Source organism: Pyrus communis, chromosome 9 (assembly GCF_041283825.1).
Source record: "Pyrus communis isolate YQ-2024b chromosome 9, ASM4128382v1, whole genome shotgun sequence".
NCBI lineage: Eukaryota > Viridiplantae > Streptophyta > Magnoliopsida > Rosales > Rosaceae > Pyrus > Pyrus communis.
The window spans coordinates 16,277,656-16,405,509 of record NC_142573.1 but is presented as its reverse complement, the minus strand read 5'-3'; the positions used below and the strand labels follow the sequence as shown (position 1 = coordinate 16,405,509).

The following is a 127,854-nucleotide window of genomic DNA, read 5'->3' as shown; positions in this document are numbered from 1 at the left end:
GCCATAAGCATTATCTAGGCTTGCCCACTATGGTGGGAATGAACCGAAAGATGATTTTTTAATTTAGTGCAACAAAAGCTTAATGGATGGAATGAGAAATCACTCTCTATGGTTGGAAAGTAAGTGCTACATATGGAAGTTATAAGCTCACTTTGATGTGTGATAGATTATGGTGGGTAAGAATAATCGAAAAAGAATTTCGACCAAGCTTTATTAACGAAGCAGCGTTGGAGAATCTTGTCTCTCTCATCTTTCAAAACTTGTTCAGCAGCCCTTATAATGTTTATGTTCCTTGCTGTGAAATTACCAGAGAGGCGGGCCAAAGATCAACTTCCATCAGAGAGGCGGATCAAAAATCCACTTTCAACAGCACCAATATTGTCCCCAAGTTGTTTAACTACCACCTGCACAGTCCGTTAAGTGTTGGGTTTTATCACAAAAGACCTTGGTATTAGTTGGAGTGAGATTTAGATATTTAAACTCTTTTTTTCTTAGAGATATGATCTTTGTGGAATATTTCAACACTTGCTTGTTGACAACTCCATGTCCACGCACAACAAAATAGAAACAAATCAATACATAACGTTTAGTTGTGATTGTTGAGGAATTTCTGGTAGGCAAGTGAGGGAATCACAATGGAGGAAATTGGCATCTACATATTGAACAAGTACGTGAACAAGGTATTAGTTTATGAAGAGGAAACCTAAAGCGAAGATGTGGAGAAGATGTGTTCAAAAACAAGGTTGGTTTGTATGAATGTGCCCTCTATTTGTAAGGTGAGACTAGCCATGTTTCAGAAGAAGCAATCGATGGCGGGATATAGTTCACCTCGAAGAGGGTGAAACCACGAATAACATGACATTGGAATAGTTATGAAAAACTTGTTGGATTATTAGTACTTGTTTGTTTGGCTTCACGAAGTTTCGTTAGACTAGACTGGACTAACTCCTAGTGTGGTTCAGTGTTTGTTCTAAGCAATGACTACTTTTAATGGTACTACGAAGGACTCGCCTTGACAAACACCCTCGTTAGGTGGTCTTAGCGAGACACCCCCCTGGGAAAATATCTGGACTGAACCTGCGTCGTTCCTCTACGTCTGCTTCACTACTCTATGATAGGAGCATATTCATGCGACTTAAATGGCTTGTTCTCGTGCATTTACGTTATGTTTCTCTAGTTATTTTAGTCCTTTATGCTTCTTTTGTGTGTTTTCAGGTTCTAAAGGGCTTAGGGAGCAAGAAAGTGCATTTTGAGGCTATTTGGAGCATTTTTGTGCATGATTTGGATAGCTTAATCATGGAGCAAAGAGGATGGACGAAATTGAAGCCTTGTATGCTCTTTGGGGACATCAAACAAAGGGCCTAGCCCAATCAAACAAATCCTTTGAGCCATGGAAAACCTCTAGCCCAATCAAACACATTATGCCATACAAACCAACCTATTTTAGGCCCATTCTATGTACTTAAACCCTAGCCCTTTAAACTAGTTCATTTATCACTTATCAAACCATTCACTTATCACTCACCACATATCATTCACTTATCACTTAACATATCATTCATTTATTTCACTTCCATACTCCTCTTAATTCCACATGCATTCTCACACATGCACATCATTCACTCACATTTCCACCATTCATTCTTTATTCCTTTCCAAACATCTCACATGCATTTCCACCTTCCTACTTCATCATTTCACCACATTCTCCCTCTCTAACCCTACATGCATTCATCATAATTCACAACACAAAACAACTTCATTGCCGTGGGTTCCCATTTCCTTTCCAAACATCTCACATGCATTTCCACCTTCCTACTTCATCATTTCACCACATTCTCCCTCTCTAACCCTACATGCATTATTTATTGCATCTTCACATGCATTCACACACACTTTACACATTCAAACCGTGAGCTCCCATTCCTATATGCCATTTTCAGATTTCCACCCACTAACCTAGTCATCAACACATGCACTTCCACCTTTCATCCACAATGATTCATGATTCATTCACTTTGCATCCTTTAATTCAATCACATACTTTCCCATTGTATAATACATCCACATGCATCTTTAACCAACAAACATTACAACCACATGCACCCTTTTCTCCACATTCCAAACATTGCCGTGTATCCCCTTCATCAATTCCAGCATCTTCACATGTCTTCTAGCTTTCCCTTTCATTTCCACCACTCATTCTTCATCATTTCAGCCACCTACATGCATTAATTATTAAACTCTTCATCATTGCATTCAGAAAATGAGCAAGAAAGCTTCTCAATGCCGTGTATCCCCTTCACCATTTCAGCACATTCCAACACCTTCACATGCAATTCCAGTTTTCACATGTTTTCCTAACTGATTTTCCATCATTAATTAGCCACTTGCATCTTAAACAAACAGCCATATGTTCCCTCCACTACTCCTATAAATACCCTTGCATTCATTCATTCAAGAGCAATTCACTCTTCCATACAAATTTCAGTCACAAACACCAAGCAACAAACCCCTTGTTGCCGTGGGTTCTCTTCATTTCCAGCATCATTTCCTTCTATTTCCACCACTTCCCAACCCTCCAAACCACTCCTCATCCATTTCCATAATCCCCCAAACCTCACCTTAGACCTTGTGCTACAACAACGAGGAAGAAAAGAGTGCCTAAACGTTCATACAATTCAAGTTTGAGTTGTTGGAATGTTTAGGTGTTTCTTTGATTTCAAAGTTTAAATTTAATTCTCTTTGTTTTGTACGTATAAGAGTGGAAGAGAAGAGTGCCTAAACGTTCATACAATTCACGTTTGAGTTGTTGGAATGTTTAGGGGTTTCTTTGATTTCAAACTTATGAGGAACTAAACCCCCTTTAGCTAGGGGGTGATTCAAAACTATGTTTATATTTGCAATATGAATTGATTAACTTTCGTTGGAATTTCATAAGTTGTGGATTCAATTTGTTTAACCGTTTGATTGATAATTTATTTATGAATGTTTATTAAGAATGCGCGCTTAATTTTCATGCATGAATATGACGCTAGAATATAAGTGAATTTCATCTAATCGTTATGAACTTATATTCACAAGTAGTGGAGGTTGCTTATAAACAATCGCGTTAAACGAATTCTTGGCATAAGTTTCATGCGTATTCCATAGTAACGAATGCCTCGTCAATGTTTATGATTTCCGTTGAACTTAATGATCTTTGTTGAATGTCTCTATCATGCGTATTCCATAGTTAGAGACTTTGATTAAGAATAATTTGGTTGTAATGCGTATTCCATTCAATCCAACGAATCTAGGGAAATCTGAAAGTTAATTTAAGCGGACCTAATTAACTTGGAGCATTGAGTTTCATAATTTATCGAAAGACCAACTGAGAATCAATTTTGTATGCAAGTGTAACATGTGTGGAGAAGAACCCCTTAGCTATTCCATCATCCATATTTTCATCACATTCATCTTTACTATCTGTTTTAAATTATAATCTGTCCGTTTAATTTAATCTCGTCCAACCACAATTCCCCCCCCTCTATTTTGTTAAGTCTTAATCATTTGATTTGTCTTATTTTATGTTTTTAAGTATTTGGAGTCTTTTGAACTTGTTTTGAGTCTTTTAGTTTGTCTTAGTGTTTTAAAAGTTAGTTTTATTTATTTGAGTGAAGTGTTTAGCATCCCTAGTTAATCCCCGGTTAGAACGATCCCTACTTACATCATTACTACAATTGTCACAAATAGGGTTTAGTTTGTGTGCGTATAATCTACGTGTCAAATTTTGGCGCCGTTGCCGGGGATTAGCAAAGTTGCTAATCCCTTGTCTTTATTTTTATATTTTGTTTTTCGTGCATTCTTATTTCAGATTCTTAGTTTGTTTGTTTCCTTGTTTTTTAGGTACTGTGTATGACTCGTAGCTCTCGTCCTATTATAGAGAACATCTCCGACTTTGACGGTGATTTTGAACGCACTTTGAGGAGAACGAGGAGTCAACAAGAGCCACCACAACCGCCACCACAACCTGGGCTTGAAGAAGACGAAGTAGGTGAAGAAGAAAAGCCCACGGATCAGATTTTTGAAGAAGAACAAGCCATGGCAGCAGATAATAGAACCATCAAGGAGCTTTCGGCCTCGGGTTTGGCCAATGCAGACCCTCTTTGCATTCAATACCCCGCGGCTGCCCAAGGCAAGACCGATGAATTTGAACTCAAATCCAGTTTGTTACACCATATTCCGAAGTTCCATGGCTTGTCTATGGAAGACCCCAACAAACACTTGAAGGAGTTCGAGGTGGTTTGTTCGAGCATGACCCCCGTCAATGTGGATGGGAGTATATTGAAGATGAAGGCCTTTCCATTTTCACTTATGGACAAGGCCAAAGATTGGCTCTACGAACTAGCCCCGGGAACTGTGACTTCGTGGGAGAGTATGAAGTGTGCTTTCTTGGAGAAATTCTTCCCTACTTCGAGAGTGATTCTCCTACGGAAGAAAATTAGTGGTATTCAACAGAATCATGGTGAGACATTCCCGGCTTATTATGAGCGCTTCAAGGGCCTTGTAGCTTCATGTCCTCAACATCAAATGAAGGAAGAACTTCTCCTTCAATATTTCTATGAGGGCCTTCTTCCTATCGAACGTCAAATGCTTGATGCATCAGCGGGAGGAGCATTGGTGGATAAAACACCAAGGGATGCCAAGATTCTCATAGCCAATCGAGCGCTCAACGCCCAACAATATGAAGGAGTGGGCCAAAGGGAAGCACTACGGCAACAAAGTGTAAATGAGGTGAGTGCTATTTCTGAAATTCAATCACAACTTGCTAATCTTACTTCTCTTGTTTCTCAGGTTGTGATTGGTCCAAAAGCACAAGAACACCAAGTTTGTGGCGTGTGCTCAATTCAAGGGCATCCATCCGACAAGTGCCCTCAACTAATCGAGAATGGTGGGTGGGAATCTGCCAATGCCATGGGCTATGGGAATCAAAACCAACCAAGGAACGATCCATATTCTAACACATATAATCCAGGTTGGAGAGACCATCCAAACTTCAAATGGATTCAGGTACGTCCTTGGAAAGTGATCAAGCTATGCAATTACTAACCTCTATTTCGCAGGGGTTGCAAAATCAAAACAACCGGATAGCAAATAACGAGAAGGAGATGACGGATATGAAGAAACAAATAGGGCAGATTTCTGAGTTCCTTGGACAGATTAGAGAGCAAGGAAAGCTTCCTAGCTCAACCACAGTCAATCCAAAGGGAGGATTCGAATCCGCCAAGGCCATCACCCTAAGGGGTGGAAAAGAAGTTGGGACAGAGCCAAACAATCCCAAATCTGCCCAGAAAGTAGATGAAGAGATGACACAACCTGAGGCAGATCACCCTAACTCGGCCAAATCAGGTAATTTAAGTTCAAATTCATGTACTTCACGTCCTAATCTGCCCAATGTACCTTTTCCTCGCAGGTTCATGCAAGAAAAAAAGGAAGAAAGCGAGAAGGACATTCTTGAAACGTTCCGGAAGGTGCAAGTGAACATACCGCTTCTCGATGCAATCAAACAGGTTCCAAAGTATGCTAAATTCCTCAAGGACCTATGCAATACAAAGAGAAGAAGGGCAAACAAAGAGGTAGTGAAGGTAAGCGAGAATGTGTCCGCTGTTTTGCAACGTAAACTGCCTACCAAGTGCAAAGACCCCGGTAGTTTCACGATTCCTTGTGTGATTGGACATAATCGTTTTGAACATGCCATGCTTGATTTAGGTGCATCCATAAATGTCATGCCTTATTCTATTTATGCATCTATGAATTTGGGTGAATTAAAACAAGATGGTGTAATTATACAATTGGCCGATCGTTCTAACGCGTATCCAAAAGGAGTTTTGGAAGATGTGCTTGTGCAGGTGAACCATTTAATTTTTCCGGCTGATTTCTACGTCCTAGACATGGAGGATTCAGCCCATTCTACATCTTTGCCGATTCTCCTTGGTAGGCCATTCATGAAGACGGCCCGAACGAAGATTGATGTATACAAAGGCACCTTGACAATGGAATTCGATGGGGAAGTGATTGATTTTAATATTTCTGAAACTATGAGATATCCCGTTGATGACCATTCTTGTTTTTCCATTGATGTTATCGATTCTTTGGCGCAGGTATACCTTGAAGAATTGAACGAGGACGCCCTGGAAACAACCATCACTAAGGCCATAGAGCGCAAAAATGAAGGATTTGGGCCAATGCAAGGCCACGGCAAGGAGGAGGAATTCTTTGCAATGGGTTCTAGTGAAGAAATAATTGAGGTTGTGGCAGCCCTTGAGTCATTGCCACAACAATATGGTAAGGTTCCACTCTCACTTTCAAATTCAGTTTCCACTAAGATGCTACCTTCTGTTGTTCAGGCACCATCGCTTGAACTTAAGCTGTTGCCGGACCATTTGAAGTATGTGTTTTTGGGAGAAGGCGAAACATTGCCCGTCATCATTTCATCAAGTCTCACGGCAATGGAGGAGGAGAAGCTTATGAGGGTGCTGCGAGAGCACAAAACGGCCATAGGGTGGACTTTGGCCGACATTAAAGGAATAAGCCCTACCACATGCATGCACCGTATACTTCTTGAGGAGGGGACTAAGCCATCCCGAGAGGCTCAACGCCGTCTCAACCCTCCGATGATGGAAGTGGTGAAGAAGGAAATAATCAAGCTTTTGGATTGCGGAGTGATCTACCCTATCTCTGATAGCCGTTGGGTCTCTCCAGTTCAAGTCGTTCCCAAGAAGTCCGGAGTAACTATTATCAAGAATGATGAGAATGAGCTCGTGCCTACACGCATTCAGACTGGATGGCGAGTATGTATCGATTACCGGAAGCTAAATGCCATGACTAGGAAAGATCACTTTCCTTTGCCATTCATCGACCAGATGCTCGAAAGGTTAGCCGGTCATGCTTTTTACTGTTTTCTTGATGGATACTCTGGATATAACCAAATTGTGATAGCTCCGGATGATCAAGAGAAGACCACATTTACATGTCCCTTTGGAACATTTGCTTATCGTCGCATGCCATTTGGCTTATGCAACGCACCGGCCACTTTCCAAAGGTGTATGGTAAGTATATTTTCCGATTTTGTTGAAAAAATCATTGAGGTTTTCATGGATGATTTCAGTGTATTTGGGAGTTCATTTGATAATTGCTTGGATAATCTGACCTTAATTTTGAAACGATGTGTTGAAACTAACCTTGTCTTGAATTGGGAGAAATGTCACTTTATGGTGAAACAAGGTATAGTTTTAGGACATATTATTTCAGAAAAAGGAATTGAAGTTGATAAATCGAAAATAGACCTTGTACGTCATTTACCCTCTCCTACTTCGGTTAGAGAGGTACGTTCGTTTCTTGGCCATGCAGGGTTCTATAGGCGTTTTATCAAGGACTTCTCCAAGATGTCCAACCCTCTTTGTCGATTGCTTCAAAAAGATGTGCCATTCAAGTTTGATGAAGAGTGTAATTCGGCATTTAACCAACTCAAGGAGAAGCTAGTCTCGGCCCCCATTATTGTACCTCCAGATTGGAGCCTCCCGTTCGAGCTCATGTGCGATGCATCCGACTATGCATTAGGAGCTGTTCTAGGACAAAGAAGAGACAAGCGGCCGCATGTCATATACTATGCCTCTCGGACTCTCAATGATGCCCAATTGAACTACTCCACGACGGAAAAAGAACTTCTAGCTGTGGTTTTTGCTTTAGATAAATTCCGTTCATATTTAATTGGTACTAAAGTAATCGTTTATTCTGATCATGCAGCTTTGAGGTACTTGCTCACGAAAAAGGAAGCAAAGCCGAGGCTTATCCGTTGGATTCTTCTTCTTCAAGAATTTGATATTGAAATCCGGGATAAGAAAGGAAGCGAGAATGTAGTGGCTGACCATTTAAGCCGAATGATCCACGAGGAGCATGAACATGCCGTACCTATCCCTGAAACTTTCCCCGATGAGCAGCTGCTATCCATTGAGGTAAGTGAACCATGGTATGCAGATTTAGTGAATTACTTGGTGGCTAAACAAATTCCAAATGAACTAAACAAGCACCAACGTGATAAGCTTAAAAATGATGCACGTTTCTATGTTTGGGATGACCCTTATTTGTGGAAGTATTGCTCAGATCAAATTGTACGTAGATGTGTGCATGATTCTGAATTTCACTCAATTCTAAGCTTTTGTCACACATATGCATGTGGTGGTCATTTTGGCACACAACGCACTGCCCTCAAGGTTCTAGAGTGTGGTTTTTATTGGCCGACTATATTTAGGGATGCTAGAACCTTTTGTATGTCTTGTGATCGTTGCCAACGAATGGGTAACATAGGTACCAAGGACCAAATGCCGCAAACCCCTGTCTTTAATGTTGAAATTTTTGATGTTTGGGGCATTGATTTCATGGGCCCTTTCCCTCCATCTTATGGTTTCACTTATATCTTGCTAGCCGTTGATTATGTTTCTAAATGGGTGGAAGCAAAAGCCACCCGTACTAACGATTCTAAGGTGGTTGCAGATTTCGTGAAAACTAACATTTTTGCTAGGTTTGGAATGCCGAGAGTAATCATAAGTGATGGAGGGTCTCACTTTTGCAATCGGACCATTGAGGCGTTGCTAAGAAAGTACCATGTCAACCATAAGGTCTCCACACCTTACCATCCTCAAACAAATGGCCAAGCCGAGGTGTCTAACCGAGAAATCAAACAAATTTTGGAGAAGACCGTTGGACCAACAAGGAGGGATTGGAGCTTACGTTTAGATGATGCACTGTGGGCATATCGTACGGCATACAAAACACCCATTGGGATGTCACCTTTTCGGCTCGTCTATGGTAAGCCATGTCATTTGCCCGTAGAGTTAGATCACAAGGCACATTGGGCCGTGAAGATTTTCAACATGGACATAGATGCAGCGGGAGTTCATAGGAAGCTCCAATTGAATGAACTTGAGGAGATTCGGAATGAAGCCTATGAGAATGCCCGGATGTACAAAGCCAAGACCAAAGCATTCCATGATAAAATGATTCGAACCAAGACCTTCACAGTTGGGCAGAAAGTGTTACTTTTTAACTCTCGCCTACGTTTGTTTCCTGGTAAGTTGCGTTCTAAATGGATTGGCCCGTTTGTTGTTACTAATATTTTCCCTCATGGTGCAGTGCAAATCAAAAGTTCAAGGACGCAGCAAGAATTCAAAGTGAATGGGCATCGATTGAAGCCCTATTACGAGATGTTTGAGGAGCATGTCGTGGAGGAGGTACCCCTCCATGCCGTGGAACCTAGTCAAGCTTAAACGGAGGTACCGTCCGGCTGCAAGACGTAAAAGAAAGCGCTTCGTGGGAGGCAACCCATGCATCCGAATAGAGAAGAACTTGGAAACCCCTTTAAGAGACTTATTTTTATTCCTTTCTTTTTCTTTACTGCCTTTACTTTGCTTTCTTTCTCGTATTTGTTTATTTGCTTGCTCTGTTGTGACTTTCTGCTTAAAACATTGAGGACAAAGTTTGATTTAAGTGTAGGGGGTAAACAATTTGTATTTGCATGAATTTCGTGGGATTTATTCACCTATCACTTAAAATATTGTTTCTTGCTGTTTTAAGCGTTTTTAGAGTGTTTTAGTGTGTTTTATAGTGTCTTGGTATAAAACTCCGAAAATTTGATAAAAATTAAAAAAAAAAAAAAAAAAAAAAAAAAAAAAAATTCTTTTCTTTGTTGCTATTTCGTTTCTGCCTTGTTAGGTTGTTTAGTTGTTATTGTTTGTTTGTTTATTAATTGTGTGAGTCTATGATTGTAACATTGAGAAAATGTTTGATTTATTGATAGGCATTGCTAAACAAAGAAAGATGGTGCTTCATAAAGGTTGTTTGCTTGAGGCCCCACTACGTGGCTTTACTCTTGAAGCGGAAGGCGTAGGAGCAGAAGGCATCGGAGCGGAAGGCGTAGGAACAGAAGGCATCGGAGCGGGAGGCATCGAAGATAGAGCATTCCAGGCCTCAATACTTGGCCAAGCGCTGGATGAGCCAGGAAAAAGGTGCCTCTGGAGGAAAGACGAAAACCTTTGACGGTCACTGTGAATCCGACCTTCAGACTCTTGCAGCTCATCAAGCTTCCTCTTCATGCCCGTCGAATAGTTGTTTGCAAGCACGTGCAAACTTCTATTCTCATACTTCAGCTGCTGGATCTCCTGCTTGAGACTTTCCACCTCTGCCATCAATGATTCCACCTGACGGGAGCGGGCAAGCAGGCGTTGGCCCATGTTGGACACAGAACTCGCACACTGAACACTAAGTGCGAGGGACTCTTGAACGGCCAACTCATCGGACCGTCCTGACAGCAGCCTACTATCTTTTGGTGTGAGGAGGTTCCTAGCTACTATTGTAGCTGTTATGGCGTCCTGCATCACAGAGTCTTCACCTGAAAGAGGACCGTTAGAAGAAAAAAAAGAAGGGCGCCATACATTACCTTGACGGGGCGCAACCGGATCGCTGCTGAGACTCAAATCTAAGCTAAGGTTCGATGAGTTTGCCATTTTTTTCAAAAGTGTTCAAAGAGAATGGGTGGATGGAGTAAATTTTCAAAGGGCCGGAGTCGGTTTTCAAGAATGGGAAATCTTCAGAGTGTGTTTGTGGCGGTGATTGATACCTCAATAAGAAGCCAAGGCGACGCGTCCACCGATTCAAAAAGCCGGAATTTCCGGCGTAATTTAGGCGACGCTTTCTCAGCTTTTCAGAAGACGTGTTCAACTTTGTCAAAAGAGTTCTTCTTTTCAGACAACACGTGGAGGCCATCATCGCAACTACACATCTTTAGCCGACAAAGCGCAAAGTTCGGCGACGCTTTCTCAGCTTTTCAGAAGACGCGTGCAGCTTTGTCAAAAGGAGCCGCATCTGCACTACCACGTGTCGTTCAGAAAGCGAAGGGGCGCCTGCTCAGAAATCGAAGAGGCGTGTTCAGAGATCGAAGAGGCGCCATTATTTCAAAAAGCCGGATTTGCGGGATCAAAACGTTTGTCGACAAAGGTAAAAAGTACCACCACTTGATATTATCTCTATATATGTCGACCTTCGTCTTTTATGGCAGGGCAAACCTGAAGAAAATGCCCAACTCTCCCTCACCTCTGAGGGCGCACTCCCAGCAAAGCCTTTCGAAATACTCAATTCTTTCTTCTTCCCCAAAGATGATACCAGATGCCTGGAGTACAGATGACCCAGGAGGAAACAGCACAACAAATACATGTGCTGATTCATTCACCGCTTCTTCAAAAGCAAAGGTATCTCATATCATCAAGGTCAAAAGCAAAAGTATCTCATATCATGCTCTTTCCCTGTCTTTTTCTTTGTCCTTGTTCTTACTCGCATGGCAAAGTAAAAGAAGCAATCAGCCGGCACTTGGAGTCAGTCTTCCGATCTGGAGCCAACTGCCTGGAATCTATTCCTGATTGCTTACCTAGCGTTGCTCTCGAGTAGTCATCTTCAACGGTTGATACACTTCCGGAGAAGGGACCACTTCTGCAAAGGGGAGCGAGTAAGGCAAGTGAAAATGATACATTGAAGCATGTGGAGACAAACATAGGCTGAGTTATCCTCCAACCCTTTTCAATACGAATTGGAAAGATTGAACAAAGAAACAAACCAAAGGGGTAAGCTCAGACCTTCGGGGAAGACCAAAAGAATCCTCCAGCCCAGTAGCACAAAGGAAAATCAACAAGTGGAGGAGACCAAAAGATTCCTGCTGCCCAGTTCAAGAAGTAGCACAAAGGAAAATCAACAATGGGCAGAAACCAGTTCAAGAGTAAGCCTGTGGAATCATAAAGATCAAAGCCTCAATGCAATTACCAAGGAGAAGATGGAATTTACACTCTATAACCAGATTTGCGTCTCTAAACTCTTCTCTTTGTTAATTACATTATGCCATGTTTAGTATGTTTAAGTGTTTTTTTTTTTTTGTGTATTTACTTATGCTTTGTGTGAATCTATGCTTAAAACATTGAGGACAATGTTTGATTTAAGTGTGGGGGGGTAACTAAGTATATTTGATGCAAATTCGTTGGATTTTATCACCTATCACTTCACATGTTGTTTCTCACTATTTTAAAACTGTTTTAGTGTGTTTTGTCTTAAAAATTCGAAAATCCCATAAAAATTTGAAAAATTGTTTTGAAAAACCCAAAAAGAGTTGTTTTAAAGTTGTTTTTGTGTGTGTGTTTGTGTCTTAGGATACCTTCCAACACAATGATAAGGATTTGGTTTGTAATTGCATGACTGTTAAAAAGAGTTATAAACATAGAGAAAAGTTTGATTTACTCTTGGTATATGCTTGGTTATGGTTATAATGTATGACTTCACATGCAATCATAAAAGAAAATTTAGTTTTTGTAACATGCCTGAAGGAAGGAACTCAAACAAATGCTACAACCCTGAGAGACTTGAGCCTATAACGTTCTTTGGAGAGTATAATCTGTGATTTCTTGTTTTCTAAAATCGTTGCATGATCTCATTATTCTTTGCTTGGTTATTACTTAGAAGGCGTTTCATCATATAGTTCCAAATGCTAGAACTCATGCCCATTTCATTCAAAGCATGTTATTGATTTGATAACATATATCAAGATGAAGTTGTGTAGTTGCCACCATAGCCAAATAGCCTCGCTTCCCATATTTCGTATATGTTGTAAGTTTTACCCCCGTTGAGCCATGTTAACCCATGTTCTTTGTTAACCCACTTTATCTTCACCTAACCTAGAATATGACCGTCCTTACCCTTGTTCTTAAAAGATAGTGAGCATGACTTAAATAAATTCCTTTTGAGTTACATTATGCAAGAAAATAAGTGTGGGGGAAGGAATGCTTGTTCTTAAGTATGTTTTGAGTAAAAAAAAAAAAAAAAAAAAAAAAAAAAAAAAAAAAAAAAAAATTTGAGTGATTGAAGAAAGAGCTCAAAACACCAATTCTGGCCCTAAATTGTCTCCCTTTTTGTTCCAAAGTTGAGTTTTCATTCAAAAGTGAATTCTAAGTTGATTCAATTGCCTTGCTCACTATTTCTTTAAGAACCTTTGTTTTCCATATCCCTTCGTTGTTATCCACACGCCCCAAGCCCCATTACAACCCGTGACTTCAATCTTGAGTGTTATGTGTTTCAATTTGTGGAGTTTGAACTTGGTATGAGCGTATGGTGTCACTGGTTCTCGCGTCTAAGTAGTAGCATTCCATTCATGAGATCATATCTAAACTTGATTATTAACTCCAGAAATTGCGTTCTTTGTGATACATATATGTGAGTGTCGTTTTCATGTTTACATCAATCTTCTCACATATGACTAGATTAGGGTGTGTAGTTAGAAAATCTGAGTAAAAATTGAGTGCATATCTTGAAAGGAATTGAGCAAATTCTCTAAGGCATGTTACTACATTCAAAACATGGTTTTAAATGCTTAATTGCGAACTAGTATGTGGTAACTATGATTATTACCACTATGATTAAGAATGTACTTAAGGGTAAAGATGGCTAAATTCTGTGGGAATAATGATTTTTAACTTGTCATGTGCATTGGAAATCCCTGAAACGATTGTTGGAAGGTGTAGGTTGTGTTTTACGTGTTTAGTGTCGTTTTGTTTATTTGTTTTTATTCTGTTTTGCTCGAGGACTAGCAAAAGATAAGTGTGGGGGAGTTTGATAGGAGCATATTCATGCGACTTAAATGGCTTGTTCTCGTGCATTTACGTTATGTTTCTCTAGTTATTTTAGTCCTTTATGCTTCTTTTGTGTGTTTTCAGGTTCTAAAGGGCTTAGGGAGCAAGAAAGTGCATTTTGAGGCTATTTGGAGCATTTTTGTGCATGATTTGGATAGCTTAATCATGGAGCAAAGAGGATGGACGAAATTGAAGCCTTGTATGCTCTTTGGGGACATCAAACAAAGGGCCTAGCCCAATCAAACAAATCCTTTGAGCCATGGAAAACCTCTAGCCCAATCAAACACATTATGCCATACAAACCAACCTATTTTAGGCCCATTCTATGTACTTAAACCCTAGCCCTTTAAACTAGTTCATTTATCACTTATCAAACCATTCACTTATCACTCACCACATATCATTCACTTATCACTTAACATATCATTCATTTATTTCACTTCCATACTCCTCTTAATTCCACATGCATTCTCACACATGCACATCATTCACTCACATTTCCACCATTCATTCTTTATTCCTTTCCAAACATCTCACATGCATTTCCACCTTCCTACTTCATCATTTCACCACATTCTCCCTCTCTAACCCTACATGCATTCATCATAATTCACAACACAAAACAACTTCATTGCCGTGGGTTCCCATTTCCTTTCCAAACATCTCACATGCATTTCCACCTTCCTACTTCATCATTTCACCACATTCTCCCTCTCTAACCCTACATGCATTATTTATTGCATCTTCACATGCATTCACACACACTTTACACATTCAAACCGTGAGCTCCCATTCCTATATGCCATTTTCAGATTTCCACCCACTAACCTAGTCATCAACACATGCACTTCCACCTTTCATCCACAATGATTCATGATTCATTCACTTTGCATCCTTTAATTCAATCACATACTTTCCCATTGTATAATACATCCACATGCATCTTTAACCAACAAACATTACAACCACATGCACCCTTTTCTCCACATTCCAAACATTGCCGTGTATCCCCTTCATCAATTCCAGCATCTTCACATGTCTTCTAGCTTTCCCTTTCATTTCCACCACTCATTCTTCATCATTTCAGCCACCTACATGCATTAATTATTAAACTCTTCATCATTGCATTCAGAAAATGAGCAAGAAAGCTTCTCAATGCCGTGTATCCCCTTCACCATTTCAGCACATTCCAACACCTTCACATGCAATTCCAGTTTTCACATGTTTTCCTAACTGATTTTCCATCATTAATTAGCCACTTGCATCTTAAACAAACAGCCATATGTTCCCTCCACTACTCCTATAAATACCCTTGCATTCATTCATTCAAGAGCAATTCACTCTTCCATACAAATTTCAGTCACAAACACCAAGCAACAAACCCCTTGTTGCCGTGGGTTCTCTTCATTTCCAGCATCATTTCCTTCTATTTCCACCACTTCCCAACCCTCCAAACCACTCCTCATCCATTTCCATAATCCCCCAAACCTCACCTTAGACCTTGTGCTACAACAACGAGGAAGAAAAGAGTGCCTAAACGTTCATACAATTCAAGTTTGAGTTGTTGGAATGTTTAGGTGTTTCTTTGATTTCAAAGTTTAAATTTAATTCTCTTTGTTTTGTACGTATAAGAGTGGAAGAGAAGAGTGTCTAAACGTTCATACAATTCACGTTTGAGTTGTTGGAATGTTTAGGGGTTTCTTTGATTTCAAACTTATGAGGAACTAAACCCCCTTTAGCTAGGGGGTGATTCAAAACTATGTTTATATTTGCAATATGAATTGATTAACTTTCGTTGGAATTTCATAAGTTGTGGATTCAATTTGTTTAACCGTTTGATTGATAATTTATTTATGAATGTTTATTAAGAATGCGCGCTTAATTTTCATGCATGAATATGACGCTAGAATATAAGTGAATTTCATCTAATCGTTATGAACTTATATTCACAAGTAGTGGAGGTTGCTTATAAACAATCGCGTTAAACGAATTCTTGGCATAAGTTTCATGCGTATTCCATAGTAACGAATGCCTCGTCAATGTTTATGATTTCCGTTGAACTTAATGATCTTTGTTGAATGTCTCTATCATGCGTATTCCATAGTTAGAGACTTTGATTAAGAATAATTTGGTTGTAATGCGTATTCCATTCAATCCAACGAATCTAGGGAAATCTGAAAGTTAATTTAAGCGGACCTAATTAACTTGGAGCATTGAGTTTCATAATTTATCGAAAGACCAACTGAGAATCAATTTTGTATGCAAGTGTAACATGTGTGGAGAAGAACCCCTTAGCTATTCCATCATCCATATTTTCATCACATTCATCTTTACTATCTGTTTTAAATTATAATCTGTCCGTTTAATTTAATCTCGTCCAACCACAATTCCCCCCCTCTATTTTGTTAAGTCTTAATCATTTGATTTGTCTTATTTTATGTTTTTAAGTATTTGGAGTCTTTTGAACTTGTTTTGAGTCTTTTAGTTTGTCTTAGTGTTTTAAAAGTTAGTTTTATTTATTTGAGTGAAGTGTTTAGCATCCCTAGTTAATCCCCGGTTAGAACGATCCCTACTTACATCATTACTACAATTGTCACAAATAGGGTTTAGTTTGTGTGCGTATAATCTACGTGTCACTCTACATCAGCTTCGTTTGACGACTCCGCCGTTTAATCGCTGACCCAACACGTAACTCCCCCAACGGATCCTAAATCACCGTGCTCCAACTCTGAGAAGAGTCTGGGTTGGCCGAATATGAAGGTGGGAAGATGACAGCGATTTGATTTTTGATACTGTATTTGACAAAACCCAAATGACAAAACTGAAGTTATATTCTTAAAAAATGCTCGAATTACATCAAACATGCTTCTGATCTACAATTTCAGCATCCAAAATGCTCAAATTGCCAAACCCAGATGACAAGAAGCTTTGAGAACCCAGATGATAAAAACCCAACCAAAACAAGATTTTAAATCATTTGGAGCGATCCTAAAGATTGTGGGAAAATGCAGAGGTGTTTTTTTTTTTTTTTTTTTTTTCCTGAGAATGAATGAAAAGGAGTGGACTTTGATGGTGAGGGAGAAAGTAGAGAGAGAGAGAGAGAGAGAGAGAGAGAGAGGCATAGAGAGGCAATTCGACGGGAAGACGAGTGCAAAAGGAGGAGAGCATTCAGGAGAGTGACAAAGAGTCTAGAAAAGGAAAAAATAAAATAAAAGAAAAGGATAGAACTATTATTTTTATTATTTTTACTATTCTAGTTCATAGTCCAACACTACACCAAACACTTTACTAACTCAGTCCAGTTTATAACTTGAAGCTAGTCCAGTTTATAACTTGAAGCTAGTCCAGTTTGAGATAGTTTGGTGCAACAAACGCACACTTATTTCATGTGCCCATGCAGCAAACAAAGATCAAGGAATTCATTGAATCCGAGTTCGTTTTCCCTATAGTTAACCATGAGAAGATGAGGACATTAAGCTATTAGAAGGCCCAATAGACAATGTTAGAAGATACATTACGAGACAAGAATTTAAGGCCTAAGGAGATCTTCAATGATTGGCTACATACTTGCAAGTATTTAGTGCAATTACCATCCGACGGTCAAATATAATCTTTAAATGTAATTACTATTAGATATTCAGAGAGACAGGTTATCAACCCATCTCTCAGAATATCTAACATGGTATCTGAGCGGTGAGCGGGTTTGATTGTGGGTCATGTGGGTTCGTGTCGGGTTTATTGCAACACCATGTTTTTGTACATAATGTCTGCTATGGGATTGGTTGCACGTGTAGCCCACTATGTGGTGGTCCGACCATAAGGGGGCATGTTAAATATAAGTTCTACATCGGTGAATTGAGAAAATAAATACAATATATAAGTAGATGGATCAACTCTTAATAATAGCGAGACCTTTATGATAAAAATCTACACTAACAATAGATGGTTAAATTGAGACAATATTGATGTGCTTAGAAAGTGGGCCAGTGGCCCGTCTTTCACAATTACAGTAGGGCCCATCGACCAATTCAATATGGGCCCAAAATTTTATGATGAAAACTCTTTATGAGCCCAACAGGGCCCAATAACCAAACCCAATACACGAATGAAAAACACGTGGATGAGTGAGAAAAGTGAGAGACAACGACCGAGAGCAAAATAGAGGTGTCGGAGTAGCGTACGACACTTTGTTCCCGCTCGATTAGTCGTTCAAAAGTAATCATCGTTATGATGTTGCGACTACTCTGCTGCTGTTGCTTCTTCTTCTTCTTCTTCTTCTTCTTCTTCTTCTTCTAGTTTCGTCACTTTCCCGAGAAAATCTCAACCGAAAATTTTCTCACTTTCTAGGCTATGCTGTGTGGAGAGAGACTCCTCGGTGGATAGTATTGATTGCTGCTCTGTTCTTCTTCTCAGCTACAATTGATCGCACTCCCGAACCCAATTGGGCCGTTACCACGTCATTGACTGTTTCCTCGTCCCCGACCGTGCAAGTATGATCCATTCTTACGTTTTTACTTCGAATTGTTGTGATATGAATGTTTAATTTGATTGGCTATTCTTGGATTAGAGTTTTGATTAGCTAACATAATTGAGCGAGTTTTTTTTGTTGTTGGATCATTTAGTGATTAAAAAAATAAAATCTTTGGCAGTTGTCTCTGAGATTGTAGGGTTAAGAGAATTTTAGAGTTTCAAATTTTAAATAAGAAAACATTTGAGAGGTTAATGTTTGTGTTCATAGGATTTCAAAAGTTTGTTGTTGGAAAAATAAGGAGGCATAATCTGGTGTTCACTGCTCATGTTTCAAATGCTGCTTTTCTTTTTGACTTACTGAATGATGGAGTTGATTTTCAAATATATTCTTATTTAAACTGTAGGAGTCCCCTTTCCAAATTTCGTTAGCAATCTCTCTCCGATAGATACAATGAAGGGGGTAAGTCGCACAGTGGTTTTGTTTCTTGCAAAGAATCCAATACGGAAGTTCATGATGTTACTTTTGGTAGTACAGCAAATGGAGCCCTTATGTTATCAGATCAAGCTGAAGAGGATCGGCCTTATGTTCAATTGAAATGAGTGAAACTGCAATCAATCCAAGGGATGGTAAAGCGGAAGAAGAGTTATTGAGGTTTACATTTGAAAAAGTCAAGGAGTCTCGCACAAATACAGATCTAGTTTCCGGAGCACAAAATTGTGGAAAGACTGCAGCTAAGGTGAATGTAAGGACTTAGAGTATATTTTAAAGTTCAACATGAAATTATAAATTTAGTTTAACTCGAGGTTACTTGTTAATTTTTATTTACAAGTTGGTTTTTTGTCGATGTTAAGTTGCAGAGTGCAGGTTGTTATATATGATGAACTAAATGTTAGTGGTCAGTCATATGAATATTCAAAAGCGAGAAGGACAAAGTACTAAAAGGATCGGTTAAGGTATAATTGTGTATAATATATTTTTCTTTGTGGTTGTCTCATGATTATATCTTCCAGTAAAGCTGTATTATGTTGATATTTTTTCTTCAGAAGTTTTTCACGTCAAAAGTAGTGTTCCTCATTTGCAGCAGTTGAAGAATTTATATATAAGTACACAATGTATAAAGTTCTCAGTCCTAGCTCGATAGTTAGAGATTGACATTTTTGTTTATTATACTTTTTTTTACATGGATTATATCTTCTATTGTTCATTTGTACCACTCGCATATGAGTGTGCATATGCTAACAGATTACTCACACATGCCACTGAATATTTCTGCATTGGAATGTAGGAGGGTGCTCAAAATCAATGTGGTACTCGTACGCATCTTCAATTCGAGGTTGCAAAAGCATACAAGTTAACCATCCCAACAAACTCCAAGAATCGCGCTTCTTCTCATTTTCATAACAGAGCCTCAGGTTGTCCACGTGCTATTAGCCTCGACCCTTCACAATTTCCTTCGTACTCCTTGGAGTCTATCACATTAGCCCAAATTAGTGTAAACTCTGCCGCTGTCGCTCCCATCCATTCTAGTATTGGTTTACATTTGAATCTACATCCATGACTATTTTTTTTCAAGCAAGAAATCGACGGGGTATCTGAATACGCCAGAGCAGCATGTCAACAACAAGAACATAGCTATGAATTTATGAATTAACTCAAGTAGTACCTTGACTTCACCTGTATGTGGGATATTTTATTCTCATGTGGCCAGTGGTCAGCATGAAAGTTAAGCTGTTACTGAACCTAGTTCTTTCAATTTTTATTCTACATAAACTATGAAGCCTTTATGTGGTTCTCGGCATCTGATGCTTGTTGATGTGGAGGCAGATCCTTGTGATGCGGGTATGTCTCCTTCGCAGGACACTGACTCAATTAACAAGTTAAACCAACTGAGCCACAAAAGGAAAAGGCAAGTACAATATTATCAGAGTACTAGTCTTCATTTTTGTTTTCACATGGCTACATAATTTTGTGTTTGAACTGCATTTAGGAACAAAGAGGCATACACGAGTGAGGCCTGCAAACGTTGCAACTGTAGGAGGTCTAAGTGCTTGAAACTGTAAGTGAATAGGAGGTATGCGAATAGCACTCATTTTTGTGTAATATGAATTGTTCTTTTAGAATTCAATTTTTTTTCAGACGTTTGCGTTGCGTATAAAAAAAAAACTCTATGAAAACCATCTCAGTTGATCTTATAAACAACAAATTTCCCATAGTAACTTGTTGACAAACAGGGAAATAGTGTTGTTGTTCTATAGTGTTTATGATTATATTTGAATGATAAGAGAGTGAAAGAAAGAATGAAAGAAAAATAGTGATGAACACAAAAGGATTTCTGATGCTTCTCTCTCAGCACACTCTACTCTCAAGTGAATACACCTTTAAATAACAAAGCTCATTCTTTCTAATTCTAATCAACTTAGAGCTTACAATTCAAACTCCCCTTTAAGCTTTGAGCTGATTTCACTCCAAGCATGTCCGTGAGTTAGTTGAACTTGTCCTTTGCCAAAGCCTTGGTGAATGTGTCTGCCATTTGTTCCTCAGTAGGACCATACATCAAATCAATGATTCCTTCCTGCAAAGTATCCTTGATGAAGTGACACCTTGGATCAATATGCTTGGTTTTCTGATGAAACACAAGATTTTTAATGATGGCAATTGTGGCTGTATTATCACATTGCAGTGGAGTTGCTCCAACTTGTAGTTCTCTAAAATCTTCCAAAACAAATCTAAGCCAAATTGCTTGAGCAGTAGCTTCAGAGGCACTAATGTATTCTGCCTTTTGAGTTGAGAGTGCTACACAATTTTGTTTGGCAAATGCCCAAGAGAACACTCCACTACCAAAAGAAAAGGCATAACCTGAAGTACTTTTGCTGTCATCAATTGATCCTCCCCAGTCACTGTCACAAAATCCAATTAAGACTGCATTCTTTTCTTTCACATACTCCAAACCATAATCTAGGGTTCCCTTTATGTACCTAAGTACTCTCTTAGCAATTCCTCAATGCTTGTTGGTGGGGCAATGCATGAATCTAGCAAGTAAGCTAGCTGCATACATCACATCTGGCCTTGTAACAGTAACATACAGTCGACTGCCTACAATTTTTCTACATGTTCTTCATTTGCCGAACCACTGCCATCTTCCTTACTCAACTTATCATTGGCAACTAGAGGAGTTAGAAACAGATTTTGCAATCACTCAGTCCAAATTTATTCAACAAAGAAGTGTCATACTTCGTTTGATGAATGAAAATACTTAAGTTGGTTTGAATCACTCCCATTCTCAGAAAGTGATGAAGAAGACCCAAATCTATCATCTCATATTTCTTCTTCATATCCTCTTTGAATTCATCTAGCATTTCTTGATTGCTTCCAGTGTATACTATGTCATCCTTATAAAGGATACAATAAGTATATCATTTTCTCCCCTTGTCTTAGTATAGAGAGTTACTTCACTTTGACTCTTTTAAAATCCACATCGACCAAAGTACGTATCAATTTCACCATACCAGGCCCTTGGTGCCTGTTTCAACCCATAGAGAGCCTTGTATAGTCTATAAACCTTGTCTTTCTTGCCCTTTATCTCAAACCCTTCTGGTTGGTCTACATAGACCTCTTCCTACAATTTTCCATTAAGAAAAGCTGATTTCACATCAAGCTGGTACAAGTTTTGATATCTTTGAGCAGCCAAGGTAATTAAAGTTCTGATTGTGTCCAGTCTAGCTACTGGAGCAAATGTCTCATTGTAATCAATTCCAGGTTTCTAAGCATAACCTTTGGCAACTAATCTTGCCTTATTCTTTTGTACTGAGCCATCCAAATTTAGTTTTGTTTTGAACAACCATTTCACTCCAATGATTGGCTTATCCACCAGTTCCCAAGTTCCATATTTCTTAATCATTGACAGTTCATCATCCATTGCTTTTATCCAAGCCTTGTCTTGTGCAGCTTCTTCATACTTCTCTCTCTAAAATGAAGAAATGAAGAAATGAAGAACAATTACTGAAGAAAATGAGCAAAGGATGGATGCTTCTCTCTGTGCAAATCACAGAGGAATGTTCTTCATTTGATTCTCTCAGCACACACTACTCGTGCACTGTATAACAGTTAGTTAAACAGCTGGGATCCTTTACACATCAAAGTGATCCCAGCCACTCAACTAGCTATATTGTAGGATTCTTACACACGGCAATTTCAGCCTTACATCATGAGCCTTACACTTGGTAGTTTTAACTCAAGTGAATACATCTTTAAATAACAAAGCTTATTCTTTCTAATTCTAATCAACTCAGAGCTTACAATTCAACAAATACAAGTCAACGATTGTTTATTCTAGCAGTTTGTCTCAGCGTGTTCTCATCATTGGCAGTTATTGTGAGTGCTTTTCAGCTGGAGTTTATTGTCTGATTCTTATGCATGTCAAAACTGCTATAACAAGCCTGAGTTTGAGCACACAGTTTTTGAGATTCATCATCACATTGAATCTCGTAATCCACTTGCATTTACTTCAAAAGTTGTTGACAATGCCATTGATTCTTCGGCCAACTCTACAGTAATCCATGTCATACTATGGGTTGTTCTTTTGTGTTGTTCATTTGGAAGAATTATGAGCATGAGAACTGTCCACAGGAAGACCAGAACTTGACGACCCCATCCTCAGCCGGGCACAAGAGAGGTTGCAATTGCAAGAAGTCAAAGTGTCTCGAAAAATACTGTGAACGGTACCAGGTTTATATGTACATTTTTACCCTTCACTTCAGTGTATCTCCTGCTTCTGAAGCATGGTGTTTCTCCAAGTTCATTGAACTAGATTTGGACGAGGAACTTGGTCGGTATTTATACGCTCTTAACCTATCCTGATGTGATTTATCATTTTTTTTCTCCTTTTTTGTTCCGGAAGGCTAAAGTTGGCTGTTTTGGAGGATGTCGATGCGAGCATTGCCAAAATACATTTGGCGCTATGGCAGGTCAGATTTTGTTTGATATGATATACCTCACTTTTTTGGTCTTCACTCGTTCTTTTTTGTATACGAGTGTGCGACTATCGTGTTTCAGCAGCAAAGACAATGAAACAATAGAGATTTAAGATGGTTTTGTTCTGTTAATCCTTCACTGATTACTTTTCCATGATCCTACAATTGCAGAGTCAGTATATAACGGAGCTAAAAGGTGGGAACCCCACCCTACTGCGAAGCTGGCTGCGAGCATCAATCAAACTCTCCGACATTTGAAGTACTTTCTGATGTAAGAAAATCTTACACCATTGATATATCCTACCTCACGTCCAGCGATTTCTTCAGCTTCATCAAGTAGAAGAAACTCTGGAAAAATTCCACAAGCGCAACTGCCATCAAGTAAGCATCCATCAGATACTGGACGCTTGAACTGGGGTTGTTCACCGGTCATTGCCACCCAGTAGTTACCTCAAGGTAACGTTCCCTGTGTACTGAGTTCTGCTGGTGCACATCATGACATGACGGATGATGATACACCTGAGATACTCGGGGAAACTTCTTACCCTTCCAAGGTTGTAAAGGTTAGCTCACCAAACAAGAAACGTGTCTCACCTCCACAATCCCGGTCCAGGTTAAGGTCAAGCTCTCCTACAGGCTTGACAAGTGGCCGCAAATTCATTTTGCACGCTGTGCCTTCTTTCCCTCCTCTTACCCCGTACCACACTTCTAAAGAAGGCACTAGTGAAATTGGGAATGATGATGGAGCTACCAACAAGAACAATTGGTACGAGGCCCGATTCGGACGTTTTTCAGAGCTGGTTATGGACAATCTGCTTACAGCTTACAGCATTGTCCAGAATAATTGGACAAAGCTATTGATCGGCTTCCAACTTCCACAAATTCGTCCAAAGACTACCTCTGTATTGCCAGAAGTTTGGTAAGCCTTGTTCTAAAAGGCAGTGCTATTTCTTGATGCCACTGCAAAGCTCGGTCATATCGTTGTATCAAAAAACAAGCAGTCATTACTTGAGTGCAAACTTGCAATTACTCTGTTGCTGCAATCTGCTTTCACTCTTATGATGAACTCGCATGCCCCTCTTGCAATATCGTTCTATCAAAATACAAAAAATAAAAGTACGAACTCGTAAAATAATAATAATAATAATACATTAATGAATACCAAAACAAAGTACATCCAAAATTCTGTCCCTACACTACTACTGCCTCCAGGTGGTATACAAATAGCACACCCAAAACTTTATTTGTAGGAAAGAACAGAACACAAATGGGAATTAGAAAGGTCAATCTAGCTGCTATACCCACATACTCCATGCCCCATTTTGTATAACGCCTACTTGTACATGTGCGTTTCTCATTCGTTATTGTTAGATACATACTACTTCCTCATTAGCTCCAGGTGGAAACTGCCAGATTTATGAGCGACACCCATCAAGCCCCAGCCGTGCAGAAAGCCAACTGGAGACCTCATTCATCTCTTTAGGGATAGTGTAGTGGCCGAGCCTGCAATGTTAAACGAAATACTCAGAAAATCTGCTTAAACCTCATAAGGGTTTGAACGAGATATGTTATTTGAGTATGCTGTTCTTATGGAAATGAATCTTTACCCTTCAAATGGTTTGAATGAAAGGTATCGGAATCCTGCTGAAGTCAAGCATTGGACCGATTTCTCTCCATATTTGTAGGGTACATCACTATCACCTACAAAAAATGTGTGATCAGTTTCGCATACTGATTGTCGATGATCTACAATGCAGCATACTGGCTTCTGGTGTGTGACATATATCAAGTGACCTAGAAACCGTTCAAATAAATGCAAACTGCAGTATTGGCAAAAAAAGTTCTATGGAGACATACTGGTTCCATGGCATTGCAAAATGGGTAATGATGCGGCACGCCTCAAAGCCTCATGTGAACCTTCAATTTTGTTCCGTAAGCTCCTGCACAAGGTTGCAAACCTGTTAAGTATCGGACAGCGGAGTCTTTTGGTATTGATACTCGGATCAACAGGTACAAAGTCATACCTTGCTCCTGGAAGCCAGCCGCTTAGTCCAACAACTGCCCTCAGATTGAGAGGGTATGGGTTGCCATTTCCGTACCTACCCGCAGCATAGCAAGTTGCAGAGTAAAGGGCCATTGCAGCACCCATGCTAAAGCCTCCAATACCGACTTTAACTGCCACAAGAAAACGTGGTATACATTTCAAACATTCAGAAATGAAAACAACCTGCATAAATTCGGAATAATTTCTTGAAAACTTGTGCAGGTTTTAACGATGATGATTTGTAAGAAACGGAGGAAAAAGAATCCCAGGAAGTTATTAATTTTAAAGTAGTTTAGAACTGAACGTACCATCAGCTGGCTCAGTTGACAACAAGTTTGCAATATGCGCTGCTGAAGCATCTAAATTCTCCCAATCATCTGGACCATCATCTGAAAGCTCTCCCATTTCAAACCCTGAAAAAAATCGAATAATTCAGAAGATTATTATCAATATCAAAGAACCACCAGATATTGGATTTCATCTGAAGAAATTTAGTTTTTTTTTTTTTTTTTTTTTTTTTTTTTTTTTTCTTTGGTTATGCCTCATGAGAGTATGAAGTGCAAAGTAAACTAGTTCTTCATCTAACCGAAATATAATCTTACATGCAGTACAAGAAAATCCACCGAGTACAGCCACTGGACGGGTAGGAGCAGTTGGGCAGATCCACTTAATCTGTTTCATATATTACCAAAGGTAATTAACACACAGGTTGAACAAAGTAGCTATAGATATAAGCGTGTGAGAACAGAAATACAAATTCTTAAGCTTACAAAATAGTTGGAGGGACATATATGCTTACATTTGGAAGTGGTAGAGATTCCAACATTTGAGATGTGCTGCAGAGAGAAGGAGCATAACATGAGACATATAACTCTTACATTATTCATCATGCAGAAAATTCAACGGCTAAAAATAAAATTGAAACAGCAGGTGGAGCCTGTGCAGCTTTTTGAACATGACAGCATACTAGTTGAGAAAGCATCAACACAAGCAACGAAAGCACAAGTGTGGTAAAAAGTCCAGAATTGTATTGAGGATAAAAGGAACGGCACCAGTTCATGTGTTGATCAAGCAAGAATAATCAATACTAAGAAAGCATATCAGTAAACAAATTAAGTGTATTTCTGGTTCCCCACTTGGAGAACAAAGTAAACTAGCGGCCCCCCAGTCATGACTTTGGCATAAACTATTTCCAAATCAAGCCTTCCCAAATTAAGTTTTCCGTCGATCAGATTAGAAGTGAAAGGGACATCTATCATATCATATAATCTCACGGTGCTACTGCTCTCTTAATCGAATTTATTCGATTAAGAACCTCACCGAAAAAATGCTGAAAAGATGTATAATGGAGCCCTCCTTTTTCAAGTTATGGAGTATGTACAGGTGTTGACATTTCCTGAAACAGGATTCCTTTTTCTCATATACGAAAAAACCAAAAAGTTCATCCTTCCAGTAAAGGACGTGTACTTGATACAAAGGGGAAGGAATGAAGAATTATATTGACTGGTGATGATAAGTCAGGTTATAAACACCAAATTTAGAAAAGGAACTGTCTTACGATAAAGTTAATAGGAAATAGAGAAGGTTGTAGTTTGGCGGTGTAATGGAAAAGCACACTTGATACTCAAATTCGATCATGAACTTAACTATTTAACTGAGGATTACTACTGTAAACAGCTGAGTAGGAAACTTATATGGTATTCATGTTGTCTTCGCTATGCGCCACAACATTAGTTGGAAGAACTTCTCTATGTGCCACAACATTGGATAGAGTATGACTTCAAGAGAAGGCCTTTCAGATACAGAACCGCAACAACGTATGGTATATCGCTCACAAACAGAGCAAAGGAATAGAAAGGGACAGAGAAACAGTACCTTGAGCCGTTATCTCCAAGTCCATGCAGCCAGACCATTGTTGCTTGATGCTTTCCTTTGGGCCTCACCACATGTGTCCTACCAAACTCAATTCTCTTAGCAGTTCTGCTACCTGAAATTTTCGTCAACAAAAAGTGGCTACTCAGCAACTATACAGGTTTAAGCTGCCACAATTCTTTTTTTTTCTAGGATATCGACCAAGAAAATCACCGTTCATTGCACTAGGAGAAATCAATAATAAGAACACAAAACTTAGACAGCAAAAACCGGAAATTGAGTTGCCTAACAATTGAATGAAATATAGTAAAGATATATAGACTTGAACAAATTTAGACAATGAAAGGTGCTAATGCTATATATGATGGGCAAGAAACCAACCAGAAGACATGTTAGAATGCGCATAGCTCATCTTTGTATGTTTTTCGGGTAAGCTGCTGCGCTAAACAAGCCGCTCTATTGCAACGAGCTAGAAGAAGGCACTGCAATGTAGAAAACCCGGAATGAGAATGTGTATTTATAGGCAAATGAGGTTGGGGGGAAGAGTGAGAAAAATGGAATAAAACACGTGTGAATATGCATCATTCGTCACTATTAAGATCAGTGTGCAATGCATACCAGCTACGCCGAAACCGCCTAGAAACTCAAAAGGAGAGAAAGCAAAGCAAAGCAAAGCATCAATGAAAATGAGAGGTAAAGAAGGGGACAAAAGTTGGAAGATAGCAGAGAGAATCCATGCCAGAGTTGAGCACATTCATCCATTCATTAGAGAGAGAGCTCTTGCAACATAGACAGACAGACAGACAACATCTAGAGAGAGAGAGAGAGAGAGAGAGAGAGAGAGAGGAATCTATGCTTGTGGGTAGCGGCCAGAAATAAAGCAAAAACCCAACAGCAACACCAAAAACTGAATAGAATATTGCTGAAAACAAGAAAGAATAACCTTAGTTTGTGAAAGAAAAATATCTTCTTTTTTTTTTTCCAATCATTAGTTAATGAATTTTTCATGATTGATGGATACCCATTAACCACTATTAAAGTTTTTCAAGTATTACAATTTCTTTTTTCTGGTTTACGTTCTAATGCTCATTTTCTAAACATGATATTAACAAGTGACAGAAAGCAAGAAATCGTAAGAACGAAGAACTGGCTTCCATCCAGCCTCCAGCTTTCTCAATCTATCACTTGTACCTTTTTTCTTCTTATAAATCTTATTGAATTTCTGATTGTATATACAATATTGCTACCAGGACATATATATGTGTGTGTATAAAATAATAATAAACAATAATACTATAATAACTTATATTTCCAAAAAGATTTGTGCATAAATCACCAACCTGGATTTGTTATATGGAAGAGACAAAGGGAAAAGTATGGGAACTTTTTTCTCTCCTTTCATCACCTTTGCCAAATGCCAACTTTCTTACTTTCCACTCCGAGCCCCCACCTTTTAAAAGTTTTCTCTGTTCACATTCATTACAGACGCCAACCAAAATCACTAGAATTTTTTTAGCGGTGACATGACGTTTCATTTTCATAATTTTATTATCAAACGATATTACTATTAAGCTAACTCTTAAATGATGAGTTTGCATAACGTAAGTGAGATGTTTTAAGTTTAAATATCGTAAATAACGAATTTGACATCAATTTATTATTCCTTCTTCTTAGTATAACTATATCATTTGTAAAAAAAGAAAAGAGTGGGTCTGAAAGATGTAATGAGTTAAAAGAGAAAAACTTTAGCTTACATGGCAACCACCACTTGCATCCCATGATGTTTTTAATCTACATATTATAATATGAGTGAACATAATGTCATGGACTTAAAAGTAGTGGTAATTAATAACACACATGTTTATGTGTGGATTAATTTGTAATACCAGATTGAAGTGGAGAAAACTTACTCGTCCCAAAAAATATGTCCAGAAGCATAATTACAAATGAATAATCACATATATGGTTTCGGTATCATTTCTGAAGTCGATCTAAGCATCTCTAAGGGACTGGCTAAACTCACATTATATTGCTTTACGTATTCTAACCTAAAACCACTAAAACTTTAGAGACTAGTTATGTTTAATCTTAAAACAGCTATGCGAATAGTTGCCAACTATATTTAGTTTATAAAAAATTAAACTTTTTTTTGTTGTCAAATTGCACACATTGCATGCGACTCATCAAAGTCGGACGAGTCATCAAGAGTAACACATGTCAACATCTGAGACCTCCACCAAACAAATCAAATCAAGTAAAAAAAACTAAAAATTAACCCTAATTGATCAAATCCCTCAATTATGGTTTAAATCCCTCAATTATGCCACTTGGTACTACGGTCTAGTAGTATTCATCTTCACTTGTAAGTGAGAGGTCTTAGATTCGATTATCGCTAAAGGCGCATTTGAACCACATTACTGTTAGCTTATTGTGAGGCTAAGCACACCCCCTCCCCCCTTAGTGTACATAATATCATTTGTTAAAAAAAAAATCCCTTAATTATGGTTTAATTCCTTAAACTACTAATTATGAATTAATTAATGACTAAATTAAATCAATTAGTCTAATTAAATTGAATCAAATACAGAAAGGGAAGAATTAACTCTAATTTGGACAAATTCTATCAATTAGGGTTTAATTTTCTAAATTAAAGATTTGAATTAATTAAGTGCTAAATTAAATAATTAGCTCAAACTAAGTCAAATTAGAAAATCAACCCCACAAATCGCTTGCCTATAAATACTAGACTCATTTTCAAGAAAGATGACTTAAGAGAAACAAAGTAAGTCCAAACCATTGGAGAAAACCGAAAAGCTCTATGGCCAAAGTAAATACCAAACTCATCAAACTCGTGGAGAATCAACAAGCCCACTGTGAGGCTTAGCTCACTTCCCCACCCTTAGTATAGATAATATTGTTTGTTTTTTTTTTTTTTTTTTTTTTTTTTTTTTTTATTAAAAAAAAATTATTTTATTTTTTTTATTAAAAAAAAAAAAAAACTGTAAACATATACTTATATATATGTTATATAATAAACTAACAAAAAACAAAAAAAAAACACAAATCCGTCTAGTCTACGTAGACCCCCGCCTAGGCTCTGCCTAGGCGCTAGGTTCTAGCTCACCGTCCGACTAGCGCCTAGCATCTTAGTACAAGTAGTTCTGACCTTTATTAGAGAGGTGAAACAAATAGAGTAGCAAAATGTGGTAAGCGTAATAACATTTTTATAAAATATTCATAATAGCTAGCATTGTAGGAGATACTAAGTTAAACTGACCAGCGAAAATAATTTTTGGAATCAAAGACCAGCTAGATTAACCAAAATATAGGTAGTGCTTTTGAAAATGCTCTACATTAACCCAAAAAAATGTTATCACATCGTCTTTTATTTGCTTTGGCAACAAGCAAGTTAACGCCAGAAGTTTTAATTATGATTAATTCATATTCCAATCCTACTTTAACCTCAAATGCTGTTATCCATACACGTACAAGTTTAACTCCTTTTGTTTTGTTCCAAATTATTTTGTAGTTGGTCACTCAGAAAGTGGCACAGGAATAAATCCTGGTTTGATTGTGATAAATTTGATAACAAGAACCGCCAATTACTCACTAAGAGGCTCCGTAGAGAATTAGATTAGGGTCCAAAGCACATTATGGACCGCTAAGATGCAGCATCCATGCAGCATGGTGATGTGCAAGAAGGTTTCCATTAACTTCCTCTGCTTTACTTTTTATTTGTTTTTTCTTTCTTTACCCTTGTGAAATTTTTCTGCAAATTTGATGACTAGAACATTTTTTGTTCTGCACAGATTAATGTATACGAGACAATTCACATAGCAAGAAAAATCACAATTAAGAAAAACTTCAGTATTAATTGTTTATGCATGCATGCAATTATAGATTTTCTAATAAAAACTTCCCACGTATTAATTTTTTTTTATCAATCAACAATTGTTTAAGAAATTTAAACTCACGATCTCTTCCAAAACGTAAATATAGACTAAATTATCATAATTATCATTAACACAAACCCTATATTAAGACAGTTGACAAACATCTTTAATCTGGAAATACTTCTAACAGGCAAACGGTAGGAAAATGGCAGAATCTAATTACTTTACGAGGTCAACATGCATTAAGACAAGTTTTCCCTACTTTATGGAAATAATTATAGATTAGTAGCACAACTTTTTTCCTTTTCAACTCCTTCCTTTTCCCACACTCCATAGGGGAGAATCATTGTCCATTAGAAAAATGGGTTTATACTAACTAAATCTTTGTTTGAAACAGACGATAATATGCTGTTGGCACTACTGTCTGTCATCGAATTTTATTTAATTCAGTTCATGGTACATTTATTAAAGGATGCAAATGGTTTAAGCTTCCACTTTTTGAAATTTTGGACAAAGTATCCTACTAAAATATGTTTATAAAATATAGAGGGCGCGGCAACTTTCGAACTTTTAGAAACCAATGCAGCTCACAAGTTACTATGTTTGTTTGTTTCATTTGCAAAGCTGGATTGCACAAACAAAAGTCTAATCTACAGGAGAAACATCCAGGGTTCTTAATGAACTTCAACCTAGCTATATGTTAATGGATAAAAAAGTTAAGCATTAAGTATATCTAGGCAAGAAGCAGGTTCTCCTCTATTGACTAGACAGTTATGAATTGTACTCCATACCATTTCTTTAGAGTATTACTTTGTTATCTAAACATAGATAAGTGAATTATCGTTTGCTTTGGCGACATATGAAAGAGGTCCTAAGTTATAGTCTCATGAACAATAATTTGTTTTGTTGAATAAATAAATAAATATGTATATAATTGGATTAGTGAAAAAATACTTAAACAAACTCCGACAACCTGAGGGGGTATTATATATAGAATTTGATAGAGTTTCATAGAGTTATGAACACATGAATTTTGAGAGAGTTTACTTGATTTCCATAAAATTCATTTGAATTTTAATTGAATCCTACATGATTTTAAATAGAGCTTGTGAGACTTTTATTATGGATTTTATAAAATTATGCAAATTGTCGGATATTTTAATGATCAATTTATTAATATGCATTTCTATTTCTAAATTTTCATTATTTGAGAGGTGATTATGACCATGGCAAAGTGACTTTTATGTTAGAATTTGATCATGAGTCTAAACCTTTAGGCCGGCTATTTTGTTCTTACTGATATGGACAAGTCACATGGATTGTCAGTTTGAAGGATTATCAGTTTCATACATGCATGGATTCCAATAGAAGAATCACATGAATTGTTTGTATATACATAGTAGCCTCTACTCTCACGAAAGACTTAATTATTGAACCAAGAACCTCTTAGGGTATGTTTGTTGCACCGGACTATCTCGGACTGGACTAGTTTCAGGGACTAAGTTAGACTGGCTTAGACTAGTCTAAGCTGGACTGACTTAGTAAAGTGTTTGGTGCATTGTCGGACTAAAAGATAGGATAATAAAAATAATAAAAATTAATTCACTTTTTATTTTTTATTTTTTTCGTTTTCTAGAATCTCCCTATTTTCTGGTCAAACTATTTCCTTCTTTTTCTCCCCTGTCTCTTCCCTTTTCCTTATCTTGTCTAACTCTCTCTACTCCTCTCTCTCTCCCTCTTCACTTCCTCTCACAACTTCATAATCTACTGCAAATCTTCAAAATCAAACCACAGAGCAAGAAATAAAGTGAAAATTTAGGAGTTGGGGTTGTGGTGCATGTGTAATTGGCTCGAAGGTGGGAGATGGAGAAGGTCTGCAATCAGGGAGTTTCATGTTTTCTGCGTTCGGTTTGCCTTCAGTCAATCCCATCGTTGATTTCAGCTTATATTCACTGCAAATTTATTTATTTTATTATTATTTTTGTGTGTGTGTGTGTGTTATAGGTTTCTGGGTTCAGTTTTGTAGGTTGGATCTGGATTTGAAAAATGGAACGACTACATTTTTTTTATTATTATTTTGTTTTTTGAATTTTGGGGGATATGGGTTTGAAAATGGTTGTGGAAGTGAGGGACAAGTAGATGAGAGGGGCGAAGTGAGGAGAGGTGAAGCGGATAGAGGTGGTCTTAGCAGTCTGCCCGATTTCGGGGGGCCTCGCTAAGCCCTCTAGTGAATTGTTTAGTCGGGGTTAGTGTAGGCAAGTCTCATTAATGCTAGTCCATGTGTGCAACAAACATGGGATTATAGTGACATTTAGTCCAGTCCAAGCCAGTGAAAGCTAGTGAGCTCAAACAAACACAACCTTAGTGTTTTAGCATCGACCTTTTGACAGAAAGATGAAGGACCACTATCGACTATATGGCTTCTAGTCCATCGATCTCTACAGGTGTGTTTTCACTCTTCTTTGAATGCTCTTATAGCGTTGTCATAGTGTTCTTATAACGTCCTTATAGATCTTCTGTAGTGCTCTTATAGAGCCATTCTAGTTTGTTGACATATTCTTACATTTTATTAACTCCCTAAAATTTTATTTTCAATGCATCTGGATTTGAGAGTCTATAAAAATTCATCAAACTCCATCCACTACTAGAAATTACCATTTCTCAATGAACCCTTTTCATTTGGTCGAGACACTTTACCCGACCAAAAAACTTTGGTCGAACAAAAACTGGTCAACTTTTAAGGTTTTGTCAGAGGCTTTGAACAATGATAAATATTTTGCAGGGAAAAGTATATTTTGTCGAGCAATGTTTTGGCACCAAGGAAAAAAATTGGCGAGTATTTTGTCACCATTTGCTCGATGAAAATTGATTTCGTCGGCTTATGAAAATTTTCTCATCAATCTTGTTCATTGGACAAAGTGTACTAGCCATTGGGCAAAAAGTCCATGATGACATATCAAAAAACTCACCGGCACTTTTTTTGTTCAACGACCTTGTTAAATTTGACCTATGAACTATTTCGTCAGGCAAAACTCCATTCATTAAAAGACTCCGTGCCTTCTTTCTCCTTCTCCTTTCTTTCTTTCTTCCTCCCCCGCGCCGCACTACTCTTTTCCCTAAAAAAGTATGTCTCTCTCTCTCTCTCACTTACTCACACTCACACTTATCTCACACCCACCTAGCTCATCACCCGTCTATCCCCATCTGTCTTTTAATTTATTTAGTTGTAAGATATATATATATATATATATATATATGTATATGTATATGTATATGTATATGTATATGTATATGTATGTATGTATTTATGTATGTTGAAATTTGGAACCAAATTTGTGCACATATGCGACAGAAGCGAGATCCAGTTGGAATTGTCATGATCTCCCATGAGGGAAGAATGAGGTTGATTGGGGGATGTGATTGAATTTATATTGGATTTCTTACATATCTCCAGGAAGGACACTTAAATCATTGGTGTAGTTCTAATGAAGAATGGTGTAATGTGCAATTTCATCCTTGATGAATAGCTTATTGTGCGGAGTTAAGGAGATGAGTTCATCATGGACGTGTCTACGCATAGACGGTAGTGTAGTAAGAATATGCGAGCCCCTGTTACGTGTAGAGAAGATATGAGAGAGATGTATCGTTAGTCGTGAATGATTAAAGAATCCCGAGAAAGTTCTCTGATAAATACGCAGGTAGATGATTTTTTAAAGATCTTAAGAGTCCTTGTAGGGAAAGTATTCGCAATTAAATCAGGAGACTATCTAGGAGGGAATCTAGTATAAGATATCTAATCATTCTAGGATTACTTTGCCTAGTCCTTAAGATATCCTAATATGACTTGAATTGGAGTTTTCTTACTTAGGAGACAAGTAATATCTTGGGCTTAAGCCTAGCCTATTAGACTATGCTTCATGGGCTATGGATATTCCTTTCTTTCTTTTTTTTGTCGCTCAAGGTGCCACATGTCATGGTCCTACAATTACCCCTAACTATGCTTCTGAGAATACGTTTCGCTTCGACGATACGTAGTTACCAATGGACCATGAGCGAATTATCCTTGAATAACTTCTCTGGAATGTGTAACGAAATGACCTTTAAACTGCTTGTTTGATTTGGGGTTAGCCAAGGTCGGCCAGTCCTGCTTGCGTATCTCTCTGATTTGGGGTTAGCTAAGGCTGGTTAGTCTTGCTTGCATATCTCTCAAAGATTTGATCTTTTAGAGTTCCAAACCATAGTATAAACCCCTGGTCGAAGTTTCGGATGCAGGGCTGAAAAGATGGATTCGAGGTGGAATGCACCTTTATCTTCCTAGAATGATTTAGATGCCTGAGGAGATATTTTGTTAAGTTTATTTTACTTAAGTCACTTGGCCTATTAGAGCAAAACACTTGGAACTTTTCATCCTTTGCTTCCTTATCACGAAATATTGTCACATCCTGACCTGGGCTCCACCACATCCCGGGCTCGACTCCCCTGTAGCACGATATTGTCCGCTTTGGGCTCCGACCATGCCTTCATGATTTTATTTTTGGGAACTCACACGAGAACTTCCCAGTAGGTCATCTATCCTGGGAATGCTTTCGCCCGAACTCGCTTAACTTCGGAGTTCCGATGAACTCCGAAGCCAGTGAGCTCACAAAAGGCCTAATGCTATTTGAAGGTGAACATTTACATATAAGGCATAAAGGATCCATTCCCTTGGGCGATGTGGGATCTAACAATCCACCACCCTTAAGGGCCCGACGTCCTCGTTGGCACACTTCTGGCCATGGATTTGCTCTGATACCAAATGGTCACATCCCGGCCCGAGCTCCACCACATCCCGGGATCGACTCCGCTGTAGCACGATATTGTCCACTTTGGGCCCCGACCTCACCCTCATGGTTTTGTTTCTGGGAACTCACACGAGAACTTTCCAGTAGGTCACCCATCTTGGGAATGCTCTCGTCCGAACTCGCTTAACTTCGGAGTTTCGATGAACTCCGAAGCCAGTGAGCTCCCAAAAGGCCTCATACTATTTGGAGGTGGGCATGTACATTTAAGGCATAGAGGATCCACTCCCCTGGGTGATGTGGGATCTAACAAATATAGTTTAATCCGACAAACTTTCCATAGTAAACTAACTTCGAACAAATGCTGAAGTGATACAAGAAGTTTGTAGATACAGAACAGAGCTAGAAGCTCCCCTTGGTAACGTTGATTTGGAAAAAGATCACCTCCTAAACTTAGTGTTTATAAAGATTTTCACCATGATAATCGAAGTACCACTCTACCCTGACACCGGGTATTGAGCCTATGAGAAATCTTTTATCCCATATTTGCTTTAATGTATTGATCGGATTAAGGATGAGAAAGTGTCGAATCATACTTGGAATGCCTCTAGATCTTAATGTCAGTCTAACATGTTTGAGACACCTTGTTCGTTCATAACACTTTCAGAAGATTAACCTAAATGTTGTTGTAAAAAGTTGAACATGACTTTGATTCATTTTGTTCTTTCACCTTGCCCAATTCTATGTCCCAGGATTTTGATAGTCGCAATGTATCACCAAGAAGGGGTTTCCTTCTCAATCTCATGCGGGTCGGAAACCATTTTGGAATCCGTTCATCACACCCTATGTATTAGACCTGAGTGTTTTTTATCGGACTACACTTGGCTAACTTGGCTAATGCATATGATCAAAGCTCCATTGGAATAAAATTCTTCTTAAGGATTAGACACATGGTGTCGTATAACGTACTTGGCTTAGTGCGCTGGTTGAGGGTAAAAGCACATACTGAATTGACCTGGTCATCAAATATGATGATCATTTAACTGTTTGAAAATAAATAAAAAATTAAGACTTTTTGCCTGACGAAATTGACCTATTTCTTCGGACTAATGTACCTGAGAAATAGCATAGGGGGAACGGGTGAAAAAGGGTGGTTGGGGGGGGGGGGGGGGGGGGTGGGGGGGGGTGTTGGGTAAGGTTGAGTAAGTATTAGAAATTTGTAGGAATTATTATGAATTCAAGGAAATATTAGAAATTTATAGGAAATATTAGAATTTTTTTTCTATATTATAAATTTGTAGGAATACTAGAAAATTTTAGGAAAAATGAGATTTTTTTTGGAAATATTAGAAACTTTTAATCTACTACAAATTGTTTGCAATTTTTTCTACAGATGTCATTATCACTCACTGTCCTCATAAGGCAAGGTAGCATTAGGATTGTTTACAATCCACTAAATATTTGCCCGGACGTTGAAGTCAACATGTGGTTGCTTGCCGAGATGGAAGCCATCATCTGCACGAGGTGCCCCATGAAAGCCTCTAGATAAAAGAATCTTTCCCTGAGGTGAAGGAGGCAATGATGGTAGCGCTCGTGCTAAATGTGTGTTTGTTTTTTAGATTTATTATTTTTAATAATTTTTTTATTTTGTGTATTTTTTAGACTAACATATGTTTTTTTTTTTTTTTTTTTTTGTCTATTTTCGAGCAACTTCGAGATTGACATGGAAGAGTTAGGTATCTCCGATTAAATAACCCAGTTGTGGATTCAGCGGTTCAAGAAGTGGATGCACATGCAGCACTACATGACCCTTGAAGCTCAAGATGAAGCTTTGACTCATCCACCCTAGGATTTGGTGAATAGGATGGACGAGTGGCATTGGCTTTGCAATCAATTTCAGAACTTACAATTTCTAGAGATGTACGTCTTCGAAAGTGAAGAAGTGGACATTTACTTAGAGACAATATGCCATTGAGAATAAATTTGTTTTTCAATTTTAATGTAATTGTACATACATTTCAAATTTTGTTATAATTAATAAAAAAATTTATATCGTGATATCTTTTCAGGTTAATATAATAATTAAATCAAATACAATTAAATTTTATTTATATATATTTTAAAAAAAATTAAGAGTTTGTCCGACGAAAAAAGTCGTCGAGCAAGCATTTTATATTCTAATTTTTTTTTCTTTATATAGCTTGCCTGACGAAAATTTTGTTTGCCTAAATATAATTTTTATTTTATTTTATTTTTTCTATAAATACAACTTTGCCTGATGAAATTATTTAGTCAGGCATGTTATATTCGTCGAGCAAAGTTGGTCAACACACTTTTGCTCGACGAAAATGTTGTCGGAACTTTGGTCGGACAAACAACATTTGCTCAACGGTTTTTTATTTTCTTTGAGCAAAACTTTGTGCAACGAGCTTTGTGTGACGAACTTGGCTTCAAAGTCATGTCAGGCATTCCCTTGGCCGACGAAACCTTATTATATGTTGTATGGAAGGGTGTAATTTTTGTAGTGATATAAGAATACACTCGCTTAGTAAGACACTAGTAATTTTGTATAACTCTCATGATAACATGATATCTAATGTTACTGATAATAACACTACATATTATTCAATGACAATAACAATACTTGTTAGCGAGTCACAATACAAGGAAAAACTTGGTACCACACAAGACTACACGCACATAAAAATTTGTGGTATAAGAAGAAAATAGTGTTGGATTTTCTTCCATGCGTCTCGAGTACTTTCCACTAAATATTGCAATAGTTTCGAAACCTTTCCCTGTACTTAGTAATAATTTAATTGAAAAAAAAATTATCTTTTTTTTTGGGTCGGCCACCTTGTTAACGAGCGCGAAGTTTTATTCTTCTATGAAATGATCCTTAGATTAATTGATTCATATGGACTGCTTAAGTGACGTTAAATATATAAGCAATAATGTTTTTTGGGGTGTGATATCCACACACCTCTTTTTACTTCTCACACACTTTTCTAATTTTCGGCCGTCGGATCGGATGAATTAAAGAAGATCAACGGACAAAAATTAACAAAGGGTGTATGAGAAGTAAAAAGGGATGTGTGGATAGCACACCCCATGTTTTTATGTTTGTTTAGTGATATTTTTTCGTTCTAATATTATAAAAAGTCTTAATTGTCAGCTCCAGTCCTTTCTCTCGTTCTCTGCAAACTTACATAAACCTCCATCCACAGACCACCAAATAGAAGCCTTTCTTCAAATTCCAGGGGAGGTTTGCTCCTAGCTTTGTGCTAGGTTTTGTCTGACCTCGCTGTTCTTGTAAGGTTTTGTGTTTTCCCTAATAGCGACCATGTATTTACTTTGCAAAACTCGTCTTCCGAACCAAATAATTGAAAAAAGAATGAAAATAGATATTTTATTTTGGCTACAGTTGAGCGGGATCCCTGCTTAAAAACTGCTTTAATTATAGGGAATCTTAATGAAATTATATATATTCTGTACTTGTACTGGATCACTGCTTTTAAGTGGATCAAAAATAGTAGACCAAGTTGATGGATAAAGCTCCACTCATATATCGTATATGGCTTTCAAATTCCACATGATTAGTTGATTCATAGAATCAAGATTGGTTATATTCTTTTCTTCTCATTATTATAAAAAAGAATGATGAGTGTTGTTATCCGTAAAATCACTAAAACTTGATTACTAAGCGTTTTGGTGGCTGAGACATCACTCAGGAAAGGTCTAATTGTGGGCCTATGATATCATAAGATATGCATTAGTCGATGAAAGTTGCCTACTCAGCGTGTGACCGACTAACCCAAACACAATTCATAAAATAAGTTGTAATTCATGTTTACCATACCCAAGAACGCACTTGTGACGGCAGGCTGTAACTAAGAACTTGCCCAAGTTTTGCCATGCATGTTTAGTAGCTACTTTCTACTTGCTTATTGAGAGGCTAGATAATTATGTTGTTGATATACCTTAGCAGAGATTTATCTTGATATTTACTCATAATTGCGTTGTTTGAAACTTTGATGTCCTTAGTTATGGCCTTTGTCGGCATTTCGCATATTACATCATTAATCTCTTTTTATGTTTTTGGCTGCATGGATAAAGAATGAGAAATGCTAAGGAGATTTTCTCAAAAGTGAGACTCTCTATGAACTCTCTGTCACTTTATGTTTTGGGCACAATTTTTTATAACGGATGCATATTGTATACCCATAGAGAATCTCACTTTTGAGAGAATCTCCTAAGCATTTCTCATAAACAATTTACATAAACAATAACGGGCATACAAATTAAGAACATATATGGTGGGATTCAAAATCTCCACAAGGTTTTGCTTTCACCAAAGCAACAAAACCAAGTTTAGGTCGAGAGATGGAAGTAATGAAATCGGAAATATGTATACTTAACATATAACTACAGTTTCTCTTATTTAGAATTAATTGTATAATCTGTCTCTGTCATCACATAAAAATTAGACTTATACGTAACATTATTCTATAGACACGTAAGAGCATTATGTACTCTATCCTCTTTGTTCCCTTGTATTTTTCCCCTTCGTTTGTAGAAACAGAATGTCTTTATACTCATTGATTTAGGATCCCTCAACATATAATAAAAAATAAAAAGAGTAACTGGTAAATATACACATCGCTATCAGAAATGAAGGAATGTTGGTTTGCGTACGTCCAAATATTTTGTCATGCATTTCTCAGCTCATTTTTCTGAGTGGAATGAATGCTGATTTTATTCTTTAATAATTATTGGTAAGATTGTGATGTGAGCCTTTGAATCAATCCTTTTTTTTTCTTAATTAGTATTATGCCCATATTACATCCCGGCACATAATTGATTTGGGAGCAAAGGTATTACAGAAAGGTTCGGAATATAAAACGCCAAGCGCCGATTTCCATCGCTACCTCTTCCATTTTCAAAAGTTGACATGATATTGGTATCCAAAAATAATATACAATATTGTATACCTAATTATGATATAAACACGCCACTTAGTACTACAGTCTAGTGATATTCTTCTTCACTTGTAAGTGAAAGGTCTTAGGTTCGATTTTCTCTCAAGGCGAATTTGAACCACATTATTGCTAGTCCAGTGTGAGGTTAAGCCCACCCCTCTTCTTTAGTGTAGATAATTGTAAACACGGAAAATTCCTGAAACAAGAAACAAGAATACGTGTACAAAAATAATATTTTTGTATTAATGATTTTTAGGGTTACAATCTCTTTGTAATTTGATCCTCTGATTCTATCTTCGTAGGGTGTAGGTTTGTGGATGAGCTGTTGATCCAAAGGGCCGTCGGGGCTTGATCTAGGGATGAACAGTTGATGAATGGATCTTCAAGGGGCGTTGGGCTTGATCTTGAAGAATGGGTGTATGGGTTTGTTGAGGTTGTTGATCCAAAGGGTCGTTGGGGCTTGATCTTAGGATGAACGGATGATGAATGATGAACACTTTCTTCAAGGGGCCGTCGGGGCTTGATCTTGAGTTGGTGGGAGTTCTTCAAGGGCCGTTGGGGCTTGATCTTGAAGGAGGATTTGACGAAGAACGAAGATTGCTTTCTTGATCCTTCGAGATTTTCTTGAGAGCTTTAGAGCTTCAAGGCTTCAAGGTTTTGGTGTGTTCTCCTCATTTCTCTTGATGGAGAAGCCTATTTATAGGATTTGAGAGTGAATCACTACCATCCATTTTTTTGGTGAAGTGAGTGGATGTTGTAGGTGAAGTAAATGGAAGTTGTAGGTGAAATGAGTGTGTGATGTAGGTGAAATAAGTGTGTGAGGTTGGTGAAGTAAGTGGAAGTTGTAGGTGAAATGAGTGTGTGATGTAGGTGAAATAAATAAATGTTGTAATTTTAATACATTGGTTAACATTTATTTCACTGAAATTTCGATGTCTACAAATGCCCCCACTTCAAGGCGCGTTGTATACATGTGCTTGTCACGTGTAGAAGATGTGTTTTGAAGTCCCTTAATGTAGATGTCAACCCAAGGGCCGTTAAGGCTTGATCTTGAATTGGGCTGGAAATTTCTTCAAGGGCTGTCGGGGCTTGAACTTGAATTCGACTGGAAGATATTCTGGTTTCCTCCAATCGTTGATTTTCCACAGGCTTAATCTTGAACTGGGCTGGAGGATTCTTTTGGTCTCATTCGAAGGTCTGAACTTACTCCTTTTATCTGGAGTTGAATTTGATTCAAGGGTGGTTAACACTTGATTTTGAATCGGACTTGTGATTTCTTCAAGGGCTGTCGAGGCTTGATCTTGAGTGAAAATATGACCATGAGCGGTTTCAGGATTCAGACACATGGCAGGCAAGCACGAGGTGGAGGTGATGACCTGTTTCTTTGTTCAATCTTTCCAATTCATATTGAAGAGGGTTAGAGGATGACTCAGCATATGCAGTTGTTGCGTTTGCTAACGATCCACAAGATTGATGTTTCATTGTCACTCGTCTTAGCTGTTCTCCAGGCAGATGTGGTCCCTTCTCTGGAAGTGTATCAACCGTTGAAGATGACTACTCGAGAGCAATGCTAGGTAAGCAACCAGGGAATAGATTCCAGGCAGTCGGTTCCAGATTGGAAGACTGATTCCAAATGCCAGTTGATTGCTCTCTTTCTCTTTGCCCTGCGAGTAAGAACAAGGACAAAGGAAAGGACATGGAGAAAGCATGATATGAGATACTTTTTCTTTTTGAAGAAGTGTTAACGATTTAACAGCGTCGTGCGGCGAGGCTTTGCTCTTTGGCGACGGCGCCAGCGGAGGGTTGTTGAGGATTCTCGAGCTCTTTGATTAGAACAATGATGTCGAGCTTGGATTTGACTTAAACTCCTCTGTCTGGATGGTTCTGCAGGGGAAGGCGTCGCGCTCCAGCAATTTGTTCCAGCTCCTTGTACCGCATTATTCTCTGCTTGTTTCTTTTATATAGCCCGAGGTGGTGCGCAACCCTTTGCCTTTAAATGGTCTTTCAGGGCATCATTTCTCAGCAACTTCAGTGTAAAGAGCCGACACTCCGTCACCTGTCCTGGAGTATGCATTGAGGGAATTCGAGACTCACCAACAATTGAAAATGAGTACTCGAGAGCAACGCTAGGTAATCAACCAGGCAAAGGTTCTGGGCAATCAGTTCCAGATCGGAAGTTTGATTTCGGGTTCCAACTGATTGCTTTCTTTCTCCTTGTCTTGGAGGCAAAAGCAAGGGCAAAGGAAAAGACAGGGAAAAAGCATGATATGAGATACCTTTGCTTTCGCCCTTGATGATATGAGATACTTTTGCTTTTGAAGAAGCAACGAATGAATCAGCACATATATTTGTTGCGCTTGTCTCCACATGCTTCGATCTACCGTTTCCTCTTGCCTCATCTGTACTCCTGGCATCTGGTATCTTCTTTGGGGGTACATCAATGGTTGAAGATGAGTACTTGAGAGCAGGGCTGGATAAGCAATCAGGGAAGGGATTCCAGGCAGTCGGCTCCAAACGGGAAGCTTGATTCCAAGTGTCGATTGATTTCTCTCTCTTTGTCTTTCAGGGAAGAACAAGAACAAAGGAAAAGACGGGGGAAATGCATGCTATGAGATACTCTTGCTTTCAACCCTAATGATATGGGATACGTTTACTCTCGAAGACTTGTTTGAATAGGTGTTCTCAAGGGAAGAAGAAAACTGAGCATATTGAGAGGTTTGGTTGCAGCTACATTCTCGGCCGAGAAGAAGAGTCATGCGTTTTTGGATGTATGCCTTGCCATGAATGTTGACATATATAGGGATTTTAATGGCAAGTAGTAGTGCGGGTGCGGCTCTGTCACCCACGCTTGTCGGCAAAAGTGTGGTGGTTGGGATAATGACCTTCACGCGTTTTCAACTTTGTCAGAGATCTTTGACAAAGTTGCACGTGTTATCTGAAAAGCTGAGGTTGCGTTTGAAAAGTATTGACGAACTTTACGCAGGAAATCTGGCTTTTAAGATTTGAAGAGTGGTGTCTCTTTAATTTTTTTTTGAATCGGTGGCTGTGTCGCCTCTCCTTTTATAGAGGTATCGATCACATCCAACGTGCACACTTTGAAGATTACCTGCTTGTGAAAATCATCTCCGGTGTATTTTTTTTTTTTTTTTTTAGATTTTACTTCGTCCCACCCTTTTCTCTTAACATCTTTGAAAATGGCTAACCCATCTAACATTTGCTTAGATTTGAGTCTCAGCGGTGATACAGGTGCGCCGCGGCAGGGTAATATATGGTGCCCGTCTTTCTTATCTTCTAATGGCCCTCTTACAGGTGAGGACTCTGTGATGCAGGATGCAACAACGGCTACGGTAGTAACTAGGAATCTCCTCACTCCTAGAGATAATAGGCTGCTTTCAAGACGGTCCGATGAGTTGGCCGTTCAAGAGTCCCTAGCTCTCAGTGTTCAATGTGCGGGCTCTGTGTCCAACATGGGCCAACGCCTACTCGCTCGATCCCGTCAAGTTGAATCATTGATGGCGGAGGTGGAAAATCTTAAACAAGAGATCAAACATCTTAAGCACGAGAATAGGGATTTGCACGTGCTTGGAAATAATTATTCGACGAGCATGAAGAGGAAGCTTGATCAGCTGCAAGAATCTGAAGGTCGAATTGAAAGTGACCGTCAAAGGCTTGCGGCTTTCTTCCAGAGGCACCTTTTTCCTTCGTCATCTAGCGTTCAACCAAGTATTGAGGCCTCGAATGATCTATCTTCGATGCCTCCCGCTCCTGGAGTTTTGCCAAGTAGTGGGGCTTCACGTGAGCAACCTTTGTGAAAGCTCCATCTTTTTTTTTTTTTTTTTTTTTTTTTGTACGCATTTGTAATTTCTCGGAGATCAATGGACATGCTTTATTTTATTCAGTGTATTGTGCTAAATACAGATAAAACATATATATCACCAAGATGTGTTATTTCCCTTTTTTTTTTTTTTTTTTTTTTTTAATCACACTTTTGCAAGTGGTGCCGTGCACCATCCTTCCCCTATTTTCTTCTTTTCAATGATTCTGTCACCACCATCTCTTTTCCTTTTTCTTCTTGATTTGCTAACAGTAGCTTGCACTTTTTTTTTTTTTTTTTGTGTGCATGTACATTGTTATGATGACGAGTATGGTAGATTGGCATTGCTGGGTTCCTTGCTTCACCGCATGCAGACTTTTTTTTTTATTTATTTATTTGCAGTCATCTCATTACATTCTTCACTGCATGCGGATTGCTATTTGCACAGTCACTGCAACATTATTTGCACAGTCGTTGCACTTCATTCGCTTCTTTGGGTTCATATGCACATATATATATGTATGTATTTATATCGGATTGAATCGTTACTGCACAACCATCGCACAGCCACTGCGTTGCTTGCTTTCTCGCATCCCGACTGCCCTGTCCTGCAATCTTGCGTTGCCGATAACTGAGTATTCTTCCTTGCATGCTATTTCCTTGAAGAAGTTGAGTCCAGATGTTAGAGTTCACCAGCTTGCTGCAATAGACTTGTCACTAACCCAAGTCCGGTCTTCTCAGCAAGCTGCTTCGGGAGATTATCAAGCCACATAAACTTCTTTAGCTTCCGTCCAAGTACGTCTAGATGCGTTGATACGAGAGCAAGAACAGTTGGGCATCGAAGCATCACGACTTGAAAGTGTTCTTGGGGAGCGGGGAGCTACACTTTCTCAATGCCAGGAAGAGATTTCACGCCTAGAACAAGAGAAAGACATGGCTATGGAGTTGCCCATCTTGTCTCTCACCGAGGTAGAGACTTTGAAGACTTTGGAAGGCTTGCTTGAAGATCGCCTCCGCAGTTTTAGGGACATAGTTTTCGAGTAGTGTCTTTTGCCTTCTATTTTGTAATCAGACTTTTTCCTTCAAAGAAATAAAGTGTTTGCATTCTTGAATTTGCTCTTTATTCTCCAAAGTGTTTGTGTTTTTGTTGATGATGTGACTGTACTTGAAGTTTTGAAGTTTCAAGTTGCCTACGTACCCTTGGTTGAGGAGGGATCAAGTCATGACGTAGTTCAAATGAGTGATGGTTTTTTTTTTTTTTTTTGGATTTTAATGGTGATTTTGGTGATGATTTTTCCGTACACAGTTGATGCTCTTGCGGGCCAGGAGCGTGGTGCATTTGCTTTAGGGGTAGTAGCGCTTCAAAAATCTACCATTGATGGGGCCGATCTTCAACCCGTCTTCTGCCATGATTAAGTAGGCGCCATTGGTGTAGACCTCTTGTATTACGTAGGGTCTATCCCACTTTGATGTGAACTTGCTTTTTGTCTTGTGAGTTGTAATGATAGGCCTACGCAATGCCAGCACGAGATCTCCGGCTTGGAAAGACCTTGGGCGGACTTTCTTGTTGAATGCCTTGGATAACCGTGCTTGGTAGCATTCCAAGTGTTGTTGAGCTTCGAGCTTTCTTTCATCCAGCGCTTCCAACTCTTGAAGGCGCAACTTTGTACTTTCTTCATCAGTCAAGCCTTCTTGTATAGCCATCCTTAGTGAGGGGATTTGACTTTCGAGCGGTAGAACAGCTTCTACGCCATATACGAGAGAATAAGGTGTAGCTTGGGTAGGAGTCCTATGTGTAGTCCTATATGCCCAAAGTGCTTCACTTATTCTTTCATGCCAGTCTCTCTTTGTTCGGCCGATTACCTTTTTCAGGAGGTTGCACAACGTCTTGTTGAATGCTTCCGCGAGGCCGTTGGCCGGAGCATGATACATGGAAGACTTGTGCTGCTTGAACTTGTATTTGTCGCAAAGCTCGTCCACGAGTCGGTTGGAGAACTGTTTTCCGTTGTCAGTGATAATGTAGCGAGGCACCCCATATCGGTGGATGATATGCTCCTTGATGAAACGAACAACAGTTTCCTTTTTGACTTCCCTTAAAAGTATGGCTTCAGCCCACTTAGAGAAGTAATCTGTTGCAGCTAGGATGTAAGCTTCCCCTGCAGATGACTTTGGCGTAATTCGTCCTACAACGTCCAATCCCCATGCGTCGAACGGCCATGAAGCAACTGTAGGGTGTAATGGTTCAGGCGGTTGATGTATGAAGTTGGCGTGGAATTGGCAGGCTTGGCACCTTTTGGCGTGTTCCAAGTAGTCCTTCACCATGCTCGGCCAGTAGTAACCCATTCTTTTAAGCTGGAAATGTAGCTTTGGTCCAGACTGATGTGCCCCACACACACCTGAATGTGCTTCTTCCATGGCTTGATTACCTTCTTCCTCACCTAGGCATCTCAGGAGCACTCCTTCAAAAGAGCGTCGGTAGAGTGTTTCTTTGTAGTCAAGGAAGCGAGGTGCTCGTCGACGTATTTCAGAATGGTGTCTAAGATCATCTGGAAGCTTTCCGTGCTCTAAGTAGTCGATCAGCGGCTATCTCCACTCTTCAGCATCGACTGGAAGTACTGAGATGACATTTGTATCATCTAGTGACATTTCATTAACGAGCGGAATCACCCATCTTTGGCAAACTGGTACGTCTGCAGCTTCATCTTTTCCCAGTGTCATACTCGAGGCTAGATTGGCGAGAGCGTCTGCCATTTGATTTTCCTTTCTTGGCACATGTTCTAGTGTCACGGCTTCAAACTTTTGTAGCAGTTGAGTCGCTAGCCGGAAGTATGGGACGATATCATCTTTCCTCACCTCATATTCAGTTAAGAGTTGATTGATTATGAGCTTGGAATCGCCATATACCTCAAGAGCTGTAATTTCCATGTTGATCGTCATTTAGAGCCCGATGATCAATGCTTGGTACTTAGCAATATTGTTGGAGCATAGCTCACTCAGTTGGAAGGAGTAAGGTAGTATTTGCCTTTGTGGCGACATGAATACTACTCTTGCCCCCGCTCCGTCTGCTCGTGCGGATCCGTCGAAGAACATCGTCCATGTCGGGAAGATGTCGATGTAGAACACCTCCTCGTCAGGCAAGTCGTCTGAGATTTTCCAATCAGCCGAGATTGGATGATCGGCAAGGAAGTCTGCTAGTGCTTGACCCTTGACGGCTTTAGCTGGGACGTAGATGATCTCATATTGATTAAGAAGCAAAGCCCATTTAGCGAGTCGCCCTGTCAAGACTGGCTTAGACATAACGTATTTGACAGGGTCGGCTTTAGCAACCAAGTGGATGGTGTAAGCATGCATGTAATGTCTGAGTTTCTGAATGGCAAACACCAAAGCGAGGCACATCTTTTCTATTAGGGAATAGTTCAACTCAGCGCCGGTGAGAGTTCGACTAAGGTAGTAAAGTGCTCCTTCTTTTTGGGATTCATTCTCTTGCGCCAAGAGTGCTCCGATTGAACTTTCCTGAGCAGCAATATACAATATGAGCGGTTTCCCGGGCACAGGTGCCCTCAGGACAGGTGGACTTGACAAATATTTCTTTATGTTTTCAAAAGCATTATGACATGTTTTGTCCCATACGAATGGAACATCTTTCTTCATAAGGCGACTAAACGGTTGACAACGCCCTGCGAGGTTGGAGATGAAGCGTCTGATGAAGGCTAGCCGTCCTTGTAGACTTTTCAGCTTGTGTAGGTTTCTTGGCTCGGGCATGCTTTGAATGGCCTTGATATTTGATTGGTCTACTTCAATACCACGGTGCTTGACGATGAAGCCGAGGAATTTTCCAGAGGTGACGCCAAACGCACACTTTAACGGGTTCATCTTGAGGTTGTATTTTCGCAGCCTTTCGAACACTATTCGCAGATCCTTCAAGTGGTCTGATCTTTTCTTCATCTTAACCACCACATCATCTACGTAACATTCTACGTTTTTGTGTAGCATGTCATTGAAGATTTTCTGCATTGCGCGTTGATACGTAGCTCCAGCGTTCTTTAGACCAAAGGGCATCACCTTGTAGCAGTAGATACCTTTTGGAGTACGAAAGGCTGTTAGTTCCTCGTCTTCGAGGGCCATGCGAATTTGATTGTACCCAGAAGAGCCATCCATGAATGATAATGCCTCATGGCCAGTGGTTGCATTGTTCATGATTTCAATGATTGGCAAGGGGAAGTCATCCTTTGGGCAAGCATCGTTGAGGTCCCGGAAGTCTACACAAACACGTATTTGTACTGATTTCTTAAGGACAATGATGATGTTGGAGATCCACTTGGGGTATTGCACTTCTCGAATAAAGCCTGCTTCGATTAGCTTGTCGATCTCGACCTCGATTTGTGGGATAAGCTCAGATCGATAGCGTCTTTGAGTTTGCTTTATCGGTCGTGTTCCAGGCCTGACCGCAAGATGATGAACAGCGATGATAGGGTCCATGCCGGGCATTTCTTTGTAGGTCCAGGCAAAGACGTCTTTGTACTCTAACAACAGCTGATAATACTCCTCTATCTCATCTGTACTTAATAATGCACTTACGAAGATAGGATTTGGTTCCTTGCTTGTACCTAAGTTGAGTTCCTTGAGATCATCGACCGTGGCTTGCCCCCCATCTTCGAGCTGTGGTGGTGCAGCAATGACATCTTCCTCGGGGATTTCGTTTTCTTTACCTTCTTGAACCGTGATGTGGAAAACATCTTGGATCTCCTCTTCAGTGATGTCTTCTCGAGCTTGTTGGCATAAGGATTGTCTGGTGTGGATGATAGTACGCCTTCTTACTTTCAGTGGTCCCTTTGTGTCGACCTCTAGGATTGCTTGGCGCTTCATCCTTGAAGGAATCAAGCTTCGAACGTCACCTTTTTCTGCTAACCCATTGAGTTTTTCTTCCTTTGGTGTTGTCTTCCTCTTTCCAAAAGGCTTCTCATTATCTTCAAATCTTTCCGAAGCTGATCGTCGCAGAGGAGAGATAGTTGTGTTGCTTTGTTTCTTAGGCTTTAACAACCTTTCAAAAACAAAGCTTTGGGATGTTGGCGCGTTAAGCCTCTTGAAGACAGAGGTTCGGTCTTGACCACCAATGCGATTAAGCACTGAAATTCTGGAGCTTGAATGGCTCATCCTATCGAAGATCGACGTCCGAGGGGCAAGTTTAGGCTCTTCTTGGTCTTGTTCAATGTTCATGCTGACGTATTGAGCGCTAGTATTTTTCGCTTTGTTTGAAATCATCATAGGTGCATTTGGTGTGAAGCAAAGTCCGGCTTTGTTGTTGTCAACTCCGTAACCATGCTCCTTCAACTTCTTTTGAGTTTTGGTGAGGTTACGTTCTTTGTCATTGACAGTGTTTGAAACCTTCTTTCCAGCCGTAGCAGAAGAAGTGAAGTCGTACCTGGCCTTCGACATGAGTTTGCAGGCGTTTGGGTCGAAACCTTCCTCGGTCCCCTTGGTTGGGAGAAAGCTTGATTCCACCTTCTTTGGTAGAGCTTTTATGAAGCTTTGTGGTAGTCTTGCGACCTTAGCACCCCCTAGCTGTGTCAGAGGCAAAACTGCATTCGTCTTGAGCAACTTCACATTATCCGTATGCCACTGTGTGTCGGCTTTTCTTGTTCCAGTTTCGAATGGAGATTGACCATTCTTTCTTCTTGACATCGGGATATACCGGAATATGAGTGCGTGTGGTCCTTCTGATGGCATCCTACTCCCTTTGGTTGTTGCAGGTTTAGCAAACTCGTCATCATCTTTGCTTGAAGATAGCACGGCCTGCTCTTTTTGCTTTTTAGGCATAGCTTGCCACTCCTGCTTTTTAGGTGCTGCTCTGCCCGTGGATTTGATCTCTTCCGGAAGGGCTTCGGGTACCATGTCTTCATCCATGTAGAACTTGGCGTCTGCAAAGTGTGATTCGGCTTTGGTGAATGGCTTGGTGTCACCTTGGATCACCTTCACTCATTCTCGGTAAAATTTTAGGCATTGGTGAAGGGTGGACGGCACTACCCCATTTGCGTGGATCCAAGGTCTGCCTAAGAGCAAGCTGCAGGAAGTTCTTGCATCAATCACGTGGAATATCGTGCTTGATTTGAGCTCACCAATGGTCATCTCTACTCGGATCATGCCCATCGCCCTTTGTCTTCCTTGGTTAAAACCCTGGATCAGTAGACGGCTCAGGGATAGTTCATTCACCTTGATGCCGATTATGGTCATTGTTGATTTTGGCATGATGTTTATGGCCGACCCACCATCCACAAGCATGCGGTTGACTTTGTATTCCCTTACGTACTCGGAGACGAAGAGAGGACGGTTGTGAGGCTTTGATCCCAACAGTAGGTCTTCGTCAGTGAAGTTAATTGCGTCATGGGTGGCACAACATGTGGCACATTTATGTGGCTGAAACTTCGAGCCTTTCTTGCACTTCGTGGTCGCCGGGACCTGCCAAGACTGCTGCCAGTGCTCTTCGCATCTTTTTTGGCAACGGTAGCGCTTCCCCGATGCTAAAGTATGTTGGCAGACCTTCTTCAGGTGTGAGGGTCTTTTCTACCTCAGTGGCGATAACTTTGCCTTTTGAGGGCTCTTCTATTTCTACCTCAACCATGTGACAGGCCACGGTAGTGCACTGTTGGAAAAAGTCATTCGGGAAGTACTCATGCAAGGAAACGGGAATGTGTGGCTCCTGCTCCATAGGTTCCTCAGCATATGTTGTTTTATCATGCTTTATGCTTCTTTTAGGCTTCGCATTGTTGCGGCCGTGGTGATTTCTTCTTTGTTCCACCTTTGGCTGTATGACTCGTGGTCTTGGTTTCCTTATCTTTTTGTAGGTTACCAATATCCATCCTTCTTCATTATCAGCATGTGCATCTTGGTCGCTTCCCTCCAGTGATGGTTGTGTAGGAGGTGCCGTGCAGCTTGAGCATTCACGGAAATGGTCAGGTGTCGCTTGGAGAAGCACAGGATTAAACGATCCAAACGCAATTGTAGTGGTATGCATTGCAGCCGTGTCCTCAAGGTCGAGCTCAATTTGCCCTTGTTGTGCTAGCTTCATGATGAGTTCTTTAAGAACGAAGCACTTGCCAACATGATGGCTCACAATACGATGGTACTTGCAGTACCTAGGATCGTTTGTGCGATTCATTTCTTCAGGACGCTTGCATTCGGGTAGCTCAATCACCTTTTTTTCCAGCAAGTCATCTAACATGGCAGCCATGTCAGAGTCAGGAAAAGGGTACGTTTTCTGTTCCAACTCTCTCAAGGTGCTCTTGTATCTGTCTTGGGTGCGACAAGGCTCACTTGTCTTTATCTCCTTCGCTTTCTTCTTGGAGGAGATCTTGATGGGCGCTGAGGAGGTCTTGATGGGGGTAGTGTTGACGGTGAAAGCTTCCTTAGCGGGCTTCTTCCCGGTCTTGTCTACATTTGGGGCGAATACTTTATCCTTCTTGAAGTTAGTAATGGGCTCATTTTCCCCGTGATTAGCGATACTCAGCTCCATGTCGTGGGAACGAGTTGCTAGCTCTTCGAATGTTCTTGGTTTTATGCCTTGGAGGATGTAATGTAACCCCCAGTGCATGCCTTGAACGCACATCTCAATGGCAGAGGTTTCAGAAAGCCGATCGTTGCAATCTAGACTTAAGGAGCGCCATCTATTGATGTAGTCGACGACAAGTTCATCTTTCCATTATTTCGTACTGGTCAACTCTAGCATGCTTACCGTACGGCGAGTGTTGTAGAAGCGGTTGAGGAATTCCCTTTCCAGCTGGTCCCAACTGTTGATAGACTCGGGTTCGAGGTCGGTGTACCAGTCAAAAGCATTACTTTTCAGCGAACGCACGAATTGTTTGACGAGGTAGTCCCCTTCTGTCCCAGCATTGTTTCAAGTTTCAATGAAATGGGCGACATGTTGCTTCGGGTTGCCTTTTCCATCGAACTGCATAAATTTTGGGGGTTGATAACCCCTTGGCATCTTCAAAGCATCAATCTTCTTGGAATAAGGCTTTGAGTACAGTACGGAGTCATGTGAGCTTTCTTCATACTGTATCTTAATAGTGCTTGTAATCATCTCCTGTAGCTGCTGGATAGAGAGAGATCCCATGAACGCCGTTGCTTGGTCTAGCTTCAGCTTCTCTTCGACTTTCTCCGATGGAGGCTCCTCTTCTTCGTCGACTTCTTTCTTTACTAGGCCAACATTTGGGTCGACTTTCACGTCAGGCCGCGCATCTAGTTGGTTGACAAGTGCGGCAATCTGCAAGTCCTTCTCTTCCACAGTCCGTGTGAGCTTTGCGATTGCTTCATTCATCTGAGCTAACTGCTCCTCGATTGAAGTTGCTCCAGTGGTCATGACTTGCATGGTTGTACTGCCGCTCGAATCAGCGTCGGAGAGTAGGGACTCTGAGTATTTCCTCGGGCTCTCTGCTCTTGACGCCTTTAACGAGGCTAGGGTGATCACAGGCTCGTGCCTCAGGTGCTCTTGTTCTTTTGACAGAGTTAATGCAGGGGTGGAAGCTGCGGCAAAAAGAGCTCGTGCTTGACTTCGGGTTATGATGCCCGAAATATCACCACTTGCGGCGATGATGTTCTTGTTCTTCACTTTGATTGCGGGAACAGCTTGATTTTTTCTTGATGCCATTTGCGTTTTTCGATGATTTGAGGATAGAGATGAGAGGTAGAGATATCCCACCGGGCGTGCCAAGTTTGTAAACACGAAAAATTCCTGAAACAAGAAACAAGAATACGTGTACAAAAATAATATTTTTGTATTAATGATTTTTAGGGTTACAATCTCTTTGTAATTTGATCCTCTGATTCTATCTTCGTAGGGTGTAGGTTTGTGGACGAGCTGTTGATCCAAAGGGCCGTCGGGGCTTGATCTAGGGATGAACAGTTGATGAATGGATCTTCAAGGGGCGTTGGGCTTGATCTTGAAGAATGGGTGTATGGGTTTGTTGAGGTTGTTGATCCAAAGGGCCGTTGGGGCTTGATCTTAGGATGAACGGATGATGAATGATGAACACTTTCTTCAAGGGGCCGTCGGGGCTTGATCTTGAGTTGGTGGGAGTTCTTCAAGGGCCGTTGGGGCTTGATCTTGAAGGAGGATTTGACAAAGAACGAAGATTGCTTTCTTGATCCTTCGGGATTTTCTTGAGAGCTTTAGAGCTTCAAGGCTTCAAGGTTTTGGTGTGTTCTCCTCATTTCTCTTGATGGAGAAGCCTATTTATAGGATTTGAGAGTGAATCACTACCATCCATTTTTTTGGTGAAGTGAGTGGATGTTGTAGGTGAAGTAAATGGAAGTTGTAGGTGAAATGAGTGTGTGATGTAGGTGAAATAAGTGTGTGAGGTTGGTGAAGTAAGTGGAAGTTGTAGGTGAAGTAAATGGAAGTTGTAGGTGAAATGAGTGTGTGATGTAGGTGAAATAAGTGTGTGAGGTTGGTGAAGTAAGTGGAAGTTGTAGGTGAAATGAGTGTGTGATGTAGGTGAAATAAGTGTGTGAGGTTGGTGAAGTAAGTGGAAGTTGTAGGTGAAATGAGTGTGTGATATAGGTGAAATAAATAAATGTTGTAATTTTAATACATTGGTTAACATTTATTTCACTGAAATTTCGATGTCTACAATAATATCAGTTGTTTTATAAAAAAATTATGATATAAACACATATATATATATATATATTAGGTTGTAGAAATTGATCTTGGAATAAACTTTTAAAATTTAGATACACTTTTTCATTTTCGTTTGGTTATTAACTTGAACTTCTTTTTGGTTTGTTATTTGGTTGTTGCAATTTTCATTTTGTTTGTAACTTTAACTTCTATCTTAAATTTTGATCTTCATTCTTCACCGACTTCTCCCCTAACAACTAACTACTTAATCCGGTGATGCTGTCACTTTGTTAAAAAAAAGTTTGAGCATGGCTTGATTTACTAAATAATATTTGTGAAACCTATAGTGTCGCAACGGCAGCAGAGCGAAGCTGCCAATCACAAAAAAAGGGTGATATCGCAGTTGCAAACACGATGGTGGTGGGCATTGGTGGAAGGCCGAGAACAGAGACACGAAACAGCATCGTTTCAACGTTCTGGGTTCTGGGCTGTCGGTTCGATGCAAGCCACTTGTTGTGCGGCTCAGGAGCATAAACTTCGACACTTGTTTGTAAACTTTGCTATTAAACGTCATTGTCTCTTCAAAATTGTCGTAGTCTTGTTGATTCGCATAAGCCAAGGCAAGTAAAAATGCGAAAGGACTACATTTTGTAAGAATAATGTAGAATAAAACCATGATCCAAGTGAACGATTCAATGATAGGAGTGAAGAGGAAATCAAAGCCAAGTATGTAGTTAGTTGAGATAAGGTGGTTAGAATGTAATCCAATAGCTTAGCCTACAAGTCTTGTAATAACATAGCTATATAGACTACCATTGTAATTCATTACTTGAGAATCAAGAAAAGCAATTCCAGTTACTAAACTCTTTCTCTCTCACTCTGATTTTCTGCATTTCTTCAACTAAGTTCTGTCATCGCCGGACGGTCCGGTGCTTCCGCTCAATCTCTAAGCATTCATTTCTCTTCTCTACCCTCTAATTTGCATTTCTCTGTGATAAACTGGGATCGACAGACATAACAATTGCTCAAAAAATTGGTTTCTTCGTTTCTGCCTACCAACTACTCGATCAAAAGCTCCAGTGAAAGATTTCTTCAGACTTATCAAAAATGGTTACTGCCCGCTTAGTTGCAGATTGTACAATCTCCAATCACAAGCCTTCTTTCATCGATGTCTACTTCTATTACAGTGAAACTTGATGACTCCAACTATCTCACTTGGAGTTTCAGATCAAATAACTCTTGGAAAGCTATGGAATTATGGGTTTTATTGATAGTTCAAGAAAATGTCCACCAAGATTTGACAATGATTCAACCACTGAAGGTGTGGAAAAAGATGGCTACTTGGTTTGGAAAATGCATGATCGTGCACTCATGCAGCTGCTTATTGTGACATTTTCTACTACTGTCATCTCTTGCATCATTGGAAGCAAGAGTTCCCTAGAAATGTGGCTGAATCTCACAGAAAGGTCTCTTCAGTAATAAAAGCATTGATTTTCCAGATGAAGACAGAACTCCAGAATATCAAGAAAGGATCTAAATCTGTTTCTGTCTATATGCAGAAGATCAAGGATGCAAGGGACCATCTTGCGGCTGCAGGGGTATTATTTGAAGATGATGATATTATCATACTTGCCTTAAAAAGGTTGCTTGCGGATTTCAATACTTTTCGATGTGTGATCAGTTATTGGCAGAAGAAGCCATTAGCGCTTAATCTTTTGAGTTTGCTTCTTCCTTGTTTGGCAATGATGTCGTTGCTGGTGTTCTATCTAATAAAGGAAAAGCTCTTGTTCTTGATCAAGATTCATCAGGGTCTACTTTTGATCAATCTTTCAAGAACAATAGAGGGGTCAAGTTCTTCTGGTTATAGCTATAGCAATGGCTCCTACAATAATTTCAAGGAACATATCAAAACTATGGTGGTTATAAGGGTAATAATTTCCGAGGCAAATGAAGAGGAAGATCTCAGTACCACTTTGTTCCCACATTCTCATATGGCAATCCTGGCATTCTTGGTACACTAAAACCATGTAAGTCCAACTGTCCTGATCATCATTCTGAAATCCCTACTTGTCAAATGTGCAATAAAAGAGGATATGTTGATGCAGATTGTTATCAAAGACATAACACATCAACCACTGGTTCTCCCATTCAATGCCAAATATGCTGGAAATTTGGACACTCAGCCTTGCAGTTCTATCACAGAAGCAACTTTGCTTATCAAGGGAAACATCCAACAACCAATCTCACTGCTATGCATGCCAACCATCAACCTTATGCACCTCCTGAACAGTTTTGGATTACAAATTCTGGTACCACTTCACACATGACTTTTGAGTTGGCTAACTTGGAACTTGCTACTCCATATCAAGAAAATGATACAATTACCACTGTGAGCGGTGCAAGTTTGCATATTTCTAATGTTGGCACTCCCAGTTACTAGTTCCAAATTATTCACTTGCTTTCAAGAATGTTTTACATGTTCCAAAACTATCTCAGCACTTGTTATCCATTTATCAACTCTGCAAGGATAATAGGTGTAGATTCATTTGTGACGATGGTTTTTTTGGATTCAGGACAAATTCACAGGGAAAATACTCCTCAATGGGTTGTGTAGAGCTGGGTACTATCTATTCCATTCAAAATCCCACAGAAGGTGTCACCTACATCACCCAAATCACACTCATGCTTTCTCGCAAAACCAGTTAATTCAAGCACATGGCATAAACGGCTAGGACACACATTCAATGCAATTACTTTTGCAATTCTTCATCAATCTCAGGTTCCTGCATCACTAGACACATGCTCATCTATTTGTAAACCATGTTTAGAGGGAAAGTTCACCAAACTACCATTTACTTTTTCTGCAACAAAATCCGTACACCCTTTCCTATGAAGGATTTAGATACTATGTAACTTTCATAGATGAATGTACCTGATATACATGGTTTTTTCCATTACATAGTAAATCAAAAGTGTTTGAAAAATTTGTTCAATTTCATGCCTACTTGTGTACACAATTTTTTGCAAAACTTAAAATTTTTCGCAAAACTTAAAATTTTTCAAAGTGATGGTGGAGGTGAATACATAAGCACAAAGTTTCAACAATTCCTATCACAAAATGGTATCTTACATCACAAATCTCGTCCATATACTCCTAAACAAAATGGATTGGCAAAGAGAAAACATAGGCGCACTGTAGAAACAGCAATTACACTTCTTTAAACTGCAAAATTGCCTAGTAATTTATGGTTTCATGCTTGTGGTATTGCAACTTACTTAATAAATACAATGCCCTATGCTACTCTACAAATGCAGTCACCATTTCAAAAACTGTATAATAAAGTTCCTGATATTAAACATCTAAGGATCTTTGGCTGTGCATGTTTTCCACTACTTAAACCATGCAATATATCTAAACTTCAACCCAAAACTACAACTTGTGTTTTTTCTAAGATATACAGGACAATATAAAGGTTTCAGATGTCTAGATATTGCTGCTGATAAACTTTATGTTTCTAGACATGTTTTAGTTGATGAAACCACTTTTCCATACTCAAATCCTTCATTATTTCACAAAAATTGCATCTTCACAATTGCATTCACCAAATATATCAATACCAATCATTTAATTAAAAAATCAAACATTATCACCCTTATCTCATTCATCTCCATCTACAACCACAGAATCATTGAATATGCATTCATTTAGAGCCTTAGATTCCTTGTCTGCATCTAGAGCCTCAGATTCTTTGGAAATAGTTGCATCTAGTGCCACAGAGTTTATTTCTTCACCTATACATGGTTAAAATTCAATACTAATGTCTTGTGAACCTCAAATACATCAGTTGTCACCTACCAACTCTAGTACACAGTATCCCATCCCTGTGGATCTTGATTTCCAACATGAACAACTCACTGTTGTTCTGCCTATTCCTATGAATGTGCATCCTATGCAAACAAGATCCAAGAATGGAGTTTTAAGAAAGAAAGCAATCTCTGCAACTATTACTTCGAAACCAAAAACTTTCAAAGCTCCATTGAAAGTGCAATAATGGCAAGATGCAATGAATGAGGAAATTGCTGCATTACACTCTTAGAAGACATGGTCTTTAGTTCCATTACCACCTGATAAGAATTTAGTTGGGTGCAAGTTGGTATATAAAATAAAGAAAAATGCAGATGGATATGTGGCAAGGTATAAGGCCAGACTTGTGGCCAAGGGGTATAACCAGGACGAAGGTATAGACTACTTGGAAACCTTTAGTCTTGTGGTCAAACCTATAACTATCACATTGATCTTTGCCTTAGTTGCTCAATTCAAGTGGACTCTTAGGCAACTGGATCTAACAAATGCATAACCGCATGGAATTCTCTAGGAAGAAGTCTATATGGAACAACCTCTAAGGTTTGAGAGTTCTACACATCCATCACATTATGTCTGCAAACTTCAAAATTCATTATATGGCTTTAAGCAAGCTCCCAGAGCTTGGAATGAAAGGTTCACAAGTTTTTTACCAGTTTGGGGTTCCAAGCTTCACAAGCTAATCCATCTTTATTCGTTCAACACTCTTCCAAAGGCACTATGCTATTGCTTCTATATGTTGATGATGTGATTCTCACTGGTAGTAGTTCTCAATTGATAACTCAAGTGACTGCAGATCTTATTGTAGAAATTTGAAATGAAGGATTTAGCCACATTGTAGTATTTTCTGGGGTTGAAGATCAATTACACTTCAGAGGGGTTATTTGTGTCACAAGCAAATATATCAATGAGTTGAATGATAAAGTGGATTTACAGGACTCTAAACCATGTACTACATCATGTTTACCTTACAATTGACTAATTAAAGAGATGGGAAACCTTACCATAGGCCTAATCAATACAGGAGTATTATTGGGGCACCCTAGTACCTCACATTTACAAGGCCATACATAACTTTCTTAGTGAATCAAGCTCGTCAGTTCATGCATAATCCCATGGAATCTCATGCCATTGCAATCAACACATCATTAGATACCTTAAAGGCATTTCCACCTATGAAGTTCATTTCAAACCAGGGCCAATGTATCTGCAGTCTTATAGTGATGCCGATTGGGCTGGAGATCCAAATGATATGAGGTTAACCTCAAGTTTTGTTGTGTTTTTGGTTCAAATCCCATTTCTTGGGCATCAAAGAAAAAACATACAGTCTCTAGATCTTCTACAAAAGCAGAATATAGGGCTCTTCAATCACTTCTGTAGAGCTTGCTTGGATTCGACAACTTTTCTGTGATCTATATGTTCCTCTACATTTACCACCAGTGATATATTTATTGAAATTTGAAGGTGTATTTTCTATTATGGAGAAACAAAGTACAATGATAGCTCATATATATGAGCGTGGGAAGAAGAGAAAAACAAGGAACAAAACAAGGAACAAGAAACAATCTTCCTTCCTCAATTTACGCCTAATCACCTAACAACTAAAGCAAGATCAACAATCCCTTGAATTAGTGAGAATGACAGCCATACTCAAGTTGTTAGATAGCACCCCATGCACACACCTATGCTACCTACCGGCTAGGGTAAATGACAGCACCCCATGCACACACCCATGCTACCTATCGGCTAGGGTAAATGACAGAAAGTAGATCTTCTTCCCGATCTTCTTCCAATACTCCCTATCAAGCTAGATCAAACGGGTCGATTGATCCAAGCTTGGATAGGAGGTGATGAAAAATAGCAAATCGTAATCCTTTTGTAAAGATATCTGCAAGTTGATCATGACAACGAATGAAGTGTGTATCAATAACCTTGGATTGCACTTGATTTAGAACATAATGGCAGTCAACCTCAATGTGTTTAGTTCGCTCATGGAAGACATGATTTGATGCTATGTGCATGATAGGATTAAAAGCACACCACAAAGTAGCACACAAATGTCCTATTAATTTTCCTTATTAACAATAAGATTTGTCAATTGTAGCATATGAAAATAAGGGTCTTTCCCGCAGAAGATTGTTTTATCTAACTACTTAAAATGTCACAAAAACTGGGCTACTGTCCCTGCTGGCCAGCCACCAGAAAATAATTAATAGACCGACTTCTACTTATCTAAAGTCTACGAAATTTTATATGCAAACACTAGACAACAGAGCTACACTCACACAAATTTTTGGGATTTTTGGAGTTGATTTCCTATTTAAATTAAATCGAACAAAAACAAAACAGAAACAGATTTTAAATAGTTCACAAATTAAGAAAAACGAGTTAGGAGAATTGCTATCCACCACCAAATAATCATGCAAACATGTTAGGTTTCATTCAAATTCCTTCTATTTCTGGATGAAGATGCTCAAGTTGGCTCAATGTTAGAACTCAACATATTACTCTTTCTTATGTGGTATGTTAAGAGAATGACGTTGTCAACTTAACTTAGTCCCTAACATGCAATCTAGAATGGTGTGTTCATAGATTTAACAAGTAGAAATCGTGTGTTCATAGATTTAACAAGTAGAAATCATTAAGAACGAAAAGAGTTTGAGTCATCACAAGACATCGTAAGTACTAGTGTTGTCTTACTTATCCTAGAAATTGGTTCACATGTTAATTGCAATTAACAAGTACTACTCTAGAACATATGTAGGTCCTCATTCGACAAGGGCAGACACACACATATTCATAGCATTAGAATCCTAGATATGCTTACTAAGTATGCATCCGTAGAAAACACATAAAGAATTCATCAATGAGACAAGTAGTGAACCAATTTTCATCAATTCATAAAAGTAATTCAAACGAAATGTCATAACAAACTTGCAATCATATTCGGGCTTCAAAACATCCCCTAACTACTAAAAATTTAGTTACACAATCCTTAAGTTAAAACAAAAGATAGACATGAGTTTGAAAAAATAGAACTGAGAGAAATCGACTGAGGCCTCCTCTTTTCTTTCTTCCCCAACACTACTTTTAAACCAATTCTTGCTGCATCATTTTCTTCTCCTTAATTCACCCACTAATAGCCATTTAGTGATGACAATAAGTGAGAGGAAATGCTAAAACAATCGTAAATCTTTGGGCAGCCTTTATGCCAATTACTCCCTCTTAATCCTCATCTTTGATTCCATTTCCTCTGATATTTGAATAGCTGTCAGCTGGTTTGTTCTTGATTGCATTAGTTTTGGCTGCTAGTTTTATTGGATTTATTGCTTTCAATGCTTTCTTGTCAGTTACAAACTGCTCAGCCTCTTGGGAACCTTTCAGTGTTAAAACGGCCATAACTTCTTCTAAAAAATGATATTAACAATCCGAAAAATACTCCAGAAAATAGACATCCGTAGTTTTCCAAGCATATTCTGTAATTCATTTTGAGCTGTCCGCAACTTGCTTCCAAAGTCAGCTGACGTGCACAGGCAGTTTTGACGAATTTGTTACTTAAAATTCCACTTGTGCTATTTTTCTTTTCTTTACTAGACAAATCCTACAAAACACAAAAACAAAGTAAATAGCTAAAAAATATAAGGAACTAACTAAGAAAAGACAAGTGAATTTGATGTAAAATATATATAGATATAAGCTTATCAGTGCATTGCAGCTTGATTATCACAGTAGAGAGACATAGGTTGCTGATGGTGAAACCCTAAGTCCAATAACAGAGTTTTGAGCCAAATAAGTTCACAAGCAGTTGAAGCCATAACACGGTATTCTGCTTTTGCACTAGAGCGTGTAACCACGCTTTGTTTCTTACTCTTCCAGGTGACTAGGTTACCTCTTACGAAGGTGCAGAAACTAGTGATAGACTTGTGATCGAGAGTGTTCCCCGCCCAATCTGCATCAGTATATCCTGAGATATGAGTATGATTATTGTTGCACATGAGAATCCTTCTACCAATGGAGCCCTTCAGATATTGAAGCACACGATGAACAATCTTCATTTGATCCATGCTCGGAGCATGCATAAATGGGCTAACAAGACTCATGGCATATGCTATATTAGGGCGAGTGATAGTCAGATAAATGAGTTTGCCGACCAATCTCTGATGGTACTCTATATTGGGAATAAGATCACCGTGAGATTACAGCTTCAAGTTACTATTCAAAGGTGTGCAAGCAGGTTTACAATCTGTCATGTTGGTCTCACGAAGAAGATTAATAACATACTTGGGCTGATTTAGAAAGCAACCCTTGTGAGAGTGTACCATCTCGATCCCTATAAAATATTTAAGAATGCCGAGATCTTTGATAGCAAACTTGTGATTGAGATATTGTTTTAGAGCACTAATCTTTGACATATTATCACCTGTCACAATGAGATCATCAATGTAAATAAGCACCACAAGTTTACCCGATGTGCTTGAACACACAAATAAGGAAGAATCAGCATTACTCCGATAGAAACCAACTCTTTCTAGAACATGACTGAGCTTGGCATACCATGCACGTGGACTTTGCTGGAGACCATAAATGGATTTATGAAGTTTGCACACCATTTCTGGATTGTTTGATTGAGGATGACCTAGAGGCAGTTTCATGAAAACTTCTTCTTCAAGCTTACCATGCAAAAAAGCATTTTTAACATCCATTTGAAAAAGAGGCCATGCATTGTTAATAGCAACAGATAACAGCACGTTCACAATGTTCATCTTTGCCACAGGAGCAAATGTCTCCTTGTAATCCACTCCATAGGTTTGAGCAAATCCTCGAGCAACCAAACGAGCCTTGTTCCTTTCAATCGTGCCATTTGAATGGAACTTGGTCTTGTATACCCAACGACTTCCAACAACCTTCTTTCCTTTGGGAAGTTTCACTATAGTCCAGGTGTTGTTTTCATAAAGAGCTTGAAGCTCTTCTGCCATAGCAGCTTTCCACTCACTGTGTAGATTAGCTTCTTGAAAGCTTTATGGTTCATAAGTTTTAGTAATTGCATTGAGGAATGCAGCAAAAGAGGATGAAACTTTGCTGTAATCAATAGCAGAAGTCAAGGGATACCTGGCATTGTAAGTTACATAATCATGTAACTTGGATGGAAGTTTCCTCTCACGGGGAGGATTTCGACGAACTGTGGGAGATTGAGTTGTTGGCAATTGAGTAGTTTCTTGATTGGAAGGACTACTTGAGGGTTCTAATGAGATAGGTTCTTCAGGGACCACATGTGGAGAATTTTGTAGGTTGCGAGAATCAACCTCATTCAATACCTGGTCCCTTGAAATATCTGTTGTATCCTCTTCACTTGGATATGGTATTGGGAACAAATCAATCAAATTTTCCCCCTTTCTAGAATAGTCCAGAGGTTGAATGAAGTAAGGCATGGTTTCTTCAAATTTCATATCTCTTGAAACAACTATTTTCCTAGTTGTTGGATTGTAACATTGTAACCCTTTTGAGTGGATGAATAGCCTAGGAAAACGCATTTGGTAGCCTTTGGATCTAGTTTGTCACGATTTGGTGCTTGAATGTGAACGAAGCATGTACATCCAAACACTCTCAAATGGGATAGATTGATCTGTCTATCTTTTAATACCTCATAAGGTGATTTAAAATTCAATATCTTGCTAGGTAATCTATTGATGAGATATGCAGCAGTAAGAACACCTTGTGATCAAAAATTTTTAGGCACATTCGAGTGAAACATAAGAGCTCTAGTTTTTTCAAGTGGATCTCTATTCTTCCTTTCTGCTACCCCGTTTTGTTGAGGTGTTCCAACACAACTAGTTTGATGTAATATACCATGTGTGTTTAGATAGTGAGACATATTATGGGACATATTCGGAGCCATTATTTGATCGTAAGACATGAATATTTGAAGAAAATTGTGTGTTTACAAGTCTATGAAAATCTTGAAAAACTTCCAGCACTTCACTTTTACATTTCAAAAGATACAACCAAGTGATCCTTGTGAAATCATCCATAAAATTTACAAAATATTTGTATCCGTCAAAGGACTCTAGGATTGGTCCCTAAACATTGGAATGCACGATTTCAAAAGGATTACTAGCCCTAGACAAGGAGGAAGTGAAAGGTAATCTAGTGAACTTAGAGAAGTGACAAACATCACAGGAACATGTAACTTTGCACAGGTTTGGAAACAAAAAAGACAGAACTTTATCAGAAGGATGTGCAAGTCGTTGGTGCCAAAGTTGTTGTTCTTGAACCAAGCTTGAAGTGACTTGGACAACCTTGGGAATTTGGACATGCTTGGAAAGGTAGTAGAGGCCATTTAAGAAAAAACTTTCACTAATCGTCTTTGTGGTGGTGATATCCTGAAAACCCACAGTTTTTGGGGAGAAAATAGCAAGACAGTTTAATGAGCTTGTGATTTTTCCAACATATAAAAGTTGAAAAGGGAATGAGCGAACATAAAGAGCCTCAGACTCGACATCATTAGAAATCAAATGTGTTTTTCCTCTCCTTACAACCATAGCGCATTTGCCATTACACTTGAGATGGACATGAGAGTTTTTCAGAATTATGCAGATTTGTAGACTTGTTAGTCATATGACCAGTAGCTCCTGAATCTATAATCCAATAATCATGCACATTACCTACTTTGAGAGCAGTTGAGAAGGATTGTAAGATACCTGGATTCTTTTTCAGCCAAAAAACCAGCAAACTGCCTGAGTAAAGCAGCTTTTTTGTTGTCACCTTGACTAGTTAATCTTTCATTGTCTTCATGACCTTTGTTTCTTGTGGAGGAAGGCAGCAAATTCAATGATCAGGTTGGCTGGATTGGAGGTGAACTTCTATGCTTCCTCGGAATGAGTGGTGACAATATGATTTGCCTTGTAGGATGAGTTGTGTGAACCCTTAGGGAAACCCTTGTTGTTGTCCCTCGAAGACTTGGGCCTTAGTTCAGGATGAGAATCCAGCAATGATCTCGTGTATGTCCACCAGTATCATAGTAGCTACATTTCACAATACGTTTCTTTCCCTTGTAGCCCCTCTCTTCACTAGTTCTGTGGCTAGAGAGATATACCCTAGCTTCTGGTATATTTGCCTTTAATTCCACAGTCATGATTTTTCTGCAAGTTTCTTCCCTTTGAATCGTGGCACACACTCTTGAGAAGGAGGGAAGATTAGGATTCATAAAGACATGACTCCTGAGATCTTCGTATTCAGGACTTAAACTCGCAAGAAGTTGAAATATTTTGTCTTCCTCAGCTTTCTTGGTGAGCACGGTAGCGTTAATGGTGTGTGGCCGATAGACATTCAACTCGTTCACATGGTGGTTAACTTCCCAAGGTGTTGCCTAAATGAGTTTCCTTCCTGTTGTAGACTAGCAATATCTTTTTTTAACTGGAACACTCGAGCTACATTATTTTGATTCCCATACATTTCTTTGAGATTTTTCGAAAGAATGTGGGAAGATTCAGCATAGCTGAAAATTTCTGCAATCTTTCAATCCATAGAATTTAGTAGCCATGACATGACCAACTGGTCATTGCACAACTAGTCATTATAATCTGATAAGGACACATCAGGCACTGGAATAACACCATTAACATAACCAAGTTTCGATCGTCCTCCCAAGGCAAGAGTGACTGCTCTCTCCCAAGGAAGATAATTGAACTCATTTAGTAAGACAGAACTGAGATGTTGATTTGGGTTGACTTTAACATCTAAATGAAATGAAGATGGCGCAGCATGCGATCTAACTTCTTCGCCATGCATTGAACTCTCTTCAGCCATGATAGAGAATCAGGAAAAACTCATAGATCTCTCAAGAAACTACTCAAAAGCAGGTCGATTAGGATCACTGCTCTGATACCATATTGAAATTTGAAGGTGTATTTTCTATTATGGAAAAACAAAGTACAAAGATAGCTCATATATATGAGCGTGGGAATAAGAGAAAAACAAGGAACAAGAAACAATCTTCCTTCCTTGATTTATGCCTAATCACCTACTACTAAAGCAAGATCAGCAATCCCTAGAATTAGTGAGAATGACATCCATACTCAAGTTGTTAGACAGCACCCCATGCACACACCCATGCTACCTATTGGCTAGGGTAAATGACAGCACCCCATGCACACACCCATGCTACCTACCAGCTAGGGTAAATGACAGAAAGTAGATCTTCTTCCCGATCTTCCTGATCTTCTTCCAATAATATTGTGATATCATCTCAGTTATTGCCTTATCCACAAATCCTGTATTTCATGCTAAATCAAAAGCATATTGAGATTGACTACCATTTTTGGGGGAAAGAGTCACTCGACGAGACCTTCAACTTCAACATGTTTTTTTCTGCAGAACAATCAGAAGAAATAAGCTTTAACCTGCAGATAATGATGGTAATCCCTACAAGCTTTGTTGAGTAGGTCCGTATACGACTTTGGAGGGTAACATTTAATGTGATACATTAGTTCTTTGAAATCATAGCCTGAATCACTATCTCATCATCACAGTAACGTAGGTCATTATTGGCGCGCACCATTGTTGTGAATATTTAGTCTGTTAATAGATAACAAAACTAAACATAAATTTAAATCTCGCAAGTATACAAATCGGATAAGATAGTATAGTGACAAGTAAGGATTGATCCGAAAGAAACGAGATTAATTTAAGCAAACATAGTAACTCACAACTTAAAAGTACAAACAATGACTTTTTATTTTATTTTCCTTTTATGACTCAATTGAACACTAAAACAATGAAATCAAAATCATGATTCTTAATTAATTATAAGAGCATCTCTACCTATTGGTGGAGGGTAACGGCAATTGGAGGGCAAGGGCAATGAATTTGCCCTCACTATTTACTCTAAACAATAATTGTCCTTGTGTTTTAATTTGAAAGGACTTTTAGTACCTCTACAAAAAGGTTTAAAATCATGTAAAATACTAGCAAGAGTACAAGAAAATCGTAATATAATCGCTCATGCAAGGTCGTTCTCCCCAAGGATTGTTTGACTAATTTGTAAGTAAACTAATTCTTAATTAATTATTTAAAACAGATTTTATCAAAAATTGGAGATTTTAAATTTTAAAATATTAAAGTAACAATAAAAAAATCTGAAAGTTTGCCGAAAACATTAACAAAGCAAGAAAAACGTTTTTAGAAGAAAACAATTATGGGAAAGACAAGGGTTTAGCCGTCACCATTAACCATTCTATGCAATTTTACCAATTACTTGTGAATTTCCACATACATGCTTTGAAGGTTAGGTCTTCTTAATGCATATTTTTCTCATGATATTCAAGTGAAAACGTATATCAAACATACAACTTGTTTGTGATATTCAGATCAAATATAAACATACAAGACTCATTAAGTTTCGTGAAAACCCTTTGAAAAACCATTCAACCCTTAAGAGTGATTTTCGCCTTAAGTGAACTTACAATTACTAATCACAAGAAACCCTCCTCAATTTCAGGGTGATATTCCAACAGAAATTGTATCAAATTACTTGTCTAATTACCCTAATGGTGGCCAATCACTAAGTCAATTAGATAGTTTAAACTCGATGATTAATAATTCAAAATAAGCATGCATCCCTTCACAAGAAAATTAATAAAATCACATATTCATGCTAAGGCTCATGGTCTTGCCCTAGCAAGAGAAATTAGTTACGCATACCATATTAATACGCATACCATATTAAAAACCAAAGAAAATATCATTAAGTAGAAAAATGATTGAAAACACCTTGTAGGTAAAAAGTCTGAAATTCTCCAAAGCTTTGTTCAGTTCTCTCAATGTCGCGTAGAGAACCTTAATGGCTAAATAGCTTTATTTATACTACTACAAATTAAAATCCTTCCTAGAAAAGGTATTCTAAAAACTAGGAAATAAAATGGTAAAAGGATAACTTAAAATCACAATCCAATTCTGACTGGAAAATTTGCCTAGTAGAGAAATAACCATGTTTATGGACCTTCATGGCTCCAAAACACGAATCAAATGAAAGATTAGACCTCCTCTTCAAGTTCCAAGAAGAGCCCAAGCCTAAAATCTATCATCTTCTTGCCCAAAAGTCATAAACATGCTCTGCAACCCAATTTGCCAGCACTGCACATTGGGCATAAATTAATCCACCACGATCAGATGCTATAGGATAAAATTTTGAAATTTTGATAGAACCTTCTCGACAGACTCATAAACCCACTTGAAATCACTAAAAAATTCCACCATTTGATTTATGCTCAAAACAAATTCACACATCCTACATTGAAAATACATAACAAAACATCAAAATCTCACCAAAATATACCAAAAATAGGGAAAAATATATAGTATAAAATCGATTCATCATGCAAGTCCACCTATTTGGAAGGAGGAAGGGCAAGGGCAAGGGTGATTATTATTCACAAACATATTTTTGTATATTTTTAATGTTTTCTTCGTCTTATCCCCACATGTCATTATCGCAATAGATTTTTGTTTATTTTGTAAGTGTTTTGAAGTTTGTAAGATTTTTTAAGTGTGAACTTTCTAAGTTTTTCTTAATTTCTCAAATAATTGCTTTAATATATTTTGGTTATTTTTATGATTTTTTTGATAATTTGCAAGTGTGTCAACTGTGCAAACAGGTGGGAAAGAGGGAAAGCTGGTGATGTGGGAGAGCTGTAAATCGGTTGGGACAATGACATGCAAGAGCTGTTAGGCTTCACGTGGGGCCTCCTTGTCTACTAGGCTTCACTCAGGCGCAAGTCCTTGCAATTTTAGAAGGGGCAGCTACCTTGAATCCAATTGCCTCCCATTTTTCCTACTAGTGGAGCAACATTTTTTGGGTAGATGGCAGTTGAACCCAAATTAGCCTTGCAATTTGGTTCCCGCTGGAGATGCACAAATGATTGTAATCTATGAATGGTTTGCTTAAGGTTTCAAAATCCACACTCAATCATATCCTTCTCAAAGCAATGCTCCATTCATATAATTCCAATCTTTATTCTTGAAGTTACATAAAGGTCTTGGTCTAACTTAATTTGTAACTGTTTCCCTTAAATATAATTTCTTCCAATGCTGCCACTTGGTCTCCCCTGATCTTTTTGACTTCCCTGGGTGTTGGGTAATGAAGTAGCTAATGGAAGGATAAAAGGATGTTCACTGCAAGCCTCATTGTTCACCACAGGTAATTATAAGGCTTTGCCTAAACCGCAAGCCTCATTGCTCAAAGAGATCTAACGGGAGTCCCATTGAAGGTGTAGATGGTGGTTGTACTTTTGTTGATGTTATCCAGGATCCTCATGTTCTCGGTTGCGTCCTTGACAAGGATGTTCACCACAGACCCGTTATCCACAAAATGCGACTAACCATCGCGTTAGAGATTTAGACCTTGATAATGAAAGCGTCGTTATAAGGGGAATGGACGTCTTCTAAATCCCATTCGGAAAACGTTAGGAAGTTGAAGTCGATTGGGAAGGGTTTGTTAACGGTTGCCACTAGTCGAGGCTTCTTATACACTGTCTTTCTTTCATTCTTAGTCTTGCCCAGGTACTTTTGCTTGTAAATGCAGTTGACATTGAGCACAGGGCTTTCTGGACTTCTTGTAAGAAGTTCTAGGAGCGTGGTGTTAGTGCTTCGCTCGTAAGTTCAGATCAGTGGTTATTGCTGGAGTTTGAACATGCATTGTCTCTGTTATTGGCTCCCTAAAATTGGAGACGACCTCTTTTACGGCCTTCACACACCTTTTGAGGTTGGCAAGCTTTGTCTGCTCCCTAACTTCTGAATCCTTCATGGCTTGTCGACGGTCGCGTAGATCTGCATTAGACTTTCCCAAATTTGTTATATAGGATGAGTATCCTCGTTGACAGAGACAGTACTGCATCTGGAGGCGGTATCGCACCTGGAGGCAGTGTAATTGCAATGTTGTCGCGTAGAAGTAGCCATAATAGTGGTAAAGTGATTGGTCATAATGAGTATAAGTTTAGTTTTAATAAGGGCACCAAGTTCGGAGTAAATATGCACACTGCCATAAGAGGTGGAGATGCTCAAACTCGTTTACCTGTAAAAGAACACACAACCCTGAGTGAACCAATGATCGGGGGTGCCGATCAAAGGCTCTTGAAAATCAAGTTAGTTAGCAATATAAAGACTTAAGCAATGGGCAAGAGAATAAGTATGCATGAATTACATCACTAGAGATAAACCCTAAAAGGGTTCATTCATACCAGTAGAGGAGATGAACTTTTGGGATAGTAGAATCCTTATTAAACCAAAATAATCTCAGAAGTTATCTAAGAAGTAGATATTGCATCCCCTTAGAAGTTTGATTACTTGCGGTGCACGCTAATCCTTAGATTGTAAGGACTCCAAGATTATAGAAAACCTGCTGATTCCTTGCAATATTAGGTTTCCATATCTTGCAAAACAAGCATGATCAACCTCAGCGAAGTCATTATACCTCACCCACTGATTCCGAAGTAGGAAGATGGTGGCATCGCTACTTCGTTTAGACAGTTTGGTAGGCAAAGACTGTTTGAGTCCATGATCGGACTTCTGAAGTATTGATATTTCTATCTGCCTTACTCCAGCCTTGGAAAATCATGGTCCCACATTGGTCTTGGTTTACTCACAACTATTTTTTCTTTTACAGGTTACTCGGATTTATGTATCTCCACTTCCTACGATGATGCATGAATTCGGTTCTAACAACATGGTTACAACTTATTTAGCCGAGACCTTTCTGCATCACCTTTAAACATATACCCAGTGTGAAGAACAATGGTACCAATGAACTCGCCTAGATAGCCTCCGGCACGTAACTTATGAGGAGGGGAAATGAGCCAAGTAATCATGGTCGAAAAAATATTACTTCTGGCTCTAGTTAATGAGCAAGCATGCAAACATCACATGCTGATCAAAATTAGAGTTATGTTTTACCACCATCAATGGAACATGGTGTTGGAAATATGCCCTGAAGCCTATAATGAGATGATACTCTACGAACATTTCACATATCAAACTAATCTATTTTAATGTAAGGGCAAATATTATTGTTGAAAATTGTCTCCTTAAATGTTTAGGGTTAAACAATGTCTATGGAATGTGTAACTATGAAAATGTAATCTAAATAAGTTAGATTCATGAGACCTTAATCTAAATAAGTTAGATTCATGAGACCTTCTGTAATAACCCTCACCCAAAATAACCTAGATTTCATTGGGCCAAGCCCAGCCCCCTTTGTGTTAACTTAAGGCCCAAGGTTAGGTCCAATGACCCAACCCGTGAGTCCTATCCTCTTCCTTCCTCATTTTCTGAAAAGCTTAGTTTTCTCTCTCTCTCTCTCTCTCTCTAACTCTCGGAAGCTTCCACTCTCCCCTTAGCTTCGAGAGCTCTCGTCCCTCTCATTTTTTGAAATCTAAACAAATCCAACAAAATAACCACATATCTAGAATCCTTAGGGCTTGAGGAACTCAACTGTAAACCTGCATGCGTAATTAGAACACCTCTGTGTGTTTTGCCATTGAAGCCGAGAACTTCAAATCTCTGAAACTCGAACACAGGTAAGGCTCGCTGCCCTATTCTGTTTTATTGAGTTGTTCTCAGTCCAAATGGAAGGTTCTAATATGTGCATGCACTCTATTTTCGTTATTCCAGAACCCGGCATGAAAATCTGGCGAGCTCTAGGATCAAACTCGGCCAATCTCGACCCCATTTGATTCTATTTGTGGTAAAATCTTGCTTCCCTTCTTTTTCAGCATCATTTTTATGATTTAACTTCCTATTTTTACTTAGTTTTAGGTCCAAATCGGAATCGGGACTAATCTCGATCAAATTTCTGGTTTTCTTCTCCGTTCAGCACACAGGCCTTCAGGCAGTTTAGGACACCCGCGGGCTTTGGGCCCGTAGACCAAACCCAACCCGTTCTAATTTTTTTAATTGATTTTTTTGTTATTTATTTCAATGACCCAAAAGGTCTTGGGCTATTTTTATTTAGAAAGGGCTTAAAGCCCGGCCCCGTGTATGAGGCCTTTGGGCTATGCAGTGCGTGAGTGTGTGCGTGTGTATGTGGACTCTCTGTGTGTGTGTGTGTGTGCATGTGTGTGTATGTTTGTGTAGTATGTGTATGTGTGTCCGTGTGAGTGTATGTGGTGCATGTGCGTGTGTGTGTGTGTGTTGTGCCGTGCGTGTGTATGTGTTGGTTTGGGCTTAAGCTCAAACCACCCCCTTTCACCCTAACCCTTTTTAACCAAAAACCTTAGGACCCGAAAACCCAAAATCTCTCCTAGGCCAATTTCGATGTTCCGAATCCGTTTTTGGCGTCTATTTCCTGGAATTCTACCATTTGGGCATAGTTCAATAAATTGTACATTTTTGTGCTTAGGTGAGCTTGCTAGTGGGGATTTCCTTAATCCTATTCCGCACAACTCTGCTGCTACGAGTGGACCCCTTCTAAAATTTCATTATTTCATAGTTTAATTGCATAAATGAAAAGCATGCCTTACGAGTTTATGGATTGATTTTACGTTAAGCATGTTTATTGGAATATGTTTTTTATCGTCTCGTTTTTGGTGAGGAATTAATTATTAGCCTACATTGAGCTATAATTTGATTATCGTATTTTCTATAAAAATCATGAATTGGTGGACTATCTGATGGATAACGATAGGATGCTAGAACATGTTTTAGAAACCCTTCTTTATAGTATAGATGATGGATGACTTTATACTATGAAGTGGTTATTTATGAAAGGCGTAATTATTTGTGCGTACCTAGTGGACACTATGCCGCCTGGGGCGAGGATCTGGTGTTAACAGTTAGGCCGGGAGAAATAATCCCTAGCTACGGGCTGAGGGACACGGAGCAGGCATTAGGCTGGGAGTTGGTAATCTCTGGCTACGGGCACAGACACCACGGTGCTAGCATAGGGGCGGGAGTTATATTTATTCAGTGAACTTACTAGCAGCACACCGCGCTTACGAGACGATCTGCGAGACGATTGATATTTTGATTTCTGCGATGTTTTTCCGCAATATGTCTTTCGAGATGTTTTTGGCATGCTAGGGTTTTCAGTAAACCTATCACTTATTATGCTAGTAGTTTTCTTTATATAAACTGTGGGGGTTAGTATCTTGATAACTGGTTTATTATTATTGTATATATGAACCTGGTCCATTCACCTTTGTTTTGTGCCCCCATTCAGGTCTTAGAAACGAGGACTATGACACAATGTACGAGGCATTTCCCTACCAGTAGCGGTCTATCATTCACTTGTGTGATATCTTGTAATGATCTTTTCTTTGTGATCTTGTTTTAGAGCGTGTTTTGTGCACTCTAGCAATTTTCTTAAACTCTATTTAATTCACTTAATTTCCTCTATGATTATTTATTCATGTATATTTCCTCCTAATCATTACTCTTGTATTCAATAAATGGCTTTCGTCACCTTCGGGTGTCGGCCAGCATATGCCTATCCGGGTATTCGGGGAATATCGGGGTCAGGACGTGTCACCTTTCTTTTTCATTCACATATCCTAAACGCCCGATGTGAGACATCATAGTTGTCTTGTGGGTAGGCCTTTTGTCTTTGACTATGTTAAAGGCATTCCATTTGAGGGTGTCTAGGGCATAGTTAAGGTTAAGCTACTTAATCATGTAGGAATGTGAATGTACAACAAGAGATCTCTAACCATCAAACCGTTTAGGGAGAATATTCTATGATATGATTAAGAATCTCTGGCTAGAGTTGGAATAAGATTTAAGAAGTCATTCCAAATCACATTCTAGGTAATTATGTAGACAAGAGAATCACATTAGATAATAAATGAATAAACTATCAACCAAACACTGTGATTAAGAGTATTGATATAGAGAATGACCATATTGCATTGTAATCCCAGCCTGAATAAGTTCTCCAACCTCTTATGCAGAGCTTGGGTAGCTATGACATAATGCTATGTGTCACTCATGGTCTGTGGAACCTGAAGATGAATAATCACTAAAGGAGAATTGAAAGTAAGTTTCAATTCATAATCGATTTGTAAGAGTTCTAATCGCCCATTGCCTTGCTAAAAGGAACCTAATGGATTGCGTACCGTGTAAGGTAATGATTAAAGGATATAACAAAGTTGAGTAAAGAATTAAATAGTATAATTGTTTATGGCTAAGATTAATTGATATGTTAATTAATCAAATGAATAAGTTCGTTTTAGACTTAAGGTTAGTGTTTGGCCTCAAGGCCCAAATAGGCATTCAATGGTCAAGCCCATGAGCTTTAAATTGTATGACAACTTAAGCACAAAAGGGCACAAACCCCAGTAACAAGGTTAGGTCGACCATAGAGAGAGGACATTTTGGTCCAATTTATTCACAAAAGTTAGTGAGTACAAAAGAGGCATTATGCCTCATCCCTGATTAAGGTTTTCAATACGCTAATAGAGAGAAACACGAGCTCTCTCATTCTTTAAGGAGTTTGGCCACATAGGAGGAAGAAAGCTAGCATTTCTTTCCATGTCAATCGTGTTCTTCCTTCATCCTTGGTGTCGAAAGTTAGAGGTCTCCAACTTTGGTGACCTTTGGATGATCCATTCAAGCATCTAAATATAAAAATCCAAGGAGGCAAAATGATGAAGATGAAGGCTATGAAGTTCAACCTAACAAAGAAATGAAGGCCCTCACCTTGGGTGATTATCCCTTGCAAAGTAAAGAAGAACTTCAAAAGTATAAACAAATCTCAACTTTTGAGTTGAGTCATTGGTTCACCACAATTGCTAGGCTTTGAATTTCATCATTTAAGTTTTGTTTTTGAGTGTATACAAGTATGATTTTGCCATTTAATTGTTAAATGCATGTCATATGTTGCTCCATAAACTTGGTATTATCAAATTTTTCCTTTACGTGGGGTACCTAAAGACATTTGTGTTGTTGAAGTAATGCAGCCAGACTAGCATGGGCCAATTATACGATATCTTGACAACCCGGGGGGGGGGGGGGGGGGGGGGGGGGGGGGGGGGGGGGGGAACATGATTGAAAAATGAAGCATCATGTTACAAGTTGTGTATCAAAATGAACTTTACCAAAAGGGTTAAAGACGACCTTTCGTTACTTTGTGTCGGCTAGACTAAAGTTTTTATTTTTATTTTTTATTTTTTATTTTTTATTTTTTCAAATTATGAGAAAAGTACACGAGGGCATTTGTAATGCCCATCAATCAGGTTGGAAAAATGTGGTGGCTCATTCGAAGACATGATTATTTTTGGTTGACCATCTTAAAAGATTGTATTGAATATGCACGAGGGTGGATGCAATGTCAACTCCATGACCCAATTCAGCGAGGTGCTGCTGAAGTGCTTCATTCGGTGGTAAAACCATAGTCATTCAGAGGATAGATTATGGATATCATCAGGAAGATACTACCAATTTCTGGTTCGGCGAAACATGTATAGATCATAGTAGCTACTGATTACTTCAAAAAATAGGTCAAAGCAAATTCTTATGCTATGTTAAATACTCAAGAAGTCTGTGACTTTGTTGAGGAACATATCATGACCCGGTTCGGTGTTTTGAAACGATTATTATGTATAATGAGATAATTTTAACGACTAAAAGATTCAAGAGTTACACTCTAGTCTTAAGATTCGGCTGGAGCAGTCCACACCATATTACCCTCAGGCTAATGGTCAAGTAAAAGCTAGTAGTAAAGTCATTGTGAATAATTTAGAAAAGATGGTGAAAGATAAGCCTGGCATATGGCATCTAACTCTTAATGAAGCATTTTGGGCTTGCCGAACATCACAACATTCTAGGATTGGTATTTCTCCTTATATCTTAACTTATGGACATGATGCTTTCCTTCCCATTGAAATAAGTGTTAATTCCTTAATAGTCATCTAGCAACATCATTTGATAGGTGAAAAATACACATAAGCAATGATACAAGAGTTAAAAGACCTAGAACAAATTAGATTCGATGCTGGAAAGTTCCTTATGGCTTAGAAGAAAATTGACGAAAAATCCTATAACAACATAGTGAAGCAAAAATAATTCAGTGAAGAAGATTTGGTTGGCAAACAGTTTTACCTATTGAGACTAAAGATCCAAAATACTGCATGTGTTCATCGAATTGGGAAGGACCTATTGCTGTGGACAAGATTCTCATAAAGGAGGCGTATCAGCTCAAAGATCGAGCTGGATCAATACATAAGCTGCATATCAATGGAAATTTTCTATAAAAAAAAAAATTCCGGACACTTGGGAGATGATTGAGAGCAATTAAAATAAAATGTTTAACTTCATGGCCAAATCAACTTAAAATTGTTCAATAAGGAAATATTACATGATCAACCTAGCCGCATTTCAGCGACTGTCAAATATTAAGATCATGGAAAAGACGAAAAGGTATACAATTCCTCTTTTAGCTCCAACCATTTCATCTCTCCTGTTGTGATTTTAGCACGCTGGACGCCCTTGTTGTCTTTGAGAGTTTGAATTTTCTTCAATTCAGCGACATATTCAACTAGAGTTGGCTGATGAGTCTCATAGTCTTCCGTGATCTGGAAATTCAATTCAGTTTTCCTTCGCTCCAATAGTGATATAGTGCTTCAAATCAGCAAGTTCTTAGTCAGTTTTGGCTACGCTATCCTTTTCGTCATTACTTTGATCTAGGATCGGCGTAAAACCATCTTGGTGATTGGAGGCTTCTTCAAATTCCTTTTCGGCTTGAATGGCTTTCTAAAAAATTCAAAGAAACGATGAGTTCTCTCTAGCTGGGCTGAGAAGTGGATGATACTCTCATTATTCTATCCATTTTTCAGTTGCAATGTTGTTTAAACATTCGTCGTTGGTATCAAGATGGTTACTAGCCAGAGTTCTGATTGTCGTCGAATCGGTGAGCTTTGACAGTTTTGCCAAAGTGCTCGATCCGGAAGCTATAGCCAGTAGGGCGTCAATTTCTATTTCCAAGGAGGAATATCTTGTAAGTTTTAAAAATATGAAGTGAGGTTTTGAGTACGGCATTGATACTTTCAAAGGCAAAGATTAAAACCTGTAGAGAAGGAATTTTGGCCATATTTTCAGAAGAATTTGTTGAAACTAATGAGCTTAATGGCCAAGCCCAATATTTAAGATGGTTCCTTAATTCCATCGACCAATGGAGGTTGTCTACGTTTGAATGCCATTAAGGTGGCCAAGAAAGGTAGACAACATTGTTTGGCTGATTTGATCGATGACGATCAAGCCACCTTTGCCCCTAGGAGTATTTGAAAGTTTCGGTTTAGCTTGTGGTTCGGTCAAGGAACATGTAAGGTATAGAAAGAGAGAAAGGTTGAAACTTAGTTTTTTGAAGAAGCCTCATTGTCCCATGATGCCTGTGTCAGTTTCCATTAGATAGGGCCTAGTCTCTTCAATTCTTAGACTACAGTTAGGGTGAGCGGCATGTTGATCATTCGTCGAAGGTTAAACATCATCGGCTTTGCCCTTTCCTTTGTTTTGATGCACGGGGGCATCTTTCTTTGGAACATCTTTCAACATTGGTGGTAGCCCCATGGATTCAGCCTTGCTCATCTTAAATTAAAAATATAATAATTCAGTTGGTGTTTCAAAGGTACATTGTGTTTCAGCGCGCTCTTTAGCTGCCGGGTCTCTTTGGGCTGCATCATCCATCTCGACAATATTCCATTTAGGAGTGGCTTACTCAGCAGCTGTTTCTCTGATAACTAGGTTTTAGTAGCAGACTTTCAACCACGTTCTTGGTCTGTAGCCAAAACTTCGTGGCCAGGACAGTCGGTATGGTTTGAGGATTCAACACCTTTGGCGTAAAAAGGATAGTTTGTCAGAATCTAAATCTGTAGACATTAGATGAGATCAAAAGAGAAGGGCACGGCCAAACTAGCAAAAGATTTATCTTGGCCGATTTCTTTGGTAGGCAAGGTCGGCCGAGTTTCTTGTGTTGTTGAGGTGATAGTGACCACGTTTTATCCTTGTTCCTCACATCTTTAACTTTTTTGGGGTTTGCTTGGTTTGATTTAGTGCCAAGGTTTTTTTGCACCCCGGCTATTTGTCACGAAGTCTCTTCTACACAAATACAAGCTTAGATATTGGTGCTAACGTTTGAGCCTAGGTGATTTTCTCGGCTATTTTTGAAACTGTAGATGGTGAGCCTCTATGAAAAGGATTACTGGTTGCTGGGAGAGTGTTAGATCTCTTACCCTTCGCAGGTGTGTTTTTTTATTAGATGCTAAAGTCTTCACCTCAATATTCTTCTTTTGGCAACCACCTGCCATGAGTTGGAAGGATTTGATCAATAACAACACCAGATGATGTATATTTATAATTTGACATACCTCTTTGGTTCGGTGCAAACATGTTTCTGATGAGCCAACCTTTTAGAACTTTGATCGGCATTTCTTCAACATCACCGCCAAACAATTTGCTGGTATGTTTTACCATCGTTATGTAAAATTATACAAGGTATTTGCAATGGGATAACAGGGCTGAAGTTTGAACCAGAAAGCATCTTTTGACGAATTTTTCACTAGCAGCGTCGAATTCGGCAGTGCTTTGGGGCTTTATCGCATTCGGCCAAAACAGTTGTGGGATGTGATGAATGGAACTAGTAGGCTTGGTGAAATGCAAGTTGTGTGCGAGGAAGTTCAGCATGTAGACCTCATAGCTTAATCGTCTGAGTACACAGCCAAAGGGAATGTCACGCATGAGGACAAATGAGCCCTAAATAGTTCAAAGTTCAACGTCTTCCTTTCGATCCCATTGTGTGCATGGGAGATCAAGGTAGTTGCAACAAACTGTTATTCCATTAATTCTTACTTGGTCTACGATCCATTAGGTTCCAATTAGCGAGGTAGTTAGCGATTGTAACACTTAGCAATCGATTATGAGTTGAGACTAATCTCCCTTTGTTGAAGATTATTTTTTGCTAATCTTCAAGGCTTCCACAAAGCATGAGTGACATCTAGCACTATATCATTACTAGCTAAGTTAACTAAAAGTTGTTGGAAAACCTACTAGTTACAACTACAATGCAATAACGTTCATTGTCTAATTCAATACTCTTGACCACATTGTTTAACTAATAATTGGTCATAAACTTGTTTCATGTTTACTATCCAATATGATACTTCTCTATATGATTCTATTGAATGTGATTTGGAATGTACTTCCTAATCTCATTCATATGCTTTGGCCAAAGACTCTTAAATCATATCTCAGGTATTTTCCTTCCACCATGGAAGGTTAGAGATCCCTTGTTGTACATGCACATGTCTACATGACTATATGTCTTAACCTTAACAATGTCATGGACATTCTCAATGGAATGCCTTTAACATAGTCAAGGGTCAAGAACCTAACCACTAGACAACTATGATGTCTCAGGTCAAATGACTATTTTACATTATTGCAACGTACAAATTCTTGCATGACATGTATGTTAGAATTCTTTGTTAATCATTGTTCAATGCACTCAATACCCTTTGCAGCACCTATCTGTTTCCCTTAATGTCTAATGCTTAATGACTTGAGACTGGTCATACTCCCACTTGAGTTAACATAACACATACTAACCTTAGAAGATTGTCAATGTCCAATCGACAATCTTATGGTTGGGAACGTTTTAGGAATGAAAGTAAGAGAAATATCTCATTGATCTAACTTACTTAGATCACTTTTTTATTAGGTTGAACTTATTCCTTGGATTCTGCTATTGCTTAAATACCTAATATAATAAATAGTGATTAACAATAAGCTTTGCCCTTCCATTAAACAAATAAGAGTTTAACATGATAAGTGTTTCAAAAGCTATCACATCAAAGTAGTGGCTTTAAGCATTGACGGAGCCAATGAAGGTTCACTGGGGGCGGATGCCCTTACTCAAGTAATTCGTTTGTTTAGTTTTAGACTATAGTTATATAATATACATGGGTTATCTTTAAAGAAAATATATGTATTTAATATTCAACATACGTTCATACTACTTATACTCCATATCAAATACTATATGAGCAAAAGTTCTCTTGTTTTGTCATTCAAACCGAAAAGCCCTTATCCTGCCTATCATGTATTAATATTTTTCTCATCACTTTGCCACTTTCCGCTACTACATGGAAATTTTTGTAACATTGGAACTGTGATACATCATCATTTAAAATCATCCCCATTATCATATTGTGTATAAATCATACTATAATAAGGTTTTCTTAGTTGTTTTTCGGGTTGTCCCACTAGAAGAAATTTCTAGTTCTGTCCCTGACTTTAAGGGCATGCTTCCAATAATCTCCCACTTTCCCTCAAAACCACATTCCCATTTATCTAATACCCATCTTTTTCATATAGTGGTTAACCTGGACTTGAGATATTGGCTTCATCAGTGGATCTCCTACATTATCTGCTGAGGGACACCTTGAGGATGTTGACTTTTCCCTCGAATAATGTCTTCTAATGATATTGAAGCTTTTGTCGAAATGATTGTTCTTTTGATGAGCCTTGGGTTCCTTGGCTTAGGTTATCACCCCACTATTATCACAATACAAAGTTACTGGTGATGTAATGGTTGGAACCACTCCAAATTCAGTAATGAACTTCTTCATCTAGAATGCTGCTTTGTCAGCTTTAGCTGCAACAACACATTATGTCTTTGTTATAGAATCAACAATTACATCTTGCTTCTTATTCTTCCAGCTAACAGCCCCACCATTTATAGTGAACACATATCCAAAGGTGGAACTTTTATCACCGATGTTAGATTCAAAATCTAGTTTCGTATAGCCTTCCATTCGCAACTCTAGCACTCCTCCATAAATGAAGAACATGCCCTTAGTTTTTCTTAAGTACTTATGGATCGTCTTGACTACTACCCAGTGTTCTGATTCTGAATAAGATTGACATCGACTAGTAATGCTCACAATATAAGCAATATCAGGCCTTATGCATATCATGGCATACATAAGACTGCTTGTTACATAAGCCTAAGGAATTCTACTCATCTGCCGCATTTCTTTAGGAGTTGTAGGTCCCATGGACTGATAAAGGTGAATTCCACGTCTTATAGGAAAAAGGCACTTCTTAGATTATGATAGGAGCATATTTATGTGACTTTGTTAGCTTGTTTCTTTGCATTTACATAGTTAGTTTCTATTTATTATAGTGGTTTAAGCTATTTTCATGTGTTTGTAGGTCCTAATGGCAAAGTTGGCAAGAAAGTGCATTTTGGAGCCATTTGGAGCAGTTTTGGGCATGGAATGGATAGCATATGCATGGAGCAAGGTGGATGGACGAATTTGAAGTCAAAAGAGGCTAGGAACATGCTACAAATCTGGAGAAAGAAGTTCAGACAATGAAGATAAGGAAAGACCAAGGAACATGGAACATTATCCAATCTTATCTTATCTTATCCAAACCTTATCCTATCTTATCCTTTCCTAATCTTTTGCTAACTTAATTCCAGCTGCAAAGAGGACTCATTTTCACATTAAATCACCTAAATATCAGGTTTTAGAAGCCCTATTTTCATGCCCTAAGTTTATGCCACATGTAACCCTTTTAGAAGTTCTAGAATCTGCCGTAAGGACCATTCCTTGTCCTCCCTGGAATCTGATTGAAAGTGTCATTGTTCTTTGGAGATTTGGAGTCCTAATTCCTCTCCTTTTCAGCCCAATTTCGTGTCTTCCCTTCACCCTATAAATACATGATGCTGCAACACTCATAAACCGCCATCATCTACCCCAAATTCACACCACACCATCCACCACACCTCAAGAGCCTAAATTCAGAAAATCCCCATTGTGCCGCAACAAGGAAGGAAGGAAGAGCCACCTGGAGTGTTTCTAGGTGTATTTTATCTTTGTTTTTAATGCTTAAGTTTAAATATCTTTGTTTTGTGAACATGAGAAGCTAAACTTGTTTGAGCTAGAGGAGACTTTGAAACCATGATTATATTTGCAATGTGAATTGATTACTTTCAGTTGTGAGGGCCCGCTTAGTTTGCATGCATGAGTTTCACCTAATCATTATGAACTTATATTCATAAGTAGTGGAGGTTGTTAGTCACAATTGTGTTAAGTAAATTCTTGGCAGGAGTATCATGTTGTTCATAGTTACGAATGTCTTGTCAATGCTTATGATTTTCACGAAGCTTAATGATCTTTGATTGTATCTCTATTATGTTGTTCATGTAGGGAACTATTGAAGAATAATTTGGTTGCCGATGCATATTCCATCCAATTCAATGACTTAAGGAAAATTTGAGGGTTAATTAGTGTTGTTTACGGTTAATCTGGGGTGTTGAGGTTCATGGTTTATTGGAAAAGCAACTAGAAATCAATTTGTATGCAAGTGTGTCATGTGTGGAGAAGGACCCTCTAGCTAGCTTATCACCCATAGTTTTCCCTAATTTCGTCCAAAGTTGTTTAAGTCTTTAAATCTGTTTGTTTTTACTTTAATTTCATCCAAATCAATCTCCATTTTAATTAAGTGTGTTAGATTAATTAGAAACGTGCTCAAATCTGTCTAATTTAGTGTTTTGAGTCTTAATAGTCTAAAATTCGTCCAAATAACTTCTTAGAGTCTATTTCGAGTAAATTTAACTTAGTTTCTGTGTTTTGAGTTGTTAGAGTCTAGTTTTCTGTTTTTGAGTCTAGTTTAGTGTTTTAGAGTTTAATTTGAGTGGATTAGCATCCCTTCTAATCCCTGGCCTAGAACGATCCCTATTTACACATACTACAATCATAGGGTTTTAATTTGAGTGTTAGAATATTTCGCATCAAATTTTGGCGCCGTTGCCGGGGATTAGTAAAATTGCTAATCCCTCTGTTTGTTTGTTTATTTTTCTTTTGATATTTGATTTAGTTTTATTTCTTTGATTTCAGGTACTAGAGAAGCAAGACATGGCAATTGCTAATCTTCAAGCTCAAATAGCAAATCTTACTTCTCAATTGTCATAGTATGCCGAAGGGTCCGCAATGCAAAGTGTCCCTACATTTGGTGCTTCTTATAGGCAAGAATATCAAGCAAATCAATGTCCACAAAGAGATTGGAGTGATCATTCAAACTCTATGTGGTGGGAATCTCAACAAGTTCAACATGAAGGATATTGGCAGCCATATGAGGAGTTCTATAAAACCCCTATGCAGCCACCACAGCTGCCCCCACAACAATACTTACCAAATTCAGGTTCGTCACTAGATTATGATAAAATTCTTCCAATACTAACTTCTTTGGCACAGGAAATACAAAATCAAACCAAGAAATTACAAAATCAAGCCCAAATGATGAACGAATTGAAGAATCAAATGGGAGAGATCGTAGAATTCATGGGGCAAATGCAAGAACAAAGTGAACTATCCGACTCAACTGTTGAAATTGTTGAAGCTATCACCTTGGAAAGTGGCATGGAGGTTGGAGATGAACCCAAGACGTCCAAACCAAGCCAAAAGATGGATAAACAGCTACTGCTCGATGAAGAGGAGGATAACAAGGCCACGACAAAGGAAGAACCACTCTTACTACACCCACATATGCCCTCTATGCCGTCCACTACAACAAAGGTAAGCCCAAATTCAATTCGTCTTGACCCCGTTCCACCAAATGTCCCTATTCCTTACAGGATCCTGCAATCCAAGGAAAAAGAGGATGAGAAAGACATCTTGGAAACCTTCCCAAAGAATCAAGAGCAAGATATGGCTAGGGAATGTCTAGAATTCATCAAAGAGGATTTACTTGAGACAACAATTCCCAAAGAAGTTGGATTTTATGACACGGGACAAGTCATAACTCTCAAAACACAATTTGAACAAATTCTAACTAAAAGACACAACCAAGTCAAGAGGTGTTTCGAAAGTTTTAGACAACCACAATTTTACAAAAAAAAGCTCTGCAATGTCATTCCCAAATAATAATATGTGATCTAGAACGTACTTCCTAAATCTCATTCATACGGTTTGGTCAAAGACTCCTGAATCATATCTCAGAGTATTCTCCTTCCACCATAGAAGGTTAGAGATCCCTTGTTGTACATTCATATGTCTACAAGACTAGGTAGCTTAACCCCAACAATGTTGTGAAAATTCTCTATGGGTGCCTTTAACATAGTCAAAGATTAAGGACCTAACCACTAGACAACTATTATGTCTCATATCAAAAGACTACTTTGCATTATCGCAACTTACGAGTACTTACATGACATGTATGTTAGAACTCTCTGTTAATCATTGTTTGTGTACTCAATACCTTTACGAGCACCTATGTGTTTTTCTTACTGTCTAACACTTAATGACTTGAGACTAGTCATGCTCCCGCTTGAGTTAACATAACATAGACTAACCTTAGCGGAGTGTTAATGCCCAATCAAATATCCTACGGCTAGGAACGTTTAAGGAATGAATAAATCATCATATTAGTTGCTGGGCACCAGAAGTTTGGAATGATACCATGAGTTCTTGGTCTATTGTAATCATAGTGGTGGAGACTTTGATGGCATCATAGATGCCCAATTTCTTCTAGGAGTCTTCAAATTGGTCGTCCATGCGGTTCACCCAAGATGCCCACACAGTTGGGTCTGAAAGCCAAGCAATTTAGGGCTTCACAACATCCCAGTTAGGCCAATCACCTTCTTTGAAAAACGGGTCAAGAAGGTTCATTTCATGAGCGAGACAACTGAATTAGGGATGGATTCTCTGAAAAAGATCTAAGAACCTAAGATTTGGCCTCATTCTCGTCGGGATGCCTGAAAAACTTGGTAATAAGACAGTCAATGATATCCTTAACTTTTTCCAACACGGAGGAGAGTTCTTCACATATATCGTGCTCAGATTTTGTGCATGCCATTGCTAATACAGATAAATTGAAGGTTGAATTTAGAAAGGAAGGGTTAACTACAGAACCTCAGAAGGGCAGAATTTCAAAATTTTGTAGAATGATGAAATTTGCAGAGAATAGAATGGTGGTTTTATAGGTTAAATTGGGAAGATAAGAAGGCTTCTAAATTTTGATTTTTAAAATTCAAAGTGGAGAGAACCTCGGAAGATAGGGTAGTCATGAGTAATCTTGAAATTTGAAAAGGAAGGTTGTGGGTTTCATGCTATCCAACGGAAATAGACGTTTTGAACATAATGGTAGCGTGTGATGTTTGTTTCGAGGTCATAAATGAAGATTGAGTGGTGGAGGTTGATCAGTGGTCACTTCTTCAGAATCCTTCAACGAGTATTCGTGACCGAAGAGTTTAGGAATGAGGGGGCAATGTTTGGGCCTAAAACCTAGTTTGGGTTGAGTTGGTAAAAGTGAAAGAAATTTTTTTTTTTTAAAAAAAAAAACAAGTTCATTTGAGCAACATCTATGCATGCAATTAACAATTAAAGGCGGAATCATGCTTCTATGCACTCAAAAACAAAACTTTACCCATGAAATTCAAGGCCTAGTAGTTGTGGTGAACCAAAACTCAACTCAAATCTTAAAGAAAAGAGTTGAGAAACTTTTATACCTTTGAAGCACGTCTTTGCATAAGCAAAGACTAATCACCTAAGAGAGAGGGCCTTCATTCCTTACTTCTTAGCTCCATGGATTTCTTGGAGGAGGATGGCTAAATGGATTCTCCAAGTTCCCATGAAAGGGAACCTCTAAGTTTCCACGCCAATGAGGGACATGAAGAAGTGATGAGTGACCTTGAAGGAGGATGGATACTAGTAAATCCCCTCAAAGGGGGCCAGCCTCCTAAAGAGAAAAAAAGACCTTTTGTTCTCTCCAATTTCCTCAAGAGAGAACCCTAATGAATTTTGGCTATAAAGTCCTTTATATAGTCATTTCACTTAAGTGACAAAAAGAACCAAAAAACTTTCATTCATGATATGGCCAGCCTTCTAAAGGCTTTGGGCTATTTGGGCCCATTTAAGTCTTTAATCATCAAGTTGTTATACAACTTAAGTTAATGGGCTTGACGGTTCTGAGCCCAATGGGCCTTGAGGTCCACTAATTACTCAAAAGCTAAAACAGACTTATTCGTTTGATTAATTAACATATTAATTAATCCTAGCCATAAATAATTAAACCATTTAATTATCCTTACTCATGTCCGTTGTTTCTTCAATCTCTACCTTACACGATGTACGATCCATTAGGTTCCTTTTAGCGAGGCAGTGGGCGATTAGAACTCTTCAAATCTATTATGAATTGAAACATACTTTCAATTCTCCTTTTAGTGATTATACACCTTTAGGGCTTCCACAAACCATGAGTGACACCTAGCAATATGTCATAGCTACCCAAGCTAATCAGAAGAGGTGGAGAACCTATTCAATTTAGGATTACAATGCAATACGGTCTTTCTCTAATACAATACTCTTGACCACATTGTTTGGTTTGATAGTTTATTCATGTCTACTATCCAATGTGATTCTCTTACTTATATGATTACCTTGAACGTGATTTGGAACGACTTCCTAAATCTCATTCATACTTTAGCCAGAGATTCTTAATCATATCATAGAGAATTCTCCCTCAAATGGTTTGAAGGTTAGAGATCCCTTATTGTGCATTCACTTGCATCCATGGTTAAGTGGCTTAACCCCAACTATGTCGTGGACACCCTCTGACGGAGTGACTTTGACATAGTCAAAGACCAAGGACCTAACCATAAGATAACTATGATGCCTCAGGTCAAATGACTACTTTATATTATCCCAACCATGAGTTCTCATGTGACATGAGCATGAGAACTCCTTGTTGATCGCGTTCAGTGGACTCATTCTCTATTGAGCACCTACATGCTTGTCTTGGTGTCAATCACACTAATGACTCGAGGCCAGTCACTCTCTCTAAGAGAAGACATAACACATACTGATCTTAACGGACTGTCAATGCCTAATTGGCAATCCCATGATTAGGAACATTTAGGATATGTATACGAAAGAGAATGGTCTCATGAATCTAACTTCTTTAGATCATATTCTCCCAATTACATATTCCTTGGACTTATCGTTTAAGCATATAACATTTATATGAGATGGCTTTAAACAATAATATTTGCCCTTTTTTTTAAACTAGATTAGTTTAACATGTGAAATGTCCGTAAAGTATCATCATATGATTGGTTTTAAGGCACATTTGCAACAAAAAGTCGGCCCAAAAATAGGGTTAAGAGTTTCGGCCTACTAGTGTAGTGATGGTGGCATGGTCGAGTTCTAGAGGATATAGGATTGATTGAGGATCAAGTTTGGATTCTGGATGAAAGGATTAGGATTGCTTCTGGATGAAGTTTAAACTAATCGCATAACAAGTCTAGGTTTAGAATCCTAGTTTAAGTCAAAGAATGTGAGGTTAGGTGGCTTTGCGAGAAAATTGAAGAGAATTCTAAGTATATCAAGATAATATTCCAAGGAGTTGCAATACTATAAGGGGCATTTGTTTGCCCTCACTAATATTCACTGGCTTAAATATTAGTGAAACCTGTGTTTGTTACCTTGTGGGATTAAGTTCAATGAGACTAAGAAGGACTAGCCTCACCTAATGACCTCACTAATTGGTCTTAGCGAGAGCCCCCGATAAGCATGGGACTAGCTAAGACCGCTTCATCCTAGTCCTCTCCTCCTTGTTGCTCTCTTCCTCTCCCTGCTTTCTGTTGTTGTCCCCTATCTCTCTCATCACCCCAAACTCAGAATCATGAAGAGCCCTTAGATTTGAACCTCAATCGGATAACCACAAGCTCTGTCATCCGATTCACCGATCAGACCAAGCTCATTGATCTCGCCCTCCATTTGGACTTTGTCCTTCTTGACCTCAATTTTTTGCGGCACGGGCTTCATCTCCAACAACCTCGTCATCTTCAAAGTCGCTTGTTCATTTAAATTTTCCAATTCAAATTCTGGGTTCTCTTCTCTGCACTCGAAGTGTTCTTCCCCTCAAAGATCACTATTTTTAATGTTGGAATTGCATTTCTTAAATGTCCAATTTTGAATCTTGAAGTTTGAAAAGGGTTCCGAACAGCATGGGAAGTGAGAGAATGGCCAAGAGATTGTCTTTGGGTGGCATAATGAGGAAGAAGCTATCCGCCATCACCAATTTGCAAGCTGGGAAAACGATGAGCGAGGAGGATAAATTTGCTTAGTGGGTAAAATCTCACTTGGGACCTCTTCCAATTTTTTTCCAATTGTCGATTTTTTTTTGCCAGAATTTCTTAGTGGGTTCTGTTTGTGTTTGTGAGAATTTTGAAATTTAGCATTTTAGTGCATATATTAGTTGATTTTGGTTGGTTTATGCCACCTTGGTTTTGGATTTAGGAATGGGATGTTGAAAATTTTGATGTTGGTTGAAATTGAGGTTGAAGCAAATAATGTGATTTTTTTTTTGGTTATATATTATGGGTTTTTTTTCATTATCTTGCTTTTTAGTCCGACATTGTATCAAACGCTTCACTAAGTCAATCTAACTTAGTCTAGTCTAAGCCAATCCAGCTTAATCCCTGAAGTTAGTCCAGTCCGAGTTAGTCTGGTGCAACAAACGCACCTAGACTCTACAACTTGAATATCAAATCAATGCTCTACATGAAATTCTTCCACTCCCTTTTTGTGAAATTGAATACTGACCGTCAGCACAAATTCTAACTGGATTGATGGGTTTGGGTTGGTATCTAATTGATGACGACTGAATTGATAGACGGGGTTTTCAAGAAGCAACGTGTGAGGGCGATCAACTGAATAGACGATGCTGGAGTTGTAGAGTTAGTTTTCCTTAGGAGTTTCGTTCGACCGGATAGATGGGGATTCTCATTGAATATGTGGCTGACTTTTTATCATAAGTCTTAGTTGACAAAAAGTCTTTGATTCTTTCGTCGAGAGACAACCTTCTCAGTGAAGTAAGGTGTTCCATGATTGGTTACTCTCAGGTTACATTCAAATTTCAGCACACAGGCTACCCAACCACTTTTATGGTTAAAACACTCATTTCTTTTGAGTATCTTTGTACTTAACAATTTGATACCATTTCGGCGGACCTATATTTTCACCAATATATTTAAGGCTACCGTAATGATTTGCATAACCTCATCTTCAAGTTCTAAAACTCAAAGCCAAGAGTGTTCCTTCCTCAATCGAAGTCACTATACCCAAAAGCTAGCAGCCCATTCAATCACATCACCACATTCAAATTCTTCGCCCAACCAAGCTCAACGGTGAATTTGCATACTCGCATCAACATTTAAGTGACCATAGGACGTAATTAGCTCCTAGTTACTTTGCATGTGCGCCGCATATGCATTGTAACTTTTATGATCAACAATTACATATTACCAATCATTAAAATACACCAAAGCATACTAGAAAATCTCAGACCAAGGTAAATCAATTGCTCTGTCAATCTCCTAATTCAAGCCCTTCATGGTTTGACTTGCCTCTAGGATCAGCGTGTGTTTAGAATACCAACGAACAAGTAGATAGCGATGAACTAGCCGTTCAAGGAAAAGAATGAACAAGCAGTACCCATCAATTATTTTGGCAAATGCAGAGAAGGGCGTCCTTACAAGAAGATCCATAGTGTTCCGGAAGGTTGTTCCCTGTGTCTAAATTATCAGAGGTTCTATCTCAAATGTTGCAAAAGCAACCGCCACAAATTACAAAACTAAACATCAATCAACCAAACAAAAACAAAAGGCTTCCAATTTTGAAAGTTATAGCTGCAGCGTATATTGGATATCGTCTCTCCATCTCCCTCCTGAATTTTGGTCGATTCAAATCAGTGGTGGTCATCGGAATGGTCTGGAGATCCACCGGGTCCAACCACTTCAAGCTGTGGAAGCATCAAACGAAATAAATGAGAACAGTTCGGCCTAACTGGAAGCAAATAAGCAGCAGCATGTCCAATGCAAAATGATAGAGCAGTATGATCCATCATTTATCAAAACCCCTAAAGGATTTGACTGGAAAATCTCACACAACCTGTGTTGCATGAAATTGATTGACGCTGCCAAGTCTCAATAATGAGTCAATGACAGTCATGGATCAAAACACTACCAGCTGTTCCAAACACATTCCGTTGGATCATCATCCAAATAATAACATAAAAGTCCATATCTGGATTTGGACTCGTTTCCATCCAGTCCAGATCAGGAATCCCCCCAAAAAAATTAATCCATCAAGTTTAAGCCTCCACTTACCACAAAGTATTGTGCGCAGACTGGGCATTCATGTGGCTTGCCTTTCTCCAGCCAAAACCACACAACATCATGCTCATCCTCTGCAATTAAAATACAAAAAAAAAACATCAAAATGATACCAATTTAAATTCAGAAGAATCATTATTTTAAAACGAAGCAGTGAGCAAGCATAGATCTGCACATACAAGGAGAAGGGAAACAATGAACATAGAAGTACCTACCGCCTTCACCACCAGGGCACCCGACTATTCTCTTGTCGTAGTAGGACTTGACAACCGCAGGTTCTTCCTATAGGCCAAAATTTTATAAATTAGAATTTCATCTCTTTTTGTCCCCTTTTATAATAACATAAGGGACAAGTATACACATGAAATCATCATGGCCTCTGGTAAAAATCAAAAGCAAACTAATCCTCCTCCCTCCCTCAAAGGAGGTCCAGAACATATAAATTAAAAATCTAAAGATAGGGATGCGAATTGATTTAGTTCAGTTTTCCCCCACCACCATAAATCAAATCCAGATTCTTTTCCATTTTTTTTCAGACTCAAGCAATTCTTGTTATTCCACCGTAGGACCATATAAATGACCCCAAGGGGCCAAACCAACATAATAGCAACTGCTTTGAAAGTGCTCACACTTTATATCACAAATGGCCTTTGATGCATAGAAAATGAACATGTAGCCGACTATTTATATATGAAAAAATTAGTATTCTTTTCTCTTCTAGACCATGACAGATTCAAATTGATCATTAAAGAGCCAAACTGAGATGAACTAGGGGCATTTACAATAATTAAGAGATAGCAGTGCCAGACAGACAAACTGTGCTTACATCATATAATGATACAAATACAAGTGTTTTATAAGTGTTCATTTCACCAAAACCAAACAATTTGGTATAACATTGTCAGGATTAGAGCATCCCACACAAATTTGAAACAATCAACAGCCCATTTCATAAGAAATCCTAGATTACTTATTTGCATGGTTTCCCAAAACCAGACTCAATCAGTCCAGTCCAAAGTTCCAAACCCATTACTCAGAGACAGCTTGGTCTTTAGCTACAAAACCGGAAATAAAGTAAAATGACTTCTATACTTAATACTCAAAACTATGCTTTAGAAAATATGCCTCAAATTGTAGACAATTTGAACTTTGAATCGAAGACCCTATAGGTCCATTTAAGACACTTCCACATTTGATGCTTTGAGGTTACAGTTTTTAACTTTTTATATTATCTCCATAGTTCAACCTGGAACTATGTACATGAAAATAATTTATTATTACAAAAGTAAATATCTTAATATGTGGAGACAAGTCCAATTAGGAATTATGAAATTAACACTAACAGCTATGCATATCTCTTATTTAATAAAAGAATATGCTTAAATAGAATAAGAGAAACTATTTTATAAAAGTGAAGTACCTAGCTTTTTTCTTTTTTTTTTTTTCTTTTTTGCAAAGGCCCTTTACCAGTGGTGGAAAGGAGTTGAGCCCTTGCATGACGGTGTAGGTTTGAACCCCGTCGGTGGCTAATCTAACATCTCATATGATAAAATCTATCATTTGACCAAAAAAAAAAAAAAAAAAAAAAAGTATTATGCCCAATTGGGTGCAAATGTGAATGAATATACCAGATATGCTCAATTGGGTGCAAATGTTGAATTAGATAGTGCTACTTTGAAACCCAATGGTGTTTTTGGGTTCTGTCAGCATAGTGCATTTCAAGTAAGTGTCAATCACAGAAAATATACAAATAACAATACAATAAACATCACAGAACCCACAAAGAAATTCCTAAAGCAATTTACAAGAACAATCAGCTTCCACATGGTATATCTCGTGCTGAAGGAACCACAAATTAAGTCACAAATAACTTTGGAAACCGCTACGCCAAGATAATAAACTAAGCAATCTAAATTTCACAAGATAGCACTTACCTTTGTGCCAAAAGGACCAACAGGATGGTTGATTTCTAGAACATCCCTTCCCTGAAGACAAAGAACAAGAAAATGCATCGAACTTCTAAAACCCAAAGAAAATAAACGCTTGCATATCGATTAATGAAAATGACACATGAATTGAGTGTGAATCGTCAATCAGAACTCAACTACTCAACGCAATGACATAAAAATGAGCACACATCGTCAACCAGAATTCAACTGAGCAACAAAAATTAATAACCAAAGAAATAGGTAAAATTTGTCACTTCCTAACAAACTCATTTTCTTTTCCTACATTTTCTCATCAGCCAAACAGTTTTCACATTCCAAAACTACAATAACTTACAAATAATAATTATAAAAATTTAAAAAAAAAAAAAAAAAAAAAAAAAAAAAAAAAAAGTGTTACCTCAAGTTCAGCTTCAAGCTCCTCTCGCTCGTGGCCGGTGGCAATGGGCTGTACCTCCTCAACCTTCTTCACACCAGTCGTCGCTGCGACAAAACAAACAAATCAAAATCCCGCCCATCGGACAAAGATCTGAGAGGAAGATTAGGGTTTGCGACGAGTAAGTGGAAAAGATTACCAGCTTCGGCGGTGGTGCTGAAGTAGCTAGGGAGGAGAGGGAGGGGCTTGTGGAGGAGAGAGCGGGCGGGTCCAGCAGCCGATCGGCATGGAGCGGCTGCACTACCGGCGGCGGCTAGGGTTAAGGTTTTGAGCTGAGAGGAAGAGAGCAGTCTCCGCCACATGGTTCTTATTGTTGCGGTGGTGAGTGTGTGCGTGTGTGTTTTGATGTCAGGCCACCCCTTTGGTGTTGGAGGCGAAGAGATTGGATCTCTTGATCTCCTTTTGTGATATTTTCTGTTTGTTTCTCGAGAAAATGGGAATTTGATTAGGGACGGGAAAATGGTGGGAGGCTGGGTGGGAGGAGGCCAGAGGGTCTTCGGGCTTGTCCGGAAGAGAGGATGATGGGGCCAATGGGAGTAGGGATTCCCCTCGCACGTGGGAAAGTTGGTGTGCACGTGCTGGAATTTGCCAATTTAGTGTGGCCACTTTCGGTAAATGCACTAATGGTTAGGTTTCCGATGAAGATTGCTTTAGCCATTTCTTGCCCTATCCGTAGATATCATATGATCTGATATAAGTATAATTTTCAATATACATGTTCTCATATTATGTGAAAGAAAATTTTCAAATCTTACTAATGGAAAGAAATTTGGGTAGGGCACTTTGACCAGCTGTAAGGATGGGCATTTTCAAATAGAATGAGTCTTCTATATTTAGATATCATCTAATCTCATGTAGGTACAACTTTCAAATGCACACAGTCTCTCCCTTTGTGAAGGTAGCTTGACTAACTCGTTAGACAAGCTACCAAATCAAAATTTTCTCCACTAAATGGGGGGAAGTTCTAGTTTTGTAACTAGATTATGTCACTTTGTCTCCCCCTCTTTCTATCTTTGGTAGAATCTTTCCTATGTGTGGATGCCCGTATCATCAGACTCAAAGTAAGTGTGAAAAATGTGGGTTGGGTGAGTTATATATGTACGGTTATGCACTATGCTGGTCAAAAAAGATGGGCCAAGGGCTGATGGCAATCGTAAATCTGTTGGGCTCCATTGTAAGGGCAACACTTATCAACAATTTACTATCAATTGCCCATCAGAAAATTAAGTCGTTCCAAGGTACCTACAAGAATTTTCAGTCCCCAAAGAGTTATTACATATACAGAAGAAAAACAAATACTTTAGCTGCATCATTTTCATAAAGATCGAAAATCATCTTGTTTTGTTAAGATATGTGATTAACTTTACCGTTGAAAAGTGCAACTCTTTTAATAACTAAATAGAAATTTACAAGGATTTGTCACACACATACACAAAATAAACGCTGCTTCTAACAGAAACTCTATCTTTAGATTTTGCATTCTCTCAAAATAACAGTGGCCACGAAACCAGAAGTCACTCTTAGGAGGGGCCTTTAATTAAGACATATAAAAAAATTAGACCAAATAGCAACATGATTAATTTGAGGAAAAACTAAAGGTTTTTTTATTATTGGCATGAAAAATTCATCAAACAAGAGTGATGGGAATTAAAATTTTCTATGAAAAAAATTAGTGTTGGGATGATTATATCATAAGAATAGAACTTGTTAACAAGTTTTAATAAAAAGGAAGATTCGAATAAAAATTTAAATGTCATGGCTCATAACTATCACCATGAAATTTTACTTTCAACATAATTGAATCTTCCTCGAAATTGTATAGACCTTGTTTTATAGAAACAGACAAAAAAAAAGGAATTATGTTGTAGGTCTATTTAACTGAGCTATTCTAAGGAAATAGAGAGAGGGAAGCCGGCGGTAGTGAGAGAGGGAAGACAGAGATTTAATTGTGAGGTGTGTGTTGTATCACCTCATTGTGTCTTTATTTATAGTAGTAGGATAGGTAAAATCCTTACCCTTTTAGGATTACAACTCTTAATAGGTAATTAACTCCTAATAGGAATATAAAGATATTCCTAGATTCACTAGGATTTACACAATCACATTCTTATTCTAAATATGACTACAACACTCCTCCATGAGTGTGTAAATACTCAACAAACCATTGCATCAGATCTTCAACAAATAAGGTAGAATAGTTGATGAAGTCAGCGACACAATAGGCAAAATGCGAGTCTTAAATTTAAGAAAGTATTGATTGGTAGTAAAACTCACAAAACCTCGCCATGGTAAAACCCAAGGTGGGAATCGACTAAGAAGAAAAGTGAGAAGTATGCATAATATCTAAAACAAATATGAAACATGACGAAAGTAGTAAACTCAATGGAGTATGATCATCCCAAGATGGAATCCTCATCAAAACCTCATTAGGTAGCAAAAACCCAGTGGGAAAAATGCTCATAATCGTAGGAAAAAGAGTACATTAAGATCAAGTGAGTATGCTTCAGGATACTCCCCCTGAGTTAGACATAACTTCCAAATAAGAGAACTACAAGTGATTCAATTCAGATAATTTACGCATACCGATTCCTTGGACGAGCTTCTAAAAAGAAGACTTAAGCAATGACTTGGTGAAGGGATTGGCCAGGTTGTACTGGGAACGGATTTGCTTGACTTCAATGTTTTGATGTTGTGGTTGCTGATGAGAATAAAAGAACTTTGGTGCTATGTGCTTGGTGTTGTCTCCCTTGATGTATCCCTTATTTAACTGTTTGATACATGCTGCATTGTCTTCAAAGATCCTTGTAGGAAGGTCAACAACAGAAGTAAAACCACTAGTGCTTCAAATATGTTCCATGACGGCCCTCAACCAAAAACACTCACGCGATGCTTTATGCAAGGAGAGAATATCAGCATGGTTCGAAGAAGTCGCAACTAGCGTTTACTTGGTAGACCTCCCAGATATAGCAGTGTCTCCAACGATAAAGACATGACCTATTTGAGAACATGTCATATATGGGTCAGATAGATATCCAACATCTGCTTAACCAACAAGGAGAGAATCAATCCAAGAACCGAGAGGGGCGGCAACACTCGAAGATTCGCGGATATAGAACAAGCCCAAATCTATCGTACCCTTGAGGTAGCGGAAAATATCTTTAACTCCATTCCACTGCTTGCATGTGGGCGCATTGTTATATCCAGCTAAAAGATTAATAGCGAAGGAGATGTCAGGTTTAGTGCATTGAGCCAAGTACAATAAAGCCCCAATTGCACTTAGGTATGGAACTTCGGGTTCCAAAATCTCTTCCTCATCCTCATTTGGATGGAAGGGATCTCATTTAGCATTTAGAGTCCGAACAACCATATGTGTACTCGAATGCTCGCTTTATCCTCATTAAAACACCGCAACACATTATGGATGTAGTTCGATTGATGTACTAGGATTCCATCCGAACAATGCTCCATCTCTAGGTCGAGACAGTATTGAGTTTTCCCAAGATCTTTCATCTCAAATTCCGATTTCAAGTGCGCGGCAATTTCCTCAAGCTTTACAGGAGTTCCAATGAGGTTCATGTCATCGACATAAACTGCAATGATTGCAAATCCGGAATGTGACTTCTTAATGAACATGCATGAGCATAATTCATTGTTCACATAATCCTAACTTGTCAAATATTCACACAGACGGTTATACCACATTCGTCTGGATTGTTTCAATCCATAGAATGACTTCCTCAATCTAATACAAAAAGTGTTCCATGGTCTAGAACTATTTGAAGCAGTCAATGGAAGTCCTTCTAGAACTTTCATGAATATTTTCGTATCTAGATCCCCATAGAGATATGCAGTTACCACGTCCATAAGCTACATATTCAGTTTTTCGGAAGCTACAAAATTGATTAGGTAGCAGAATGTTATGACATCCATTACGGGGGAATACGTCTCCTCGTAATCAATCCCAGGGCCCTGAGAGAAGCCTTGCGCTACAAGGCATGCTTTTTATCGCACTATTTCATTATTCTCATTACGTTTCCTCACGAAAACCCACTTGTAGCCAACGAGCTTCACTCGTGGTGGTGTAGGAACAATAGGTCCAAACACCTTACGTTTCGCAAGCGAATCAAGTTCAACCTAGATTGCTTGTTTCTAGTTTGACCAATCTGTTCGACGTTGGCATTCATCAACGGAAATGCATGATGTTAGTAGTTATTGTGTACACAAGTGCATCATCGATGATCATCTCATTTCGATTCCAAACCTCATCCAATACTGCGTAGTAGACCGAAATCTCGTGATTGTCGGGAGGCCATTTTGTCTCATCTAAGACATGATCGTAATCTAGAATAACCTCATGTGTTAGAACGGATGAGTGAGCGATGGTCAAATTCAAACTAGGGTCACTAATTGGTGTACTCTTCCGAGGTTGTGAATTTTTTGAACCAAGGGGTCTACCATGCTTTAGGGTCCGAGCAGATGATTGGCTAGCCGCCAATGTGCTAGGCTACGTGGAAGATGCGATCTCCTTACCTTTAGGGACGGTTCGTCCTTCCCATGTGAGATGGTGACGCATGTAGGGTACATCTATCCTTGTTGGTGTGTTTGCAGCGAGTATATGTGATATCGTCACCTTTGCTAAATCTATAAAAGCATCTGGCATACTCTGAGCAACGCTCTGAAGATCTATCATTCGGTGCACCTCAGTTTTAGACTGAGCAGTGCGGGGATCTAAATGAGACATAGTGGGAGCATACCATGACAATTCGCGACGTTTTCCAGGAACGTTAGCATGCTTATCTCCCCGTAACGATAGGAAAACTGTCTTATCAAAGTGACAATCCGTAAAACGTGCAGTAAAGAGATCTTTTGTCAAGGGTTCTAAATAGCGAACAATTGATGGCGAATCATAATCTACATAGATTCCCATTTTTCTCTGAGGACCCATTTTGGTATGTAGTGGCGACGTTATTAACACATAGATTGCACACCCGAACACACGTAAATGTGACATCAGGCTCATATCCAGTAACCAACTGTAATGGTGAATGAGGTTGGGTAGAAATGGGCCTTAGGTAGACCAGCATAGCTACGTGCAATATTATGTAACCCCAGGCAGATACCTGCAATTTTGTTCACATAACCAAAGTACAAGCTATCAATTGATGGCGCTTTATGAAAGTTTCTCTCAGGCCATTTTGGGTGTGAACATGGGGTACCAGATGTTCTACTTCAATCCTTATTGACATGCAATAATCGTCAAAAGTCTGTGACGTAAACTCTCAAACATTATCCAATTGAATCGACTTGATCGGATAATTAGGATGGTGAGCCCTTACTTAATAATTTGTGTTAAGAGTTTCGCAAAGGCAGCGTTGCTTGTGGACAACAGGCAAACATGTGACCATTATGTCGATGCATCAACCAACACCATAAAGTATCTAAATGGTCCGCATGTTGGTTGGATAGGTCCACAAATATCCCCTTGAATCCTCTGAAGAAACTTAGGAAGGTCGTGAATAATCTTTATAATCGAGGGTTGAGTATTCAACTTCCCTAAAGAACACACTTTGCATGGCGGGAATCCAACGTAGGGAGGTAAATTCTTTCGAAACGTGGAGAATAGAGGGCCTTTTTAATGGTTAAGATGGTACCATTGAACAACATGATACGGGCCTTTCCGTATCCTTCAATCATGTTGGATGGGCCTGAGAAAGTTGTCAGAGGTGCTTTCTTAGGTAAAAAGTTAGTAAAATAGTGTCGCTTATGCAATATGGTGTGCGTGGTAGCATTATCAACCATACAACTAACTTCCCCACTAGACATATACCTAGAAATAAATTGATAGAATTAGTCACATGCATAAATATAATTCCATTCATTCGATTAATCAATTCGAGAAATAATATCCATAATATAACAATCCACAATTCAAAACAAACCAAAACCAAACAATTTATTCCAAATACTTAGAAAAATTGTTCAAAATTAAACCATAAACCTAGAAAAATAGGGGGGGAGGGTCCAACCATTCCTAGTGGGTTCGGCTACTAGGGGTAAAACACCCTAAAACATGTCTAAAATTTATTTGTCCATAGGAGCTGATGCCTTCTGAAGATCTAATATCTCCATAGATGTAGTAGTATCTTTGAGATGATCCACATGTGCAAAGTTAAACTCACGATGGGAATGATATTTGGCAATACCCTCGGGTGTAGCTCGGCATATGCGTGACCAATGAGCCCTTGATCCACAGCGGTAACACATGTTCATTTTAGCGAAAGCCGATTGAATGGGAACTTTTCCCTTATTCTTGAAGTTTGGGGCCTTAGGGGCAAGGGCTTGGCGCTGCCGGGTCACATTTCCTCCCTTGGGTGGGCCTTGACTCTGTGGACCTTGGGCTCGTGGTGGGGCATGCCACCCATTGCCATGGCTACGACGGTTCTTACGTCGTTTATGGCTGCTAAAATTGTCACATGCGCTTCAGGCACGACAATCAAGCCAGTCGGTCGAGCTTGATGATTCTTCATCAAAAGTTGTTCTGCTTTTCAACAAGAAGTAAAACAAAGATCAAATCCAAAAATTTGGTGAACTTCTATGCCTTATATTGTTGCTGCAGGACAATATTGGTGGCATGGAAAGTTAAATAGGTCTTCTTTCAGAGATCTGATTCGGTTAGTTCCACTTTACAGAACTTCAGCAGTGATCGGATTCTACAAACTTCATAATTGTATTCATTCACGGACTTAAAGTCTTGGAAGCGAAGGTGTTACCAGTCGTGTCTTGCTTTAGGCAAGTAAATGTCTTTCTGGTGATCAAAACGGTCGGCCAGAGCAAGCCAGAGGGTGCGTGGGTCCTCATCAGTGAGGTACTCGATCTACAGTGCATCATGGATGTGTTTTCGAATGCAAATCATTGCATTAGCTTTCTGAGCTTTGTCAACGGGTTTGTCGTCTGCAGGTGCCTTAATGGTCGCTCTAATACCCTTTGCAGTAAGATGGAGTTTCACGTCTTGAACCCTTTCTTCCAGATACTTCCAAAGCGGTGAAATCGAGCTTGTTTAAGTTCGACATGTCCCTAAAACAGAGGGTACAACAAAAAACGTGGTTAGTCATATGGTGATCCATAGACATATATTGTAGAACATTCAGGTTCTATAGACATACATTGGTTTAATTTATGCATGAAAGCTACAGGTTTCAGGTGGTAAGTTTTGAATGAAAACTTCGGGTTTCAAAGGCACTAAATATTAAACTGCAGGTTCAATTTAGTTTTATGAACGATTAGTGCATTTGAGTATAGTGCAATATGCTAATTTAAGTATAGTGCATTTGAGTTTCTTCAAGAACTCAAGTGTGAGAGGTTCGGGACTACGAAAGTATGTCAACGATTCAAAGTATAAAAATAAATTATTGAATCGTTAAGTCCAAAAGTGATCTTCAGGTCAATAATTTTGGATTCATTATCAGATTAATGGAATGCATGTTACTTTTAATTAATTCAATAGATCAGGAGCAAATAGGGTTGATTGTGGAAGGAAAATAATATGGGGGAAGAGCCTTGCAAGTTTGGCTGCAGGCTTGTTAGGCCTCGGGCTAAGCTGGTGAGCCCAGCAGCAGCAGCTGCTGGCATTTGGGCCAGGGAATTAGACACGGGTGCAGGTCTAGCTAGAAAGCTAGCCGCGGGTTTGGTCTGGGAAACCTAGCCGAAGCTGGGAAACCTAGCTAAGCCCAGCAAACAAGTCTTTGAGAAGCGGGTTGGGGCGCATGGCATGGCCAGTGGGCTACGGGCTGCTATAGGCTAACCAAATCATGAGGCAACGGCTTCTAATTTATTTATATGCTTTGACTCACAATTCCAAATAGCAATTTAATTGCATAATGCATGAAACATATACATATATATATATATATTGACAAATATATGAAACATATAATATATATATCGGAAGGAAAATATAAACATATGTGGGTTCATGCATCATGGGGAATGTTTTCATGCTTCAAGGTCGTTTCAAATATCTTCCTTTATTTTAAGCATACCTAATTGGTAGAAAACAAATAAGAGCCCTTGAATTTTGTAAAAGATAGCCTCCTCCTACAATCTGTCAGTTCCTTAATTGCTGGCAAGAGTGTGCTGATAACGTGTTGTAAGTCTATTTAACTGAGCTAATCTAAGGGAATAGAAAGAGGGAGATCAGCGGTAATGAGAGAGAAGAGAAAGATTTAATTGTGAGGTGTGTGTTGTATCAAGCCATTGTGCCTTTATTTATGATAGTAAGATAGGTAAAATCCTTACCCTTTTAGGATTGCAACTCTTAATAGGTAATCAACTCCTAATAGGAATATTAGAGATATTCCTAGATTCACTACAATTTGCATGATCACATTCCTATTCTAAACATGACTGCAACAAATTAGATTTTATATGGTAAAACAGAAGGTTAGTTATAACCTTTAGTAGACCTTGTTTTGTATAAAGAGACCAAAAAAGAAATTACGTTTTATATGGTAAAACAAAAAGCTAGTTATAACCTTTTGTAAAAAAAGAAAGAAAAAAGAAAAAAACAAAAGGTTGTGTTTTTGGCATAAACAAATTTCAAACTGATCCTATGATGAAATTGGAAAACTCTACTCACCCATGCTGTTTATGTTAAAAACTAGCTGACAATAAATATGTGTTCATAAAATGTCAGGATGGGCCTAGGCCTAACCTGGCCTCCATATGACTTCTCCACTACAACATAATACATCATTCACTCTCATGTATAAATGTCATTTGTTTAGAATATCATCATACTGCATGGGGAAAATAATTTCTGAACAATGCAGAACCTCTTCCAATTAGCACATCACTAGTTAACATCATCTTAAAGTAACCCATTTGATATTTTAGCATAAAAATTGTGCTAAAATTAAGCATCACCATTTTTGCAAAGCTTCAAGCTTTTCTGCAATCAATAATATATTTTACATGGGTACCAAATTATAATTTCCAAATAAATCAAAACCTGCATACCTGAACTTTTACATCTAGAGCTCGATAATATGGTTTGGTACCATACTCAAAGCAAAGCCTTTCCACATCCCACTGCTAAAAAACCAACATAAAAACGATAGCATGATGTGTACATGTGATGTACATGACTTGAACGTATAATGTCCAGTACTAGTTATTGTATTGTATGTAAAAAACCAACATTATAAACGATAGCAGAACTCCATTAATATACGTAGATAACATCAAGCTAATTAAACAGTAAAGTCCTTCTTATTTATGACAAACCACTCACAGAATGTCAACCTATAACAAAATATCAAGGGCCCACAAAAAACTTCAAATTAAACTATCCCTGGCAAGTGGCCCCAACGGCAAGTGCCTTGTAGTAGTCAACATTTCCCAAAATTAAAAATTGGGCGCCAAATTTTGGCGGTGGTTAGAATTTCCCACCTGGGAAAATTGTGAAAATTTAGTATTTGTAATTTTCGTGCACATGCTATGCACATCCCATGCACAGTACATACAAGTTTTACATGCATGTACCATGCACTTAGTGTGCACATAGAAGGCACATAATATGCACATGGTATGCACACGTAGTGCGCACTTGATATGTACATATTGTCTAGGTAGAATTTCGTATAATTTCTTAAATTCTTCAGTTTTGTCAAAAATTTCTTAACTTCTTTTAAGGATAACTAAATGCATGGTACACTAAATGGCCAAAAACAGAAGTGGAAGTAGTCATTAACCTTATTTCATTACAACAAGCGGCAATGCATATTACATCAAAGTGATCAAAAGTATTATCCTGATGCGACAATATCCCAATTTAAGAAGACAGGCAGTGGCGCAGCAAGTTGAGAATGTCTCTGTAAGTTTCAACTTTGGAAGACTACACTAAAAAATGACCTTGACAGTCTACAAAAAAAGGTGGCCAGTGCCACGTCTAGAACAAACTCCTACGAAGATTGGTGTACACCCAGAAAAACTTAACTCCTCCCTTATAGGCCTTCTTCTTCTTCTTCATCTCAAGCTCCTTAGAGATCTTGAGCTGGCTAACACTGTCCTCATACGAACATTGTTTCAGTTTGTGTTTCAAGAGTTTGACCTTGAAGCGATTCCTTCGAGCTCGAAGTCTGTGGCCGTCTTCGATAGACTTCAACAACTTAATTCTTGCCCTATATGCCTCTTTTCCTTTTCAATGTCGGCTATAGGTGTGCCGTTAATAATGTGAAATGTTGTGGTTTAACAAGTGAACAAAGACATGATTATCTATGAAAAAGGCAAAAAATTGGCGCTAATAAATTGTTCTAGTTCCCTAGACAAAGGATGGATACATGGCATCAAAAATATCTTTGTGGGATACTTTCTCGATTTTTTAACAAAATATGTATGATAAAGAGCAATGTAATGTACGATTTGGGATTCTCCTCAACAATTGGTGACAAATAGGATGATACTTACCCCATTATTTTAAGGTTTCTTTTATTGGAAAAGGCACCATCCTCATAGCTGTGTAAATCCTAAGCTAAAAAGTGGAAATTTGTTAGCAAAAGTTGGCTTCAATGGTTTGTTTGCAAATGTATAGGTTGGCTTTGATTGATAAGACAAGGTAGATGAGTTGTACATGTGTTGTACATGACCTCACCTCTATGTCTTATCCTAACCTACTTGAGGTGTTCATTCCATGTAAATGTGTAAGATGTCCTTTCTTCTTATGTCAACTCATAAATGTTTAATAACAGTATGTTGTGAAAAAAAGAGTTTTAATTAGGGTTTTATTTGGTCACTTAATTTGACCCAATGGGTTTTCACCCACATCATGGTAGACTTGTATAAATATCATTTTTTTTCATGCAGATCTTATCCCATTCAGTGTGGGTTATAAACATGACAACTGAATATCCTTTTATTTGTAGAACAAATGCACAACTGAATGGATGAATAATATATGCACAACCCATGCACAAGGAGTTGCTTCTACCATTTAAAAAAAAACACACCATGACATGCACAATATAGGGACACCCCATGCAAGGGAAACAATCATGTGGTGTTGGGGATATCAACAAGTTCCCTGCAAATTAGTTGGTTATGACCAAGCTTCCGGCAACACTTGCATTTTTTATAGACTATGTCTTATCCTTGGGGCGGGATACACCGCTTCTTGGGTCTGCCAAGTAGTACCTTCCCGGTTGGAGGTAGGAGTAACTTGCTTTCAGCTGCACGTTTCGCGTTCCATTGCAGAGCGGGGAATACCGAGTATATGGAAACAGAATAGGCTGATTCCCACGCCATACGACTGTAGTAGGTTGAAGCCAACTCTTAAAAGTTGCAATTTGCAAATAAGCAAGCTGCAATAGCGTGTTTGCAGGGTAATTGCTCAAGATTGAATTTCTGGCAAGTGCAAGTCTTGTTACGTATATCGACCACGGCTTCACCATCCGCATGGTAAACATGAAACCCGGTGTCCCTTACTTTATAGACACGTATGTGCCTTGCATCATGTACCCTTTTTCTTAATTTTTTCTCATCAAGGCCAAGGCACAACGTAGCAGTGGTCATACGTGCTATATCCTGCCTTTGACAAAACCATTTTTGCAACACCGTCCTAATGAAATCGATCAAGTAAAGTATAGGCAGCCCCCTCGAAAAGCGCAACACCACATTAATGCTCTCGACAATGTTAGTGGTCATTACATTGTGCCTCTTCCCATTCATTCGAGCCTGCGACCACTTTTTCACACCCACATCATTTAGGTACTTTGCTACCAAGCTCTCACCTTGACGAAGTGTGTGTCAAACTTAGCACGTGAATATGATTTCATTGCCTTGTGGTAGTGGTAGAAAAAGTTGATACATGCATAAATCATGTTGAGCTTTTTTGAAAACCTTATTAACCATGTTTGAGATGCTTGCGTTGGGGTCTGAAATTATAACCAAATTCGGTACATCCTTAATCACTCCATGAAGTTGCTTGAAAAACCACTCCCAGCAATCATCGTTCTCTATGTCGCTTATGTTGAAAGCCAAAGGGTAGATGTTGCGGTTGCAGTCGAACGATGTCACGACTAAGAGGACACCTTTGTACTTTGACTTCAAGTGAAATGCATCAACCGCAATAACTGGCCGCATCCTTGACAAAAAACCCTTGATTGACGCACCAATTGCAAAGAAGAAGTACCAAAAACGATGGTCTTTGTCGGTTAGAATGGTTGTCTTACTACCCGAATTTAGCCTCTAAAATTTGACACAATAGGCCGGAAGATTGGCATATAAGTCCTTAGGTGAACAACATCTTGAGGCCAATGCTACTCTTCTAGCCTCAGATGCTGACTTATAGCTAACCTTAACATTGCGTACAACATTTTTGGCACTGTACACCATATCGGGATCATTGAACTTTTCCCTCATCATGTGACTATTAAGCCGCATGTTGATTTGCGGGTGACGGTCATTCAACAAAGCCAAATCACACCGATGGGAGACTTCATCTTTGGCAATCCTAAACTCCTCACTACCTTTCTAGTATGCAAAAATTCACCATGAACACCAGGCATCCTTACACTTGACAATGAGGCATCCTTTCAAAGATGTATCCACCTTGTACTCAAAATTCCCCTTAGTTGCTTTCAATCAAAGACTTCTCGACAAATCCTACTTGTCGACAAAAAGGTCACCTTTTTCAAATACGGCTACCAATCTGTGTTTCCCTCAACACCATAGCTTAGGCTTTTCACGTAAGCATAAGAATTGGCGGTAGATTCTTCGTGTCTTCAGCAATCGTACTTATCTTGCCCTTCCGATTTTCAACACGTACACCTCCATTTAGTTGTACTTCATTACTATCAGCCATGGATATCACATTATGAGTTGTAAAAGTGGAACGCTAATTGAATCAAATCCGTACTACCACGATTCAAGGTCCACCATGGTAACCCAATCTATGTCATTGCCATCTTCAAAAAGCACCTCATAATACCCAAAACCCTTTGTTTTCCAACTAAAGTACTCTTTACTTCAAACGTTGCATCCGACCAAAGTGGGACCTTAGTGGGAGGTGGGTTCATACTGCCCGAGATGTGGAGCATGGATACATATATAGGTGTTACCCTTGTACTAATAACTGCCAAGCTATACTCCAAAAAATACCGCATGTCACTGTCGTCCCAATGAACACAACTTTGTTTGCATAGGACCCTATTGGAATTGAGTAGGCAAGAGTAACTATGTCAACACCACAACATATGACCTTCAAAATAATCTCTAAAAACTCCAGCAATTTTATAGATTTAGACACAACAACTCATTTCTCTTCACCGCCTACATACTTCTTTTCCTTATTGAATGTAACCCACTTCCCACTATGACAAATCATTACAAGTACTTCCCCCATGTTTTATTCCACAAACCTGAAATTACACATAACATAGGTGCATCAGAACTAGTAAACAATTGTGATTGTGATATTAAAGTACAGACAAGCACACCATATACACAATATATGTTCAACCTAGGCACAGAATATGCTCAACATATATACACCATATACACACCACGGAAACAATTGGTCAAATTTGTGGAATACGACACTTTAAACAAAAATTGGAACATACCCACCATATCCATAAATCATTGATGTAGAAACTTGGAAATAAACACCCCACCTTAGTACCTTAAAAAACTGAGCACAAATGTGCATGTTGAACCTTCAGTCGCCGAAAGAGGTAGAATTTCAATCGGCAGAAGAAATTCTTGTCTTTGTCAATGGAAGAACTTCTTCTACTAACACAAAAACAAGAGAGGAAAAAATGGCAAGAACAAGGTAAACCTTGGAACAATGAGCTATGGGCCTAGGGATTATCTTAACCACCTCACTTTTGTGTCTCGTCACCTTTATTGTCAACTTGGGTTCTCTCCAAAACCAACAAACCATGTACAAAGAAAGGGAAACCTGCAAAGATCCCTCAATAATAACAAAATATTATAAAGGTAATGGGTTTTGTTTGGGTACTTAGTGATATGTTACCTTGTTTATAAGGTAAAGAAAGGGAAGACTTTTACCTTCCCACAAATTGGAAGCAACATTGAAGTTTGGACAAAAAGGCATTATTGTGGATTCTTACAACTTTCGATCCACATCATGCTAAAAAGGCATTCTACTTCTCAGATAACCAAAGCAATTCACAACACATAATGTCCAAGTGGAGACATGAAACTGAGGGTTTTAACGCCAAGTTAAAACTGTGGTACAACCTCGTTTTGCTAACTATTATATGGTTATAACAATATTATGGAATGCATTTGTTAACTGTTATAGAATAATAAATAATAAGGACTACTTGTTTTACACATAATCCACAAGGACACATATATGCAACCATTTCAATTTGAACATTAGACAACTCACAATGTCAGATTTGTCAACCAAAATAATCATATCATATGTAATGACAGTAGTGTGTACTTTACCATTCACAAAGTCAAAGTGTATACGTGCAAACCAAAACATTGACATAAGGCTGATGTAACAACCCCAATATGTCTACCTCAACCACATAACAAAAGACAATGATGGATCGTTAGATATCGACAAACCCAATTGAGCAAACAGCAACAACCACTTGGATAGCTTTGTTTGGAATCCACTCTTGATAATGTAATATCATCAGTCCTAACAAGAAAAAAAAAGGTAAATGACAATGTGATGAGGCATCTTGCAGATAAGGAGGCATGGAAAGAGTTCAGTCGAACGTTCCCCAAGTTTGCTGCTGATCCCTGGAATGTTAGATTGGGATTTTCCACTAACGAATTTGATCTGTTCGAGGTTCTAAACCAACACCACAACATTTGGCCGATTTTCGTATTTCCATATAATTTTCTGCCTTGGAAATGCATGAAAAAAGAATACATAATGATGACTCTTTTGATAAATAAGGATCCTGGTAGGAAAATTGATGTTTACTTAAGGTCGTTGGTTGATGAGCTAAAGGATTTATGGACAAATGGTGTGCGCACGTACGATAAGTGTACTTGGAAGATGTTCACTTTGCAGGCAACAGTTATGTAGACTGTGAACGATTTTCCCGCATATGCAATGGTTTATGGGTGGAGCACTAGGGGTTATATGGCATGCCCTATATGCAAGGATGATGTAACATCTAGTTGGCACGTTGGGAAAGTTTGTTACCTTGGTCATCGAAGATAGTTGCCATGGGACCATAAGTGGCGGGAAAATGATAAAGAGTTGGACGCACAAGTCTATGTTTTTCGAGCTCCAGTATTGGTCAAAACTAATATTGAGACACAACCTCAATGGTATGCATGTTGAGAAAAATGTATTTGACACATTGGTGGGCTCCATTCTAAATATCGAGGGCAAGACAAAGGACACGATCAAAGCTCGTCTTGATTTGGAGCAAATGGGAATACAGAAGGGTTTATGGATGAATAGGGATAGTGATAAAGCCATAAGGGATCTTGCATTTTATTCTATGAAACCAAATGACAAAAAAGAGTTTTTAAAGTTTTTATCATTAGTAAAGTTTCTCGATGGTTATGCTTTTAATATCACACATAGCGTGAATGTTGACGGGGGTAAATTTGTTGGACTAAAGAGCCATGACTACCATGTGGTTATGCAACGCCTACTTCTTGTGGGTATTCGACACCTATTGCCAGAAGATGTAATGAAGCCAATCATGTTGTTGTCTAGATTTTTTTTTCCCAACTATCATCAAGAACGTTGCGAAAGACGGACATTAATCAGTTGCGCCATGACATTTTCCAAGTCCTATGCAAGTTTAAGATGATATTTCCTCTAATTTTCTTCATAAGTATGATTCATGTGATGGTTCACTTGCTGGAAGAAGCATTGCTTGCTAGTCTTGTCAATTATCGTTGGATGTATCCAATAGAAATGTATATAATCCTCATCATTCGTTTATTCATCATTAACTGACGCTCACTAATTTGTATCGTATCATTTCATTTTGATAAGCTTCTCGGGGAGTTGAAAAAAAGTGTATGCAATAGGGCGAAGTCCGAAAGATCAATTATAAAGGCTTGGGTTCAACATGAGTCTCTTACATTTTGTGGAATGTATTTAAAAGATGTGGAGACGACTTTCAATCATCCTCAGTGCAATAATGACACGGGTGTGAGAAAGGAGAAACTTTCTGTTTTTGCCCAAAGCGCACGACCCTTTAGAAATCCTATATGAGGCGAGTCGTTTTCCAAAAATGACATGGAGGTAGCGCATTGGTTCGTACTGAACAATTTTGATGAGACAATGGCATACCTAGATGAGCATGAAGAGATGAAGAAGTGAGAACATCCATCACATTTGTATGCCAAGAAATACCGTGAATTGTTTCCACAGTGGTTTCGTGAATATGTAAGTTATAAGTGTTTTGTATTTGACGTATATATTGTAGTATTTAATTTTCTCAAACTAACAGGTGTATGTTTTTGTATAATGTTAAGTGAATCAATTGAAAGCATCGAATTCCCCCACTTACAGTGAAGAGTTATATAACTTGGTGTTCGGACTGATTCGCATTGAATTGTTCTCGTGTTGCCATGTTAACGACATCAAATTTTTGGGGGCTGCACGAGATGACAAGTTGTGTACGCAAAACAATGGTGTCCATGTCCCAGGTGGAGGTGAAAGTATAGACATTGATTTCTATGGTAAACTAACAAGTGTCGTGCAATTGCTTTACAAAGTCCGATGTTAAGTGATCATGTTTAAGTGTCGATGGTTTGATACAAACCCAAATAGGAAAGGAAGTGTTAAAATCGACCATGGCTTACTATTTGTGATCACTAACAAAACTTGGTATGATGACGACCCTTACATTTTGGCAAACATGGCAAAACAGATTGTGTATCTAGATGACCCTAAAGCTAGGAGAGGTTGGAAAGTTGTTCAGAAGATGGATCAAAGGATTGTGTATGCTATACCAAAACAAGACCCTACTGATGACTATGTTAACAACATCACTGACCAACATTTAGAATCTTCAATAGAAAATGATGCATAAACACTTCGAGATACAAATCTTATCCAATAACTGTTTCAGATACAAGGAGTGGCTTCAATCGAAATACCGATTCAGTCAATAACAATTGACCTTGGTAATCTTCCGCGATACAATGTTGCAGTGAGCCCGAACGACGACGGTGATGTACCTATCGAGGAGGAGGAATGGGAAACTAAAAATGATGATAACGACAATAGTGAAAGTTATTATAGTTCGGATGATGAATAATGCAATTTATTTGTGACTTGCTTTGTAAAACATATTAAATGATATTTTTTAAAATTATTTATCTTATGTTATAAATAAATTGTTTTTATTTGATTAAATTTAAATAAATAAAAAATTGACAGGGGTAAATTAAATTTTCAGCTAATTGCGCGACGAACATAAAGGTCTTTGTCGCCCAAATGTTCTTTGCACAACGACTACATTCCTTTTCGTCGTGCAAGGATGTGAAATTTTGACTTTCTGGGCGGGCACAGAAATAATTTCGGGAAAATTTGAATTTTTTGCACGACGAATACCTTTCAATTCGTCATGCAAGAACCTCGGGATTTAACTGAAATCGCAAACACTTTCCCCTTAGCTCTTCCTCTATCTAAACTCTCTCCCTCCGACAGCCCTCTCTCTCACTAAATCTCGGTCACCCTCTCACCCTTTCGGTCTCTCACCCTCTCGCCCCTTCGCGCTCTCTCTCTTTGAGGTAATTTTTCAATTTACTTAACTCTAGTAAAGTTAAGAATTGGGGTTCTAGAAAATTTTAGGAATTGGGGTTCTAGGATTATTTCATGTTTTGATAATTTCTTTATAATTAGGGTTCTAATCTGCTTTGATTTTTATAATTAGTTGCTTTCTGGTTGCTTGAAATCTAATGCTTTGAATTAGGGTTCTAATTTGCTTTGATAATTGCTTTGATTTTTATAATTAATTTTTATACACATAATCTATCGACTGCAAATTCATGGTAGGAGAGAAAGGGTAGTATTACAAATTTAGTAACTTCAATTATTTGCAATGTCAAAGAGCTACACTCAGTTGTTTGTAAATTTAAATTAATGGGTTGTGCTTGTTAAAGAGCTATGCTCTATTCGTATTGAAAGAGGGTGTGACAAGTTTATGGATTGAATACCTGCAAGAATTTAATTAGTTATCAGCGGCATGCTTGATTTCAGTGCCATTGATCTGCTTTGACAAATATAAGCTAGATGTACTAAGTTTGTACGTGCCTACGTGCCTTCAGTTTCTAAATTTGCATGTTCCTTAGACAATGTGATTGATTTGTCCTGTCAATTGCTGTTGGTATTTGTCTGTTTTCCCTTTTCCACAATTGTACATAAAATACCATCCATTTCCATTTTTGTTTTTTGCCTGGAACTCTTCTTTTCTATGATGCTGCGGACAATGGCTACAGGCATTACTGCCCATTTTCAGTAGACTAGAATGGTTCTTATATAGATGGTAGTCCCATTTGACATGACAGTAGACCATGTCAAAGATTTTAACCACTAGGGAAGGAGCAGTAAGATTAGTTAAAATTAGCTGCTAGTTGTTAGTTATGGGTAGTCTGGGCTTTTACATAGGGCAGTAAGAGAATAGTGAGCTATATATAATCCAGAATCCTTCAAGTGTTTCATGGAATAAGTAACGGTGGCAGCGTCTTTCTTAGACCGCAGCTATTTAACAAGTTTTGTATTCTTCACTTCTTCTTCCTCCTATGAACACAGAACATATATCTTTATGTATTCTTCTTCTTATTCCTAGGCTACACCAACACATGACTTTTGGTCCCCAAAGGCCTATCCACTACTTAAAGGGAATGCATGAATAATCTCAATCCTACTATTTGCTAGCTACCTTCCTAGCTTCATCCAACTGATAGAAAAGAAGTGCGTGATGACGTTCCGTAGTTGTCAATTAATTTGTGACTTATGACTTAGGAGAGGAGAACCATTTCCACTCGACATCAGTCCACCTTTAGCAAACACAAGGCAGGCCTGCAAATAATTATATATGCTTCATTTTGGTTTCATGTATAATTATAATTAATTAAATTCCCACTTGACGTTTTGGACGAGTATTTTCAAAACCTCAGTTCCCTACCATTAAGAGAACTTCTTATATCCCCGCTTTGAGTCTTAAGGTGATGGAAGGCAGTATATATAATTAAGCAACATGGCATGGCAAATTGGCAATGGCAGGCCACGCAAATTGGTCCCATAAATATACAGTCTTGGGTTTTAACATATAATTGTAAAACATATGACATTACACCTGTGAGCCTGAACTTGATTAAGAAGATGTTCATGAGAGTATTATAAGTTTTATATATATTATAATCTAACGATAAGTTATTTGCTTTTCAGTATGAGCATTGACTTGTTTTGGCTGTTACTTGCAGCGTCTTTCTTAGACTGCAGCTATTTAACAAGTTTTGTAAGGGCTGGTTCCACATGGTGATGTTTGTTAGATATTATTGTAATAATGAAGATATAAAAGGAGTGAGCATAGGAATAATTTCATACCAAAAACGGAAATTTAATTGGCATATTTATATGCATGATTATTTGTGGAAGAATCGAGAACTTTTTCAGAGTGTCAAATATGTCTCTCTAGTTCCTTGTAATTATATTCATTTTTCTGTCTTTTCCATTTTAACATTATGTTATCAGATACTTAAATATTTGTATCTTCAATATCTTCTTAGCCATCTTTCAAAATGGCCGAGTTTTATGCTTTTGATTGTTACTTATCTTTCTTCCATGATAAATAAGTTTTAACGTTCAAATTGGCATGCCAAATTTTCATTTTATGCTAGCAGTTTTTGTTTTTCACTTGTGATGCATCTATGCAATCTGGAGGACAGCAGCATGGAAGAAAAAAAAAATGACCATCTTTTTAGAAAGTGTGATATCAACTACCAAAAGTTGATATAAGCTTGCAAATAAATGCTTCTTCCACTAAGTTGTTTAGGCATCAGTGTTTTGCTACACGAGGGAGAGCGTAGTATTACAAATTCAGTTATGAAAATAAACTCTTGAAATAAAAACCTTTGTTCTTCTAAATAGTGTAGAGAAGATGTTACCTTAAATAATGATCTAATTAGCCTTTGTTTGCCGTTTCAGTTACAAATATGTGTGTGTATTATGGATCTTTATATGGGGCACCATGTATGAACAAAGTGAGCTGAATTTGTTATTTCAGCTTACCTAAACGAGTATATGCACTGTTTGAAGTTATATATAACATATAGTAGTTTGCATTTGTGGCAACACTAACACACCGAGTGCACTTATATTGCAACAGAGAGTTCTTCCTTCAAGCTGATTGACTTTATTTTTTTGAAAGAAAATAACCTTCTATGCATTGGTATTTTGAACAGCCCCGAAACCATATCATTTTTTAATTGGATTGAATTTCTGAAGGCTACTGTTGTCGTCTCACAACATATATATGCATTGATTTTTTTTTTTTTTTTTCTAATTGTGCAGATGTCGCAACTTATTAGAAGTCGTAAGGCGATGACGACTGCACTTTGTTCGATTCTCCCACCTCCTACTTCAACCGCCACTACTCCAGCAGAAATGGACCCCATGTCGGTTAATCCGGTTGGTCACTGGGTCTCCCAGGCGCCAGTGTCATCAGCATCTTCAATGGTGCTACTTGTTAGCGCCAGGCGTGGTCACCGCTGCCCCGCATGGCCGACACGACATCAGCATCCACTACTAATGCCTTAGGGTCACAACAAGGTAAAGTTAAATAACTCCCTTTATTTCCTTGTGAATTTAGTTATTCATATATTAAGTTCAATCAAAATTGTTACATACTGCAATTGTGCGTTTGGTCCAAATTGGCTTATTCAACTGTTGTGATTGTTGTTGGATATCATATATTTTTCATTACAATGTCTAGGGTTTGGGAAATGTTTTAACTTTAGAGGAGGTTCTGCCGAAATTTTGGTATAATTTGTAGTGCTTGTTTGACTTTTTTTTTTTTTTTTTTTTCAGCAAAGAAAAATACCAGAGGACCTTGTCGCCAGTTGAAGAAGGCAAAGGTCACCCGGGTGACCAATGAACGTATCATGATTGGATACAATGACCGGCATCGGGCTGCACCAACAACGAAGCAGCATAGTGCATTGGCCCACGACATTGATCACGTTGTTTGGATTTATTGCCCTATGCGATGGAAGTGTTGAAAGGCGATGCCAGACAAGGTGAGGATGAAAGTGCGAAATTTCGATGACATCAACGACAATATGTTGGCGTACGTCAATAGGCTCTTCTCTGAATGGTACAAGTAGTGGAAGAGCGACCTGCACCAATATTTTCAAACATTTGATGATCCATAGGCTGCTCTTGAAGAGGGTTTCCCGAAAGAGTTTAAGGACCAGGAAGAAAATTGGGTGTGGGTCTGCAGTCATTTTTAGGAGCCCGACTATATGATATGTTTTTTATATTAAGTCTAAAAGTATTATACGTTTCTTAGTAATGTTTATTGATTTTTTTATATTTCATTTAAATTACAACTGATACGTTTATTTTGTGTATAACAGAAGAAGGCAAAAGCCAACAAGATCAATCAGGAGAAGAAGACTCTTCTCCACCATTCAGGCTTGAGGCTTTTCTCGTATAGGATGGAGGCGCGGAGGCAGGTAATAATAAAGCTTTTCATGTTCAATTTTTAATATGTCAGTAATATTAATTTTTTTTTTCGTACTAACATTTTTCTTATCTTGTTCTATTCAGGGGGGTTCAAAATTCCCGGAGATCGATATATTTGCAAACGTTTATGTTTGACCTGGGGATGAGTTGGCCGAGTCCCTTCATGTAAGTATTCTTCAATTGTAATTACTATCTTACGCATTCAAGTATCACGGTTATTATTTTAATGTTATTATTAATATTTCATGTTATATTACACAGGCAACGATGATGGAGAAGAGGTAGGTTGGTTCTTCAGGAGTCCGCCTCCCAACTTCCTCCCAAGACTCCGATCGAGTCCGTGGTCCCCCTCGAGAATGCGGGGATTCAGATCCTTATAGACACCTTGGATTAAACTCTTAGTCAGAGGCTAGTGACATATTGTAAGGGGATGGACAATGCCTGGCGGTGGAAACCTAAAGCCTCTTCATCCTCGTAGTCGAAGGGCGAGGTGACAACTTTGACAGCAGAGGTGGCCAACCTTATGATTGAGCTCACCTCGTATAAGAGCCAGATCTCACTGATCGTAAAGGCCCTCAGTGAGTCCAGCATTCGTCTTTCGGATATTCGTACCCCGTTGATGTCTGAGCCCCTCCAACCCAAACATACCTAGAACTCCGCCCCTTCGACCTTTGAGCCCGTCCTCAACCCCAAGGCCTTCTTGCCCCAAGCTTTCTAGCCACCTACGAACGACGACCCTGTAGATTATTCCACCTTCTTTTCTTAGTTTTTTACTCCCTTACTTTTTAAACTTTTTCCTTGTAGATACATTTGATTTTTATTTTAGATAAATTATTTTTTTCTTCATTACATTTTTTTATTGCAATTTAATTTTATTATTTTGTTACAATTTTTTTTTTTTTTGCGCGACGAATAACTTTGTCTGGCATAATTTTTTGCAACTAACTATTTTCGTCACGCAAAGTTTTTAGAGACAAAGGTTAGTCATCCCATGTCACATCTCGGCCCGGGGCGGATCACTTCCCGGGCCCGACTCCACTACCGTAGCACGATATTGTCCGCTTTGGGCCCCGACCACGCCCTCACGGTTTTGTTTCTGGGAACTCACACGAGAACTTCCCAGTGGGTCACCCATCATGGGAGTGCTCTCGCGCGCTACTCGCTTAACTTCGGAGTTCCCATGAAACCCGAAGCCAGTGAGCTCCCAAAAGGCCTCGTGCTAGGTAGGGATGAGAATTTACATTTAAGGATCATTCCCCTGGACGATGTGGGATGTCACAATCCACCCCCCTTAGGGCCCGACGTCCTCATCGGCACACCACGGCCAGGGTTAGGCTCTGATACCAAATTGTCACATCCTAGCCCAGGCGGATCACTTCCCGGGCCCGACTCCACTACCGTAGCACGATATTGTTCGCTTTGGGCCCCGACCACGCCCTCACGGTTTTGTTTCTGGGAACTCACATGAGAACTTCCCAGTGGGTCACCCATCATGGGAGTGCTCTCGCGCGCTACTCGCTTAACTTCGAAGTTCCCATGAAACCCGAAGCCAGTGAGCTCCCAAAAGGCCTTGTGCTAGGTAGGGATGGGAATATACATTTAAGGATCACTCCCCTAGGCGATGTGGGATGTCACATCCCATGTATGTGTCCTAGCATTTTGTGTGACGAATATTCGTTCCTAAAAATTTGGTGCGACGAAGGCGGAACCGTCGTGCTTTCTTCTTCGTAACTAATGTGTTTATTCGTCGAGCAAAGTCTTTCTTCACAATCTTTGTGCAACCAATTTGTGTTCGTCGTGCTAAATGTTAAACGTAGTAGTGAACTATTTCACTTTATAGTTATTAGTTTTCTATTTTCAACTTTTTATTTTTTTTATAAAAAAATTAAAAACTAAAAACTCATTTAATAGCTGCTTTTAATTTTCTATTAAAAAAAATTAAAACTGAATTGTAGAAACTCGGGTCCCAACTCGAGTGGGTTCCACTCGAGTATACGTGAATTCATCGGAGAACATGGAATTTCGTTTCAACCCATTCTATTAGACCATGTGCAATGGTGATGGGTTAAAAGTTAAAAAATTTAAGCCATAAACCATAAACAACTCGTCCAATAATGATGAATTAAAATTTTAGTTGACATTATTAAAGAGTGAGTTTAGTCTATTCTTTTTTGGTAACTTTTTTAAAATTAAAATTTATGTGAATTATAATTTATTTTATGAACAATTTAACCTACAAATATTTAAATTTTGATAATTAATGAAAAATCACTACCTACCTCATTCTTACAACGATTACTAATACTAATATTCATAGGAATTTGGTTGACTTGGTGGTGGACTTGCGCATTAGACATTAGAGGGATCGAAGACATTCAACATAGCGTCTATAATTTCTGTTTGCTTATCATGGAAGAAGTTATTCCTCCTTGGAGTACATTTATTGAGGTCCTATTGGGAAATGGGAAAGCGAAGCAATAGTTTTGGCAGTTGGGGTAGAAAGAAAAAGTAGAGGAAATATATGAGGAAAATGATTTTTTGCGAATGTTTGAACAAATACATAGGTATTTGTAGATGGTTAAGGTGAATTTTGATTTTAATATTTTTTTTTCTAAATTGTTGTAGCCATTGGATTTAATTTGGGTTGTTAGCTTTTTTATTACCATTACGTTTTCCCTTGTCGACCTCAGCCATTGAATTTAATGTATTTATAAATCTAGACCGTTGGATCAACCAACGACATTATTTCTAGCTGTCGAATCATAAAATGAATCGTTGGGCTAGTCGCAAGTGGCCAACAATAGCGTTAGCACTAGGACCTAGCAGTTGAAGCCTTGTCACATGTGATGCGTGTTACGCGTCTGTGGGCTGTGGCTGGGCAAAAAGCAGGCTCATTCCCTCTCACAACTGGAGCTCAACCACTATTCTGGCTTAAATTTTGAGAGGAATTTAGCTCAAAATCATTTTTTCTCCTCAAGACTTATTCTAGCCCACCAATTAAAAATGATTTTGGGGTGGGGGGTTTTAAAACTTAAAATTCAAGTTTTATCCTCACCATTGCAAATGATCTTACTCCTTAATAAACACCATTTCTTTTTGGTAAAAAGTAAACACAAAAAAACACTCGGCTGTTAGAGGGAAGGAAAAAAGGGCGAATCTGAAACTCTCGGCTGTTTTTTTTAAACTTGAACAACCACCAGCAATAACTTTATTAGCTAAGAAAATGCATCGCAAGTGGTCCTTTACCACAGTGGTGGAAAGTTGTTGAACCCTTGGATGACGGTATGGGTTCAAACTCCGTAGGTGGTTAATCTAACATCTAATCTAGCAAAATCTATCATTTGACAAAAAATAAAAAAAGAAAAGAAAATTCATCAACTATATCATACATATTTATTTGAATCATACATAGTTATGGATCTTCATTTAATCCTGAGCCGACCTAGTGGAAACCGAATCATTCTTTGACGAACTATTCTTCAACGAATCAACATCCAGCTCAATACCACACACCCTTTCTAGGCGACGGCAGTGAGTACCAACCTCCCAACTGGAACTTGAACGTGAACGAGAACTAGAAGAACTCACATAAGCCATAATTGTGGTCCGATAACTCCACAAGCCGTCTCAAATAAAGATAAGACTAAAAGGATTACTTTGCCCTTTTTCTGAATCCCCAAAGTATTTGTAGTAAAACTGAAACCGAACGGTAAGCTAAATGGAAACAGAAATTGGTTCCAAACGATTCAATCCAGACACAAAGACATGATTGAATTAGATGGTAATCCATAAATCTCAAAATTGATCGCAGGGACCAACAATTACAATTGATATCAAATTCGCGCATCACATGATCACAATTTCAGTTAAAAATCTATGCCTTGTTCATAAAGGGGGAAAAAAAAAACAATTAGTACGAAAGATTAGTTTTTGAAATTTGGTTGCAAAAATAATCAATTTTAATAATGACGGCATATTGATTGTATATCAATCACTCAAAGATGATATAATAAACCACGCAAATATAATAATGACGTAATAAACATTAATTTGCAACTAAATGTAAAAAACTGATCATTTATGCTAATTGCCCAAAAGCAAGTTATTAATTGCCAACGTTGTAATGAATGATGTTTAGCGGCAAAGCCTATGCACTCAGTTTCCTTTTATTTGGGTGATAAAAAAAATATTTGAGTCATTTAATACTACGGTCTAATAGCATTTCTTTTTACTTGTAAGTAAGAGGTATTAGGTTTGATTTCCGCACAAAGGCGTATTTGAACCATATTATTGCTAGTCTATCGTGAGGCTTAACCCACTCCTCCACTTCCTTCGTGTAAATAATAGTCTTTGTTCAAAAAAAAAAAATTTATTTGAGGGACACTTTAGGGGATCATTATGCAACTATTTTTTCTAACGATCTTAATTGTTTATATTAAATCATCATTCATAGACTAATTGTTTATATTAAATCATCATTCATAGACTATCATGCAAAATTGGGATAAATCCAAAATTTTTAAGAAATTAATTTGTAGTGAAAAATAAACGAATATGAATACCATCTAATTCAACGATGATATTTTGGTTAGGATAATCTTTTAAGGGCTCCCTCAACATTACATTTTGACGACCTAACTTTCATCTTATAAGTATTTAAGACCTTCAAGTAAAGCTCATGCCAAACTAGCTATCCAAAAGAATCCAACGATCAAATTAGAAGATTTGAGTAATTTTTTGTTACGATTATTCTTAGACTCACTCCACATTATTTTCGACGACCGACCCTCGTTTTATAGGGTTTTGAAAGAACCCTTCAAACAAAGCAAGATGCCAAACTTAATATCTAAAAGAAAAGGTAGAAAAATCAAAACAAAAACACCACTTCATTGGAAAAAAAAAAAAAAAAAAAGTTTTACTATCGAACCTCGATCCTTTCATTTGATAAAAAGGATGCGTACACTACACATCACATATATGGATAGCACTCACGTGTTAACCTCGTATTACAAGTTTACAACAAAGTAAAATCTCAGAACCCACCCACCCCCCGGCGCCAACCCCCCACACCCCACCCTCCTCCTCCTCCTCCTTCTCCTCCTCCTCCTCCTACATAACATAACATATATAACTTATCAGCTAAAAGACCAAAGCAGCCGCGAAACGTTTTCTCGATCTGTGGCATTCCATCAAACACGTTTGCGAACGCTAAGTAACTTGACATCGTCAATGACGGGGCCGCACAGAGACCCAGAGTGGTCGGCGGCCATGGTGTAAAACGTGCTATAGAACATGATCCTGGTGCGCGGCCCCACGGCGGTGAAAAGGAACCTGGCGCGCTTGAACCCACCTTGGCCCTTGGACTGGTACAGTACTTTGAGGGTGTCTTTGCCGGCAAACGCCTCAACGGCGAGGGAGCCTTCACAGGCATTGTTGGAGTCGCCGACGGTGAATGTGAGTGCGTACAGTTTTCCGGGCAAGGTGAAGACGACTTGGGCCAATGCGCTTTCTTTGCCAGCGACCAGCTCGATGGCTCTCCGGCCTTCGGGGACGGAGAAGTGCCTGGAGTCAATGTACTTGACGGCCTTGAGGGACTCGATGATCCAGCCTGGCAGTGGGCTGTGGTTGTCTTCTATGTGGGGTGGGATTAGGACTCCCCATGATGTGTTGGGAAACAGATAGGGCCCTTCTTCAAAGTTTCCATTTTTCAACAAGTTGGCTGCAAAAATAATAATTGAACAAAAATGATAAGCATTTTTTTTGGTAAAGAAAAATGACAACGTTAAAGGAAAGATGTTTGTCTTAGCAGATTCACGTACAATTTACTTGGATTACAAGTTAGTTCTATGTCGAGATGAAAGTAAAATGATAATGTGATTAGTAATATATTAATATAGCGATAATGAAATTTTCTTAAATTCGGATATATGATATTTCAAAAAAAAATAAATAAATAAATCTTACAAGTTGTGTTATCAGATTATCACTTAGAATTATCTTTGAAGCTAAGAAAAATTCAATTAACAACTTTTTGAATTAGGCGAGACCCATGTGAAATTCACTCATGTCATGTAAGAGAGTTGGAAGAACAAAGCTTGGGTTTTATACATGGGAAATTAATTAATCTGAAATGGGTTTTGATTGTTGGCTAAAAATGCATGGCTTTTGCATGCAAAATCACAATCAACTCAATCAATTACTAAGAACAATAAAAAAGCAAAAAAAAAAAAAAAAAAAGGAAAAACCCCAACTTTTTACCTCTAGTACGTTTAGGAGAAGCCAAGAGCTTCAAAGCAACAGAATCAATAAGTGGGCCACAAGCAGCATCTTCCTCCACACCAGGGTTATGGATCACAAGCTCGATCTCATCAAAATCTGCATTAAAACCCCATGCATACGAATCCCATCCAATGCTGCTGTACATTGTCTGGATTGGCATTATTCCCCAGTGCCTTTTCTCAAGGTTGGGAGTGATGGACACGTTCAGCGTCTCCTCCTGTGCACACGTCCGAGCGGCGCTGAACGTGACGGAGTAGAACCCGCCTTTCTTGACCTTCAACTTCTGCTTGATCAAGGCCTCGTTGCCGAGCCTGACTGCGAAACCACCCTCGGGGACGACCAGCAGCATGTCGCCTTGTTTTTGGCCTGATTTTATGTACTCGACGAAGCCTGAGATTTCCCAGTTGGGAATTGCATGAGGGTTTGTCACTACTGTGCCCTTGAGTTCTGATTGCTTTGGACCGTACTCGAAGTTGCCGTTGGGTAATAAGCCTGAGAAATGAATAGAGTTATTTTCAATAACATGTAAATTCACTCACAAATCTTACCGCTGTGACCGCTAACTGACATGACAATGTTTAATTTGTTTGCTATTGTTGTCACATACAACATCAATTGATTTGTAAAACTCAAACAAATTAATTAACGACGCTATAGTATATTATTTGTACCGAATTTATTGATATCATATGGAACTGCATAAGAAATTACAAGAGAAGTATCCTGAAATAATATGAAAAGAAAAGGACCACCGAAAGCTAGCTAATAAGTTTAAATAGTATATATGATATTACGTAAAATGGTGTTTACCTTGTTCTTAAGATTAAAGCATACCCTTGATGCCACGATCACATCATATATTGTGTCGACCGATCATATGATGTGATGGTAGTTAGATTTTGAGCCCTATTGTAATGCTCTTAAACCCTTGTAACTTGAGGTAGGTGACAAAATTGGGGTCGTTACTTGGTTTTGGACTCTTTGTGTACTTCCAAATATTGTTACCGTCATAAGACTAGCCAAATTAACACTATAAATGTAGTAGATGCAACTTGGGAATAAGATGAAAACGATAGTGCTGCCAGCCATGCAAACTGGATATTTATACAGCTCCCACCAAGTCACCGACTAGATTCTCAAACTCATGTGCAAAAAGATAGTCTAGCGGGGTCTTTCCATTATACAAATATACAAATTATCTGTTATTGATTCTTTAGAAAAATATCATGTATAATTTAGTCAAAATAAATATAGGAAGGAAAATTTGCATTGGGGTAACTTTTTGTAGTGTTAATTTAGTTCTACGATATATTTACATTAAAGAGTGTGGAGTTTGGATTAAAACTAATTCTATTAAAATAATTTGATATTGAACTAGTCATTTAAGATTGTTTACATATAGAAAAAATATCGTTAAATCATAATACTAAGTAGGCAGCAAAAGAAATTTGTTGAAAATGATGATTCATAAACTAATTAAGCAGCTAGCTAAAAATATTTGTTGGAGAACGAAAGAAAACCCTAAAAAACTTCGGAAGAAAAATTCATTATTGCAAGAATAGACAAGTAATTAGAAATCAATGAAAACAACCTCTTCATTGAGTTAAAAAGGGTTTGAACTGAGAAGTTTTTGGATATATGAAATACAAGGTGGTACACCACGTAATATAATATAACTGAACGACATGATTTTAAAATATATTTAGCAATTTTTTCACTTATATTATTAAGTGTAGTGTCTTAGCTTGTACACTGAAAAATTTCTCACTTGTTGCATAGGAACTAAACTAACAAGACTTCAATATTTATGACAACCCTCCTACCCAGGAGCTGTAAGAAAATATGAACTTGAAAGGCTACATGGTAATATTGTTAGTTATTTGAGCATAGTGATCACATAAAGTAAAACGACTTATTTTCCAGCAAGAGTGACTTGAAATTGATAATAACCTAAGTACTAGAAATGAATTCTCTCGGACAGAGTCGTGTATATATATACGTATGAGAAACTTTCAAGTACTCCTCATTAAAATTAACAAACTGCACCTTCCTATAACTCTCTCATAATTCAGTTCAATTATCGAAACCATCTATAAATACAAGAGATGAAAACAGCATAAACAACAGACGGGATCAGCTGACCATATAATTCAATTCAATTATAGGAACCGTCTATAAATACAGGAAATAAAAACAGCACAAACAGCAGACGAGTTCAGCTTACCATCTGTTACAAATGATAAGGAGACGTGGAAATTAGCTGCACATAGCAGAAGCAGCAGCACTGTGAGTTTCTTATTCATCGTGGCCCTCAGAGTCTTAATTAATGCGTGAGAGAGGAAAGGGTTGGAAGGGTTTGAGTTAAGATCGTAGGCCGTGAGCAGTAGCAGTGGGTTATATACTACTGGATGCTAAGAAAAAGCCATTGAGTTTGTAGTAAACCACATGAATGCCATTATAGGAAAGTTTGGAAATATCCTTTGGCTACGCACCACCTTCCTCGAAACTTGAAAAACATGCATGTATTACGAAACTCATGCTTAATTTGGTTACAACTAAAAATTTCTCCTTATGAAAACCACTGCAATCTTTACAAAAAAATAAAAAATAAAAAATAAATAAAATTAAACGTCACACCTACACACACAAACAAAATCTTCTTAATTATCTCTCTATTGTTACTATTAATAATAGGATAATACTAGGGAGAACAAAATTTTAAACCAAATGATTTGTCACCAATAAGAAATAAACATCTTAATGCTTGCATTCCCCTTTTGGTGGAATGAGCTCATACTCCCACCTACAAATAACAAATCTTAACCGTAGAAACTTCAAAATCGGAATTGTTTAATAATTAATTTCTATTTGAATACCATCGTTACAAAAAAATCATTCGAATTGGAGTTCGTTTAGTCATCCAAATATATCAAATAAATCAACATTTATCATGAATATGCAATTTGGTACTTACACTGTTGATATATTTTGAAACATTTGGATGGCTAAACGGTTTCCGATCCGAATGATTTTTCGTAAGGATAATATTCAAATGAAGATTAAGAGATTGGACGGTTCTGATTTTAATTACAGTGGAGATCCGTTATTTACAAGTGGGGGAATGAGCTCATTCCCCTAAGAGAGGAATTCAAGTATTATTCATAATAATATTACCATTTTTGTGATTCATTGGTTGGGTTAGGTTAAAAAAACAATACTTGCATTTTCTCTTGGGGATGAATTCATTTTTTCCTTGCAAATAACATATCTTTACCGCTAAAATTTTATAATTGTTTCTGTTCAATTTTTTAATCTATCTTTGAAAATCATTCTTACAAAAAAACATTTGAATCGAACATCGTTCAATCATTCAAATATACCAAATAAATAAACAGTTCACACTAATATATTACTTGATACCTACTCTATAACAGTCTATAGTTTTATTCTGTTTACGATCAACTCCAATTTTGACACACCCCGATCGAGATCAGGGTATGATGGCCGTCACGTGGAAGTGACGTAACCATGTGCACAGTGCGGAAGCTAATAAAATAGTACGAATAAATAAAAACCGGCTTTACACAAAGTAATAACAAACATGTGCCAGCGTAAGTGTGAACACAAAGTTCAGAGCACGAAGACCTAATGCAGTCCGGGAGAAAACAACACAACAAAAGCACACCCGAAGGTGGTCCTACACTGGTGATAGTCTGTCAGATATGCCGGGGAAAACCTCAGGGAAGCCACCAAACGTGCTAGCCAACTAAAACCTGGAGGGGCGCAAAACAAAAGCGTGAGTGGGCAAAAACAAAGCTTTTCAAAAACCATTTCATAAACAAGTTCTAACCCCTCGCCGTAAAACCTGTATACTTCCCAGAAAAATAATATACATACATATATATATATATATATATATATATATAAATCATGCTCGGAAAATATGCTATGCCAAAACCTCGAAGTAAAATGCAAGTGCCCAGGTAACAACACATCAATGTCATATAATCTGTCAGCCGGAGTCACCTAACGTGACCTGTACGGCTGAATCTAGAGCTCAAATCTCCGTCTCACTAACTAGACCTACACACGAGTCGGAACCACCTAAAGTGGTCTGTACGACAAGCCTGGGTGTAATATAAGTACGCTCAAGTGCTACGATCACGTGAAGGCTGGGCGAATAATCGCGGGTCACCTACGAGTCGGAACCACCTAAAGTGGTCTGTACGACAGGACTGTGCACCTAACTTGGATCCAAGATGAGCGTGTGGTGCGGGAGGTGAATATCACGTGAAGGACTGTGCCCAACTCTGGGCGGGAGCACTAACACCGGGGGTGCAGGTTATGAGCTCTCTATATGCATCTCAACACTACTGAACATAACATAAATCATACTCACCTGGCACTTACCTATGCGTCCGCGGCACCAAACATACATATATCTATATGCAACTAACAATGCATAAACAAATGGCAATATAATGCATGGCATATAAACGAATAAACGTTTCAAATCAATTTCTGGGAAAAACATAAGTATATAGGTATATACGGAAAACCAAAAGCCCACTCACTGGTATGTGGAAGGGTCGTAACCCCCTTGCCTCAAGTGACCACGCTCGTCCTTGGGGTAGGTATCACCTATATGCGAAACAACTATAAAAACGTTAATTTTAAAACACATAACCAACCTTAAGAAATAACTTCTCATACAATGCTCAAATGGGGTGTATGAATACACCAACGTGATCTACTCAACCTCAGGAACATCCCCATATTTTTAGAAAAAATTTTCACCGTCGCACGCGCCGGCCACGCGCAGGCACGTGCCTGGCACGTTGACGGTGTCAGTTAACGCCGTCAGGAATATTCCGTTAACTTTAACGGATTCCGTCAACGGCATTAGGAATATTCCGTCCAAACTGACGGAATATTCCGTCATCTTCTCCAGCGAGGCTCCGGCGCCGGAAAATCGGGAAAACTTCAAATCGTCCTATCTTCTTCGTTTTTCAACCAAATTTCACAAAATTGGTACCAAATTGAAGCTTACAACGAGAGGAACAAGTTCATACCACTTTCAAGTCCTAAAATCCACGAAATCTCGTCGGGAAAACACCACCAACTCCGGCCAACCTCGAAACTCACGATCCCGATGTCCAAAACCTTCAAACGAACCACCCCGAGCCTCCTAAGGACCACACCAAGCTTTCTACAAGCTTGAAATTCCCAAAAACATAAGAATTTACGTGTGCATGAACAGTGACAAAAATCGGGTATCCCGAGTTCGACGTGAAAACGAAGGTATGATAGGAGCATATTTAGGCGACTTACTTTGCTTGTTCTCGTGCATTTACGTTGTGTTTCTTTAGTTATTTTAGTCCTTTATGCTTCTTTTGTGTGTTTTCAGGATAATAAGACGTGTTTGACGAAAGGATGCATTGTGGAGTGTTTTGGAGCACTATTGGGCTAAGGATGGATAGCTTATACTTGGAGCCCAAGTGTTGGATGAAATTGAAGGCCTTGTATGCACTTGAAGACACAAAACAATGGCCCTAACCCAATCACATAACACCTTGCCATGGGCTTAACACAAACACCATTCCTTGCCATGCAAGGATGAGCAATTTGGGTCCATTTCATGTACTTAAACTCTAGCCCAATCCACAATCACTTCAAAGCCATGCAAAACCTTTCAACACCCTTTAATCATCCCCCTTTAAGTTATGATTTTATTTCCTAACCCTACATGCATTATTTATTAGCATCTTCACATGCATTCACACACACTTTACACATTCAAACACTAGCCAAAACCGTGAGCTCCCATTCCCTTATGCCATTTTCAGATTTCCACCCACTAACCTAGTCATCAACACATGCATTCACTTCATCATTACACCACCACTCATTCTTTAATCCACATGCACATTCAATCATTCACTCAAGCACCCTTGTGCCATGTTTCCCCCTTTGTTCCCACCCATCACATGCATCATCATCAAACAAACAAGTCTATGCCGTGACCTTCCTAGCCATTTCCAGCTTTTCCCTTTACATTTCACATGCATTCCATACTTCTCCTAGCTGTTTTCCATCATTATTTCAGCCACCATTCACTCTTTAATCCACATGCATTCACACACACTTCACACAAACAACATTCACATGCAAACACAAGCTTTAACCAACAAACAAAACAGCCAACACATGCACCAAAACACTTTGCCGTGGGCACCATTCCACATTCCAGCTTTCCCTTTTCATTTCCAGCTCTAACTCTTCATCATTGCAGCCACAAACACCTTAAACAAACAGCCATATACATCTCCACTCCTCCTATAAATACCCTTGCATTCCCATCACCTAGGGACAACACATCTCATTTCATACACTTCACACAACACAAACACAACCCTTGTGCCGCAAATCCCCTTCCAATCTGTGCAGTTTTTATCCTCCATTTCAGCCACTATCCAACCACTTCCCATCCCTCCAAAACACTTCACATAATCCCCAAAGCTCACCTTAGACCTTGTGCCACAACAACGAGGAAGAAAAGATTGCCTAAACGTTCATACAATTCAAGTTTGAGTTGTTGGAATGTTTAGGTGTTTCTTTGATTTCAATGTTTGAATTCAATTTTCTTTGTTTTGTAATGGAAGAGAAGAGTGCCTAAACGTTCATACAATTCAAGTTTGAGTTGTTGGAATGTTTAGTTGTTTCTTTGATTTCAAGGTTATGAGGAACTAAACCCCCTTTAGCTAGGGGGTGATTCGAAACTATGTTTATATTTGCAATATGAATTGATTACTTTTGGTTGGAATTTCATAAGTTGTGGATTCAATTCGTTTAACTGTTTGATTGATAACGTATTTATGTATGTTCATTGAGATTACAAGCTTAATTTTCATGCATGAATATGACGCTAGAATATAAGTGAGTTTCACCTAATCGTTATGAACTTATATTCACAAGTAGTGGAGGTTGCTTATAAACAATCGCGTTAAACGAATTCTTGGCATAAGTTTCATGCGTATTCCATAGTAACGAATGCCTCGTCAACACTTATAATTTTCATTGAACTTAATGATCTTTGTTGAATGTCTCTATCATGCGTATTCCATAGTTAGGGACTTTGATTAAGAATAATTTGGTTGTAATGCGTATTCCATTCAATCCAATGAATTTAGGGAAATCTGAAAGTTAATTTAAGCGGACCTAATTAACTTGGAGCATTGAGTTTCACAACTTATTGAAAGACCAACTGATAATCAATATTTTATGCAAGTGTAACATGTGTGGAGAAGAACCCCTTGGCTATTCCATC

The 127,854-nt window shown here is 38.6% G+C and overlaps 4 protein-coding genes and 2 pseudogenes across 5 annotated transcripts; 1 reads left to right on the top strand and 5 right to left on the bottom strand.

The window, feature by feature from the left end:
- The first annotated feature begins 17,382 nt into the window (after positions 1-17,382).
- Positions 17,383-24,180, top strand: LOC148694341 (uncharacterized; annotated as a pseudogene). Its single transcript, XR_015967028.1, has 10 exons — positions 17,383-17,396; positions 18,620-18,758; positions 19,460-20,080; positions 20,162-20,230; positions 22,541-22,723; positions 22,801-22,899; positions 23,072-23,138; positions 23,316-23,415; positions 23,485-23,509; positions 23,591-24,180. The product of XR_015967028.1 is annotated as an uncharacterized LOC148694341 (transcript).
- Positions 24,181-24,274: 94 nt separating this feature from the next.
- On the bottom strand, positions 24,275-27,815 carry LOC137741032 (uncharacterized). The gene is made up of 10 exons (XM_068480840.2): positions 27,679-27,815; positions 27,442-27,542; positions 27,064-27,175; positions 25,988-26,024; positions 25,791-25,860; positions 25,497-25,601; positions 25,169-25,319; positions 25,002-25,084; positions 24,752-24,845; positions 24,275-24,647 (listed from the first exon to the last, which is right to left on the bottom strand). Exons 2-10 carry the CDS (start codon positions 27,470-27,472, stop codon positions 24,560-24,562), a joined length of 771 nt encoding a protein of 256 aa, XP_068336941.2. The 5' UTR covers positions 27,473-27,542; positions 27,679-27,815; the 3' UTR covers positions 24,275-24,559.
- A 4,855-nt stretch (positions 27,816-32,670) lies between these two features.
- Positions 32,671-52,914, bottom strand: LOC148694340 (uncharacterized; annotated as a pseudogene).
- A 36,552-nt stretch (positions 52,915-89,466) lies between these two features.
- LOC137739480 (cytochrome c oxidase subunit 5b-2, mitochondrial) lies at positions 89,467-93,068 on the bottom strand. Its single transcript, XM_068479057.2, has 6 exons — positions 92,682-93,068; positions 92,507-92,589; positions 92,095-92,145; positions 90,376-90,442; positions 90,155-90,234; positions 89,467-89,787 (listed from the first exon to the last, which is right to left on the bottom strand). The coding sequence occupies exons 1-6, from the start codon at positions 92,842-92,844 to the stop codon at positions 89,734-89,736; spliced, it is 498 nt and encodes a 165-aa protein (XP_068335158.1). The 5' UTR covers positions 92,845-93,068; the 3' UTR covers positions 89,467-89,733.
- A 10,799-nt stretch (positions 93,069-103,867) lies between these two features.
- Positions 103,868-104,977, bottom strand: LOC148694339 (uncharacterized). The gene is made up of 3 exons (XM_088700681.1): positions 104,891-104,977; positions 104,435-104,782; positions 103,868-104,305 (listed from the first exon to the last, which is right to left on the bottom strand). Exons 1-3 carry the CDS (start codon positions 104,975-104,977, stop codon positions 103,868-103,870), a joined length of 873 nt encoding a protein of 290 aa, XP_088556807.1.
- Positions 104,978-119,117: 14,140 nt separating this feature from the next.
- LOC137740636 (protein BIIDXI) lies at positions 119,118-122,908 on the bottom strand. Its single transcript, XM_068480470.2, has 3 exons — positions 122,752-122,908; positions 120,507-121,019; positions 119,118-119,967 (listed from the first exon to the last, which is right to left on the bottom strand). The coding sequence occupies exons 1-3, from the start codon at positions 122,828-122,830 to the stop codon at positions 119,438-119,440; spliced, it is 1,122 nt and encodes a 373-aa protein (XP_068336571.2). The 5' UTR covers positions 122,831-122,908; the 3' UTR covers positions 119,118-119,437.
- Positions 122,909-127,854: the final 4,946 nt, after the last annotated feature.

Coding starts and splice junctions, on each gene's coding strand:
- LOC137741032 (XM_068480840.2), bottom strand. CDS start 27,472: ATGAGCTATGCGCATTCTAACATGTCTTCTG. Junction 26,025..27,063: donor CTTGGAGATAACGGCTCAAG/GTACTGTTTCTC, acceptor TTCTCTCTGCAG/CACATCTCAAATGTTGGAAT. Junction 24,846..25,001: donor TTTGCAATGCCATGGAACCA/GTATGTCTCCAT, acceptor CATTTTTTGTAG/GTGATAGTGATGTACCCTAC.
- LOC137739480 (XM_068479057.2), bottom strand. CDS start 92,844: ATGTGGCGGAGACTGCTCTCTTCCTCTCAGCTCAAAACCTTAACCCTA. Junction 92,590..92,681: donor CAGCACCACCGCCGAAGCTG/GTAATCTTTTCC, acceptor GTTTTGTCGCAG/CGACGACTGGTGTGAAGAAG. Junction 92,146..92,506: donor AGCTTGAAGCTGAACTTGAG/GTAACACTTTTT, acceptor CTTTGTCTTCAG/GGAAGGGATGTTCTAGAAAT.
- LOC148694339 (XM_088700681.1), bottom strand. CDS start 104,977: ATGCGGCTTAATAGTCACATGATGAGGGAAAAGTTCAATGATCCCGAT. Junction 104,783..104,890: donor ATGTTGTACGCAATGTTAAG/GTTAGCTATAAG, acceptor GTCAAATTTTAG/AGGCTAAATTCGGGTAGTAA. Junction 104,306..104,434: donor TCTCAAACATGGTTAATAAG/GTTTTCAAAAAA, acceptor TTGGTAGCAAAG/TACCTAAATGATGTGGGTGT.
- LOC137740636 (XM_068480470.2), bottom strand. CDS start 122,830: ATGAATAAGAAACTCACAGTGCTGCTGCTTCTGCTATGTGCAGCTAAT. Junction 121,020..122,751: donor CTTATCATTTGTAACAGATG/GTAAGCTGAACT, acceptor TTCATTTCTCAG/GCTTATTACCCAACGGCAAC. Junction 119,968..120,506: donor TTCTCCTAAACGTACTAGAG/GTAAAAAGTTGG, acceptor TTATTTTTGCAG/CCAACTTGTTGAAAAATGGA.